This window comes from Dromaius novaehollandiae, chromosome 1, assembly GCF_036370855.1.
Source record: "Dromaius novaehollandiae isolate bDroNov1 chromosome 1, bDroNov1.hap1, whole genome shotgun sequence".
Classification (NCBI taxonomy): Eukaryota; Metazoa; Chordata; class Aves; order Casuariiformes; family Dromaiidae; genus Dromaius; species Dromaius novaehollandiae.
Window position 1 is genome coordinate 200,275,149 of NC_088098.1, and position 129,039 is coordinate 200,404,187.

Genomic DNA, 129,039 nt, shown 5'->3' on the forward strand with positions numbered 1-129,039 from the left:
ATATTAAGTGAATTAAAAACTGTCCTGCCTTTAGGAAAGGCTGCAAAACCTCCCTCAGTACATGAACACCACTCACCATGCCCTCATCTACCCCAGTGCCCAGTTCTTCCAATGCCCTGTCAGAAAAATCCTTGCCTAAAATAATGGCAAGTAAAAGAAGATAGTTGAAAGAGAGAACCCACAAATCTGACCCCAGGCAGGGAGAGTGTCCTGAGGATACGTCAAGGACTAAGTGAGGTCTGTCCACCTTCTGTTCTTAATTTTACGTGAAAGATGCTCAGATGTGACAGTCATGAACGGCAGCGTGATGCAAGTAGCTAGTGGCTTATTCAAGCAGCTCAGCAGGAAACTGATCTAAGATGGGGTTAAGCAATAGGGGCTCCTTTTGATGTCCAGTCCCTGATGAATGTGTAGGGTTCGTCCCACCTAACTTTAGTCATCCAAAATGTACATCTCATGTGCCCTGCTCTGCTGTGGTCAATGCGTAGATCTAAGTGTTGCTGCAACACTCAGAGCGGGGGTGAGTCATCCCACCTCTCCAAGGCAGGGAGGAATTGCTCTCTGCAGGTGCCTCTCTCCCTCCTGGACTAGTAAGAAAGACTAGATCATCAACTTGAAAATTTACCTTGGATTAAAGATGCAACTAGTTTTTTGACAGGTCACATTAGATGAATCAAACCTCACCTTTTCTCCGTTTAGCTCAGATAAGGATAGTGCAAGCACTAAGGAGTTAATATTTATAGTAAGCTGAAAAGGAAAGGTTCCAAGATGAAAAATATTACAAAAGTTTTAAATACCATTACACAAAGGAACTGGTCCATAAATATAACAGCAGACTTTCTCATTTGTGGTTGGTTCAGGCTAGAAAGATTTTGACGGATAATCTTTTTTTTGAAAAAAAAGGAAAGACCAACACACAACAAAGTTCATTTCTTTGATGAGATGTGAGATTACATTCCTTTTAACTTCAAATTTTATGATATGCTGTCACAGCAAAGTGGTGATGAATCTTCTGAATACAAACTATTACCAGCTGTTGATAAAACTGTGATCACCCAAGACTTGTCCTAGCTGAATGCTGTACATCTGTGGAACCAGATTTGAGACAAAAGAACTCCTACTTTTTTCCAGGTCAAGACGCCTGTTTTACTGATGGGCTTTGCTGGAGTACAAGGAAAATTAACCTAACTTAACCTAACCTACCAGTTTTCTGAAGCTTAGTTGGGATTCACCTAAATTTTTAAAGTCAAATGTAACACTTAATATTTCACATTATTCTTTGAATACTTTTTCCCTGCATTTTTCTTTGAAGTTGCATGAGTTCAAGCAAACTTCTGTTCTGCACTGCTTGCTCCTGGCACCCACTGTTACCCATCGTGCTTTCCAGGGTCACGCGGAGGGAGTTTGTGGACCCTTTAATACCCGTTCTGTGCAACTAAGGGAGAAGGAGGAGGCGCTGGATGGGAGGCTGTCCCTTTGCGGAGCACTTTCCTGCTGCAGGGCTGCACGGAGGTGAACGATGGTGACATGGGGCAGAGCAGTGAGGCCACCTAGGCTTTCCAGCGGCCTGTGAGGAGCGAAACAGCATATTGCTGACACCCTACAAAACCTTGCCCCTCTGTTTGCTCTCAGGCAGGGCAGTACCTAGAAACCTGATGATTACTCTGTGTGGAAGAAGCTTTGCAGGCGCTCATGGCACCCATATCCATGGGGCACAGGACAAGAAGCCCAGAGGAGGGCAGATGGGGCTGGGCACACAGCATTTTTTGACTGCAAGTGCATTGGTTGGAGTAGGTTGACTGGGGATGTGCAGGCATGTCCATCACTGTGAGTCTTTACCAACAGGTTAGAGGACTGTGTTGGGAGCGGTGGTTCCTGCCATAGGGCTATAGAAAGCACTAGCAGGGAGCAGGGACCACAGATGCCTAGAAAATACATCACTCTAAAATGCCTCATGTGGTCAAGGAAACAGCTTTTTTAGAGTCAGTAAAGCATCCTTCTCCTCCATCGAGGCCATTGTAGCTGTGGATAATAAATACACTGTAACCAAGTAAATGACCGTGTTCAATTTTTTTAAAAATTGCTGGACTGAAAGGACAATGTGAGATATAAGAGGCTGTAGTGTAACCAGTTCAGCTTTCCAGCTAAGTTGCACCAAAACACATTTATGGTGTTAGTAGAAAAGAAAAAAAATGTATTTATTGCTCTTTGAGTCTCTGCCAGCAGTGACACTGTGTTTCTTTTCCCACCCTTTTGGAATTATATTCTCCCCACTTATTGCTCTGAAGTTCTACTATCACAGCTATTTTTTCCAAGCTGTGTAGGATTCACAGATTTCTACACACAGGTTAAATGCATTTCAAATACCTGAGGATTTCTTCTCAAGGAATAACTGCTGGAGACTTTTATTTTAAAGTAATGGTAAGCTGCAATTCTTAAAAAAAGTTAGGAGTTCAAGAAAAACTTACACATAGAACTGCCATAAGCCAATTCATCCCATGACAGGGAAACAAAAGCAGCCTATATGTTGAAAATTCTACACTCATGTTTCTGAGCAGCAATCAAGTTTGCAAAACACTTTTTGCTAGGGGGCAGTTCGTTAGCAGAAGTAAAGCTGTGTGCGTTGTGAGATCATTGTGCCTGGATCACCCTTTAATAAACTTGACCACTGTGTACAGATCTTTCACTTCTCTGTTTTGATAAATGCTTTCTGACAAAGGAATTTCTGAAGGCAGCATGTCAGAAATGCATCCCACCGGATCCGTTTTAAGGAACAGCGGCAAAGCAGTGAGTCTAAAGTACACCTAAGTGATTGTTGCCTTCTGAAGTTTATTCAAACCTCTCTGGTCTGGAAAAGAGGTTAGACACGTCATGAGAACAAGCTGTTCAGTCCTGACTGAGTTTTTGGCCAGGACAGTAATGATATAAAAATTCTGTCATATTGTATAATAATCGTATCTAGTCAACCTGTCGAGGCATGTGTGCTGTGCTTGTCACCCTGGTATTAGAGTGCTTCAACGGAGAAAGTAATTGTGTTGTTGTCACCAGGATGACCTCAGAGTGCAGGGCAGGATACGCAGGGAGATATAATACCTTTCATTAGACCAACAGACAGAGCTGACAAAAAGAAAGGTGGCGAGACCGTCCTTTCCTCAGAGCTGAAAAGGGGCTGGCATCTTCCTGTCTCATCTCTTCTCTTCTCTTTGTAACATCCTCTGCTCTCCCCAGATGCTTTTTTTTTTTTTTAATTTTCCAACTGGTTCATATAGTCAAACCAAACTCAGAACAGTTGTTCTGAACATGCATTGGGCCCTTTTTCTTTGTCAGTCCTAAAGAAAGGTCTGTTTTCCTTAAGGCGTGTTTTTTCCAACGATTGCCATTGGTTTAAAGAAGGTATTACCTCTCCCTTCTTTTGCCCTAGTGGGGAAAGCCATTTCAGGACAGAGATCAAACCAAAGAGGAGTGTGAAATGAGAACAGCAATACAGAGCAATACTCTATTCAATAGCTTGACGCAGCAGGCTGTGATTTTGTCCCCTAGCTGTACTTGCCATGCTCTTGATCTTGCAGACAGCAGCAGGCAGCTCCCTACTTGTTGGGAGAGGCTAGCCTCACCAGTGGATATATATACACACACACACACACGCATATATATAAAAATATATATATACATACACACGTATGTAGGTGCATCTGAGTTGCTCCATGCAGGCCAAGGAGGGGACAGCTGGGTTTATGTTCCCATGCTCAGTGCTGTGCAAAAGTGGCTCCAGAGTTCGTGTGGGTCTGAAAGCAGCTGAGCTTTGTTTCTCCAGACTGTCCTGGAGGAAAGCTGGTGCTGTGCGCCCAGAGGCTCCCAGGCAGGGAGGGCCCCATGTGGGCTCAGCACCATGCAGAGGAGCAGGCAGGGCTGGCGGCCCCGGCACTGTCCAGTGGGGCTGGTCGTGCTGGCAAGCGCAGGGCACAGACACCCTGCCCAGCCCTGCATGAGCTGACCGTGGTCCAGAGGCAGCAGTGTTATCTGAGTGTCTCCATGAGTCACATCACCAACCACCCAGATTCATGGGAGCTCATGCTGTGAGTTATAGATAGATTTATTTTAGAAACCAGATTGTGCAAGTAATTTCTTTAGGAATTCCTTTTCTTTTTTTGTTGTCAGCTTTCAGTGTTTTTTTTTTTTTCTCTTTCAGCTGTTCCTTAGACTTTATTTGCAGTTTTTACTACTGATTCAAACGTGGATGTTACGAATAGATTTTAGGAAAAGGGCATGAGCTCTCATTTTGATGCAGTTGTATTCATGTAAAAGTAGTAACAGAGCATGGTAATGTAGTTCTGGACACAGCTACACTGATACGCAAAGTGGAGGCCACCTAATCCTTCAGCTACAGCTAATCTCTACCAGCACAGCTATATGAGAGGGACCCTTATCCCTGACTGATAGAGCTGAGAGAATAAAAGGTTCCAAATCCTATGTATCTACCACCTACACAGGCAGAATGGCACTTTTACAAGGATAGCTTATTTTATCTGGGGAGAACAGGTAGCAAAGAAGGAAAAGTGTACAGATCTACCTGCTGTAGATCCAGTATGTATACAGGCAGTAGTTTACTAGCAGAGGGCTTTTAATGCTGGCCTGGCCAGTAGGTGATCTTCTGAATGAACTAATTTTCTCATAGCACTTACAAGTTATATTTCTTCCAGAAATACTGCCCTGAGCATCATGGTCTCCAGGTCGCACAGTGGAGAACCAAAGAATCACAGAATGGTTGAGTTTGGAAGCGACCCCTGGAGATCATCTAGTCCAACTCCCCTGCTCAAGCAGTGTCACCTAGAAAACATTGCCCACAACCCTGTCCAGACAAGTTTTGAATATCTCCAAGGATGGAGACTCCACGACCTCTCTGGGCAAACTGTTCCGGTGCTCAGTCACCCTCACAGGAAAAAAGTTTTTCCTCATGTTCCAGCAGAGCTTCCTGTGTTTCAGTTCGTGCCCACTGCCTCTCGTCCTATCGCTGGGCACCACCGAGAAGAGTCTGGCCTCATCCCCTTTACATCCTCCCTTCAGATACTTGTACCCATTGATAAGATTCCCCCTGAGTCTTCTCCAGGCTCAACAGGCCCAGCTCTCTCAGCATTTCCTCATATAAGAGACGCTCCAGTCCCTTAATCACCTTTGTAGTCCTTTGCTTGACTCGCTACTGGAGCTCCATGTCTCTCTTGAACTGGGAAGCCCAGCACTGGACACAGCACTCCAGACGTGGCCTCACCGGGGCTGAGTAGAGGAGGAGAATCACCTCCCTTGGCCTGCTGGCAATGCTCTTCCTAATGCAGCCCAGGATACCACTGGCCTTCTTGGCCACAAAGGCACATTACTGGCTCACGGTCACCTTGCTGTCCACCAGGACTCCCAGGTCCTTCTCCGCAGAGCTGCTTTCCAGCAGGTCAGCCCCCAGCCTGTCCTGGTGCACGGGGTTATTCCTCCCTAGGTGCAGGACCCTGCACTTGCCTTTGTTGAACTTCATGAGGTTCCTCTCTGCCCATCTCTCCAGCCTGTCAAAGGGCCTCTGAATGGCAGCACAGCCCTCTGGGGCATCAGCCCCTCCTACCAGTTTTGTATCATCAGCAAACATGCTGAGGGTGCACTCTGTCCCTTCATCCAGCTCATTGATGAGTAAGGTGAACAATACTGGACCCAGGATCGATCCCTGGGGGACACCGCTAGCTACAGGCCTCCAACTAGACCTTGCGCCACTGATCACAACCCTCTGAGACAACATCCACTGCTCTCCCCTCATCTACTCAGCCTGGGAGAAATGCCTGTGGGACTGTGCTAGCACCCATCACCATGGGAGCAGCATCCAACCTGAGGACCACTTTTTCCAGTGTTTGGGGAGTTCCTGTGTTTCACAGACACTCTGGAAAAAGTGGTCCTAAAGGTGGATGCTGTTTCCATCGTGATGGGTGCTTGGGAAGTTCCCATGTATCACAGACACTTCTGCAAGAATGCATGAGTAACTCAAAGGATACTGTTCCCTGTGCAATTGCATGTGAAATTTCATCCACTTTTAAAAAGGACGTGTGTATCTGATAGAAATACCATTTTTTATTGCAGTGGGTATTATATGCCTAGCTGGTTCCTGTTATTATTCCCTTTGAGGTTTAAGTTCTGTTCATCAGTTTTTTGGGGCAGAATACCATTAGTTTGTCTATTTCTTTATCCAGTTTATATATTTCCTTTAGCATCTGCTTTCCAAATGTACACCTCTTGCTCTCCACTGGGAACCGGGTCAAAATTAGGTATGAGTTTTGATAGATATGTTACATCCAGAACTCTAATTTCAGAAAGGTTTGAACCCAGGCTTGAAGGCTTGGCCATCTCTAATCAAAACAGTATTTTGAAGAGAAATGGCCAAATTCTGAGTGTGCTTGTGTATCTGGGAGAGGAGGGATGGTACTTGTGAAGCTCTGGGAGCTATGCAAGATGGGTTCAATTCCCTCTTCCATACAGTTTTGGTAACCTTAGCAGAGTGCTTTGCCTCAGTTTCCCCATCTTTACATCAAACACTGCTAAGTAGTTCTTAACATCAAACACTCATTGCACAGATATTGAGAGACATCATTCATTACTGCTGGCAAAGTACTTTGAGTACAAGGTGCTTCGGGCATACACAGCAGTATTTTGATGGCTGCTTATATTTTAGGCACAGAATGTGAATGGCATTCCTATTGGTACAACCACCCGAGTATGTTAAGTCCCCCTGCTTCCATCTCCATGTTGTTGCAGCTAGGAATGCCAAGTTTTGGTGCAATTCTTTATGGACTGCCAAAGAAACAAATTATTATGCACTACAAAATGAAACTGGCATTTTAAATTTAAAACACATGACATCAGCATTACATATGGAACCAGATACCATCAAATCACATGCCACCTCATAAATATGCAGGCTGGTGGGGCAAAAGAAATGAGCAATGGATTGCTGGCCAAGAGTGTTCCCCAGGGTCTACTGCTTTGTAAAAGACTTTTGAGCAATATGAATGTACAGTCCACTTTGAATAACCCACGAGGAGCTGCCTCCACATTGCTTGCAGATTTCCTCCGGAGACTGTACGAGTGTGCCTTTGTGCATCAGAGCGCTAGTGAGGAGGTGTGCATCCTAACACCGCCGCCGCGCGAGGAGACACGGGCAAAGAAAGAGCGGCAGCTCCCGGCTTGGGGCAGCAGCAACCGCAGCCAGGGCCGTGGAGCTGCCTGTGTCAGCTCCTGAATGTCCCAGCCTCAGGTCGACGTAAACATACACTTCTTTGCACTTCTTCTCTTGCCTCGGTGTCTCTGAGAATTTCAAAGTCTACAAAATTTCTCCTTGCACAAGCTTTGTGATGTCTGAAAGGATTATCATCTCCCTTTTCGCAGCAGCCGAACTGAAGACACAAAGTGGGTGACAGAGTAGAATGAACAGTCCTTCTGAAATCTTGGCGGAGGGTGTTGCTGTGCAGCCTAGCACTGCTGAGCAGCTTCAGCTGGTCCCACAAAGCAGTGCCTGCAATATGTGCTGGAGGACAACCGGTTTTCACACTCACCTTGCCCGGAACGCAGAAAGCTCACGCATGAGCTCGAAGTCGTGGTTTGGTTTCCTGGAATCGGCCACTGGCGAAAAAAGTTCCCATAGAGCAACTTTTGGATATTTGAAAACTAATATAAAGGAACTTAACATTAGATCAAAATAAAATCAAAATAAAGCTCACAGATTTTTCTTTCTTTTTGGTGGTATCGGAAAAATTTTAATTTTCAGAGTTAGATCTCATCCAGACTCAAGAATAGCTTGGTATATTACAAATGCGATTCTCTCATTATCTCTCTGCGCAACCTCTGTAAGAAACTCTATTTAAATCAAATTTACATAATTCTAAGAATAGACTATTCTGCTCTTAATATCCATCCATCCTCAATTTATTAGGGGTTCACCAAATATTCAGCCTTTCTTTTGGAAGGTAAAAGACATATGAATTCAGACAAGTCTTATAGCATAACTTGATGCTAAGCTTTTGAAAGATTTGGACAGCATACTTCTTATAAGGCACTAAAAACTGCTTCTAAGGACAGTGGGGGGGGGGTCTCTTCCAGCATTTTTATTAAATATCTGTATGTTGAAAGCAATATCCTGTAATAATAAAGGTTTTCTGATTTTTACACTACACCCTTTACTTGTGAGGGATAGTTCCCCAAAGCAAAAAGGGGAGAACACCTTCCTTGTCGCAGAAGACAGTTACCAGATAACGTGCCCAGTGGAGTAACACTCCCACTAATTCCAGTGTCCATTGGGAAGGAGAGAGACAGTTGGAGTGTCCTTCAGCTGAAGGACCTCATTACAGAGTGGTGGCAGAGCTGTGTCACAATAATGTCACTCTTGCACCAATTTTGGTTACTAAGAGGAAACCAGGAAACCTTTAAGGCAGCTTTGCAATGAATGAAGCTGCATAATCTCTCCAGCCTAACATCCTCAGACTGGGTACATGATGTGTTTCTGACAGCTTGAACTTTGGATGGTGAGGTGTGCAAAATGGAGCAGTGTGAATCAGGTTAAAATTTAATGACACAAAACCTGTTTGATTTCACCTTGAATGTTCTTGCTGGAATTTTATATGCATTTCTGCCATTTATCTGAATGGCTAAAGAATAAAATGTTACCTGATTCTGCAGCAGCAGGCAAGAGACCCCTTAGTAAAGCAGGGCTCTGCTTGAGTAGGATCTTTATGTGGGATGGTGATACTTATCTACAGAGTTAAATAAATAGCATTTTGCATATCGATTAGTTTCTGAAATTGTGAGATTTTTATCCGGACCCCTGTTTGATTTTAGCATACCATCCTGGGGAGCCAGGACCCTGCAGGTTCTCATGGTCATGGGCTGGGACATACACAGCTGCATACTGTAGGGGCTGTAGGGAAAGTCAAGGTGGAGATGATCTTCTAGGCATTGCCCACAAAGTAAAATCTCTACAGGTGAATCACCAGAAAGGGGTGTAACGCACAGCAGAAGATGCCTCAGTTGAAAACATAACAGCTTGAGCTCTGTGGGCTGATGTGGCTGTGATATGTCCTCCAGCCATGCACACCTGGTGAGGACACCCAGCAGTTTCTGCAGCACCCAAAAGACACATCACTTGCCTGTAGTTGTGCACACCAATGAGCCTGTGGAAGGGTCTCCTTTCTCACAAAAGGGATGAAGGGTGGCAGCGGTGGCACCAGGGTGACCTGGGCTAAGCTGATGCTGGGCTGCTGCTTCATGGGAGCTCACTGTGAGTCACATGGTTGTCAACTTCTGCACAGCCTCAGCCTGGAGAAGGCTAGTTTTCATTTCACTTTTTATAAATAGCAAATTTCCAACTGTAACAGTTATGCAGAATATCTGGAAAATATGACCTGCAAAGGGTCAAAAACCAGAAGGCAGGGAACAAGAACCCATTATTCACAACTTTTATGATATTTAAAGCCAACCTATGGAGGGGGTGGTGCAGGGAAGGTGGCTGATTTGTGATGTTTGAACAGCTGGCAGAGCTGGGAGCGGGGCAGTTCACACCCCTCGGGGCAGCCAGTTGCACCTGGCCCATATTTTGGAAGATTTCTGCCCCACCACAATAGCCCTCTCTCTCTCTCTCTCTCCCTACATGTATATATATGTATATAAAATATTTTTAAACACACACTCTCACTCACTCACACATACACACACTCACAAGTACAGAAAGTCAAAGATGATGGCAAATGAGCTTGTAGCTGAGAACGAAGCCAGCATGCTCTACACCTGTGCAAGAGGCCCATTTGCAATCTTTTCCTATTCTTTTACCCCAGGCGTGAGGGTGGGTGAGCAGTAGGGATGGGGGGAGAATAGGCTCTTTGTAAGTGTCTTGCTGCCTCTTTGAAGTAGGATGGAAGATGTGAGGAAACCAGACATCAGATGAATGTTTTGGAGTTGTTCCTTGGGCAACGCTGTTTGCAGCCCATCCCTCATGTAGGATGCTTTCTGGAAGTGCACACTCACTCATAGTTAATAAAAATAAGGTGATTTAGGTGTACAGGAGCAAACATGAGAAAAACAAGCAATGAACTCATTTTTAGGAGTCATAGCAAGGCAAAAAATTCAACTCTTTTCTTTTACATTTTATCTTTTAATTTATATAGTTTGCTTGCAAGTCCTGGAAGAGTCTCTGTCTTCTACTTCACACTTCCCAATCTCATTTTTCTATTGAAAATATTTTTCCTTCCGTTTCAACTCTACAACAAACTTCTGAAGAGGCAGAGTGATTATAAAGACAAAGCGGGAAGCTGCCAATAGGCAGGGTGCTGTGTGAATGCACAAATTAAAAAAAAGAAAAGAGTATCAGAGATGCTTTCTTTCCGCTTTATTTTCAGTTATACTGAGCTGTGGTTTTATTTGCAGCAAGGGACAGTAAATAGTTTCCATACAGAGAAGCAGCAATTTTTAAATTGACAATGCCCTTGTAAGTACTCAATTGCATTTCTAGCGTATGCATTCAGTACAAATCAAGGGAATGGAGAAGACTCATTTATAACTATGGCATTCTGTTGTTCCCACAGACGCCCGGCTTTTATCCTTTCCCCAGAGCGAAGGACAGAGAATTAGTGTCATCTCGTATTTTCCCCTCTCTGCTGGTGAAACAAATAGAAATTGAAAATGAAAGTTTATTTAAAGAAAATTTGAGATGGAATGGAATACAGCAAAACTGCCATCAGCTTTAACAACCACAGGGAAGATTACAAAGGTTAATAAGGACATATTTCAGACTGCCTACTTAACTGAGCTCAACTTGCGGTCAGTTAGCCAGTGGAAATGTTGCTTAACTCAAGTTGGAAGAACATGGCCTATTATGATAACAGATGATTCAAAGAAGCAACAAGATGAAAGAGAAATGTAAGAAACAACAAGACTTATGCTGTGCCATAATAGTTCTGTTTACCCTACTTTTTTATTACTTCCCTCTCACGAGCACTTGCCAGCATTTTTATTTAGGCCTTGTCTATAAACAAACTTGTTCTTGCTTAACTGTGCTTGAAACCAATGCATTCTCCTTTCCTCTCCTGTGGTCACTCTGAGGTGCTCATTTCAAGCAGGCTACAGGCATATAATTAATGGTGGCCTACCAAGTTATCACCCATTCGCTATAGATGTCAAAGCTGATGAATCACAGCCAGCCAGACCTGATTGCACCAGTGCTTAAATTGTTATAATCAAACAAGGACCTCTGAGCAAATCTCACCCCATATCTGCCTAGAGGGAAAGCTGCTGGCTGGTGAGAGGAGCCATGCCTTAGAAGTGCTGTTCCTACAAGGCAGCTTGGGGCATCTGTGCAGGGACACAGCTCCCCTGCCCGGATCGTGGTGGTGACGTGCTGAGAGACGTGCCTATGGGTGATCCCCACGGGCATCCAAGTGCTGATGGGGCCATCAGACAGCTAATCCTGCCTTTGGCTGTCCCAAGAGTGGGGCGAGGGACAAGGACCATCACAGTAAATATTCCTGCTTCCGACATGGGTAGCAAAGCTTACACGGCACTCGGGAAACATCTATTTGCGTTACTGATGACGCTAAGCAAGTGTACAACTGAAGGTGCCGGTGCCTGCACATTGTCACTGGGGAAGCTAATAATTCATTCCCTCTGAATATAAACAACATTATAATGTGAAGGGACACCATCCGTCTCCCCCTCCGCACACACACACACACACAGGGAGTCTTGGCTCAAAGAGCCTGTTTATCACCGGTGACTTCCCAAATGGGGAATCTCCCTGTGAAAATCCAGGCATGGGGTGAGGCTGTGGCTTCATGCTAGAGCTGAGCCAGTGTAACCGGATGATGAGAGGGACAGCCATGGTCCCACCTTCTGCTGGCTTAGTTCCCTGACCTGGCTCACCATAGGGCCACAAAAGCTCCAGACAAAGCTTGAGAAAAGCAGGGAGAGGACATGGGCAGAAATGGAGAGGGGGGGATTCCTTTTCAGGACAGCCACCTGTTCGATTGGCTTTGCTGCAGTTGGAGAGGGGGAACAAGAAGAATGGAGGAGGAAGGATTGTTAGGCTAATAATAGCTTGCATTTTTAATATTCAAGCATATACATAGCTTGATAACACTGCATAGTGGGTGCTAGTGGAAATAAAGTGTATTTCTATATGCGGTAAAATTTACTGCAATACTTGTGATATTTCCATTTGGCAGTGTTGACATCACACATACATAGTATGGAAAATGTACTTTTTTTCCCAGATGATTCCATTGCACTTTGGTTCATGGACTGCCAACCAATAAATATTGGTGGGGAAGGATTGGAAGTTTCTCTCAGAATATCCTTAGCTTTTAAGCTGCTACTAAGTTCTTAATGAGAAAACCCTGGGCCTCCAGAAGCATGTCTGACCTTGAAGTGTCATTGCTCCAAGGGAACCCATCTACCTCTATAGAAAACCTAAAGTGTTCTTCAAAATTCTTTTTTTACACAAGCTTTTCTCGTGGTGAGTGATACAAAACACCAGGTGAGTCTCTGGGGAAGCATGGGTCCAATACGATGAAGTCCTCAGAATAAAGGAGTAGTGAGGCCAGACTGTCTTCTGGGCGCTGTTGTGGGGGAAAATAGCACCCTGCCTCTATCACAACTGGGTCTGTAAGTCAGTCGACACCATCTGATGATGTACAGTTCTCAGGTGACTGAGAGGAGCAACCAAGGGTGAGAAAGCACATCTTGGATCATCAGGTCACCTCCTCCGCTGCTCCTCAGCCATCACCTCACACAGTCACTTTCATTAACTCTTCAGGGTCCGCTGGAGACTGTGCCCTGGCCTCAGGTGAGAACTGCTCCAGAGCCTCACTTCACAACAGGGCTTGATGCCACGATGTGGCCAGTGCTGGCGGCTGTTGCGGGAGGGCAATCCTGTCGCTGAGCCCTGCCAGGCAGCAAGGAGTGTGGGGGCCCAGTGCTTCTCCGGCTGCCTCTGCCCAGAGTACAGGGGGAGCCCACCTCTGCTTTCATTTTCTTCATCAAATACAACAATTCAAATTTGTCCAAGCAAGGGATCCTAATTAGACCTTGATCTTGAGGGTGGGCCGTGTCTGTTAGCAAGCTAAAGGAAGCTTGTCTCTGCTGTTCCTCATGACGAGTATACCAATAAACACAATTCTGATAAATTAAAGAATGCTTATTAGCTGTTTTTATCTGCTTTCTTTTAAGAGAAAGGGTTTTAAAAATATGAGATATTGGTTTAATGGAACTCTGCTGTTGAATTCAGTGGGGAAAATGGAGTAGCTAGGATTTGGCAGCTTCAGCAGGTGTTTTACAAGTGTAAAGGCTTCCCAGAAATGATGATGCCAATCACCTGACTTACCAGTGAAAACCCCAGATGTGTTTGATCACAGGAAACCCATGTGCTTTTCATCAAGCAGCGAGGATGTTTTGCCACCTCCATGTCCTAGTGCGTCAGACACAATTACATCTTTCGTGGTAGAATTGGATGTTTCCAGTTATACATTAGGATGGGTACTTTCACAAGACAGCCCTCAAAACAAACTTAGCAATGTGTGATTCACCCCAAAACTCAGTAAAATGATAAGGAACTTCCGGCACTAAAGAGCTCTCTGAGCAGCAGCTCTATGGCCTAGGAAGTGCAATATTTCCAAAACCACCAGAGATCCTAAAACTCTTGAGTTCTTGTGTTCCTCAGAGATCTTAAACTATTTACAAATATGATGGTCCTTGGTCTTTCTCTTGATTTAAGTTCAGTACTGACCTTCATTCAAAAATAGGAGGCCGTATGTACTAAGGGTGAATGTTCTAATTCAGAGTGCACTATTCAGGGATGAAGCATGATTTTGAAATCCTGTCATTTGATGAATGCTGCAGTAAATTATGAACCTCTATCCCTTCTTAAAGACCAATTAATCACCAAGAAAAAATCAATCAAAAGTAATTTAAACTTTTATGCTAGTTTTCAAATCCCAAATGAGTAGTGCTATTCAAAAATCAGTGTGTTGCTTGGCTCCAGACCTGGATGAAGACACTTGGGGAGTGGAATGAGTTTTTGTAGATGGCCACTTTGGGTATTTTGAAACTTTCAGATTAGGTAATTTTGGTAGCCAAGAAGCAGTCACGCTTCAAATTGTAATAATCTGTCTGAATGTGAAAGCACAGAGAGCATTCTAGACATGACATACTTATTCACAAAAATTGTCACTTTTTTCTGGTCAGAAAGGCTTTATCAATGAGAAACAGCACTCCTGTTACTGAGCCACACTTCTAAGCTCCAGAAATGAGTGGGCTGCATCGTTACGTATCCCTCTTTCAGCAGTGGACCATTGTACCTTGTCAGCCCAATCATCCAGAGATTGATGGTCAGCTGAATGAGTGACAGTCTATGACAGATGGGTTTCCCTCTCTACCCTTTCCAAATTCATGTCTAATAATTGTTTCTACAAGTTAAATTCCATCAAATTTCCTTCCATCCCTACTCTCATCCTGACCTTCCAGAGGGTTCTTCAGTTTCTGTGGCTCCTGTTTTGCTTCAGTAGCTATACGACACCCACGTCAAGGTTCAAGACACAACCTTCGAGGTTGCAAAAGAGACTTAAAAAAGATACTCTGTCACTGCCAGAATATTCCTAATTGTCTATAAAACACATGGCTTGGGACTGATATCCTACGGGGAAAAATGAGACTATCAGTTCCTAGGACTATTTTAACAAATCAATCCATAATCTTTGGATTAGAATTACTTTTTCCTGGAGTATCTACTCTGCACTTCATATATTTACTGACATGCGAAGAACTCATTTCCTTGGTGAACCAGACCAGGATCAATGGGCATAAAGAATTACTTGTCAAACAGACTTTGGACCTAAAATATTTTGAGTGAGACTGGTATACTTGGTCAACTGTCAGGGATGCAACTGAACAAAAATATCCCGAGGACTAGCCAAAGTCAGTTATCTGCTTGGTAAATATGCAGCCCTAGTGTCCCCCTATTTGCATTCGGTGACTGCTTTTGGCAGGCGGCACCCCTCCAAGACCAGGGGTGTCCAGTGTGTTGGGCAAGCCATGGAGCAGGGGGCTGCAGAGGACACACTGGAGTAAGAAGCTGTTGTGCAGAGGAGGGGGCCAACAGTGAGGCCGGGAATGGCACCGTGTGATGGGGCTGCAGTGTTGGACCGCGGGGGCTGAGCTGCCGGGCCACGCATAGTGGTGCGATGAGGCAGGGAGGTGAGATCAGTATTTATTCAGCATTAACTCTTGTTTAATTGCTGCTCTCTGATGAGCGCAGCTTCTTTTAAAAGGTGTTTAGAGGGCTGCCTTACCGGCCATGGGCCAATATGATACTGCAGGGGCTTCTTAGGGCTATGCAACTACGCTCACACCAATGTAAATGTGGTTTTGTTATTTTATTATACTGTTTTTGGCAGCTGAGTATTTGGGACTGCTGTGGAAGATGAATGTTATGATCTGTTTTCATCCGAAGTGACTTGCAAGCTTTTTCTTTAGCCTGTCAGCTGGCACACTGCAAATCAGTTGAATAATCACAGCTGAATGATCTCCTCTGCTCTGGCCTGTGCTTGTCTTACCTATCTATGGATAGCGGTTAACTACACAGGATCATTTTTCTCGTGTCATATGACACTTGGTCACCAATTTTCCTTTTGCTTCTGCACAGGGCTGGTTAGCCCCATTGGTCTGCATTTCCTTCTGAATTACTGAAGTATATGCACATAGCCTGGATATCAGAAAAGACAGATCACTAAAACTCATGAAGGAGATGTGACTCAGGCCAATTGATTTGATCTGGCCTGCTTATCACAGTAGTTGCTACTTTGGGGCTGACTTTAGGTGTGACTGATGTTGTACCAGTACTTGCAAAAGAACTGCCTTGAAAATATTTTGACAAGATATCTCAAATTGTTGGCAGCATTTCTGTTAAAGCTTGATCCTCTGAGTGCCAGCTAACCTTTGCAAACGCAGTTCAGAGTAAGGGGGGAAGGGCAGAGAGGAAAAAGATTAATTTTGCCAAAGCTAAAATACATGTCACCAGCTGACACAACATTATAGCTCTGCCTGACCTGCTCCACGCTGTGGTTCTCCTTGTGGGGACACCTTTTGCTATAGAAACAGTGTCTTTCACAAGGTGGGCGTTTTGACAGTTAATGCATCCTTGATTAACATGGTCCACCTACATAATAAACATGAGCTTCAAATCAAAAGGATGGGGGAACTAATCCAGGCCAGTAACTGAAACTACATGCAGATTATCATGGTTATGGTTGTTTTTCTTCAGTGGAAACTGTTCATCATAGGACGCTGGAAATCAGTTTGTTGTGTGAGATCTGAATGTAGCACTTCTCAAAACAAAATGGTTTCCAGGTGAATGTAACTGAAATTTCAAAATGTGATGATGAAGATGATCTGCAGGCAGCTGTAGCAGGTGTCCAGAGGCTTTAGCTACTGCTCTGATGTCCCTAGAGCAGCGCTAATTGGTACTACATCAAGATCTGGCACCCTGACTTTCAGTAATCTTCATCATCCTATTTTGCAATCTCAGTTGGTGTTTCACGGCTCCTTAAAAGTCATGAAACAATTGTAAGCTGTGAGCGGCTGATTGCAGGCAGCTTGTCCAAGGCACCTTGCCCACTCAGCGCATGGCACGTGGCAAGGCCAAGGCTGACCTGCCATTTGCTTGCACTCTTTCAAGGGCGGGTTCTTCTTCTTCTTTTTTTTTTTTTTTATGGTGTTAGAATTTAATAAAGGAGAGTGGGAGAAAAAATTATCTAGTCTGATATTTGGTAATCCACTGGCCAGCCAGAAAATGATGAGGAGTTGAAAGCAGTGTAATAAACAGATCTCACCACACAGTGTGTCCGCAGGGTTAGCATGGCTGGAAAACAGTTTTTATTTTCCATAACCATTTCTCTCAACTGGCCCCTGCCTTCCAACATCTCAGTTGTTTAGGAATCATAACATGTGGGTTGCTTGGGTAACCAAAATTTGTCCGACCACCTATATCCAGCTGTCTGAGAGACACCATGTTCCAGGACATGGACAAATCCTGGAAAGAAATCTTGGGCAGATCTGGCCTGGTTTCATTGTCACAGGCTCTGGCAAGGTGCACTCAGTGAACTGAGAGCCATGCATGCAGATCGCTTGTGCTGCGAGGTGAGGAGGGAATTCACCTTGTGGTTTCCAGCCAGGGCGAATCTATGGGACAGCATCAGGAGTTAACATTTGCACTCTTGTGAAACACAAAAGAGTGTGCAGGCTGTTTCCAATAGTCATGTGTCCACAGCATGAACCTGTTGGTCTTCTGGGTAGCACCGTCATGTTGTTGGTTGTTTGGTCCAGGCTGATGGCTGGGGAGCACCTCCCCTGCAGAGAAGAATAAGCAGGACCTGCCAGGCTTTTGAAAAACCTTTCTGGAGAAGAGTTGATAGGTGTATCCAGCTCAATCCGTTGTAATGTCCTCAGGGTGCTGGCTTTGGTCACAGTTTCTTTTTATTCATGCAACGTTTTGAATCCATAAATGTGATTGTCGGTCAGAGCTCTGCATGCTGTGTTAAAGATATGTGCTCAAGCTTGAAATGAATTATTACAGCACACAGGGCACAAGTGCAGATGGTGGGGAGCTGTGTCTGGAAGCACCTTGTGTGCTAATGCTGGGTTGATGTTAGCAGGCTAATGCCCCAGGAAAAGCTCAAGGCTTCTTCCTTTTTCTTTTTAACTCTATTTGCCTGAAATGTATCTTTGAAACAAATATAAAGAGGAGACGTCCCATGTTTTGTCACTGATGGATCGGACTGAGAAGTGTTGATGGATACTGTCTGTGCCAGTTGGGAATCCAGGATGTGGCTCTCCCAGCCCTGTCAGGTCAGGGAGGCTCTCAGGCATCCCTCAATGATCAAATGCACTCCTGGGCACCTATAGAAACTCAGACAGTTTCTCATAAATGACCTGTTTCTCCTTGTTCCTGCAATCCTTTCAAACTAATGAAACACTTGATGTCCTAAAAAATCTTTGTGTAAGTAATGGTCAGGCCCCAAAACAGCTCTTCCTGATTTGAAGCCAGCTGCTCCTCGAATTGTTCTCACACTGTTGTATCCATCTGCTCCTTCTTCTTCTGGAACACACTAACATTGGCCCTCAGAGTGGATTTCTGGTGCTTTAATTTTGATTTTGACACCTCCTTGTTTGTTTCTGAGAGATGGCATTGATACTCTTCAAAAAATTTCTCTCTTCACCATTGAAAAGTACATAGGCATCTGCTATAGGTATTTGAAGATATGTCCTTGGAGAAACTGAAAACTAAGCTGGATAAATCAACAGGCTGTGTATCACACAAGTAATCCTGCTCTGGAAGAGGACGGGAGATAGCCCAGCATATTTTCTCCCAAGAGGTCACTGTCCTTCCTTCTAGAAGCGGCAGAGTTTGGTTACCACTCAGATGAACCTGCATGAAAGGTTCCTCGTCATGCTGCTGCCCTGCTCCTCTGCCCAACATATTTTCAATGTGCATAGGTTTGCCTGTCCTCTTTGAGAGCTTTCCTGGATGTCTGCCTGGATCTCTAATTCTTCACCCTTCCTTCAAGCAGACCCCGTCCTCCCTGCAGTCATTCAAGTCGTTTCCTTTCAACAGCTCTGTCAGGTAAGGAAGTGCTAGCCTCATCCGAGAGATGGGGAACATGGATTCCGTATGGGTTGCCTAAGAGTTTCTGAAACATGGAGTAGGGAACTGAATCCCAGTAAATCCTTAGGTAATACCTAAAACACTGGATCCTGCTGCTTCTCTGAGCTCCTGGACAGTGCTCACTGTCCAGGCCATTGGCCTCACTGAAGTAACTAGGAGCTTTGTTTAAGATTTCAGTGGAACCACAGCCTTATTCAGTGAGAACACTAATAATTAGAACCTCTGTATAGATCTGATCCTAGAGTCACTGCATAATTTTCTTAATTTATGCTGGATTGCTAAAGCACAGCTAAATTTGCAAAAAGTAACTCCCTTCTTTGTTACCGGAAAGCTACATAGTCCCTGCATAGGAAGACAGCAGTGCAGGGTGGCACTGGCTAGCCTTGCAGTATATCCCCAGATAGATCACACATCATCTCAGAACACTGTCTTATTGTTCTGCCTCAAAACCATTGCTGTTTCATTACTGGTAAGTTCAATGCTTGCAAAAATTTGGCACAGTGGATGGCCTTTTTTTCCTGACAGATGCAAAACTAGTTGTACGTGGCCTTTCCCCACAAAGCGTGGGCAGTCTTACAAAGGCAAAAGTAAGCAGATGAATTATGTACTGGGAATATTATTTTTTAAAATCTCTGTCATCTTTCCTACCATAGAATGCTAAACTCTAAGGTACGATGAAAAGCAAGACTCAGCTTGGGAGCTGATGGAAGAGGGAATGAGCTAGCTTCCCTGATGCTTGACTTGCCCCAGTGGTTTTCAGGACTGCTTTGCCAGTATGTATGTTCATGTACATTTTGAGCTGTAAATTCTGATTTGCTGACTGTATGCTGGAACATTTCAGCCTGTCCCCTGAAGACACTGCACCAAAAATCTTTTCCTTTCTCTGATTTTCATAACTAATGTCATCCTAGTCCCTCTTAATTAATCTGATTGCTTGTGTCATGCTGCTGCTTTCGCAGTTATTCCTATAACCATTATTAGAAGTGTGATGAATCATTTCTCTTTTCCTGGATATGTACTTGAATCTTCTGTAGACTTGTCTTAAGTCCATCATCTCCCTTCTAGGCCAAAAATTTGTCTCTGCTGTGCTGCTTGGCTGGAAAGTTTTACTGAGTTCAGGACTGATCTGCTCTAAGCATGAGTTCAAAGAGTTTTTACAACAAGATGTTCTTTTAAAAACCATTTCCGCCACTTTCTCCAAAAAGACATGCAGTGATAACACAGAAAATGTAAGCTCCTTGCTCTGGGTGTCCGTATTGCAGTAGCATTTCAGCAACACAGCCTGAGGGCCCATTGCAGTAGGTACTGTATAAGCACAGGGCAGATGGTCCTAATCCAAAGTGCTTACAACCTAATTGCCATGTCTATGTTTTCATTAGCATGTGGGCACTTTTCCCAGTCTGCAATGCATAGCTGTATGTAAGTCTGGCTGATGGAACTAACTACACCAGTGCTTATCTGCTCTGGTTTCTCATTGCAACTGCTAGCAATATTGGCCCCAGCTTGCCAACTTCGAGACCTGTGTTCACAGCTCCTTCGTTGCCACTTGGCCTACTTGAAGGACCCTCTCCTGCAGAGGGACCTGCAAAGCCATCACACAAATCTTCTCTATCACTGACTTGTGCCATGTTGCTTGTCAATGTGTCCACCTGGGATCAGCGAGGCAGGTGGCAAGCCGTGAGAGTGGCCTCTGCTGTGCTTATTTGACCCTGTTAATAGGAACAGGCACTTGAATACCTACATCAGTGCATGCTGACTAGCTAGGAAAATATTTTCTCCTGTTACTGTCATCTGTATGTCCCTTCACAGAATGGTTGAGGCTGGAAGCGACCCCTGGAGATCATCTAGTCCAACTCCCCTGCTCAAGCAGTGTCACCTAGAAAACATTGCCCACAACCCTGTCCAGACAAGTTTTGAATATCTCCAAGGATGGAGACTCCACGACCTCTCTGGGCAAACTGTTCCGGTGCTCAGTCACCCTCACAGGAAAAAAGTTTTTCCTCATGTTCCAGCAGAGCTTCCTGTGTTTCAGTTCGTGCCCACTGCCTCTCGTCCTATCGCTGGGCACCACCGAGAAGAGTCTGGCCTCATCCCCTTTACATCCTCCCTTCAGATACTTGTACCCATTGATAAGATTCCCCCTGAGTCTTCTCCAGGCTCAACAGGCCCAGCTCTCTCAGCATTTCCTCATATAAGAGACGCTCCAGTCCCTTAATCACCTTTGTAGTCCTTTGCTTGACTCGCTACTGGAGCTCCATGTCTCTCTTGAACTGGGAAGCCCAGCACTGGACACAGCACTCCAGACGTGGCCTCACCGGGGCTGAGTAGAGGAGGAGAATCACCTCCCTTGGCCTGCTGGCAATGCTCTTCCTAATGCACCCCAGGATACCACTGGCCTTCTTGGCCACAAAGGCACATTACTGGCTCACGGTCACCTTGCTGTCCACCAGGACTCCCAGGTCCTTCTCTGCAGAGCTGCTTTCCAGCAGGTCAGCCCCCAGCCTGTCCTGGTGCACGGGGTTATTCCTCCCTAGGTGCAGGACCCTGCACTTGCCTTTGTTGAACTTCATGAGGTTCCTCTCTGTCCATCTCTCCAGCCCCTCAAGATCCCTCTGAATGGCAGCACAGCCCTCTGGGGTATCAGCCCCTCCTACCAGTTTTGTATCATCAGCAAACTTGCCGAGGGTGCACTCTGTCCCTTCATCCAGCTCATTGATGAGTAAGGTGAACAATACTGGACCCAGGATCGATCCCTGGGGGACACCGCTAGCTACAGGCCTCCAACTAGACCTTGTGCCACTGATCACAACCCTCTGAGCTCTGCCGTTCAGCTAGATCTCAGTCCACTTCACTGTCCACTCATCTAGCCTGCACTTCCTGAGCTTGCCTCTGAGGACATTATGGGAGACAGTGTCAAAAGCCTTCCTGAAGTCAAGGGAGACAACATCCACTGCTCTCCCCTCATCTACCAAGCCAGTCATCCCATTGTAGAAGGCTCATTAAGCATGATCTCCCCTTTGTGAATCCATGCTGACTACTCCTAATCACCTTCTTCTCCTTCACATGCTGGAAGATGGAGTCCAGGATGAGCTGCTCCATCACCTTTCCAGGGATTGAGGTGAGGCTGACTGGCCTGTAGTTCAGTCTGGCAGTCTTCCCCAGAAACACATATGTTACTGTAAGAAATGGTAGCAGCAGATGATAAATGAACCTGTGTCTACCTGAAAGGCATGTTCTGTACCCATTTGAGAATGAGAATAGCTGCCCAAGGCTCACTTTCTGTCCTTTTGTGTTTTCTTCCTGCTATGAGTGATGTCCTGATTATCTCTTGTTTTTCATACTTCTAATTTACCTTCTCTGAAAATATCTGCAAGTAGTTAAATGGTGCTAATATATATCCACCAAGGGATGCTGTAAAGTTTTTAAATGGTGATTTGGGTGTTTGGCAGGCAAAGGCAAATTGTTCTGTCTTTCCATGATCTCACACATCACATAAGGGTGAACAAGGGATTTTCTAAACTGCAAAATCCCAGTGCTGCTGTCATTCAGCAATGCTGGAAACATACATTGAACAGCTCCTATTTTTATAGGAAGTATTTCACTACAGTAAAATGGGTCTGAAAAACAAAATACCATCCAGTTTCTTGGCCCCAGAGGTGGCTCCCCAGAGTGGGTCAGGGCTGAGCGGTTCTGGAGGATGCTATGGTTGGGGAAGTTTGCACTGTTGTGCTGCGTAGATAAAATTCACCCTGGAATATAGGATTTAGTCAGGACATTTGGTGCCTAAGCCTTGTATTTTCCCTTTCTACTGAGCTGAATTCCACCCTGCAGGGACAGAAATGATCATTCTTCAGAGCTTTGATTCTGGTACTTTAAGAAAAAAATCACATTACAAATATACAGAAATAAATAACTTCTCTGTGTTGTGTACACCGGGAATATACTGCCACATAGATTATCATGTCCCTGCTTGTAACCTGTGTTACTGAATATCACACGCACTCAGTCACACCCAGGGCCAACAAATGCGAAATATGGCATGTACATGTAGATCTTTCAGATGCTTTCTGGTTTTAGATGTATGCATGCTGAGTGATTTCTCTTTCTTTTTAACTTATACTGAAACACACTATAGAGGAGTCTGAGCAGGAGGCTGTCTTTCAGTGGCTGCGGCTGGAATAGCTTTATGTTGGTGCTGAGTATATGTTTATGTTGATAATAATGACACACAAGATTGAACTACACACAGTGAATTACATCCACATTAGTGCTATGTACATAAAGCCAAAAGGCTTACTCATTTTGCATAAGGTTAAACATGCACGTATCTGTGTAGAAGAAGGACCTCAACTCATACACTGCAGAGATCTTTATAGTTTCAAAACGCTCTCCAGACTTCAGTGTGAATTGCTGAACTAGTGGACTCTGTCCCTACTCAGATCCAGCCAGAAACTTCTCAGATGTGGTTTAGCTGCACATAGGGCCAGGGAGCAACCTGCTCCAGGAGCCTCGATGCGGGTTTCGCGCCCAGCATTGCATGAGCCGGGCTGATTTTACACAGGAGAAGGCAGTATTCTGGAGAGCGAAACTCCCCTGCTGTCAGGGTCAAAGGAAAGCTTTCTACTGCTTCCAAAAAGCTCAGTCGTGGGAGCGCATCCAGTAGCCAGTTTGCTACAGCTTTACTATCTGCTCGGAGTTATACCTGCTTCACAAATTTCTGAAAGGGATCTGTGCAAAGTAATGGGCTGGGTGGAAGAAGCTTGCAGAGAAACCTTCACTTCCTGCAGTGGGGAAATGGTGAGAAGGGGGGATTTCAGATGTTAATTCTTGAGGCTTGCCTAACAGTGACTTTTTAGAAAGAGGAGAAAAAAAGATCTTGTTTTTTTGGAAATGTAACCTGGTACATAATGTTCTCAGTTATCAGTCTCTGATATTCTGTGTTGCTTCATCCACTCTAAATATCAGCACTTTCTGCAGTCTGGCTTGATGTATTCTTTTCAGAGTATCTCATTTTGCTGTGTACAAATGCATCTGTGGCCATACCCCAAATTATTAAAGAATACCATGGATATTTAGTATTCAATCCAGAGCAATAGAGTTTTTCTTTAGTGACTAAACATTAATTTCCCCATAAGTATCTTGGCACTAGAAAACCATTTTATTCAAGTCAAATATTTCACGTCGGTCACAATTCATCAAAACATGCAAGTGTTTTCTTAACTTCAGGTGCATGGATATTCCTATAGATGCTTAGCAAAACACACCAGCACGTGCCGAAACCCTCCTGAAGGCAATTCAAATTCAGGGCTAAGTGTGCCTCTGCCACTTGAATTGTCAATAAAGGAAACATAGTTCTGTTTTTAGCTTTGAGAGTCAGTCGCTGTGCAGGTGATTTTAGCAGGCAGGGAACTGAAGGCACTGAAAGATTTGATGCTGAGTGCCGTGGGCAGCAGCGCTAGTATACGGTCCCACAGTATACGGTCTGTAGTATCACCGGCACGTACTGCCAAACCCCATGCTGCAGCGTTTCCAAGGAGATGTTACATCATGTCGCTATCTCGTAGGAGTTTGAAACCGGCTCCATCTGACATGTTATTTAATATTTCCATTAATAGAGCTCTGTGAAACTACCAATTTATGGACAAACTCCTCTCCAGTCTTTATAGCAGAGACCAATAAGTATCCTTGCACGCTGAAGAGAGTTTTGGTGTTCACATGTTAAAGGATGTCAAAAAAAAAAAAAAAGGCGGACAGTGCAGAAGGGAACTTCAAAAGTGCTGCAAGGTTAGAGACAACTTGCAAAGAGAGACTTCTGCAGACTCCTTGGATTCCTGGGGGACAGGAACAAGAGCAGAGATGGTCAGAAAAGTCTTCAGTGAAACAGAAGAACTCACCAAGAACTTGTGTCTGTCAAAATGGAAATGTATTGTGAAGTGAGCACTGGGCACATTATTTGTTTTGGAGGTAAAAAGGGGAAACCATTGACCTTTTCTGTATGAAACTCTTGTTTTTTTCTTTCTAAACAGTGACATCCTTTTCAATAGTGATTAAGCACAGAATATACAAAAGAGATTTCCGGGGCAGATTAGAGAAGGAAACTCCTCTGCTTAGCCCAGAGGCTAGTGGAGAAACAGTACTAGCCCTCACTCCCTGAAATGTTCATCCGTTCCCTCGCCTGTTCTCACCTGTCGCAAAGCATGAATTTGTCAGCAATAGCTTCACTAGTTAGGCAGTAGTGGAGTTTTGACCCCAAACCCTATAAATTACCAATAAGCACTAAGAACCCTCTTATCAGTTGTTACATTACCTCCCTCTGGAGCAGTGTGGCACAGAAGAGGTAATCAGCTAAACTTGCAGCCAGAGAGATTTAATTTTCAAACTTTCTAATTATAAGGATAATTAAAGATTTTTAAGACAAGGTCAGAGAAACATCTGCCAGGGATGGCCTGGATGTGTTGCATCCCATCTCAACGCAGGGTTTTGGACAGCATTTTCTCCCAAGGTGCTTTCCAGCCCTGCACTTTTATGCCTTCTGATTCAGTAGGAGCAATGCTGCCTGCTCTGCGCTGAAGGCAGCAAGCTGCCTCACCAGCTCTGCTGTAGCAGGCTTTTTCGGAAGACGAAGGCAGGAAACTCTCCAGGTGTTAGGACTTCAAAACTGAAAGCAAATAAAATCTTGCATTGTAAATGCCAGAGCTGAACCTCCTCTTATCTGTGCCAGATTCACTCATGTGTCACCCCATTGACTTAAATCTTGCTCTCGCTTTTTGCTGGTGGAAATGAGGACTGGGTCATAGACTATTACTCCAGAGTGCAGCCCTCGCACGCTCGTCTCTTTCAGCCTCAGGAGAGGCTTTCATGTGAACTGCAGTCACTCTCTAACAAGCGATGTAGGTCATACCTGATAATTTTTTTTACAGGATTAGTGGACAAAGAAGAAAGAGTAGGCATGATTTATACAGCTGTCAGGGCTGCATTTAATACTGCATTTCACAACAGATTGATTCACAAGGTCAGAAAAGCATGGCATAGAATAGGCAGAAAAATACTGAAAGGGATTAAAAATGGTCTACGAGCAGAGAACAGGCAATGTCATTAAGGGGAAAAATTTTAAGCACACTATCCTTATTATTGGGCCTTATTTGCTGCCTGTCACCTTGAGGAAGGTCCTGGGAAAATAGCAAAGGGGGGGGGGGGGGAGAATGTTACAACCTTAGAGGGTACCAAAGGATGCAAACCCAGATCTGAGACTCCTTCATGTAGCTCCTTTTTGTCCTAAGTGGCAAGGCACCTGGATCAGCTGCTGATGCACCCAGGAAGCAGGTCACATTTATGGACAGAGGATTCGGTCTGTCTGTGTGAAGCTGGCACTCCTGCTTGCACACAAGGGGCAATAGAAGATTTGAGGTTTTCCCCTTAGTTCTCACATCTTCTTTGCCGGTTTGTCCGTTGTATGAAAAAGACGTTTAAGACCCTGTTTCCCATTCACCCCCAAAACAATTTTTCCTTCTGATGATGCCAAGGCATGGCGATGCTCAAGGGCTTCTCTGCCTTCTCTTTGCCACCCGTCTGGCCAAGCCAGGTAGCGCTGAAGCCATAATCCACACCAGTCTGGGAAGACTTCACAGAATGGATAACACAGAGAAGGTCAACTCCTATGCATCTTTCTAAACATTTCAGCAGAAATGGGTCGAAAGTGACACTTTGAGCATACCCTGGCTGTAGCCCTCTGTGAGGAGTTCTGACTCCTTCCTGGCTTGAGAAAAATTACAGTCAAAAAATGTGCAAATGCAGATTCCCCAACAATGACATCTTGCCTCGTTTTTATCTTTCCTGTTACCACTTTCAGTTAAACTTCTCCACATGACAATTAGTAGGCCTAATGTGGACAAAATAACACTAGCTTTGGAAACTTGTTTCTTTTTCTCTTCTCCCTACTTCTTCCTGGTTTTTAGTTTTAACACATTTTCTTTTCTCAGCTATATGCTAAGTAACATCAAAGTGCTATGAGGGAGAGTAATTTAAAAAATAGCTTAAAACAGCCAAGAGCTATAAAAATAACAAATCCTGTGGGTTGCATCCAAAAGACTTTCTCTCATGCTGACTGATTAGAAGGCTCACTTAATTGTCTGTATGCAAATTTTGTGCCACCAATCCCTGACATTCAGAAATCTTGAAATTTCTAAACTTAAATGTTCACATCATTTTATTTGCCTTTTGGCTGATTTTGTTACTCCCAGACTATAAGGAACTGTAGGAGTCTTGTTTTCAAAATTAAGAAAATACACAGATTTCAGTTTCAGAATCTCCCTTTTCCAATATTAATGCATTTCCACAAGCATTTGGACTCACTGTTTGGTTGGACTCACTGTTTGGTGGCTGTTGGGCTTTTACTTGAACAACAGTGTGAAATGGACTGGGCTTGGTAGGAAAAATAGGCCATGCAACATAACTTTTTCAGGACTGCATCCTGGAGGGTTTAAGGTCTTGATTTCAAAGTCTTCTGAAATCAGTGGAAAGGGTCTCGTTGTTCTTCCCTTTTTGAGTTATGCCCATCACTGCTTGTCATATACACCATGAAGGCTCACCACTTCTTTACATTAGACTTTAATGTCCCTCGAGCATTACCATCTCCACCCCTGTCCCCATCTTCTCTGAAAAAGAATGCACGACAGGGCTGCACGACAGGCCTTTTGGCTGCTACTCGAAGGTGCTAATCCGACGTACCCCAGGGGAAGCTGGGCTCCCTGGGATGTTCACCCAAAACACATGATGACAGCAGCTTCAGATCGTGCGAGCTGGCCAAGGGTATCCACCCCCATCAGCGCCATCCCCAACAGAAGCATACGCTCTGGTTTGGGACCAGAGGATCTCGCCACCAGCATGGGATGGGGTTGGTGTCCCTCTTACCCAAGGGCAGGTTGAGCTGTGAGTGGGAAGTACACAGTCTGCAGGCATATACTAGTTTTTGGTTCTCGCAGCATGTTCTTCAGTAAAGGTCAGCTAATGTTTCTCTCTATCTCTCTGCTGGCTTCTGTTTTACACTCTGTTGTTTTCAGGCCTTTTGCCAGAACCTGGCAGTGCAGAGGCGTGCGATCGCATCTGAAAGCCATTGAGTCCCTTCCTCTAGCACTTGCTGTGCCTTGTGGCAGAATCCAGTACTCTCCAGGAAAAGAAAATGCTGCTTTTATTTCCATCTCTGCAGGCTGATGTGCTGTATGTTTACAGGGTTTTAAAAAATATTTAACATTGCAGTGAGATGGCTTCAGTAAATTGCTGCTGGCCATTGCACAGCTGTGTGCATTCTTTCCCTAGGTGAGCCTTCCAGGCTCCACAGCGTCTACAGTTTCATGGGTGGGAAAAGAAAGTTTCTTTTCCTGCAGAGATCCACTGTTGACAGCAGACAGGCGTTAGAGCGCGTTACGATGCAGCCAAGAGGGGAGAGCTGGTAGCAGGGCTCATGGGCTCTTGGGGAGGGAGCAGAAGTGGAGGCACGGCATGGCCATTGCTTTTGATGGCAAGGATTTGATGAGTCCTGATGCTAATGGGCAGGGGAGACCTACTTTTCGAGGACAAAGCCTTCCCGAGGTGTTGCTAAATGCAACCTGTATGTTGATTATTAAACAGTACTGGGAGCTAATCAGTTTAGCTCTCAGATTTTTCCTGTAGCTGAAGACACATACTTTAGCCCACAGGTTTACAGAAGGAAGCAGTCTCAGTAGCAGTTGCACTGTCCCTGGCCAAACGCTCTTTAAAGTTTATCATCCTCATTTCAGAGGATTTAGTAAAATCGGGGATCCATTTGACCAAATAAGCCAATGTCTTAAAGCTTACAAGTTATGTAAAAGTGATATAGCTGTGTTATCAGTTCTAATACCGAATATGAATGTGGCTATAACTGAGCTTTGCGTATACTGTTATTGTTTAAAAACTACAGTCAGGCCAGGCTTTCCTTGATTAAGAGCAGCCAGATGGACACTATAAATCAGTTTGAAAACTCTGTGCCAAACTCCATGCTCTGACAGATTCATACAGCTCCATTTAATGTCACAAATGGGATTTGTGCAAATGGAACCCAGATCAGAATTTGGCCTTTTATGTTTGTTTAGATTAAGAAATTTGGACAGTAAAAGTCCGATTATATTCTGGCTAGCAGACTGGGTATTACCGCACTCTGACTAGTGGGAAGCCCAGACAGATGGCTTCATGAATCACAGCGAGGTAGGTCTGATTATATTGATATTTTCCATTTGATAAAGCCGAGGGACATTGTGCCATATGGTAGAATATGGTTGAGGGACCCTCGGGAGCTGAGTGGGATGTGAGCTTTTTCATATGCAAGTGTCACAGTGAAACACTCACTCCTGTGATGAGATGGAAGGACAAGACAGGTGAGGCTTTGGAGCAGCAGCATCTTGTGAAGGTGGGACAGTAAAACAACAGAGAGCTCACATGCCATAGGTGTCTGAGTTGCAAGTGTAAATGGTGAGGTGTCTAGTGGCCAAAGAGTGGTGAAGATGCCAGCTGTGCACAGCTCAGAGCTCCACAGCCTGTGGCGACGCAGGCTTTGGTGGAGATCATTTTTCAGGGTGGCATCCCAGTGAAAGGGTCTGCTGGGGAAAACGGAGATCCCCCGCTTCTGAACTTCAGGTGCTTTGATTTGAGCACAGCTTTGATTTGTGGGTGCAAACCAAACTGCAGAGCTTATGAGCATTGCAATGACTGGAGCCTTTGGTGGTCAGAAAAGCAGTGGTTGGACAGGGCTGGCCAGCACTGCCCAGAGCCAGGAGGGCCGGCAGTTCTCATTGTGCCACGGGGGCATAAGCATGTTGGGATGCAGGGTAACAGGGAACGAGAAAGTAAATGATTTGGATGAAGATGAAAAAAGAGGGAGGGCAGATAAATTTTGCATGGAGGAGAAGGAAAATCAGCAGCTTTTATGCAGCAGAGAGTCTGCAGAAAGTCTGAAGGAAGCAAAAGAACAGTGCTACCAATGGAGAATAGATATGTCTACCCTCTGTTTCCAAGTGGTTGCTGTTGTTTTCCTGGACCTCATAGCCACCTTTTGCATGCTACCCTGGAATAGAAACAGGCAATAGTTTGCAGCTCTGTGTTCTTCTGTGAGCTGCAGAAAAAAAGGAATTTGCATAAAAAGAGTGGATTTCCACAAGCTGTTTTTTAAAGTGAACTTGTGAATCAAGATCATTTAGAGCCACTTCGCCTTCATAGTTTGTCGACTGAGGTTGTTGGTTGGAGGCTTTCCATTCCGTGTACAGCAAATCCATTTGCAGAATATTGCATTTTTTAAAAAAAGATGCTACCTGAAAGCAAGGAAATTTGCTCTTCTAAGGCAATCAAAGGAGACAGTGGTTTTATTCTTTGGGACCTAACTGACAACAACGGATACAAAAGAGAGGTGTTTGGAACAGCCTCCAGCACAGGTTGCTGCCTGGTGCTGGGTTTTTGGTGGTAGGCTAGAAGAGCTCTCCTACAAACTGGGCCTAGGACCTGCTGTGGGCCTGCGCCGGGGGTGACGTCAGGGCCGTGAAGCTCGACGCCGCTTCCAAAAACACGATGCTCACTGCGAGGCTCACCAGGGATAGCTATGCCCTCGGCACACCTGCTTGGGCCAGTCAGCTCATCCATGAATCCAGAGCGCAGCACTTAAAAATACCCCCAGCAGTCTAGAAAGCATTTAGCAGCAGCTCTTTGGTTCAACAGCCGAGCGAGGGGCTGGTCTCCAGCACGTGCTGAACGCTGGAGAGGGAGCAAGCGCCTGAGGAGGGAGCCTGGAGCAGACTGCGGGGAGAAACACGTGGGCCTGGATCGCAGCTTGGCCAACGTTAGCCCAAGAGGATGTTTTATTTAAGAGGCTTGCAGGGAAGTTGCACATGTTTAAATTGGGGAAGTATTGCAGAAGTCGTTTGTGTCTGGTAGCGGATAAAAGAGGGAAATGAGGAATGAGTTTTCTTTTGTTTGGGTTCTGTGGTTTGCTTGCTGAAGCCTATGGCTGGCTGTATATTTAGCAGCTCTGAAAAATACAGCTAGACACATCAGCAAGCAAGCGGAAAAGTACTGGAGAGAAAGCCCACGAGGGCTGCCCGGCCATTACCGCGTGGCCCTGCCAAGCATGGGAGCTCTGGGCAGCCCCTTGGCTGAGGAGCACCCCTGCCCCACAGCCCACCATGTAGCTGATGGCTGCAGCAGCCCCTCTCTGTTCAGGGCCATCTGCGAGCAGATTCCCAGGAATCATCTGTGTTTTGTTCCTGGGAACAGAAGTGCTTCCAGAGCATCTGCAGTGTGGATTCCTGGTGCTCATCCTCAAAAGCCTCAACAGGCACCAGCCCTGCAGGCAAAAATGGAAAGGGAACATTGGAAAGCCAAGTTAAACCCTTTTGACAGACAACATATCAATAGCTTGAACTGTAAGTAATTAGCAATACAGATTAATCTAGCTAGAAATAACAAATATTTTCAGACCAAGTGCCTAACTTTACACATACTCATGCATAACCTGGCGTTCAGGTAGCAGCTCCCATTGACTGATCTCCAGCAGCATAATTCCAGAGTGAAACCATAATTTCCACCTTTTTCATGACAGTAGGCTTTTCTGTAAAGGCTGCTTTGACTACAGGTGCCGGTGGGACATCGGCAATTTTTATTTTTTCACAATGGAGTTACACTGTACTATTTCACTCTAAGAAGGGAGGCTTGTAACTTCTTGCAATGAAGTCATTATCCAATAAAATAACCAATTTTCTTTTGCATATAGAAGAAATAGTTAATATCTCTGCTTTGTCATTAGAACATAAAACGGACAGATTACACAAAAGAGGAACTCCGGTCTTTCACATGGAGAAATAGCTGTGTGCAGTAAGTAATGACCTTTTGAGTTAGCACACAGCTTTGTTAAGAAATATGGGATACATTTGCACGGACATAAAAGTGCCAGAACTTGACTGACCTCTTGCTATTGGTATTTAATAAGAGAGACCCAAGGGCATGGAAGTGGTATGGAGCAATCTCATTATGTTTGTGAGGTGTGGTTGCATGGCATGTTACAGTGCCTGTAGGAATGATTAACCATGGTTGTCAAAAAACCAGAATTTAGGGTGAGAAAAGGAAATTGATATCAAATTTAATGTCTGAGGCATTTCACGGAATGACTTTGGCAATTTGTTATCCAGGTCAACATAAGATTTCTTACTTAGAGAGGAAATGTTCATCTCTGTTAGACGTGCCAACAAGAGGAATCGATGCTGGTGGAAACAAGAAAAAAGGCCCGTTTGCCTCATCTGGCTTCCTGGCAAATGTCTTTATTTTCAGTAGTTCATGGCTTCTGTCTTCTTTGCATAAATCTGCACTGCTTGGTTAAGAAATATCTCCAGATAAACCCAGAATTCAGAGGCAAAGACATCAAATCGCTTGCCAGCAATGACACAGCAAGTGGCCATGCAAGGAATAGGCATCAGAAGCCCTGATGCTGAGTTCCCACTGCAGCCACCTGCCTGGATGAAGCATTCCTGCTCCCAGCCTGATCTCTGCTCTGGCGAACACCAGGGAAGGTGCACAGCTGAATGAGATGTTCTTCTCCCAGATCTCTTCTGAGCTCAGTGATGACATAGGTAAAAAGAGGAAGCAAAAGAATTTTGACTTCTGCTTCATGGGAAGGATGGGGAAGGACTGGGGGAGTCGGACAGAATCAGAACTCGGGGAGGGAGGGGAAAATGGATAATATCCAAAAATCTGGACAACACTGGTCGTAAAGGGGGAAAGAGACCCTCTCTGGGAGTAAGTGACAGACAGTAGGTCAGTGGTTGGGGATAGCTTCTCAGTGGACTTCAACACATGCCCAGCTGCTGGGGCCTCCATGAAAAACAGTTACCTGAAGGGATCATGAAAGATGGAGCTCCCTGGTCAACAGGACAGAAATTATTTCTCGAAACTGATGTGGATTTGCTGCTTCATTTGACTGGCTATGACTGTAATATAATAACATAATGTGTGCAATGATTGAATGGCAATTATCGAGTTTCAAAACAGAAGTCACTTTCATTACTGTCATGGATCCTCTTCGTCCACTAATTATGTAATAAATAATAACTTCCCGTTGCAGTGTATCAAAGCACAGCAAAGGAGCTGAGCCACTCTGTGAGTGCAGCTTGCGAAATGCAGCCTCTGAGATTTACTTTTTAAGATATTCACCCTTATCCAAGGATTGTAGAGGCCATTTCCCAGTTGGACCGCTCTCCCGCTTGCGCTGATTTGTGTACTGGCCTAATCTCAAAACTGTGGGAAGTTATGTGGCTCTACTCAGATCAGGCCATTTGGATTTCACAGTTTCAGTCATCTCTTTCCATTAGGGCTGCAGGAGGGTTGGATGTGCAGTCTCTTCACAACTGGAAGTCAGGACAATGTGTTTGGCTCCCGTTACAACTTTCTGTGGTGCAGCAGAGCAGGAAGAAAAGACGAGCGCTTGGCAAGGGCCCGGGGTGGCAGCCCGTCGCGTGGTGCCATAGCGCTCTTGCAGGCAGCCAGAGCAGTCAGCTGAAAACTGACTGAGGAAATCGGAGCAGATGGTGGGCAGAAAATTAATGAAACTGTCTAGACAGGTGTATGTGTGCACGAATGTGTGTGCACACGAGAGGTTCAGGGAGCTTGAAGAGCCAGAAATACATACAAGCAAACCTGCTGGGATAAACAGAAAAGATTATAGTGCCTTAGATTTATCCTAAAGGAGTCTTTCCCTTGATGTCACAGGGAAAAGAAACATGTTGTTATTGTTTTATGGTGATCAAGAGAAAAATCTGTTGATCTGCCACTATAACGATCCAGAAAGCCAGAGTGAGTGTAACGTGATACTGAGTTTTGCTGGGTAGAGAGAGGAGAGATCAGAAATGTGTAAGTACAACATGCTAAATAACAATCTCACCTAAAAGGACAAGGGAAGGGAGTCCACTGTTCCTCACTGTGGGAAGCTCCCTGTGGACAACTGCATGCAGAGGTGACATTTGGGATCACTCTTCCAGCGGATAACAACACCCAAAAGCAATAGGAAAACATATGTTTCTGTAGTTTTGCACACAAATGCTGGCTGTTTTCTTTTCCACATTTGCATATTTATCCCATGACCTTTTATTCACAATTTCAACACACAGATACTCCCTCCAAAATATCAGGCCCCACTTCCTTATATGACAAGTAATAATAATCACAAATAATAATTGCCTAGTCAAAAGCAGAAAGCTTGTGAAAGGTGTTCGATTTTACTTTTTTGTTTCAGACACAGTCTTGTCTTATAAAAGTAATTTTTACTCCCCTCAGTAGTTTCTAGAGCCCCCATCTTATAGAAATATGGGATGGGGTGTTACCTTTTGAGATCATTTCCTCCAACAGCCGTCACTGAGCCAGGACCAAGTTCACCTCCAGCATTCCTAGCAGACGTTTGTCCAGTCTGTTCCCACAAATCTCCCTGGATGGTGGCTCCATGGCACTGCTCAGAGGATTGCAAAACAAGAACCAAGATTCCCATCCATTGCAACGTTTGTGCAATACTTTACCAGAACACTTGATGTTTTCGTTCTTTCTGAAAAAGACCCAAGACGAGCCACCAGAAGGCGCACAGATTTTTGGAGCTTCTACCTGTGTAGCTGAAGTTTACCTATTAGACCCTGTTTTAGGAAGCTTAACTAAACTGATCTTTGGAAACCAAAACATTGTGGATTGCTTAGCTAGGTATGAAAAATTACATTTCAAACATTGCCCTGCTTGGGTTTTTGTTGTTGTTGTTGTTGTTGCTGCTTTTTTTTATGATGGGCTTAATCCTGAATTGAGCCTGGATGCAAGGTCAGATTTCCCTCAGACTGAGTCTGATTCACCTCAATTACTTTCCGTTCTCCTGGGCATCACCCTGTCATTCTCAGCTGGATACTGCTGTTTCCCACTCTACTACTTCCAACCATACCACTGTGAGCTGAACTCATTTCTTTCAGTGTTATGATTTCAGAACAGAAAATAAGCTTTAGATAATTTAGTGACTCAACAGCTTTCCACAGGATAACTTAATTTAGAGACATAATCAGAATTCCAGATCTCTGAGGTATGGAAAAGTTGTAACCCCCTCACAGATAACTTGCTGACTTTACAGCTCTGCTAAGTTCAAAGTCTGCCTGTGGAGTCGCACATGGAATAGTGGCTAGCGTGAAATTCAGTTTTGGTGCAAGTGTAGGAAAAACAACTGAAAATATTTCCGGGCAAAATCAACAAAATTGCTGACTGGCACAAAGCTGTCATCCTTGCCTGCAGGAAGCCTGACATAAAATATTGGCTTAGCACGGACTTGCCTACAGCGAAAATCCCACAATGAGGAAAACAAACGAACCATTTTAGCCACTATGGCTGGTGCAATTATTGTGCAGGTACTGTACAGCCCAGCTCCATCCCCTTCTTGTCAAGTGGATGCCACAAACTATAAATCAAGTAACATTATCTCTGACATCTTGGCTATAACAGTACCAGACCAAAAAATTTATATCTTGATCAGCATAAAGTAGTTGCAACTTGTGTCTTTTGAGAAAAAAGTCACAGCTGGAATTTGATGTCAGTTTTAATATTTCTTTCTCCTTAAATCAAAACCTGTTCATTATGGTGATTTAATCCAACCTATCTCCTGTCCTTACCGCCAGCTGCTCAGAGATACCTACTCAGCTTTCAGCTAGTAAAATAAATCTTTCTAGGAAGTCTCACCTTGATGCTATCAAGGCAAAAATAGGGACTCCATTTGAAGAAATTCAGCTTCAGTCGTATCAGAAATACAAGCCATCCCCTTCCAAACCACCAATTCATTTTTCTCTTACATGCTGAATGCAAGTCTTTCATCTCTGCAAACACATCTGTAAGATTTCCAAGGACAAAATGTATACGCACACACCCCTATGTTCATAGATATATGAAAATATAATTTATTTACTTGTCCCTGATGGTTCTCTATTGGGCATATCTGAGTTTATTTTCAAACCTGCCCTCTCTGCAGTTAGTTATAAACAATGCAGTTACAGGAGTAGCTGGGTACACTCAAAGTGAGCTAAAAGCCTACAGAAATGGAATTTCTGAGTGGGGATAATATATTTAAACCTCAAAAGCTTCCATGCACATGCAGTCTGCAATTTAGGAAACGTACGTATACCTGAAAAAGGATCAGATATAGAACAAATGTGTCTTCCCACTTTCACTCCACATTAATGCAATATCAAGGTTGAAAATGTAATTGAAAAATTCGGATTAATCTTCTCCTTTGGAATTTTCCAATTTCTCCATGTCCAAATGTTCTGTAGAGGGAGGTCAACCTGGCTGAGCCGTGGAGGGCTGAGGCTGGGCTGCTGAGCCAGGTGGGCTGGCGGGGGGTCGAGCGCTGGGTGATGGGGACCCACCGCCACCCGGGCAGGGGTCTCGCAGCCAGCAGGCTCCCAGGACAGGCAGCGCGGGAGCACTTACGAGAGGGGTCAGCCAGCAGGTAATACGGACAATATTGCTCCCCTGGGGAATCCGAAAACTGTAAAGAAATAAAGATTTCCTGATAATCACCCTTTTTCTCATTGCTACAGATTTGGGAAAAGAACTTTTAAAATGGAAGGAAAAAGAAAAGCTGAAGGCAATTAGTGCAGCAAATCTCTCCCAAATCTTTCCCCTGCCCCAAGCACTACTTTTTCACACATTTTTCATTGGCTGGGGCTTGACTTACTGTTTAAAAGATACAGCCCTATGCGAAATTGTGGTAAACCATGGCACAGCGGTAAACCACAGCTCTGAGTATAGAAAGTTCTTGAAGCCATTATTGCGTTGGCATTGCTAGTGCATTTTACAAGTATTAGATCTGAGATGCAAGTTATGAAAGAAATGTTTTTGTTTTGCTAAAGTAATAAACATCTGGGGGGAAAGGATGACCTTCTCACTGAGAATTAATGATAAAATAAACAAAGAGCCTAAACCACATGGAAAAATAAAATAGCTCCCCTGCATATGTGCTCAGCATTATAGTAAATGTATATATGCATAAAAAATGATTAGGCAGGTATGAAACAAATGTTTCTTCCCCCCTCCCCTCTATATTAATGTAACATTAAGATCGAAAATATAATCATGAAACATCAAGAGGGCAATGGAATTATGTGCAATAAGCCACATGTGTTTCTAAATAAAAGATCTTGCCAGACAGTCTTGATTACATTTTATGATGGAGTTTTACCATTACAGAATGAAGGGAATGACGTAAAGGAAATATTCTGTGATTTTAGTAAAGCAAATGATAGGGTATCTCACACAAAAGAATAATAATCAAAATTGGCCTGGAAATGAACATTGTCACATGGATTGAAAACTGGCTGAAGAACTGCAAACAGCGCTAGCAAGGATAGCAAAACATCTGGTAAAGGCACCTCAGAAGGGACCAGAGATACCAGCCTTTGATTCATTCTTTCTCAAAAACTGGGTCTAACGGCCAAGCCTTGGGGTAGCCAACCTATAGATCGGGGCAATATAATGCCTAGAACAATTTATCTGGCCTACAGTCTACTTTTTGCTGCCAGCTATCCCCAAAGTCGCCTCAGGCATAGGCAGGAAGTGAGCACTATCGAGAATAAATGACTAATGCTCGCAGATATTCAGAAAGATGAACAAAAAATAAACTGGGATGAAACATGGGAAAATACGTTTTTTAGGCCTCAGAAAATACTGCTTGCTGTAATATAGTGTGGAAGGCAAAGAAGACGTGATTATACTACAAGAAAACTCTAACCTTGAAATCAAGCAAAATCAAAGTTCTCAGAGGTTTTCAGCTATCACCATCCCATTTGTCCCTTGTGCGGGGGGCTAAGATATGACACACAATATATCAGACACGATTATTCTACTGAGCTACATTTCATTTTTCTTTTTACATTTTCTACAGTATTGTGAGGATACCAACTTTTACTCCAGTAAGTCTCCAGTACCACTCAGAAACAAAAATTAATACTATATTGGTCAATATGAAAACATCCACCAGAGCTGATGTAATCCTACAGGCTGGGATCTGACCTTATAAATGCTTTATGGAGGGTGCTGAGCGGCATTTCAGCCAAGAAAGCTCCTGGTTCAGATCCACTGTCAGCAATTCTCACTTGACAACAGCAACAAGTAGTAGATAAAATGATACCCACTCTACATCAGTCAGTGTCTATACCAGAAAGTTAGTCAGATTTATAATGGAAGTCTTTCCAGGATGTCATTTAGTTATTAATTTAGCAGCAGGATACTATTATTCCCTAACAAAAAATTATTTATTTTACTGTCATACTTAATAGTATTTAAAGCACTGAGTAAAATAAGTAGCTTTTAGTAATCAGCCCACTCTGATTGCTAGCCTTTTGATGCAACTCCCTAGAATGGTAAATCATAGTTCTCCCTACTGTTTATTCCCATTATTCATTAGTTAATGTGGATATGCCAATTATATACCAATCCTTATATGCTAATTAAGCAATCGCAAAGCAATTGAAAAAGCCACCAAAGCCACAGGCTGGCAAGTCAAGCTCACCTTAGTTCTCCCTGTCTCTAACACAGTTCAAAGAAATATCCGGGTTTGGTTAGGCACCAAATGAATGCGTATCTGAAAATACCTGCCACCCTCCCTGCGTGCAGTCCAGTGTATACGGAGCAGGGCGCAGGATGGCCCTGCAGCTGCGAGCGCCTCCGGAGCAAGCCCTGGGCACCCTTCTCTGCACTAGCGCTGATTCCTTGGGGCCACCCCACGCAGCAGGGGATGGACCCAGCGAAGGAGGGCCCAGGGCACGGCAGGGTGTCGGGGTGGCTGGGGTGGCGAGAGAGAGCAGCCAGCAGCTCTCTATTTCCTGGTGCTTTGAAAAGCAAGGGGAGGCAGGTGGAGGCTGCACTATTCTGGCATATTTTTGTGATTTAGCAGGTTAATGAATTTGAAAGTGATCTTGACCTGCTGGACTGTGTGACTAGCCGGGGTTAAAAGATAGGCTCTAAAGTTATAACTTAAGGAGCCAACATAAATTCTTTGGATCAAGACTTGTTACATGCTACAGCACAAGCAAGACTTACTTGGCACAGGGGCTGTTTATGTGCACTGAAAACTGCCACATAATTTAGAGATGCACCAAATTTTCCTGTAAAAGCCTGAAAGACTACAGCACAACTTTGCCTTTACACTCAGACCTCCTTCCATTTACCTCGTATTGGAAAAGGGCCTTAAATGAAAGGGAGCTTTCATTTAAAGTAAGGAGCCCTTTACATTGCTGGAGCGGTCTAAAAGGGCCTTACAGCAAATGGGAAGCAGGCTCTGTATTGGACAACAGCAATACTGCAGTGTTTTGGGACCAATTCTGCAGAGTAGTCAGGACTTTGGAATTTGCAATGTAAACTATTCACAAGATGGGATGGAGGATTTTTATTATTCTGCCAATTGAAACTTTTGAACTAAAAAGAATGGGAAAGCTCTTAAACTGATGTAATTCAGAGAGGTTCCACTGATATCGCTGGAGGTATATGAACATATATCAACCTCGCTTCTGGCTCAATTTCCTTTTCAAACACGGTGTTACTCTAGAGTCTTCATTAACATTAGATTATAATCCCCTGTAAAAGAAATATGATTTATGAGTATCGTGCATGTTAATACAGAAGAAGAGCTTTCCTGGAATATTTCTAATGCATTCGCACTCAGGTGGAGGAGAAGGAGGGGTAAGCTAGGCAGTGACTGATGACTTAGTATGTGAAATAACATTCATTTGGCAGCTTTTTACTTTTCCTCATTGATCCAGTGAGGTGACTGTGAAATTACAGCATCCAAATAACATTGCAAAGCATTAAATAAAGCATAGGGCCAGAAAATATTTTCAAATAAGTGGATAATGTGACATCAGTGTCAGTTCAACCATTTTTTGATGATAGCTGAAGTGTTCTGAGGACATAAAAATATGTGTCACTATGTCATACTGCAAAGCATAAAAAATCCTGCAAACTCTAGATTATACATTTATATGCATTTTAATCTGAGTTCATTGAACTGGATTTTTTGCTGCCTTGGTTACCAAAACTGGCCTACTAAGCACATGACTTGGCCAAAACCCATAATTCACTCATTTTCTTGACAGGCCTCTCAGGATCAACATTTTCCACTGACCTGTAAGTCTTCTAGCCAACGGCAAACTGCTTCTGTGCAGAATTAAGCACTGAACCTTGAATGGCAGCAGAATCTGGATGGTAGTCCTGATTACTATTTCATCGTTCTATTTAATAAATGCATGACCATCTTCGTGACACTAATTTTAGCCTGTATTTTAAATTTTTCTGGCCTTCTATACATCGCCACAGACAGCTCTGCTTTGACATCTGCAAATACATAAGATGTGAAGCTAGTAGACTTGCATTTCATCCTGAGAAGATGGTACCAGGGCATCTAATAGTGATTAACTATGCAATTCCATTTATTTTTCCTGAGGCCTGCCATTAGCATAACTCTTTAGTACTCTCTCCAGTCTTTTAATTAAATGGATAGATCCTGATCCTGTTGCATTAATGACTATCTGTGCTGCCTCCTGTTACATCAAAATAATTTTAAGGTGGTTTTTTTTAGGTTATGTCACAAAAGCTTGTCTCTACAGGCACAAAAGAGCACGGAGAGGCAGCGGCAGACAGGGAACCCAAATAATACCTGCCCCGGGTGGTCAGTACACTTGTGTGGCTGTGCCCTGCGCCTGCTGAGCGCAGTCCCATCTTCTTGGTAGATGCCTTTCTAACTGTTATCTGTTTTCCTGGGTGAAGACTCTACTTGTCGCGCGTGTGTGTGTGTGTGTGTGTGTGTGTGTGTGTGTGCGTGCGTGCTCTCAGGTGCCAGCAACTGGGGAGACTGGGGATCCAGGCGCAGCTACGGGGTGCCTTGGCTAAGCCCAGCTACCGGAGGGACGACGCTGTAGATGGGTATGTACATGTCCCACACATGGACCTTCCCCCGACCAGCCAGAGAGGGGAACAGGGCAAGGCTCATGTGAGTGCCACCTGTGTCTGCCTGTGTTGCTTTGTGTGACCGGCCACGTACATATATATGTATGTGTGTTGTATATATGTTTGTGTGGGGACCTATTGGGGATACATGCTCAGCCTTGCCCCTGTTGGGCCTGGGACATGGAGCTGCAGCAGCCTTGCTCATGGGGTGGCCAGGTCTGGCCTCCTACCTAACACTCACATTCAGTTGTGTTGCAGTGTGTTGCAGTGTGTACTAATGGTATATTGCTAACTTTAATTTAAAGTGACCAGCTATCAGGCTCCAAGCCTGAGGGTCCTCCAGAGAGAAAGCTCTCACTGACAGCTAGATCCTCTAAGTGCAATACTTAAAAGCATCTGAAAGAAAAAAGTCGTGTTCCTTTAAGAAAAAAAGCATGGCTTTCAGTGAAGTCATTTCAACATGCCTCTCATTAATTAGGTTTTTTTCCACACTCTACCCTTGTAACAGTTATAATTAATGCATACACAATATTTATGTAGCTATTTTTAAATTCAAGGAAGATCCAGTTGTTCACTTGCCAAGCTTATGCTGTTCCCTGCTCCCAAGGCAAGTCAGGCAAAGCAGCCGAGAGGTTTCCCATCTGGTCTGTACAGGTCAACTATGAACAGTGCACAGCTAATAACATCAGTAAACCAACAAAAATGATGGTGATGGTTGTTATATATTCAGCCCAATATACAATATACCACAAAGGGCTGCACCTGTACCATTCGTGCCGCCTTCTTTTCCCTTCTTGTTGCACGTGCTGTTCCTTGCAGCAGCATCCCTGTGGCTGTCAGCTCCGCGCCTACTCTTCCTCCCACGTCACCCTTCCCACCCCCTTCTCTTGGCTTCTGATCCTCTCTCTCACTGCTCCTGTGCTCAAAATCCTGAATATTCACAGAGATGTGCTTTTTCACTCTTCCAGAGTGCTGGAGAAATTTTTTTTTCAAAATAGGTTAGCAAGTTTTTTGGGTGTCTTTTTCTTCCACATTGTGATCTGCAGAAGTTTAATTTCAAATGAAGTTTACAGGTAATCTGATACGTTTCTGTTTTGAAGAGGATGCGAACTGTTACAGCAGTGAAACTTTTTTCTCAGGTTTGAATCCTGAAATAATTATCCCATGGTTTAGGTTTCCACCTAGATGTATGCACTTCAGTAGCAATCACCTTTCTGTTAATTTAAAAGTAACAACCATTTAGGAAGAGACAACATTTTGCTTGATAACAAAGGCCAATATCCTGCTGATTCAGTCGAAATGCTGGGTCACAGCTTTCATACTGAGAAACGAGTATGAATATCTGCTGGAATCTTATCTAAACTTACACCATCCAAATATTTGAATAACTTTAAGTATATTTTCTGGCTCCAACATTTATAATGACACTTAGCAAACATGAAGCTAATACATTTTTCCTTGCTGAATGGCTTTCTGCCATCACGGAGAACAATGGATATTTTTTCTAAATATTAATGATGGGCTGCCAACCTTCTCATACCCCTCCAGACAATTACACCTTTCTTCAGTTAATAAAATTGCTGAGAAACATTTGTTTTGGAAGTGGGGCGTGAAAGGAAGAGAAACATGTGCATGATCACATGTTCCTTACAAACAAAATGTATCCAGCTTTGGACATCATAATTCAGAAAGGGTATGTACCAAATGGAAAGAATTCAGAGGAGCACAGGATTGATCGGAGGTCCAGAAATTATGAACTACAAGGAAAAACTGAAGGATTTGGTATTGTTTAGTCTAGAAAAGAGGATTGTGGGGAGATAGTGACCAAACATGTAAAAGGTAGCTCTAAATAGGACAGAATAAACTCTTTTCATATCCCCTGGGTTTAGGACAAGTTGTAATAGGCTTAACTGAAGAGAAAGCAATTTCAGTCAGACATCAGGAAAAACAGTTTCTAATTGTAAGGAGAATGCAGTGCAGAAACAAGCTGACAAGGGAGGCTGCAAATCCTCATCGGTGGAAATTTCTATGGACAAAGTTATCTAGGTGTCCTTTAGGAAAGACATTGGTAAAGCTGACTGGTAAATGAGGTTATCTGATCTCCTGAGGTCCTGTCTAAATCTGTTTCTTATGATTATGATGTTGGTGTCTGAAAAGCTTGCATACATCCTGAACCCATTGCTTTTCCTCTTCAAATGGCGTGATATTGCAGGTAGTAAAGAGGCGGAGGGGACCCTGTGGGAACTGCAGAGCAATGAGGGAGTTCAGCAGCTAGCAAGGGACTCCGCAGAGCTGCTCCAGCCTGATGATGGATTTCCAGCAATTCAACCATCTTTCACTGCAGCACAAGTCAATGCAGTCAAGCTCCATTTGGAGTCTGGCACTCCTCATTGCCCACATCAGCTAGCAGATCCACAAGCTGGAACACAAGAATTTCGGTCTCCATCAAATGGACCATTCAATCTGTAAACCACTAGTGATATGGTTAGAGCTTGAGACAATCAGGAGAGCCCAATCCTCACTTGATGTAGTATAGTAAAGTTTGGGCTCCCACCTTGGTTTACAGAAGCTGAGGTTACGGTCATCAGGTTATACTGAGTAATTCAACACTGTATACAAGAAAAATACAGCTATTTCTGCTTGAAGTCCCAGTCAGCAGGAGGATGTCTAGCTCATTTTTTATTCATCTGAGTCAGTTTTAAAAGCATCCCACTCTTGCAGTGAAAGATTTTGCAATGTGTTGTGAAAGGACAACTAAAAATCTTGCCCACAATTTTTTTATGTCTGTCATTCACAGCTTGACAGTCCCACAAGTTGTTAGAAAAAGAGAAGTCTCTACGGTAAATGGAAAATAGTAAATCTAGGGAGGGATCAGAAGTGCAATACAATCCATCAGTGTGTTAAAAACACAAACTGACAAAAAATATGGCCCTCTGGGTTCTTAAACACACTCACGGTAAAAGCTGTCTAGGTTGTGAATTAGAGAGAGTGAAACCGATGCCTGAAATGAATCCAGAGCAAGGATGATAATGCGATAACTTTTATGGATGATTGCATGTTACACTCGAAAGGGTCCCCTGTTCAAGGGAGATTCCTTCATGTTACCTTAAGAGCCAATGTCAACAGTCTCCTTTCTGTTTCCAATAAATTTAAGTCCCATCAGCAATAAAACAAAGATGCTATATTCTTAAGGTAACCCCAATAACTTCCCATTCTAGTTACTATAAACATTCCTGTTATGAATGTGCAATTCTCACAGGGCATATATATGCCAACCTTACTCATGTTATGTAATTTATTGCTCCATGCCTCGGCCCACTGAAATGAGAATCAGGCTGTCTATATGGCCAACACTTTGTAGAGCTCCAGGGAATCTGCCAGCAAAACCTGGCTATACCAAAAAAAAAAGAAAGAAAAAAAAAGAAAAAAGAAAAAAGTACATGTTATTTATGAGCTGTTTGCAGACAATAGCTTTCTCAACAGTAATTTTGGGACAAGCACTGATAACGCACCCTCATCACATTTTAGGTGATAGGATATCTTTTCTCAAGTACACTTCGATGAATAGAAACCAACCCCATTGCTGAGCATCATTGTTAGTGCTGTGGACTGGGGGTTTTCCAGGAGTCAATTAATGTGATGGGTGTACAGTGAGATTTAAGAAAGTTCAAGCTCATACTCAAGAAGTGTGTCCCCTGCACATATTTGAATACTTAGTGTGTGTTTCCTAAAAGTTGATCTCCCTTCTTCTAGTGGCACCTGCACTTTGTATTCATGATTACATTGCAGATACTGCTCTAAGTATTTGCACCACTACCCATCTAGCTGAGAGCACAAGTTAAACAGCTGCAGGTGCAAGTGCACAGATTTGCTTCAGAAATGTTGTCCAAAAGGAAGAGATTAGGCCTTATCTTAAATTAAATGCTGTCCTTTCATGTCTAATACTTACCTCCCATGCGAGATCTCTCATGGATGAATATCCAGTTACTGACTTTTAACTTTGCCTCACAATTTGCAATTGAAAGCTTGGACTCTGGGCAATGACAGTAAGAAATCTTCAGTGCTGAGAAACAAAAAATAAATAATCTTAAAAGTGTATTAATATGAACAAAGGAAATAATGCATAAAAATCAAAAGTAAGATATGAGGAAAACAGGGAAAATGTGAATGCTAGAAAAATATGAATGTCACTCACTTATGGGTGGTGTTGATATCAGGCCATACAAATGTTGAGGTGTTCATGCTGGCCCTATTTGGTCACAAGAATTGTAATGGTTTAACTACACTGATTACAAAATCAAGCTTAGTCAAACCAGAGCAATGTTTGCTAGCAGGAAACATGTAGCCCTTCAAAGGCAAAACTCTCTTTGATGTGCTGGACTGAATTTCACACAGCATATGTAATAAGGCTGAAATGGATATTAAAAATTGGTGGGATCGTCACAGGAGCGGTTCCTATGCAAGGCCAGGTTATGACAATCTTTCCGCATATCGGGAAGACAGCTCTAGCTGGGCCATAGCACTGAAATCTAAACCTGAAACACTAGCCTAAACATAATGCAGAGCTGAGGGCTCTCCATAGGACGTTGCTGGGATGGAAATGAATGCACGTAGTGAGGATATCATGTGAAGCACTTGACACTCAGACTCTCCCAGCACTTGCACTGTGCAGTACCCCATTTGTGCAGTACAGTGGTTAACTGGGGTCCCCACTAAGAGATGCATGCTTGTTACAACTGCTGGAAAGACTCCACATTCTGCAAACTCCTCATTCAAACTGGTCCATCCTACATTTTTGGAGGGAGGAAGAGCTGGTACATCTTTGTTTATTTGACAAGCTTTAACAGAACTATGCAAGTGAGCTGTTTTTCAGAATTTACAGAGTCTCTGAGGCAGAGCATCTGGCACAAAAGACCCTGCAAACTTTTGAGCATGGAGATGGACAGAACAGGGTATTTCCTGTTAACGTGAACCTGTATGCAAAAAGTGTTAATAACTGCTGTGGCCTGAATCCCAGACGGTTTGTGAGTTCCACATTCTGTTAGCAAACTACTATGAAAACAAAAAAACAGGGCTTGGCATCTGGGCTTTCTTCTGTCTCCCCCTCGGGGATCATGGAGTGTCGAAGATGTTCTTAGCTTACCACAGCCTTTCTGGCATGGAGCAACCGCAAATACTGTAAAGCTGAGCAATGAGGGATTCACACCACAGGGGAACCTTCTGCTGGAAAATATCTCCTGCTAAATCTCCTATACTGAATTCCAGAAAAAAAGAGAGAATGGCTTTTAGTCAGCATTCCCAAGGGATGCTCTAATTTACACTAAGAACCAGCCAGACAACTCCAAGCTGAGGATAATGTGAAGCTGTTAAAGTCATCCACCCAGTTCTCCTTTTCCAGCTTTTCTTTTCAGTTGAGCTTTTCTCCATCTGAATTGTTTCAATCTGTCCACAATACAGTCCTCCGCAAGCCCTGTTTTTAGCTACTTATAATGCATGAGCAGCATTAGATTCTAGATATTAGGTTATTAGAACAGAAAGCTGGTGCATCAGATGTCACTGTAAATATAATTGTCTCTGGAGCTTCCAGTTTTGATCTACTGTATGGCTTTAATTGCATGAGGCATTTATGAGTTTCATAAAATCAGTATGCAGGCAGACATCTTTTAGGGGCAGGTTTGGTAGAATCATATTTATTCAGTGCATCTTGGCAAGTTAAGTAACACTCGCTCATTTCTAGCCTAACGTACTTCCTTGGATATCATGATTTTCTTGGAAGCAAAAGTCTGCTAGTGCTAACATGTTTGGAAAGCTCGTAAAAACTGGAAGTAGCTACAGCCTGTGTATCTAGCATTTATTAACAGTACACTGTGGGTTTTCCTAATGTGGCAGATTTACAGGGTCATATTTCCATCTTGGATGGGTTTGCTCTTGAGTAATTCTCCTGTGTCTTGTGCACAAACATGATTTTTCCTACAACACCTATATATTTCTATGTCTCAACCCTCCCTGTGTCCCCACAGTATTTTGTCTTCAGACAACACTGTGGCCAAGGCAATAGAAATAAAATCTTCTAACATACATGTTCTTTTCTGAGCCTTCTATGTCTTTTCTAGAATAGGGCTAAAGTAGCATTTTAGCTGGTACTTGTGACAGACGGTGCAGCTTAAGGAAGGTTTGGTGTAATTATATACCTCATCTTTGCATTGTTCAGATTGATACAGGTCCGAAAGACCCAGGCTAATGTAAAAACCTATACAGTGTTAGTATTGTGCAAGGAACAGTGAAAAGACTCCCAGCAGTCTTTCCAGTGACCTGGCCTACGTCGGAGAGGGTCCACCGAACGCCAGCACCGTCCTGCAGTGCTCTGGCTCAGGCACAGACAGACCCCTCTTCGCTATTCTCCCCAGTCCAGGGAAAGCTCAGTAGCTGCACTGCAGTTCCTGCACCATTGCGCATTAATGCTCTGAGGCAGGTGAGCCACAGTGGGTAGGGGGCTTCAGCGCGGGGCAGGACTCAAGCTGATAACCAGAAGCACTGAGAGAACAGGACGGAGGCTGGGGCTGGCCGTGAGCTCTTGCCCTGCAGGCTGAGAGATGAACGGGACTGAGCTGCCTTTGGCAGTAGTAGCCCCATTCCCATGGCTGGCTTTGCACCAGACCCTTTGGGAGTTTCTGCACCCCCAGCTGGTTTTGTCCACAGCCTGGACAAGCAGGTTAGAGAGACTTGGTGGTTTTCCGTTTGGGAATCCCTGCACAGATAATTGGGACGGTCATGCAGAAACTGCACTTCGGGGATGCTGTGCAGGTTGCAATCGCATCACATGAATTGTTTCTGCGCTGCACACCATTGAGCCATCAGTGTTTTCAAGGGTCTTCAAAAATCCAAATTCAAATCAAAAAACAAGTTAAGTTGTTAACTGCCAGAAATAAACCATCAGTTAAGCTCTGAACAGTCCTTTGGGAAGACCTATTTTTCCTCTTTCCCATTTCTGGCAGTTCTTGATGGATTTGTTTATTTATTTTTACCCTTTGAGATTAATCACTGTAAGGTGTGTGACCTTCTAGCTGCCAGTTCTGCACCAAAGGTCTTTTTATAGGTACTGTGCTCCAGGCTGCCTGTACGTTGCTATTGTATCCTGCATGTTCACTCTGTGGCTGCTCTGTCATTTGGCTGCAATGCTTTTTGTGCTGCAGTGAGGGGAAGCATGGCTTGTAAACTCGTGTTTCCTCTGAGTCACTTCTGAGAGCTGTATGTCTCCAGGACAAAACATCCCGTTTGCTTTTCTGGCAGAGCAGGTTAACAAAAGGTATGTGAATGTTAGTATAAGGGAAGTACTACAACTAAATAAAATTTTTTGTCTGTATGCTTGCATATGCATTTGCGAGACACAGAGAAGAAAGCTTCTTTTCTGATCTTCCTTACCTAGTAAATGAATTTTAATCTATTTATCTTAGTGAGTAGGCGAAAAAGTCAGGATTCAATAAATACTGTAGGAAATGTGCCTATGTTATTAGATAAAAGAACACATCTAAGCATGTGTGAGCATTTAGGAAAGCTTATGTAACATTTCCTTAGCAAAATAAATATATACTTAAAGTCTAATTTCCAAAACATCACCAAGAATATCATCACTTGCAAATGTTTCTGGGGAGGAGGTTGCCAAATTGCTAAATATATTCCAGGCTTTGAATAGACATTTTGTACAGTTTCCTTTCTACTCTGATAAATCTTTTCTTAGCCATATCACAGGAGCTTTGAGAGACCTGCATCAGGATCGTATTCCATTGTGTTGGGTACTGTGTAGTAACAGTCCTTGCTTCAAGAGTTTACAGCCTTGGGTCCAGAGCCAGAGAAAACCTCCAACTGCGCTTTTTTCCAACTTGCCTAAAAATAAGCATGTACGCAGCTAATTTTATACCTCCATCCCCAAATCTGCCTGTTTCCTACACCGTGAACCTCTGGCATGAAGGTACTGCCAACACAGATCCTCTGCAGTGTGCAGGACCCCACAGTGAGGCTCATTCACGCAGAGCAGTCCTGGGGCCATGGGACAGAAGCCTGCTCTGCTCACAGCCAGTCCAGAGGATGCTCAGCTGCATAGACCCAGCTCTCCCAGGCTGGGACCACGGTGGAGCAAGAGGCAACAGGGAGACGAACCGAATGGATGTGAGCAGAGGGACAGGCAAACATGCAAGAGAGTTGAACAAGGTCTGCATGATAAGTAGGAATCACAGCTTGCCACCCGACTGGACACACAGCTGGCTCCAGGGCCCCTAGGTGCAAAGATCAACTGACATTATGATTTTTGATTTTTGAAGACTCGTGCTTTAAAAATTCAGAAAGTTTTTACATGCTGGTTTGCTTTTGTGATGTATGGCCATCTGCTTCTAAATTAGTGCAGGTACCAAGAATGCGTCATTTCAGGTCTTCTATGCTTCAAATGAAAGATGGTACAAATTCAATGAACAGGAAATGGTGTAACTCATAAAATGTTAATATACATAATACATATAAACCTCTGCCCTAACTATCCATTTCTCTTTCTCAAGAAAAAGAAGAAAAGGGGCAGCCTGGTGGGCTTTCCGAAATCTGACAAACAGGCATGGCGTTATACGAGAGCCATTTCCCAGTAGCCTAATGGTCACAGATGTGAAGATCAGTCTTTTTTAAGTTAGGGATGTGGAGGTGGCAGGGAGTGGGAAGGAAAAGTTAACAGCTGGATACTGGAAAAGACAGTACTTCTGCATGAGGAGGCAGAAGTACTCATATTGCATCCCAGGCTTTAATATTTCATCTTTCCTTTACTTCCATGATTCTGCTGACGTGCAGAAACGAGGGTGCAAGGAGAGGGCAGGTGCCCATACCTATCTAAACAAAGAGATCACTGAAGCGCTGTCACATGCAAATGTTGGGCCTAAATGGCCACATAACATGGAACCAAGTATCAAGAGCAGCCTCCATCAAGTTATGGAAGCAGCACATATTTTTCTGCATCTGGGAGGTAAACCAGACTGGGAACTGATCCAGATGAAAACTAACCTTTTTGAAGCTAGATCAGTTCCCCATCCAGTTCATCACAGGGATACAGAAACTTGCCCTGGCAGAAGGAGTAAAAATGAAAAGCTGCATGTAAGACAGCAGGATGTCTTTTTTTTTATCTTTTCTTTTTGTGGTCAACAAGAGAGAAAATGCATGTAGAGCTGGAAAGGCTGGAGATAAAAATATCTCTCATCAAGTGTAGAAAGACAGGGTAAGAAAGAACCTCCTAGGTGATCAGGAGTGCTTCCTTGCTGCTGAAGACGCTATATTTGATAAGGATATGTGATAATGTTTAAACACCATAGCTGTATCAAACCACCATCTTTCAAGTAGCTATCTATGCCTTTTGCTTCTGGTTGGCTGGGCTATTCCACAACCTTGCTGTTATTGCAGTTAGCACACTTTCTTTCTATTTCCAGCCGAGATTTATTTATAGCCTATTTACACCCATTTGTTTTTGAGGCAACATGATCCATTAGCTTAACTGGTGGTTCTTCCTCCTTATTGTTCCCTGCTTTCCTAGAGCACAACGTACCCCTCAGCCTCCCCTGTGCTGCTCTGGGCAAACTCTGAGCCACCCCACTGCAGCAGCCTCCTCCTTGCGTGCTGGGGCCCTCCTCACACCTGCAACCAGTCTGGTGCTCAAATGGGTGGCGGGATGCCCCAGGGCATCTCCGGGACTGTGTCTCTGCACCCATCTGCCTTCCGGGGGTGGGAGGCCAATTCGGAGATCATGCAACGCCCACCCTAAACCTGGGACCACGAAACACCCACGCAAATCCTGGGACTGTGCAGATGTGGGGGGCCACTCCAGGGCCCTCTCAGGGCCATGCAGGCCCTCGTCTCTGCCAGGGGCCATGCTGGGGCTCCCCTCAAAGCCATACAGGCCCCTGCCTCTGGCGGTCCCACAGAACCCCCTCAGGTCCGGGCATGCCCCACCTCTGCAGGGCCATGCTGGGGCCCCCTCCACGGCCATACAGGCCCCCACCTCGGGGGGGTCCCGACGGGGCCCCCTGGGGGCCGGGCAGGCCTCCCCCACCCCACACGCTGCCCACGAGCTTGGCGCCCGCCACTGACCCCTCCCCGCCCGGCAAGTGCCGCGCGCGCAGGCGCAGGGCGGGCGCGCGCCCCCTTCCAAGCACGAACGCCCCCGCCGCTTCGCCCCCGACAGGCGACGCATGCGCATCAGCTCCCTGCCCCTCCTGCCTCCACAGCCCCCAGCGCCGCAGAGCGGGGCGCGAACCTGCGGGAGGGGGCGTGGCCGGAGCCGGGGGCGTGGCCGGCGGCGGGGGCGTGGCGCGGCGCGGCGCGCCCTGTCCATGGTGCGGGCGGCGGCGGCGGCGGCGCGGGCGTCCCCGCGGCGGCAGGGCTGCGGCGCGGGGCTGCATGGACGTGATGTCCCCGCAACAGGAGCACCTGGGGCCGGGCCGCTCGTCCTCCCTGAGCGGCGAGAGCAGGGTCTTCGCCGCCGCCGACAGCAAGAAGGTGAGGCCGCCCCCGCGGGAAGGCGCCCCGCGGCCGAGGCAGCGCCGCCGCCGCCCCCCGCCGCCCCGGGCACCCGGCGGCGCCCCTCACCGCGGCCGTGCGGCGCCGCGCGGTGCCGGGGCGGCGGGGGGCTGCCGCGGGAGGGGCAACCGCGGGAGGGCGCGCTGCGCGGCGTCCCGGGAGCGGCGGGCGCGGGGCTGGCGGTGGCAGCGGCGCCCTGCGCGGATGCCCCGGGAGCTGGGAGGGCTTCGCTGGACGGGGCTCCCCGGCGCCGAGGGGCTTTGCTGCCCGGGCGTCCCGGGAGCCGGGGCTCCGCTGCGCGGGTGTGCGGGGGGGTTGAGGCGGCGTTGCTGCGCGGACGCCCCGGGGAGCTGAGGGGCTTTGCTGGGTGGGGGTCGGGGGATCTGCTGGATGGGTGTGCGGGGAGCCGCCCTGGTTTGCTGAACCGGTATCCAGCGGTGCCAAGAGGGGCTGGCTGCAGGGATGGCCGCGGGGAGCCAGGGAAGGGCTTGCGGCGCAGGGGCTGGGGGGTTTGCTGGATGCTCTCACACACACTTTGGACAGGAGAGATGTAAGAGCAGCTTCCCGGTGAAGTGCCGCGCGCTCGCTGAGGCTTTCGCAAGTGCTGGGGAAAAGCGTGTCACCCCGTCTTCAGAGCCGGCTGCGAAATCTATTTGGTGTTGGGAATAGCTTTGCAGCATCTGACATGATCAAGCTCAAAATGCTCACTTCTCCGTACAGCCAAGTGCGTGTTTCTGCTATATACTTTACTGCAACGCGTGAGCTGTAATAACCACATTTTTCCCACCGTGTAAAATAGGAACTCGTTTCCCTCCTTAGTTTAGCAAATGCTGTAGTGTTTTTCTCCCCAAAGTGGAGCTGGGAACCTTCCTGCCTTCCCAGCTTTGCCTCTCAGTGCCGTTTAAATCTGTGCCTCCGTCTGGTCTTTAGGGGAGCACAGTGCTATTGAGTGCCAAATGCACTGGCAGGATTAGAATGACTGGCCAGGTTACAGTGTCCTTTATTAAATCTGTCCGACCCTGATGACATGATTTAGGATCCACGGTAGCAGAGGATGAGCTTGTGTCCAGTCCTGCTCCTGAGCGGGGATGGGGCTTTGCCGACCGGGGGACTGTGGGGCAAGACAGGAGCCCGATCCCCCTCTGCCTGCTGAAGCAGCAGTTTGGGCTGGGAAGCTGGGCTGTGCATTTCCATGGGAAGTGTCCGCATGTGCCGTGCCCTGCCAAGGTGCGTGGCTGCAACCTGACCACAGCCTGGAGACCTCTTCTCACAGCAGCAACTCTCAGTGCTCAGATAACTGAAGTGATCGCCTGGAGTGTGTCTGGCCAAGACTTCTACCATGCTATTACTGTGCTTACTACCTGATAGGTTTCTAAAGAGGGAGTGTGATACACCCACTCAACGTGGTGGTGTATCTTCTGCTAGCTAGCTAGCCAATGTGGTGGAGTAGATACCATCTCTAAGTACTGTGATCTAATTTGTGGCAGCTAAATGTATGGCTTTGGTTTTTCTTCTATCGTTTCATGGATTTTGGCTGAAAACAGACTTCCTTGTACCTTGCAATGTGGCAAAGCCCTGATGTCAGATGCCCACCTGAAATGAGAAGGGATACTCAAATGCTATGAAGCTGAAAATTCCTTGTTATGAGCTACTTTATGGTTCAGCAATCTGAGGACACATATTAATGGTAGCACTTGTGTTTCCTACTCCTGTTCCAAAGAGCCCACAATCCGAGAAACGCAGACCTTGTTTTTGCCAGTGCTGACAAGGGAGTGAGGATATTACTTTTTACGGACCTCGGCAGCCCTTTTGGAATTCCTCAGCGTGGAGGCACACGTGCCGGGGGTACATGTGGATATCTTCCTGGGGAGGAGCAGCGTGAAGCCCGGCTGCTCCATGCAGGAGAAGGGAGCTGTGCACCCCACGCAAAGCCAACACAGGCAGCCACCAACATCCAGCCACCCGTCAGAGCCTAACGTCCTGCTGCTTGTCCACGTTCCTGCTGTGCCCTTGAGCCTGTTGGTGCACCGTCTTTCCTGTCGCATCTGAGGAAGAAGATTCTTGCTTTAATGCTTGTTCAGCAGTGGGCGGGTCCTAACTTTGCCTGCAGTTGGAGCTCAATGACAGTTTTGTTTTGTTTTGTTTTTACTCCTTAGGTCCTACAGACTCCACATATACCTCTGTGTGTTTTTTCTTTACACAGTGCAAAAGCATCATATTTTTTGACAACAGAGGAAGTCTTTCTTATTACAGTGGTAGATTACACTAACCTACCTCACAGACAATGGCAGGTTCTCTCTACTACTTGTTTATAAGGCATTCAAGACTCCCTGCTAAAAGGTGACATGAAAGTGTAATGTTTTAGTTATGTTTTTGGAAAGTTCCAGATTCCCCGCTTTACTGAACTTCCAGAGTCACTGGGCTTGGCTGGCCTACACAGAAGTTTTATACTGTCTGTTTAGTTTAGTAACCAATACCAGTAAATTGATGCAACCTGAAATGGGTTGAAGTAACATGAGTAAGAGCAATTATACTGATAGAGGTTATTTCTACAAATTTATCAAAACAAACTATTCAGCATAGACATCTTTTATGCCAGTAACACTGTGTCAGCAATAGCAGCTGCGGTCATCTAACTGTATTTGTGAGTTTCTGGTGTTTCACTTCTCTCTTTTTAGAGGAGTTAGATCCCAATAAATGCTGAATATTTTACACAAAACAATATTTGGTAACATAAGCTGTCACTCTTAGTTTTTTTGCTGCCTCCTTGAAAATTTCAAGTGACTACTTACAACTTCTGTGAGACTCAGCAATGTTTTATATTTACTCATAAAATGTGTTCAAAAATTAACCATTTGTCCATAAGAAGATATTATTCCTCTGTGTAAGATATGTACCATTTTGCACACCGAGCAAAACAGTATCTGTGGTTGGAGACTTAGAACGTGGAAGCCCGTGAGTGCAGAAAGGCGCTTCTCCGAGCTCCGGCTCACAAAGGCGGCGATTGTTCCCTGCTGGCGAAGGGAGAGCTCCCGCGTTCCAGAACAGCTTACCGAGTGCACAGGGTTCGGGCAAATTAACAGTGCTGGAGAAGTAAAGGTAGTTGTACATAATCCTCACCTGTCTGACTCTGCAAAGATGGGAAATGGGCGTGTATTTGCCATTATACTTGATGACACCTTGATCTCATGCACTTACTTTTTATTTTTAACATGGAGCTCCTTAAGGCAGAGACTGCTCCTTTCTGTGAGTCTCTGTCCTGTTGCTGTGATCCTGGCTGAGGACCTGGGGGCTTCTGTCAAAATCATTCCTGCTATCATCTGGAACTTCAGCTGTCCAGAAACACTTCCAGCATCATTTAGCGAAGTGAGGGACAATTCCTGTTGTCCTGCAGGCATTCGCCATAGCAATTTTATCTCTGATGAGGACTGATAGAGCCCCTATTTTAACGGTGGCATCCGTGTAGCTGGTCCTTGGGGTGGAATCACCTTCCCAGGCTGTGCGGACTTGTCATAACGTATTGTTGTAATGTGCCTCGTGATGCTTCTTTAGTTAAAATCCAGAATTAGCAATCCCTCCTCTGTCTGTCCATGAGAGAATCTGAAAGTTATGCATAAAATAATGTGTTCTAGTTCATAAGCCTCCTGATCTTGTTTTTTTTTGGTCCTTCACAGTGGCAGTAGGAAAGGCAGGAACTTGGCATATCATGCGGGATCTGGTATTCAAGAACTGCGTGTATCAAATCATTGTCTTGATGCTTAAGACTTAATGCTGCTTGAAGTATCCATGTGTGGTGGATTCCAGTGGATACAACACCCTCTGTTGCCTGCAGACTGCTGCCAGGACAGCCTTGCCGCTCAGAAGGCCAGGCAGGACTGTGTCCATGTGCTGCCGTTTCTGCTTTATGTGAGGTTGAAGGGACCCTTTGACTCCACTGAAGCCACCACAGCCAGCATAGCTGGTCTGAGCATTGTGGATGAGGTGCAGTTGGCACGAGGACCCACAGGCTTAATATTCTGCACTTCCCTCCTCCACATATTCAGTAACCTTCCATTTCTCCAACTTCTGATGTAAATGGGTGAGATCTTTCTCATGCATTTACATCAGAGCTTCCAAAGAATTTGTAACCTTTGGGAGAGAGTTGGTAGAATATCTTTGACTTATAGTTTCTTTCATCAGTTTTTCTTTCTGCTCTGAGTTAGCCTTTAGTCTCTGTCCTTGCTGTGCTCTCTAGCAGCCGTTGTTCCATGATTGCCTATTTTTTCTTCCACTGCGTTGATAGGTCTTTCCTCTTGTGCCCCTGTAATTGTTTTCTCCTTGGTTATCCATCCAAAAATGGCTTTCTTTTTAGGAAAGTCCTTGTAAGTTAAAGTATTCTGCCAGAATAAACATAAGTATGTAGTTTTGTCACCTGCTCTGGCGTTATGGTAAATAGGCTCATTGTGGGACCTCGGCATCTCTCAGGCACACAGGCACATGCTCTGCTGTTTGAGCCAGTGGTTTAAAGGCAGCCATCTTCTCACTCTGTTCGTAAGGGCTCCATAATGTTATAGGTCAATATAGGGCCACTTCTTGCTCTGTCAAAGAATAAGAGATTCATATTATTTCTAGTAGCTTTAGACAATTATACACTGTAAGTCTAACAAACACTGGATTATAGCATGTAGGAAAAAAATGATTTATTGCCTTTTGTTGTAAGTAGCCTAATGATAACACAGGAAAGAGTGATGCACAATTGTCTTGGAAAATTAGCTGTTAGGTGATGTGAATTGTTATGATTTTTCTTTCATTGCTGGTAAAGCAGTTAGTTGAACTTTGCTGTGCAGATTTCTGTAAAGGTTTGTGTTCTGTGCTTTGGTTCATGGCTAGCTAAACCAGAAATGTGTGTCAAAGATATGTTTTGTTACTCAGACAACAAGGATGGAGTTTGCATGTGCGAAATCCCTCATGGTTATTAACTTAGATACTTTTATAGAGTAGGCTTTGTTAAAATCAGACTTCCTTTTATTAAAAAAATAAGGCAGTGAGGGAGAGAGCTTAGCTGCTTCAGTGAAATCCTCGGCTCAAAGGTATTGGTATGTCTGAGTGGTGTCCCTGTCACCCTGTTAAACAACCCAGGCATGTGTCTCAGCCTTGACCCACTTCTGGGGCAAGCCTGTAAATCAGGGGCCTGAAATCCTTTAGTCTTTGGGAGGCTTTTAGCAAGGGTGCCAGCACATTGCTGAGATGGCATTTCTGCTGCATTCACCTGTCAGTTAGGAACTGAATCCTTTTTTTCAGCTATTTCACATATGAATCTCTAAATTCACTAAGAATTCACTATTCACTGAGAAGAAACCATTCACTAAGAAGAAAATTGTTCCGTATGTTATTAGGCTTATAAGTTTGTCTCTTCCCTGTCCTTTCTTCAGATAGCAAGGATAGGATTCAGCTGATTATTTCAACTTTGCTAGTTAGGTTTCTTTTACATTCAGTGGAGGAAATCAGCACTTCAGTGGGAAGACTCATTTCATCTTAATGTAGACAACTGGAATGGGATAGATGAACTGTGCACTCAGTGTGTTCATGTCTCTCTGTTGGCTATAAAGAGGGTATAGAGCAAATAGCTCAGGTGTTCAAGTCTGAAGCTGGATGAGGGAAATGCTCCTGCGCGTGCCTGGTCATAGCATTGGCCAAGCCCAGTAACCCGGCAGTCTGGGCACGGTGGTCCTGGGGAAGCGAAGCAGGGTCCCTCCGTTAGCCTGACTGCTTCTGCTTCCTACACCTTTGCAGTAGCTGCAGTAGGGTGTCTGCTTATTGCACAGATTTTTGCTTCTCTGAATGCTTGTAAAACATTATAAGCACTGTACTATTTACATCTGGTATTTTAGTTATTTCTCATCACAGAAGAAATAGTAAGTACCTGGAATTTTTTTGTGTTCTTTATTTATGTTCTGCCATTCTCTTTCCAAGCTTAGTATAGTTAAGTGATATGCACAAATCACAAGAGTGCTTTATCTTCAGTTCAATTTTTTTGAAGACATTACTTAGATGCTGTTATATGTTATCTTTTTCACAGAATGGGGATTAAGATCATAACTCAGCAATACATTTGTTTGTATACATCCCATTTAATGGCAGTATCCACTTCAACTATTAGCCAAAATTAGTTGAATGCTGGCATTCAGAAATAGATTTTTCCTATAGCCAATGGCCTGTGAGACACCTGTGGAAGTTTTACTGTAATCCAGCTCTCCATTAGAGTTCTGATTCATGAGTAGCAGTGGCATAATTTCAGTGACGGTTTGCAAGGTTACTGTTCTCAGCATGATAGGCTGACCTGTTCATAAACCACCTACCATCACAGTTTACAAAGCAGCATTTGAAAGTGTAGGTCTGATCACTGTCTATCTAGTGTAAATTCATTCTCTTGAAATCCATAGCACTATGTCTGTTTATAACAGATGAGAAATTAGCCAAATACTACAGTGTGCCATCAGTTCAACAACTACAAGAGCAAAACTTTATGCTGCAGATTTGTTTCTGCTAAAAAAGAAATCAAGACAACCACCACCAGAACTGCAGAAAGTAGGAAGTCAAACCTGAATTGTGCTGCAGGGAGGGGGAAACCAAGACTTTGAAAGTGAGAAAGATGAAGATAGCTCCAGTTTCTCCTGCCTCATACAAGATTATCATCTTTGCATTGTCACACTGTAAACATTCAGTATGGATGCTGATTTTATGATACATTTCATGCGGCTGTGACTCAGCCAGCAAGTATGAGGTTTTCTCTGTGTTGACCTTTCTTATAATTACACAAAAAAATTGGAGGTTATGATGTAGAACATATGTTGAGATCTGCTTCTGTGTGTCCCATGCTTAGATAGTTGACCATTGCATCTCCTCTTGCTCCCAAACATCTGCTTTAACTATAGCTGTCCAGGATGTATCTGCTCTTCTCCATACTGCCAGGGCTTACATCCTTGCACATGTAAAAGTAATGAAACTAAGGATAACAGACATGCGGGCCCACCTTAGCTAAAGAGAAATTTGTCCTGTTCTATCTGAAAGTATATTAATTCAAGTCATTATGATTACCTGTTATTTTCTCTTCTCCAACTCCGTACATGGCAAAATAAAAGCAAAATGCCCTTCATTCTATCTGTCTCTAGTCAATATCTCCATAAGAGATTTTTATTTCCATAGAGCTGATCTGACTCACTTGGCTTTTGCTATGAAAATTCTCCTTTCTAAGCCTTATCAATGATCTTTATATGTTTTAAGGCTCTTTTTTGTAAGCTTTGTTTAATAGTTTAGATAGTCTGTATCAACAGGTTGCCCAGAAAGTGGAGTCTCCATCCTTGGAGATGTATAGACCTTGACTGGAGATGATCCTGAGCAGCAGCCCTGCTCTGAGCAGGGGGTTGGACCAGAGACCTCTAGAGGTCCCCTCCAACCTGAATTATTCTGTGATTCTGTGCCAGTCATTTGACTTCTCATTAAACTTGCTGTAGTCCTCCTCTTTATCTTAGTCCTCAAATATTTAAGTCAAGACCAGAATCTAACTGCCGCAGGCACTTTTCAGCACTGCTAACCCAAGCATGAAAAGAGTTGTCATAATTGAGAGATATTTAAAAATGCTGCATTTTTGTTAGTTCTTCAGTGTCTTTCTTTTCAGACCTGAGCAGTCAGGGGATATAAGATCTCTTTGAAAATATAACCAAATCTCCATTGTATTCACAAGAGTTGAGATGATCTGGTTTTAACCACCCCTGAAAGCCACCTACCGAATACTGACATTCGCAGTAAATTCTCAATTGGGAGTTGATGCTTTATAAAAATTTGTATAAAAACTGCCAGTTGGTGAAATCTGCAGCCTGCCTTCTGTAGGATATTAGACTACATCATTACACAGGTTGCTCTTGGCATTTGTATTTGTAGATATGCTGCTTTTTAAAATGATAACAACTTCTCAGATTTGCCAATACTAAAACAAACCGATTCCATTCACTAGAAAAATTCAGCAAAGTCAATATTTTCTTTCCTTTCATGCTGAAAACTACCAAAAAATGGCACCTATTTTAGCTGTCAGTCTACTAAGTTATTATCCAGTTAATTTCAGATTGGATAGAAGACATCTAAATAGTCCCAGGCCTGATTTATCAGTCTTCATAAGGTTATTTTTGATGGAAGACAGAGGAAGGGGGGGATGGTTTTTAAAGGCAAATTGAAATTACACAGCTAAATTTATGTGTCATTGTACCATAGAGGTAACTGAGGATGTGACAAAATAAACAAGCACGCTCTACATAAATAAAGAAGGAAGCAAAACAAAACAAAAACAAAAACCACAGTAACAAGTGCACTGGTACACACTTGTCAAAATCAAATAAAACACATAGTACTGTTATAGTTTCTTTTCTCAGAGTGGTACATACTGTGCACCTGCCCAAACAAGATTTATGCCACGTCCAGAATATAGAACCAGTTGTTCCCTAACATATGTGTTCCCAGCATTCGGTGGTTATTTTTAGTAGAAAGGAGGAAAATCTTGCTTTGTGATTAGCAGCAAACAGTCACTTCATGACAGTCAAGGGGTTCATTTGTCTGTGTGTTCTCAGTGGTTGTTAGGCCAGTGCAGATGACAGCCCTAGTGCTGGATGCTGTCAGGGCCAGGTCTCACAAACAGTTTAACCCCAGTCCTTTTGGGTATATTCTCAAAAATATCTGAGTTAAATAATATAATAAGCATTGTCCTGGTGGAGAGTTTGTGAGGGACGAGGTCACGCACCTTGCCAGCAGGCTGCACAACAGGTTCCTGATAGCAGCTCCAAAGCTAGGGACCGGACTCCTTGGTCCTGTTTCTGGCTGCAGGCACTGGTGAATGCACTCGTTTTCAAGGAAATGTGTGTTTCTGTGCCCCAGGGGTGCTTTTGAAAACTTCTGTCTCTGGGGAAAACACTGTTCTTGGCTCAGTATTTTTATTGTAGTATTTAACTTCACTCCAGGGGAGTCCATGCTTCCTTGATAGCTACTGGCATTTTCCTCTCTTCCCTATGCTTTTTTGCTTTTTTTTTTCCCTGCCATATTCCCCGTCTTTGAGTGTTTCCTTTTTTCTCTTCCTCTTTTTCCTGTGCCCTCTGAGAACTTCCCTATCTCTGGCTTTCCTATTTTGTCCCAAACATGATCTGGAAGGAAAAATATGTCACTATTGACTGCTGAGAGACAAGAGGTAATGCTCGAGTTAGCTTAATAGGGAAGGAAACTGTCATTATCTTTTAAGAGTTCTAAAGATTTGGAAAAAATGGCCAGTTAGGCACATGAAGTTAGGTGTGTTGAATCCAGACCTTAATTTATTGCATGCATCAGGCCTGACACAGAAATGTATCAAGTATTTGAAATTTGAACCACCAGCTGAATGTTTGACATATTTAAAATACAATATATAATGAGAGGTCAAAAAGTGGTTGAGAGAAAGCTTTAGATGTTTCGTTATTTCATGTATGGAGTACCTCAGGCATCACTGTATGGGCACATTAGCAACTTGTTTTCTGTATCACTGGCTTTCTGGCCCTGCTCCTGTTTTTCTCTGTATGTGGTATTTTACAACCATTTCCCCCCCTCCAGGGTTGTTGGTGGTGATAACTCACTCTCTTTCCTGTGGTCTGAAATTGGATTCTGGGTGCAACAAGTGTGTATGCAATCAGTTTTTGTTCATAATCTCACCTATGATTTCATTTTGTTTCTCTTTCCAATCAGAAAATGAAGAGTTTGGCCCAAAGACGCCAGTCTGCACCATCTTTGATCTTTGTCAAAGCACTTAACAGGTCTAGATCTGTCTCAAGGTGAGTCAGTGAGTTTTGCTGGTGGTACTGTTCTGCAGTTTCTCAGCCCAAAACTGGAGATGTTTTTGAGCTGTTGTTCATATCAGGTTATCAACCTGTTGTTCGTATCAGGCAGTTATGCTGAGAAGGAGGGGCTGTTCGCTTCTTGGTACCTGCACAGCTATAATGCCTGCTGAGAGATGTGATACATCCAGCAGAGACTGTGCTTGATCTCCTACAAGGGGATTCCTGTGCTCTTCCTCAGTACTGCCACTCTAAACTGTTGAGCCAAGTGGGCCAGCAGAGCTGCTCCCCAATTTGTGACCAGACATGCACCATTTGGGCTGCTTAACTCTAGTTATTTTATGACTAGCCGTGATTGCCTGCTGGGGAGATGGCATGGGCAGAAAAAAAAGGATGAATGTTTCCCATTTTTCACCTTGTACACTCATGCAGTGCCAGGCCTAACTCTGCTGTGGTTATTGTGGGATTGCACAATTTAATTTGAACTAAGTTTCTGTCATGGAGTGCCGCATAGCTCAGCATGGTGCAGTCTCTCGAGGGCTCTGGAACCAGATGCTGGTTTAGGACAATGCTGTGGGCCAGGACCTAGTGGCCACAACCCTCTCCCTTCCAGCAGGGTCATCTTGTGGGGCTGAGTGTGGGAGTGTGCAAGTGTGAAGCATTCAGCCTTTTTTGTCTTCATCTTCTGCCAGGATCCGCTATTCCTCCTCTCTTCCTGCCCCAAAGTAAAGCCACCATAGAAATGGTTGGATATTTCAATGGAGCTATTCCATTGTCCAGCTCCAGCCCATGACCTGCGATTTGAACCACTTTGCGTAGATAGCTTTCATCTTCTTATGCTACAGTTCATTAGACTTTAAACTTACAAAATATAAGTGTTTATCAAAAAGTGAACCATCTGGTAGGCTGTTAGTGCTTCCAACTGTGTAGAGACCTTTACTAAGAAACATTATTGAGGGAAACTAAAGTATGGCTTGGTAAGGAATATTTTTTTCCTACGCTGTGGTGTGTTAAGTAGTCAGTATGTGAGCTTTGGAAAGTTTTCTGTGTTTGATCTAAGTAATACCTGGTTTCATATTTGTCATCATGCAGAATTCCAGTTTTTCGGGAACCTGTGAAAGCATTCTCAGAAAACATCAGAGTTGCAAAATAGGAAAGAAAAATCAGTTGAAACTACTTGCAGGTCTTTTTACTGGCTGTGACATAAAAGAGGAAACTTAGAAATGAATTCCTAAAGGTGTTTACACCTTTTTGTGTAGTCTAGTGGCCTGAGCATAGGACTGAGAGCCAGGAACATGTGTTCTAGTCCTGGCTCTAAAGTTTCCTCTGTGGCCTCTCTCTGAGTTTGTTTCCAGGTCTCTAAAATAAGATGAATAGGTATTTTGTAACCCCTTCATCAAAATGCTGAAATTTTTTAGAATGTCTATACTACCATATCTATTTTTAATTTACTATTATTTCTTCATTGTATTTGTAACTATGTTAATAGCTGTGATAGCACCTTCTGGGCATAGATCCCACTTTCAGAACTGACGTTCTAAAGTTAGAGAGAGATGGATTATTCCTATAGAGAGTAGCAATAACTGCAGGGTACACAGCACAAGAGATGGGATCCCTCAACCCTGGGTTCCTACAGTTTATACACATATGTGTCCATAATGTCTCCCTGTCAAGCTGTCTTAACACTTGCTCCTCCATACAAAGAAAATGAACTATATTCACAGCTCATATTTCAAGACTTCTGTCATTTGCCTGCTAGGCTTCAGAAAAGAACATTTTTCCTCACTTCTGCATTTTCTTGTTTTATTGCCTGCTCCATAAGTATCAGAGATTGGCCATAGCTGGCAACAGGACAGCTTTACTCTCCACAGAGTGGGGTAATGCTCAGATGTAACTTTTCACCTAAGAGTTTTACACTCTTTCTTATGTGTAAATATGTCTTACTTGTATAGTTCAGGTCAGAATTCTTTCTAGGTCTGGTGTGTGGAAGGATTATTTTGTAAAGATTTTTTTGATGGAGAGGACTGAGGAAGGGAAAATATTGCCTTATTCTGCAGAAAGGGCTTACTTTACCTGGCAGGGACCAACCCTGGCAATTTCAGGATTGCTCGACGCTGCATCAGTCATGTCTGTCCTCTGCTTGTGGCATGCAACAAGTTAGCCCCTCCTGTTGCTTTGAACTGAAGTCTGTGGCCTTAGCGTAGGGGTATCTGGTGCAGTTTGAGGACTCAGGGGCCAGAGCAGGTGATTTTGTAGCTTCAAAGTCTATCAATAAAAGGGTAACTTTGGATGATGTGGTGTTTATTATTGTTCACAGGAGCAGTAATTCTCACCCATGCCGAACTTCCTTGTTTGGCTGTGCAAAATGCATTCCTCTTCATCACTAAACTGATGGATGAGTTTGAACTTTCCACTTGATTTGTTGTATAAATGCTTAACTCTTGTGAAGTGCTTTCTCTTAAGGCAAGCTAAAGAGCTTCTCATGGTTTCTAATCTTCTCCAAATGTTGTATCTCAGCTGTCTCAGCCCTTAGTTCCCTTTCTTGTAGACCCAGCCAGGCTGCGAAACCCATTATTCTCCTCTGGCAGTGAACCTTAATACTGAGACTCCAGAACGCTGACTTGTTAATGGTTGATTAATGACTTGTAGATAATAAAGCTCCTATGCAAAGTTAGCAAACATCTGTGAGGGATTTATATGAATCCTCTCACCTCAGCAGCTGGCTCACCTCAATATTTGTTGAAATTAATGAACAAGTGCAAAGTTTAAAAGGGCAGGAAATACTTAGAAGCACAAGTCAGTTTGTATTTTTGTAGCACTTTATATGTCAGGTGCCCTTGGATTATATACAGGGCACCTTCATAAAATGTGGAGGCAGCCATTTCAGGCAGACCTACTTTGGAGCAATTTAATGGTATTTGTTCAAAGAAACCATTGTGACATCTGGAGATGGCTATTTCAGCACTCAGAGGATTGGGTTTTTTTAATGGTAGTGTTGCTGTAGCTGTGATGGGATAAGGATGCAAGTGAAACAAGATTTGCAAGGAGATGTAGTATCTTTTATTAGAGAAATTGATCTAGCTGGAAAAAGCAGACACCCTTGTGATCTTGTGTTCTTCTTCAGTCCTGAAAGAGAAGCAAATCTGGAGGAGGTCTTGTGTGCTTTGAAGCATATTTTTTTTCACAACTGTATCATTCGATTTAAAGAAAATTAAACCCTTCTTATGAATCTTGCCATGCCATGTAGGTCATATGACAGCAATTACAAATATTTGGCCTACAGAAGAATTCTAAGATGACTGTGTATAGTACGGTGGTGGTGTACAGATGTCTAACCATGTTGTTCCTGTTATGCCTGTCTCACTTGAGTGTAACTGTGGACAGCAGAGGAATTGCTTCTGATTTACATAGGATATTATAGTGGAATTTGGGCTTTTACTTCCAACAGATGAAAATGTGCAGACTACTTTTTGCCTCCTATTTTTGCTTCTCTTCCTTTCCTTGCTACAGTTTATCTTTCCTCACAAAGTAGTGATGGATAAGCATGTAAGGACTGTTTCACATCATCAGATGTCCTTTTTGGAAGCAAAGTTATTCGAGAGATACATTGAAAAAGTAAGCTTTTCATATTTTTTTGGGCTGATATTTGATACAGAAAAAAGTTTGAAAATTAACTCTGTTAATATGTATGAAATCAGCAAAGGGTTTAGGTTAGTTACATTTGGCTGTGGAGCTGTTGTGCAGTTATAATTTTCCTCCTATTTTTTCTTGGTGCCCTTTAATGAAAACTGCACAACTTCTTTAATGATATACTTCAATGCAACAAAAATTATGGGCTTGAAACAGAAATTGCTGAGGTAATGATTTAAACATCGGGTCTTGTCATCGCAAAATAATTGGTATATAGTATTAAAGGCTTTTTTCAAGCCAGATTGCTCTGCTGTCTCTCAAAACGATTTTCCTATATGAGAAAGCACAAGCTACCAAGTTGTTGGTTCATGTAGGTGGACTTCTTTCCTGATCTAGGATAGATCACAGAGCCAGCCAAATTCTGCAGTGCTGTCACTGGCAGTTTCACTTTTCCTAATGCACACCTCACCAGATCTTTGAAAGTGATGTTTTTAGAAGTTTGTGAGGTTTTTACATGCTGAAACTTATTGATATACGTTCATTTTCCTGAGTCTTCATGATCATTTATAAATGTGCTTCTCTGCATACTAAAGTTGTTAAAATGTCAGTAATGAAATCATTCTTTATTAGTGTTGTGTGTTAATGACATTGTATTTGGTGTAAGCTAAAAGAAAGGGTCTTTTTCAAAAAAAAATCAAGCATCATTTTTAGAAGGTTTTATGAAGAAATCTTTAATGAACCTTAGAAGGAAATACCTAAGAGAACAACTGCAAACCTTGTATTATTTGGATTTTACAGTTGAAGATGTTAAGGTAAAAAGAGAGGATTTCAGAAATATCTAAGCTGTTTCTTCTTCTGTAAATAGAACAAAAGTTCCCCTCTTCATGGAGCGGCTGCTCTTTCTTTTCCTAATTCACAGTAAATGATTCTGGCATGTTATCTGTGAAGGGTCCAATGCCAAATGCTAAATATCCCAGATGATAACAAAGATCATATGTGTAATCTAGTAATATATTCCACTTGGCTCTAGTCAACTACAAAGTGTTCCCAAAATCTCGGGCATTATGTTTGCAAGGTTTTAGTCAGAAGGTATGTCAGAAGGATGATCCAAGCTATGTGACTGCGTGAAGAAAAATATAGAGATTTTTAATAAATGTAAATTGCCAGAAGGCCTTAACTGTCTCTTTTTCACAGATGAGTATTTGGTGTTTTACACAAATCCGATTGTAGAGAGGAAGGGAATAAAAGTTCGTTGTGAATAACTAACTCATTAAGTACATATTTCAGGTGTAATCATTTTGCTCGCTCTTCACTAGTTTCCATGGCAGCAAATAATTTTGCCTAGCAGGATAATTTTTGCGAGGCGTGCTTGTTTGGGGATACTTACCACTTTGCATGGCTATCACAGAGGGCTTCATCCTGCTGCCTTTGCCATCAAACGTGGAGTGCCTTTGACCCCGTCGCATCCCAAAGTAATTTCTTTTAGCAGCTGCCGCATAAGGAGGCCCAGACAAACACGCTGGCCCCCGTGCCTGCGGGTGCTCTGGTTTGGGCCGTCCCCGTTGTTTTGAGCCGCAGCGGCTGAACGAGGCCCTGCCTCGGGCCTGCCCTGCTGCCATGGCGGCGGTGCGGCGGGTTGGTGCCATCGCCGTGGCCGTGTCTACACCCGCGGCCAAGGCGGTGCAGGGGTAGTGACTCCGGCGAGTGGCTGAGTGCCGCCCCGAAGGAAAAGACCGTAAGATCTGAAGTGCAAGGATCACCTTTTAGCCTAGATTTTACACTTAGCAGTCACTGTCCCCACGCAGCCCCCGGTCGCCATGATGAAATCTGTTGGGGGAGAGCAGGGCCCTTGGCCGGGACCGCTGGTGGCATGCACCCGGCTGGGGGCAGCCGTGCCCCCCGCACGCCCCTCCTCGCCCCGGGCACTGCCGTGCGATCGTGCGAGGCAGACAGTGAATCCCTCCTGCCTGGTGGCTAAATGTGGCGGGGCTTGTGAGATGATGCCCGCCATTTGGTGTGTGCACATGAGCACGTGCCTGCGTTACATTCAGCGTGGGTTTTTATCTCCAAAGCGGTTATATACAGCTACTAGCAGTGGCATGGAGAGAGAATGGCTCACAACCGGGACAGGATACAGTATGGCGAAACACTGTCCTGAACACTTTTCATTTAAAATGAAGGCATTTGGGGAGGGGGCGGTCATTTGGAGACTGCAAAATGGAGGTGAAGGGTGAGGCTATCCTGGTGACAAGATGCTTTAAAAATGACACTGCGGGAGACGGGGAGTTCTAAGGCCTTGAAGGCAGATGTGTCTCTCGAGCAAACAGAGGCCACACTTCAGGGGTTGCCGTGCGGTGCTGCTGCCGCCACCGGCCGCCCCGGTGCCTGGTGTGTAAAGGGGAGGTCGCTGCGGAGCGGGGCTGAGGGGCACTCGCCCCTGCGCCGCCTCCTGCGCCTCTGCGGACCAGAAGGGGCCACTTAGAGCCGGCTGCCGCCGCGAAACACCTATGGGATAAACGTCACATACTGTAAGTAATAGTGATAGTGTAAGGAACTGTCCTGGCCTGAATGAGGTATCAAATATGCTATCATATCCCGAGCTGCCGGGGTGGGGAATAGAGAAATACTTAATCTGGCCTCCCTGGACAACTGGTGCTGAGGCAAAATTGTGGCAGGGTAAAAAACTGAAAAAACATCTCTAAATCTTCCCCCCCAGAACCCTTGGCCACCCAAATGGTGTGGTCACGAGTGGCTAAGGCTCTTAATCTCCTTCATTTAACCTTAGGAGGATGCATGCGGTGGGAGAGAGCTCACGGAGGCAGTCTTTCTGGAGCTGCGGGGCTCGTGGTTTCTCATGGAAAGTGTGATGGCTGTCAATATTGTGAAAGCATTTCCCCAGGTAAAAAGCAAGCTAGCAGCACTCGAAGGGTAGCCCTGTATTCTGCATTCTTAGTTTTAGAGTCACTTGTCAAAGAGACTTCAAATATACTCAAGAATATAGAAGAGCCATTTCATGAAAGATGGAAAAGGTGTGAAAAACATGAAACAGGATCTCACAATGGGAAGATCTAACTACTGGTAGTGCTTTCAATTTTATCTTCACCAGTGATATTTGGTAGCTTTTTCCATTAATGCTTCAGCTCCAGGAGCCACATGGTTCTAAAAGTCAGAGTTTCCTTAGAAATGAAGTTCCTAGTCGTCAAGATGGAGGGAAAACCCTGTTCCCAAAGACTCGGCCAGCAAAGCAAAGGAGACGTCCTTCACTTCTGGATTGAATTTTTAAATTATGCATATCCAACCTCAACATTTCTGATCAGTTTTTTTCCTGAAATTTTCAATTTCATGAAAAGTTTTGATGATTTAACATTTTATCCTTAATCTGAATGGGCAGAAATCTCTGTATCAGAATTTCCCTGGATTTCTCCTCTCAGTATGCCATGTTTATATAAGGCAAGGAAATACGAATTTGCATAAAAATAGTGGAAAATCTTAAAAAGACAAAAATGTTTTGTATCAAAGTGTTCTTCCTTTTAATGTAACTGCATATAATTAAAATATAATAATATTGTATAAGTTGTGATTTTTATAGTATTTCTAATTCATGCTTGATTTTAGTTAATTATGACACTGGAGTTTTGTTTCCTTAAACCATGTGCTTGAATGCAAAAGTTATTTTTATGTAGTAATAGCTGGGGATAAAATTTTATTAACTGTTAACAAGGAATGAAGCAAACTTATTGAGGCCTCAAATGGCCTTTTAACTCAGAGATTGGCATTCCTGCCCTCCTGCTGGGTTTTTTTGTTTTGTTTTGTGTGTGAGCATGTGCCTGTATGTGTGCATATGTTTGTTTTTGATAAAACACATCAGTTCTTCATTTATTACATACAAACTGGCTTATAGCGATGTTTGTACATCTGGAGATTGAAATGAGCTGAGGCTCTCTGACTTAGAGATATGCTGCCCTTTTTATTAAAAGAAAAGGACTAGTGGTAAAAAGAAGGAAGGCTTGGAAGCAGGGTTTTGGAGGGACTGGAGTTTAAATGAGGGATTAATTTTACAATAAATGACTAATTGTTTAACGCTAGCCCTTTAAGCCGATTTCCCTTTGGATCGAGTTGTGATAGTTTTAAGACAAAAGCAGCGTGGGGCGCTTCTCATCGAGATGAGTTCAGAGCTCGGGTTGTCCAGATGTCTCGCTGTCCCCGTGTACTTTTGGATTAAGCCCTTTGGGGGCCTTCTGGATTAGGCCTTGAGGTTTGGCAACATGCAGCCTTTGTCCAGCCATCGTGTATCCCTTCCTGATTTTAGACAATAAAACCCCTGCCAGATGACAGTCTGGCCAAGCAGTTTGGGCAGTGGCATACCTGAGGAATTCGCAGACCCGACTCGGTCAGAGTTCCTAGCGGTCATTTATCTTGTGTAAACAAGCAGACAGCCTCTAATGATGTGCAGGCTGATGTGCAGCCTTTGGTGCTCTCATCCTTGACAAGGGCCTGGATTAAACATGCATTGCCCTCTCCTGACTGATACGGCATTGCTTCCTCATAGCACACAAAACTGCTTGGGAGGAGCTTTAGTCACACCGCAGGTATAACAGCCTGTCTTTAGATTTCTTTTGTGCTCATGTCTTAAGTGTTTGAGTACCAGGGGCTAGATCCAATAAAGGTTAATAAACCCCAAGAGCAAGACGTGGGAAGAATTTAGGTACCTGAATCTAAAACCTGTGACTCAAAAAGCATCATCTCAGTGGCTGCCAGACCTCCCAAGTGCCTCTGTTCTTTGGGCACTTTCCTACTGACAAGAAGGCTCCCCAAATACCTGGAGTTGTGCTTCTGCACACTGCAGTACAGCATTTCTGTTGATGGCGCTGAAAACAGGTCTGTATCAGAAAACCAAACCCCTGAGAAGCTCGATCCAGTAGTCCTCAGACCCTATTTAACCTGTCCTACCAAGAGCAAGAGCCTCACAAAAGCAGATGCAAATGTTGTTCTCTTTTAAACCACTGTCTCACTCCACTTTTCTGGAGTGTTTTTTTAATAATTATTTAGGGCAGTGGTTTCCAAATACGCAATAGCAGAGCTGAAGCAGGCGGGAACCTAGCTCATTGGGTATTTTGGAAGGGAGAGACCTGGTCAGTGTTGCAACCAAGGTCTGTGCTATCTAGCAAGCTTCATGTAAGCTATGCTAGGTCATTTCTAGCTTGCTCCTGAAGGGCCCCACAGACCACTACTGCTCTTTGAGATACTGCTGGCCTAGAAGTTAGTGTGTTTTTGATGGAAATGGGTCGCCCGGATTCAGTTCTCTGCCTCCTCAGACAACTAATCTTCCATATCCCAGAAAAGTGTTGCAACTAATAAAGCAGAGGATATCTGGAGTGGAGACTTTCATCTTTCTCCCACTGTTGAAGCTTGTCCACTGTGCAGAAAGGCATGCAGTATTCCTGGGGCCAAAAAGTTTATGTTCACAGGAGGGAGCCTGGCTCTATAGCTGAATGGTAATAACATTTACCTGGCAGGGGAAAAACCTGCCAGGATTATTCAGGATTATTTTTGTGTATCACCTGCTGATGCACTGATGTTCAGCATCTCCTGTCACCTAGCTCAAAGTGGTTGTATGCACTAAGATGAGCATGTTGGTTTGGATCCCCATATCCTCTGCAGGTAGCCTGCATGTTGAACACAGATTGCATTTGGTGGGTCTGGGTTTCTAAGCACATCCTAAGGGTATCCTGGGTCTTCATGGATTATTCATAATTCAGGATTATTCATAAAATGCAGAAATGCTTTTTTTGCCTCTTGTGGTGAAGATCCTCATCTGAATGAATAATCAGAGCTGAGGTGTTTTTGCCCACTTTATTTCCCTCACTTGTAGTAAAATTGTGTGCAAGACAGGGATTTTGGAGTGCATCCCATTTGTCAGCGCTCCTCCGGAAACACGGTCTGTCGCTGAGCCCCTCTGATTAAGAGCAGCCTCACACGCATTCCCCTCAGTTTTGCTGTCCAAGAGCAGAACAGGTTTCCTGGTGGGTGGTGTGTCAAGTGTGATGTGCATTTTTACGAGGAAGTCACTAATTAGATACAGACAAGCTCTTCCAGTAAATCAAAGGGTCCGATAAAGATGGAAGAAAAATGTCATCAAGTACAAGGCTTTTGTACTTTCCCCCTCTCCAAGCTCCCATTCTTTGCAGCCAGCTTGCCTGTATCCACTTCTCACTTGTGTGAAGTAATTAGCTCAGGTGCAGGGATGTGGGGAACCCTGTAACAGCTCTCTTCCCCATCTCAGGTGGAATAGCAACCTCTGCCTAGCCTGTCTGAGGAGCTCTGTGCAGAGATTTGTTCAATATGAAGGCAGTTTTAAGGGAATAAACAGGTGCATGTGGCTGAAACTAATTTGTCTGCTGGCTGTTCATAAGGAATCTGGGTCATTACCCATGCAATAGCTGGCAAGGCGGGCATATCAAGTAATCTCTTCACTGTAATAGGATAATTCCTTTGCTGTAGTACTAGTATCAAAATATGGTTTAGAGCCCTTGAGGCAAACGGAAGACAGATTTGTTCCTGTTACAGCTGGGGACAGGTGCAGTGAAGTGACAATCCCATCTTCCTTGGGACACTGCAGATTCAGAGCCTGTATCAGTCATTCCCCATATGGAAATCGCCATTAATGGCTTAAGCCAATGCAAGGGCTGGCCAGATCCTCCACCAAAGTCTTCAACAGACTCTTCAGTTTACACCACAGTCCCTCAGCTGTGGGCTTGCAGCCAAGGCTGAGCAGCTGTAGGCTTCAATGAGAGCTGCACCTTGTGTGAGGATAAAGCATGGTGAAGGGGCTTATCTTTTAGCAGCAGTACTTGCTGCTATTTATAGGTCAGTTTATATGTGATTACTTTGTTTATAATCAGTAAATTTTCTCCTGAGAAGAGGGAATCATACAAAAGGTCCCCCAAATTATCAGCTGATAGAATTTACATTTGTTTTCCTTGGCAGATTTTTTAAGTCTTCCACTGTTTTGAATGCATTTGTTTTTCTTGAAAGTCATTGCTGCCTAAGTGCAGACTACACCCGTGTGGCATGAGTTGAGGAGAATAGCCTTGCTGAATCATTTCTTGAAGAATGGGAAAATCAGAGGCGAAAGGGGAATGAGTGTTGAGCAAGGAGACTTTGAGAGACCATGAGCAGTCCACCTGGTATTACCCGATAATTGTGTGAGGTGACTGGCAAGCAATAAACCTTTGAGCAGTCACCTGCTGTGTTTTCCTGTTAAAAGGATTCGGGCACACAAGTGCCTTATTTCTGCCTTTCTACAGCCTTGTGTAACATGTAGGTGCAGACAATAGGGTAGGCGGATATTTATGCACGAGCTCCCTAACAGCCATAAATGATAGGCCAGCAGGGATTTCTAAAGATTCCCACACCAAGCTTTTCACCTCATGTGCACCTGAGTTTGAAAAGACCTGTTGCTGCAGAGATCTGCAGCATGTGCTGGCTATTTCTGTTAACCCAGGACTTCTGGCAATTACCTGACCTGCACTGATTGCACCCTGGTAATGTAGTTTGCAAGAAGATATTTGAAACTCACTTTTGCAGGAAGGGCTAATTTTGTCCCTGAGGTAACTCAAAATCAGGTGAGTTGAGCTAAGCCTTTCAATGTCCCAAATATGATTGCTGCATCACAAAAAATTGAGGTAATAAGACAGAAACCTCATCCCTCCAGTCCACTAAAATAATGCTGGATGCTTCTAGGGGGGCATGGGTGAAGCTGGGATCCCAGAGTGCTCCCCCTTGTGCCTTGGGAATGAGGGAGAAAGAGCCAATGTGGAACTGGCAAAGGTGGCCTCTGCCTCTGGACTCCTTGTAGGCCACGAGAACCTCCTAAAAGCCCATAAAACTGTGATGCAGAACAGCACTAAGAAGTGATGGTGAAGTGGGGTGTTAATTTCTGGCCTTTTCTTTGGCCTCTTCTCATCCTTCCCCTCCTCCTCCCCAAAGGTCACTTTTTTGTGACAAGGAAAGAGAAGGAAGAAAGAAATCTTTGTCTTGATAAATAACGCCTGGAATGGTGCACCTGTAATGGCAGTGCAACTCAAAGTGGTGCTGCCATGTGACTCAGTAAAAGTGAACGGGAACTGCAGTGGGGAACAGAGGATCAATTCTTCCAAAGGCCAGGAAAGGTTTTATTGACTTATACAAGAATATGACTTCTGAATATGTCCTCTCCTAAACTTTTCCCCCCATTATTCCCCCCAACAAGTCCCCCCTTGGACTTGTTGATCACTAATAAAGCTGTATAGCAGGACTGGAGAACACCCACGCAGAAAGTGCATTTCAGTACAGTTTAAATAACTTGTGCTAAAGTCTTTTCTTGTGGAAATAGGCAAAATACATCTGAAATGTGTGACACTAATTTATACCAATAGAGAATTTTGCCCTTGTGCTAAATTTTCAGAGTAAACACCTTGCAGATGTTTGTTAAAACAAAACAAAAAACCTTGGAAGGAAACCAAACCACAAGCATGTTTCCTGTCTCCAGCCACCACACTGTTGTACATATTTGCTCTGCAGAGAATGTTGTCCTTTTGGCTATGTAGAAATGTAGAAATTACTTAAGTGCATTTTGTTTTCAGTCAGGCTGCCAAGCTTCCATTCTGAAATGTGTGGAGATTTTTTTTTAATGTAAATAACGCATGTTACCCTAAAGGCTATGTGGTATTTTATTGAAAGTTTTAATTATTTATTGATTTTTGGAAGACTACAAAAAATAGATGCCTATATGCCTTAACACCTTAAACATTGGTGTAAACCGTGTTGATTCATCATAATCATTTTAATTACTTTTAATAAGATTTTGACATCATGCAAAGATGATTTCAAATACAAAACTACTTTTAGAATCATACAATTATTTAAGTCAAAATATTTTCTCAATATATTTTGAATTAAAATGTATATGCTAGTACTGGTAATAAAAAAAATGCATATAATGGGACCTGACCCACTCCAGTGAGTTTTAGAAGCAGAGAGCGATTTTAGTGATTACCTAAATAGAATTGATAGCCCCGATTGCTCCCCTAAAATGTAGATTTATCTATCTGAGTAAAACTTGGTCCCACATACTATTAATACTCATCTGCCTTCCTCTGTCCAGGCTTGTGATTGCCCTGCCTGTCCTGCAAGGTAGGGGGATGATATGCACTTTGATCCAAACTCTCTGTGATCCTGTTGGGACTTACTATGTCAGCTTGAGTGCAGTGCTTTCTGTTGCACCTTGCTCAGGTCCGGCTGCTGGCACAGATACAGTGCTGCTGTGCTAGAGGCTGGGACCAGGGACCAGGCTGTGCTTGTGGCAGAGGGCTTTCTGTGAGAGCCACGGTCATAGTCCATAAAGGAAAACCCAGGGGATGAGAGGCGACTGGCTGTTATTTGCGCAGGTATGTTACTTGAAAAAACAAACTGCAATCAGTGAAACACACTTACCAAGTAGTAGTAGGCATTTTAACAATCAGAAAAAAAACTAATGCTGTTTAAAATACAGAGCAGACCTCTTTTGTTTCATTGTACAAAAGCTACTGTCCATGATAGTGATGACTTAGGAAATGTTAATGGAGTGCTGCCCAAAACAGACTTGCTATTTTTGGAGTGCTGCCCTGTTTTCATTAAGTGCTGCTTCAGCTATGTAAGATTTATCATAGGTAACTGAGAGCAAACATGCCCAACATCTTCAGAAAGAACCTCCCTTAGCAATAGCCGGGATCAAATTGACTCGCCATACGATTAAAAGAGTTTTATGCTCATCTATCCAAGCCCCTTCTATAAATAGTCCATTTCAGATTACAACAGCATAGTAACATTTTGTCAGCCCTTATCTTACCTAGCATCTTCCTGGAAAACACTACCTAAAAATTAATCCTTTTTGTGTTTACTTTCACCCTCCAGGCATAATTATTATTTATTATAATAAAGTGCTGCATAAACTCAGATGAAATGCATATTCCAAACCATGAAAAGCTAAAGTGGGAAAAAGCACCAAAGATGACGAGCGTGTGGATGACTAACTGAGTGCCGCTGGTCTTGGCTGAGAGGCAGCGACAGCAGTGAGCAGTTAGCACCCTTAAAAATGCAGATGATTTTTTCTTTTTTTCTAATCCGACTGTCTAAACAGGGCTCTGAGCCTGCAGATCGTTCCGTGTGGGTGAGCCTCCCTTATGGCGAGAGGCGCTGCGAGTGCTCAGCCCTGAAGCCCGGGGATCTTGGTGTGGCCTTGCCAAGTGGCTAGTGGGGACAGGGCCAGCCGGGCAGGGCAGCTAACGGGAACAGGCCTAGCTGTCAGCATCTGCATTTTCGGCATCTTACTCCAACCGTAAATGGTGTGTGAATCTGTGCCAAGCCAGAAGCCGCGTCACATGGATTTCTCTAGCTAGATCTCATTAATGTGCAAAACTGTGTAATATTTCCCAGTTTTTGACCCTTACAGTCTAATTTGTTTCTTCAGCTGGTTTGAGCAAATGAGGAAGTACCTGAGCTGGGCTTTGATTAACCCACAACAATTCTTCAAAGACAAAGGTTCTTGCTGATAAGTTTCAGAAACACATCTGCTGTGCGTAAAGCAATTGTACCTTCCCCAAGGCTTTCTAATATGGGAAGTGAGGTTTTTCAAGCCAGGTGCTTTAATGAGCTATCAGCATGACAGAAACTAAAGTCATCAGGAGTACGAGCAGGACATCTCCTTTGTCTTGTGTTACAAGAAATGCGCTTCTTTCATTTAATTTCTCACTCTTCTTTTTTCACACCCATAAAGTAATGATCTGTTATCATGATATTGTTATGTTGGTCAGAATATGAGTGCAAGACATGTCTAAACTATCATTTATGATAAACTTAGGTAAGTGTTGAGGTGCCGAAATGTTAACATTGCAATTGAGTGCAGTATAAACAGCCATGCAACATGGAGACGGGGAGGGGAGACAGGGCTGCAGTCCGAACTGGAGTGCTTTTCTTTTGGTTGGCTAAAGAGTTTAATATCAACTTAATAAGTTTGATAACCTGAATGCAAAAGACCCTCTAGCCACATGATGTGGGTTATATGTCTATGCATTAAAGGGTTTCCAGCAGTAGACCATCTTGGCTTCTAAGCCCCAGTGAACAGTGTCTGTCTCATTAGCAAAAATATGATGCAAGTTTTTATTAAGCTGACACTGAAGTTACTTCTGACATGAACTTTTATGAGCTGAAGGGTCTGAAAAAAGAGGCATAGAACGCAAGTGCAAATAGTGTTACCTGATTTCCAGTCAGGGTAAAAGATTTCCAAGGCTCAGCCAACAAAATGACAAGAACTTGACTTTTCTAGATCAGGGTTGCTCTTGGGGGTATCCCTGCTGGTCACAAATTGGATGTCATCCCTGACAGATATGCCCATTTTGGCAAAAAATCATAATGTAGCCTGGGCTGTAGACATTTCTTACTGTGCAGATAGCTGCTGTTTTCACTAGCCTTGAAAGCATGTCAATAGCTTCTGCTTCTCTCAGTGGGTTGCTCTAACCCAATGCAGTGACTCACTGATAATAAAGTAAATGCTTCACTGAGAGACACTGAAGTTCAAAGTTTATTTGTTTTATTTTTCCTGAAGATAAATGGCTGGTTCCTCAGAGCCATCCTAAACTGGCCTTTGAGATATACAAAATAAGCCTGTGGCCTCTGAACATTGCTAGGACAGTTGCCGTGTGCTCTGCTTGGTGGCCCCTGTAGCCACAACAAGGCTTGTGTGTGCCGTAAGCTGCATGCTCCACATGTGTAGGCGCAAAACTGGAAGAAACTGCTGGGTCCTTACATGGGCTTCAGCACTGGCACAACTGTGTAATATTTTTGCTTAAGGTACCTATGTGTGAAATGAGTTTAGGCTAAGTTTTTCACTGTGATAAAAGTTTGGAAAAGTATAATATATATGTTACTGTTTGACAGAGAGCACATGCAGCCTTTCGTGTGGCTGGGCTGACTCAGACTTCAGCCTTTCGGATAGTTGCCATTTTACTGCTCTACTAATTAAATGGTGTTTTTCTCACCTACCTCTTTGTGAAGGGCTTCAGCAATTAAAGAGCAAAGTATTTTATTTCAATAAATCCCGGTCATGCAGAGATGTTGGTGCCTGCATCATTAGAGGAAATTGCCTTCTGTGGATGCAGAAGATATCATCAGCAGAGGGAAGTGCCCGCAGAAAACAATAACCAAAACAGCTTAATGAGTTTTAGGATGGCGCGTGAGAGGGATGTTATTTAACTGAGATACCTGCAATAGCTCATGTCAACCTGGGTACCTTGGAACAGATTGTTCCTCTGAGGCATCTTATAGTTTAGTCTAAATCATAGATAGGCTTAAATCGTCATCCCCTGAAACCAATGCAAAGCTTCCCATTGGCATCAATGACATTTGGATCATGGACTTAGTAACAAATTAACATGGGCTGTTAGACTCTCTTTTGAAGAGTATACTAATATCTTTCATTGTTTTCACTACAAATAAATATTAAAGCTAACATCTCCATTGCAATGAGGATTACAATAAACATCTTGGAGATCACACCATTAAGATATCTGTTTTACTCAAAAACCCCAAGGAGGCTCTGCAGGGGGAAGAACATGTATTATTTGTGCTATTGTGGTTTCTAGTAAATACAGCATTGATGAAGTGAGTACTGATGTGTTTGCTTTTATGCTGAATGCATTGGGGATGTATTTTTCAATGTTGACAATGTTCAATGGCTGACTGCTGATAGCTTTCAACTTCACATGTTACACCTACAAAATTGAAGAGTTCTTTTAAATCACTCTGTACAGATGTCTATTTTGATAATTTGAAAAATAATAGAGGTAAAATCTGGGCTGTGGAAATGCCAGAAGAAAAACTCAAATTTTCTTTTTACTGATTTCAATCAGTACAGTGATTTCAATCTATACCTGAAAAACTCAAAAATAGTTCTGTATATGTCTCCACATTACAGAATTAAATTCTTGGTTAAAACCATGCATGGAAACTTCAGACTCAAAAATAGTATTTTCAGGAAGAAATATGCACTTGAGAATAGAGAGTTACAGTGGCAGTGCCATCTCAATCTTAGTATTAGCGTAGCTTCTCCACAAAATGGAACATGACTGATTGTTCACTTTGCAGGATATCCATCTTTCAGAATTCAGTTCACAGTTCCTTTTTCTCAAGAAACAAGAATGATGGCTTTTTTCTGCCAAACTGGAAAGGTGACTGTTATTTTGTGGCTTTTATTTATATCTTAATCGTAGAATGACTTTTAGGGGAACACAAAAAAGGTAGAGAAGGTCCTATATCAGTGACTGAGATTTTATTTTATTTTTTATGATATCAAAAATCACTTGGCTTAAGTACTGATTTTTGCATAACTCTATTAAAAGGAATTTTCAAAGAGTATTTGAGTGCTTAGCGCTTTTCAAAAAAAGTCCCATTTAATAGACTGAAAAATCGGTGAGCCATTAAAAACTGAAATTCAAAATTACCCCTCTCATATAAATTCCCAGGCCTGAGCGTATAGCTGATCTGCATTTTCTTCAGTGTAACAATACTTCAGTTTCATTTATGTCTTGTAACAATGGAACATTAATTATGAGGATCAAAATGTACTTTCCAAAAGACATTTTTGTCACTGTTGCTGAATTTTCTCCCATGTTCCTTAGTCATGGGGCTTTAGCAGGTTCTGGTTGAATTAATGGCTTTAATTTTTTTAACCTTTATTTCAAAGGAAGAAAAGATTGTCACATCTTTTTTTGATAGAAGTTATCAGGTAAACTCTATTAAAGCATGTGAAAGTGCTTATTAGAGCTCAGATGACAGAGATGTGTAGAGGGCGGTGGATCAGAAGGCAGACTTCTTTCAAATAACTGATTTATGTTGTTACATCTTCCTGTTCTAAAGCCAAGTTCATTTTGCTTGACCTCTACTGGCATTAATAAACCTGCTGGACTTTCCTTTGCTTGCCTGAATGACACAGATTTTGCTTAGTTTAATTTGTGAAGTTCCCAGACTGACAAATCAGGATGTAGAAAATGTACCAACAAGAATGATCAAATTGAGCTGGAGACATATGAGCCTGAACCTACAGGGACATCGCTAGGGGCAGGCCCTGCAGTATGATTTTATAAATGTTTCCACTGATTTGGTGATAGCAATAAAATATGAAAGATTTTGTTCTAACCATTGTTGATACTGGGTTTGAATAGAAGTGGATATTTCCTCCACTTAACCTTGGGGTAAAGGCCATGCATGGGTTTCACTTAGGTAGATTGGTCATCATTCCTGAGATGTTTCTGTGTCGAGTGCTGGTAGGCAGTTTATGGCATTGAATCCCCAGTACCAATCAACCATTGACGAACTGGTGAATTGGTGAATTCTCAGTTGTGCAAAAATGGAGGGGTAGCAGAGGTGCTTGCTGTTTCCCCCCACTCATGTTGCTGGCCACATAGCATATTCACCCTATTGTATTGGTCCAAAACTCTTCTTTCTGCTTTAGCCCCCTCACTCCTGAGCATCCCTGCTGCTTAGGAAAGAGCAAATAAATTTAAGTTTGAATTATTCATTCTGAAAGTCCTTCCTCCTCCTTTCTCTCTTGCCCGAAGAAGTGGGTAATTAAAGACAAGGGGGAAACTTCCAATTAAGTTGAGGAATTCTTTCAAGAATTCAGGCTCCCAGCCAGAACAGGGAAACCAAGGCCAAAAAGGGGATCTCTTCAACAGGTGCAGATCCTCATCAGCTCCTTATGGATCAGCGAAAGTGTGTCCTGCTAATACAGGCCAATCTCAAAGCTTATCCTTTCTCTGCCACCTGTCAGGATTTCCTAAATCGACTGAGTAATCCAGCCACAGGTATCAAGGGGCTATGTATGGAGAGGAGGGCAGAGAATCAGCAGGCTCTAAGTTAGATGCAGGAAGGTTTGTAACCTTCATTGAAGATTTTGTCTGCCCTGTTGTTGTCTATGACATCTCATGTTTTGTGACTCTCGTTTTATAGATATGTTTCCTCTCCCAGCAAAGTCATTAGAAGTTTGTCATCCATTCCAGTGGGAGCGGGAGTAAACTGTAATCTTGCAACTGTTCATTCAGTCTTTCTTTGCCCTGTTTGCTTTATTGGTAGAGAAATCATAAGTCACACAGCATGAGATGATTATCTTGTCCAGAGATGCTTGTGTGGGAGTCAGTGGGGGCAAAAGGAGGGAGTTCTCTGAGAATCAAGCCCTTTGTGCCTTGCCTTCTCTGAAATGGCAACAGGACTGGGGACAATTAGACCTTGTCAAATACCCATCACCTTCTGAGAAGTCTGGTAAGACTGTGCAAAAAATGGATTTTCCAGCTCAATTGCTGACCTAAAAAATGAGTAGAAAAGGAAGATGCAGCCAAATTTTATCTTCATTTTTCTTTTTTACTCACAAAAAAGTAACTAAGTAAATACATTTCAAAAAAAATTGAGCTGAATGCAACACCCGTTCAACCTAAAGGAAATGTTTCGTTTGGAGACATCCTTAGGGAAGGCAAATAATTGGAAAGTTGCCTCTACAGAATCACTAGGAAAAGTGCTGGTGGGTCCTGGTTTGAATTCAGAAGCTCATTAGTCAAGGTACACTCAGGCTATAGGAGACCAGGTTCAGTTCTCTCATCTGTCTGGGAGAATTTGAACCCACATCTCTGGCTTTCCAAAAGGAGGGCCTACCCTACAACTGGCTTCTGGAAAGTCCTAGGGGAGGAGTGTGCTCCTCTCAGACCCTCCCACTCATTCAGTTCTGCTCAGTATAGATAGACATTTGCTAGAGCAAGGATCAGAAAGAAGGGTTATCCTGTCTGGGTGAGTGAGTTGACTGTCATGCTAGAGAAAATCTGTCATTTCTGTTTCAGTAATGATTTAATTATTTTATATTGTGCAGAACAGTTAGATAAGGAGGGACTGAGTGAATCCTGTCTCTAGTATCAGTAACCCTAACTCCTGCTGACTGCAATCTACTCAGTACCTCCTTAGAAAAGATCAGCATCTTCCAAGAGAGCCTGAGTGTATCTATAAATGTAAGTCTGTATTTAGAAAGTGTTGACGGGCTAACTCCAATGATCTTGAAGGCTTAAAATACTGCCTTGACAGGACCTTTAAAATGGTATCTTGTAATAAGGCTGTGATGAGGATGATAAGTTCAAGGAGAAAATAATTAAGACATGGCTAATGACATAATGTTAGAGACAAGCTGTCAAATTTTTGTAGTTTAGTCCGTATGCCAGGACTGGCCACGTTTCTTCACCCGATGAGTCACAGGCCAAAACCTTAATATATGCAAGAGCCACAAGGCACACATTACATACCTTGGGAAGCTGAGGAGAAGAGAAATTGTAGAAACACAGCAGCTTCATGTTTCCAGAGCAGGATGGGATGATCTGGGTTGCGCTGCATATATAATACAGTCACCAGCTTTGGCCCCAGCAGCTTCTGTTCACTTGCTGCCTCCCATAACCCCATCTGGATGATCCAGCAGCCCCTGCACGCCACAGCCACGTACCAGCACAGCCCTGCTCCAGGCACACAACGCAGCCATGCCACGGGAGCTGACCAGTGCTTGCGAGATGTGCGCCTTGCGAGAGAGGCGGAGTGGCCTTTTCTCATGCTGCTTCCAGTCTCTAGCAAGGTTCAGTTGCGCTTATGTTTGTCTTTGGATCTGAATAAATTTTATAAATTGCTCTTAACCCCAAGTACAAATCCCCTTCTGACAAAGAGGGGCATGCAGATATCTCTTCATCATGTATATGTCCTCTGTCTTTATGAAGAGCATACAAAAGGTGCAGTATTTTCTCTAAGAGTCAATGCAAATGGAGACAAATGCAAACAGACAAACTGGAGAGGGCTGTATTAAATTATTGTCATTTGCTAAAAGCTATCTGTGTGCTTGGGCTCTAACAGATTCAGTGAAGAAAGTCCCTAAAAGATCTTGAGTTGGAATCAAACTGTTGAATTATATTCAGTGTCCCTCTAACCTTTTATTAAAATGTGGACAAATAAATTGCCTTTAGCATTGGGTGTGGGAAGTCGCTGCCTGGTTCTTGCTCACTGACAATTGCCTGATTTGCTTTCTTTTATTTCCTTTTGCAGGGAAGGCTGTTTCTCCCCCATCAGCCCAGAGGCATGTCCCCTTGTGCAGTCCTTTATGTGCCACAACAGAATGTTTATCCTCGATGGCCACGTGCAGCTGAAGACAGGCCTGCAAACCCAGGAACGGCACCTTTTCCTTTTCACAGACCTTCTGGTTGTTGCCAAGTCCAAGTGAGTACGGCATCCCAGGCAATACCTCCCTAGAGCAGCCGTTCTCAGCAGAGCATAATGTGGACTTCTTTAATGCTTTTTCAGAAATAACATTTTTCCTAAATCATAGGTAAGCTTTTTATTTGGCCAATGGATTTAGGTGCCTGACTTCCATAGGTGCTTTTGAAACCCCTGTAGCCTGTATAGGAAGTCCAGGCCACAACATATTAGAGCAGTACCAAGTAGTCTGAGTTTTATAGTATTTCCTGCCTTGGGAAAGAAAGTGTCATAGAAAAGACTCATCAGTGTTGAACTGTCCCCTTTCTGCTGCCTTGAGCTGGCCATTCTGGTTTAGCCAGATCATTGTCAGCCCATGGAGTATACGTACCATGAGTGGCTGTGTCACACAGAGGTTATGGGCTCTGCTGCTTGCCTGGAAGTTTTGATACACTCCAATGGAGAGGAGCTGTATATATAGAAATAGAGACGGCAAGCAGTACCACAGTGACTGTTTCTGTAGGCTGTACAAGAGGAGCATGGGGAAGGGGAAGGGAAGCAGTGCTGAGCAGTCTGGGTAGCGTTCGTGTGTAATCAGGCTTGCTGCTGAGCTCTGATTATTCACTCTACCATTCACAATTAAATCAGATTTACAAGCTGTGTCTAGCATGCCAACTTCATGCAGCATTTGTGGTTTAAGGCAATTTTAGAGGGTGCTTTCACTTGCTGTTATGGGTTAAGGGGAAATAATAATAAAAAATCCTGATGTAGCTTCATTCTCTGTTAGGCACAGTGTTTGTGGTTTCGCAGGGTGGGTAATCTGAATGTGAATCCTGGGCTTTTGCAATGTGTCTTTTTGCTTAAGCAGCTGTCTCAGAGGCTGCCGGGAAAAGCCAGTATAAATCCATGTTTTCTGTAGAAATCTGAGCTGTGTCCATTTGAATCACACCCAGTAAACATAACCCCCCCAGCTGAACTCCTTCACTTTATGTGGTGTGACAACACAGAGGATATTTTACCCCAAACATGTTCACCACTGGTGAGGTGGTGAACAGAAGGATCTTTACGTTTGGTGAAATCCTGCTATTTTATCAGCAGTAGTAGTATTGTTGCTTTATTTATTTATGTTTGTGTCTGGCTTTAGGGTGGGACTTGCCTTACCTAATTTAAGCTTTCAGACATTAGATATTTACATCTGATTAGTTTTCTAGGCTCGTTTTATAGCCACTGAGAGAAAAACTAGGAGCTTGCTGTAGGCAACTCACCTTGTCCTAAAAAGGTTTCAAGGGTGGGTGAGGACAGCCACGCTCTGGAGAGGTCTCTTGCTCTGTCCACTGATTATAAAGGGGGCATAGCCTGCCTAGCTTTATGCATAAACTCCTGAATTTTAGAAGAGTAAAGTCAGGTGAGATGAATCCCTTCCTTTAGGAGCCCTGGTCAGCACACTGAGCAAAGGCAATGTTACAGCCCCAGGCTGAGCTGCACATTTTTGCAGGTTTGATTGGGACCCAGGGGGACTATTTGCATAGGAAAGCATCGCTCTGTGTAACCACTCCAAAATCTCGTTCCTAGGGAGTAATAATGTCTCTTACAGCACTTGATTTAATGTGGAGGAGAGTCTGCAATTTCTGAAGAAGGCAGAACAGAACAAATTGTGCTTCTGCATGTGAAAAAGGGGGGAGAAACAAGTCTTGGCTACAAATGGTAAAAAGAGCATTTTGAATGATATTACTTTGTGTATTTTAAAGAACTGATTGGGTTGTTCTCTCTACAGCTGCCCTGTCAGCAGTTAAAGCATCAGAGCTGTCACTAATGGGTACTATTTAAAAATCAGCATTTTTGAAAGATATCACGTAATAAAATACCTTTGCTGATTCCTAGAGGGAAAATCTGAGTGGTGTGCATTGCTGTTCAGCAGGAACTATTGATTATTACTGACTTTTGAATAGCTGATGCAGAGTCAAGACAGCAGGTCACCAGAATAATATCTAGACTGAGTTAATGATGCATTTGGATCTGACTTACTTCAGAATTACTCCCTGTGAAGGTGCTAAAAATTTGTAATACTCTTTTGTGTTAAGTAATTGTTCGATTTGGGGCATATATGTGCCTAAGAGACTTCTTTTTCACTTGAAAAAACACTACTCTATAGAATCCCTTAACCTTGTAACACGTGTCGGCTCAGCTGTAGGTAGCCAGTCGCTGTACAAAGGGAGCTCATTTATAGTTAGATTTCGTATGATCAGCAAATGGGTAGGAGTTTTTTCTAGAGAGCAACAAGTACTTTGCATCCTCTGAGCCTGCTGGATAAACTCCTGCAGGGCTCTGAGCTCCTGCTGAAATGAATTGGCATTGCTCCCATTGAAATTTGTGGATGGTAAGCCCTCTCCACAACTGAGCTGTGTACTCTGGACAAGGTGCCTATAGGTTCGTTTTCTGATGCTTTCTAATCATTTTTTGAAAAGTAGACTGTTACCTTTTCAGTTCATCCATTGGCCCATCTTATGAAAAATAAGAATAATATGCTTCTTTCTTTACTGCCTCTTTCTCTATTTCCTTCACGTGAGGATTAAGTCATAAATGAGTTGATTGAAAGAGTTTTTCTCACTAAACCAATGTTAAATATGTAAAAGTTCATACTGTTTTCTATTTAATGATTAGATTTCTTACAGACAGCATGTGTTTTAATGTGGCAGTAGTTGCAAGTAAATATTTCATGGATCTCTCCATGGATCAGAATTTCTCCCATATGTTTCTGTGTAGGGTGCACAGAGACATGGCTTCCTCATTCTCTTTCCTACTATATATTATTCATACATGTACATTTTAAGTTTTTTTTCCCCAGTGTGGCTGGACTTAGAAATTAATGGTTGAGTAAATGCATGGAATTACGGTAGCAATCTCCCAATGGATCCATTAATGCTTTTGTCAGAGGGTCCTATTAAGGAGATTAGCAAATCTAGTGAGAAGTTAATCTTCCATCTGTTACAGCTGCAAGGTATCCAATTGCCACTTACAGAAAGAAAAAGGAACTGAATTTACTCTGTGGGGTAGGTGAGTTTGGGATGTATCAATACCTACACCACTGATGTTCATGACTTCACTGTTGATTTCAGTGAGATCTGCAAGTTGCCTTATATTCACAGTGTAACAGTTGGGGTGGGGACTTACTACCTAAAAAACAAAATAAAATCATCCCCATTAGATTGTTAGTCATTTCATTTTTTTAAATGTTCAGTTGTGCTGCTTCCTTAGCCAGTGATGATGTATTCGTTTCTAGAAATTGTGCTTTGGTACTGTGGACAGAAGACCTGCATTTCACAAATGCTCAGAATCCATGGATTGCATAAAGGACATGGCAGATACAGATAAAATTATACTTTAGGCTCTTTAGATGTTAATGGAAGCTACTGTTTCAGCGCCTCTGGAAACCAGGCCACTTGAATACTGATGATAGCTGAGAGCTGTGACTAGGCATGGCAAATAGGGTAAGAATACACATCAAGTGTGATTGGGAGAACGTCTTTGTGCTTCTGCCAACACCCTGCCAACACCCGCTACTGGCACTGTAGGAGTCTGGCTTTATGAACTGTAATGTTAAAGTGAAACAGCATGTAGAGTGGACTAGATAGTGGAAGAAAGAAGCTGAGGAAGAAATGAGGCTGGACAGACTGATTCCCAGCATAACTGTACTCTTATCACTGGAGTCAGACCAGGCATGCATTTATTAACGTTTACATTTAGCTAATTACAATTCATGTCTATAATTTTTTGGTAAATCTACATTTTTACAGTTTGTTTTATGATCAGTCTGTTATAGTTATTTCTGTATTTTTGACAGATCTTACCTGATACATCACAAACATCCACATGATTTGTTGATGAACATATTGAAATGTTCTCCTGTATTAAGTTTCTCTTTGATAGGTAACAAAACATAATAGATCAAAGAGAGATGAAATATACAGCTGACCAAGAAACACCATGGTATAATTTTAAAAATACATGAATTTGACTTTTATTTTACAATATTTAATAGTCATCTCATATAAGTGCACCTTTTTGCCAGCATCAGTTGTGATATGCACACACAGTCCTTTTTTGCCCACCGCTGTAAATGTTGCTGGGTTATCAATGGTGCTCTATGCAGCCACAGCTGTTATCACAGTGTCAGCTGAAAATCTCAGATCTGTCAGGGTACTGTAAATTCATCCAAGTTCTCTTTCAAGCCACAGGGTTCAAGTATTTTCATGTTTCAGACTGAGATAGTTCAGACTGTCCTGAATCAAATACCTTGTAAATGAGATTAATCTCAAAGAAGGTAGTCCAGGTGCACCAAAGCTCTAAGAAACTGCTTACCTCATATATTTATTTATAGGGCACTAATCACCATAGTGCTGGTGCTGTCCCCATCCACATTTGCAATACTGTGGTGAGCTGACATGCTCTTGTTTGCAGTCCTTGGATTAGAAGGGCAGAACATTTTCAGAGAAGAGCCATTTTTCTGTCAGCCTTTCCATCCTGGCCCAGCAGAGTCGGAGTTCAACACTTGAAGGCCATCTGGTAATTCAGTCTGCAAGGCCTCTAGTGCAAACCTGCCTTGAAGTGACTGGCAGTTGCCTTGCTACAGAGCTGAACTGACTTTGTGAGATTTTAATTGTTTCTCAAATAGCACAGATGATCCTATGAAGAAAGGAGTCTTATCATGAGAAATTAAATGGAAGCAAAGATTTGAAATAAAAAGTAAAAATCTGTAAATAGACCTTTACTGTATTTTAATGTTCAGTAGGATAAAGTAGAGGAAAGGCCAAATTTAAAAAAATTGGGGAAAATTATGTAGTGTATCCTCCTTGTAGATGAGTAAGTATTTTGAGAGTACAGGAAGTCCTGGCTTATCCTCCAAGTGATGTGGGCCAAAAGTTGCCATGCAGTCAGTTTGTGGACCCCGTAGGTGACCTGTGCTGTAGTGAACACATGTGGCAGTTTAGTATTCTTTCTTCAGGATGGCTTCACTCGGTCTGGCCTGATTGTCATCACTCAGAATCACCCCCGTTGTTGACCTTGGGGCTAAGCAATCAAACTGTACTACAGGCTCCTCAATGACATTAAAGTCACTCCAAGGAGATTCCAGCACAAGTGACAATCTTTGCCTCATTTGGAGGGGACTCCAGAGATGGGCAGAGGTTTTGCAAGAAGGAGGATATCCAGGGATGCCACAAAGAGTCTGTTTATCCTACAAATAATGTATCTGTTGATCCCATTTGGATCAGAAATGCAACTCAAATAAAACATTAATCTTTAACAAAGAGGGAGTGCTTCTTCCATCACCTCCAATGCCACTTTCACATGAGTCCTAAGGAAGCAGAAATTGTGAGTTGTTTAACCTGCCTTGCTAAGTTTTCATGTGTGTGACATACCTGTGAATTTCTGCCCGCAGGTCGCATACTCATTTCAAACTAAAGTGCCAAGCACGTCTCTGTGAGATGTGGACAGCATTTTGTATGGAAGAAGTCTGTGAAGGCAGCACAGACCCAGAAAAGTCCTTTGTTTTGGGCTGGCCCACCACAAACTGTGTGGTGAATTTCAGGTAAGGATTGAGATATGTTTTATTTACCAAGTTACTTAAGTTTGCCAAGGCAGACAGGCAATGAGGCTATCACAAATGCATTTCAGCAGCAGTGAATGCAAGCCTGGGGAGTAAGAACTTGCTGGTTCTTAAAGCAGCTCTTCCTAAGCAAGTCACTTACCCTCCATGCTTCATCTTCTTCTCTCTAGAAATGTGGTAATGATATTCAGCCATCACTTAAAAATTTAAGGAAGTAGGTGATTTGGCAAAGCACTGTCTGTGCTGCAGATTTGCCTAGTGGGAATTCTCTTCCTTCTTTTTTGTAGTGTAATTGGACAAACACCTTGGTTAATTAGTAAGATGAACTAGAAAGTGTAAACAGACAAGATAATGAGAGGATCAGAGAGACCCTTGTAGGACACTTTTAAGCAGAAGGGCTTGTATTGGAAGTAGCAGAAAATGTGCAGTGAAATACTGACCTTGTTCTACTTCTCTTTTTAATTAAATTGTGCCAGAGAAAATGTCAAAATTCCTCCTACAGCAGAATCTCTGAATTTTAATGGAGAGAAAGATTTTTGGTCTGGTTCTTTGCAACATTGGCTGTAGGACACATAAGGGCTATAGAGGTAATTTCTGTTATTAGGCTAATTTTAGTCTCAGCAAGATGGCTTTGTCATCACTTTGGGTAAGGGAGGGCACCATCCCCCTCAAATCCCAGGTGGTCAGCCACAGTAATTTGGCTGGGTCTTGGAAAATGCATTTGCCTCTTTACCAAGAAAGAGCAAAAGCTGAGGCATACAGCTTAATTTGTATGTCACACTGTCCATATGCAACAAGAATGCTGTGCACAAACTGGTGTTTATTGAGCTGGTTTGCTGTTTATGTTAGTCCTGAAACAAAGCTGAAATTTTCTATCGATTTTCAGTTGAACTTCTGCCAATAAACATGAGCTTTGATCTGGAGACATAGCTGATCCTTTATAGCTATCAAAAAATATTTGGATATGAAAGCAATAGCTTCAATCCAAAGGGAATCAGGGATTTTATAGAAGTGAAATGATTTTATCTCTGGAGGTAAATAGAAAAACTAAAATGCCCTGTGTGAGTCCACAGGTAGCGTACCAGACAACTGAAGCAGACAAAGTAGAATCAGAGTTCTAATGTTTATAAAGTGTGTACCCCTGAAGCAGCATCATTCAGTAGGTTTGCAATTCCCTAAATGCTTGCCCTGCAAATGTGAAGAACTTGATTTGTAAAAACAGTAGTAGGAATAGGAGTTACTTCATCTGGGGCAGGATTTAGCTCAAGAAAGTTGAAGCAGAATTAGATTAGATTTGTCACATAGTTCTATTATTAGCCTTGTTTAACTGGATGGTTTTGTATCCTTGAAAGTGTATAAATGAGATAAGTCTTAAAAAAATCAAAATGTAAATATTTATAAGTAAAATGGGGCCTTTTTTATTGTGGTGCACAGGACCTTCCCTAAACCAAGTAAGAAATAAGAAGAAAGAGAAACTGAACAGTGGAAATTGAAGGAGCTCTGTATACCTGAAGAAATAGCTTTAAACTTTTGAATTAAGCTCTTCTTTTAAAGCATCCTGCGCTTTTGTTTGGATGTTAGTTTAAGAACTCAATCCGTAAACGGATATTTCACACAAATCTGCAAAACCCTTTCAGTTTTTTTATGTATTTGTGGAAATTTCAACCAAAAAGCAGTCCATTCCACCATGATGTGCACAAGGGCTATTTTGGAACTAGAATGCTGACTGATTTGTCCCTGTTTTTCTATAATCCTTGCAGGTCTGCCGAACAAAAGGAAACATGGCTTTCTTTTTTGCAAAGGTACTTTATTATAGAGACTTTGAAGACATAGAAAGGAGACCAAGTGACCTAGACCAGTGATTCCCTGCTCATTCCTATCTGCTGCTTATGACTGGCTGTATCCTAATATGAATGGAGAACAGTGGAGCTAATTTTGGTCTTACAAAAGCAAATGTTATCTAAAACATACCCCAAGCCAGAAGGTGTGGTGGGAGTGTCTGAGTAAATAGATCTGTCTCAGTTCAGCCAGAATTGGATGGAGAACTACTAGTGGTGGCTTTGGTTTCCAGACACCTAGTTCTGTTAATTATGATTTGTGTCTTTATCTGATTCTTCAGAGTTCATGGGGTTTTTTTTTAAATCATTCTTGCTGGGAATGATTTCTAGTTCATTGTTCTTCAGTTCTTTGAACTGTTCTGCATCTCATTCCAGTAGGAGGCTATAGTGCAGCTTAAGGCACCACAACAATAGGTAGTTTTTCTCCATTTTTTGTTTAAATGTGTCCTTTCTTTGCTGCAACCCATTCCTCATAATTAGGCTTCCTTATATGACCCCTCCCATGCAACAGCTCTACTCTAGAATTTATATCCTTCGTAAGTAGTTGTCCTGATCTCAAGTAATCACTGAATTATCCTATAAATTTGGTACATATGCACTGCTCCAGGATGTAAACTCTCTGTTTTAGTGAATCTTCCCAGGGCTGGTGGGGAAATGAGGTACAGCTCCCCAGGCCCAACTTTGGCTCATAAATACCCGGGCCTCCAGGGAGCCTTCCTGCGGTCTGGGCCATGAGAGAAGGGGCAATGGCAGGAGGGCCGAGGGGCTGAGGGAGCTGGAGCCAGGCCTGCAGGTCTTCCCAGACACAGATCCTAGGGAGGCTTGGTCCCCTTACCAAAGATGTTGGGCTGTTTAAGATTAAAATTGCAGTGAAGTCAACGTGTAGATTTTAAATCCAATTTCTCTGCTGCTTACACTGATTTCTGCAATGTATGAACTTTAATATAACAGGGCATTACTGGGGCCCTTGATCATCATCCCTTTCAGATACTACTGGGTGCTTGGTTTTCCCAAAGATCTTACTATGGACAGTACATCTGCAAACAATCTGCTCCTTATCCAGTTACTGCTTGATCACTATTTAAATGTCAGTCTTACCATTTATGTTTATAATATTAAAATTTTACTTGTTTTGTATTTGTTTTGTCAGTCGAATAAGAGAAGAGAAGGAAAAAGACTATCCTAAAAGTATTCCTCTGAAGATAATTGCGAAGGATGTTGGAACTTGTGCATATGTAAGTGGTTTTGAGCTGAACTCTGGGTCTAAATCTAAATCACCTATGAGTGCTTGTCACCTATAAGTTGCAGTGTGTTTTGTTCTTTATAGTGATTGTAAATCGGTAAACCTGTGCATATGAACACCCTGAAATTGCCTTAAACATGTTTTTTTTTCAGCTGACTGATATTGATAAATTCATAGGCAGGTAAAACAATAAGGAACGATTGTCCACAGGGGTATTTGCACCTTTTTTACTAAGTCATTTTAAACCAATTTAAATGAAACTCTTGTAGGTAGACAGTTCCTTAGAGATGCACTAACATTTACTGATAAACCATGCATTCTCTCTCCATTTCTTATATGTTTATCCCTTCTTTCCAGGTGTTTTTTTAAAACCTATATTTCATGCTAAGAAGCCTAAACAGCACTTCCAAAGACGTGAAGTGTTTTCACGGAAGTTAGACCTTATTGGAGGTTTTGTCCAATGATTAATCTCCACTAAGAATTCTGTACTTGCATAGACCTAATCATAAATGATTCCTCCTTTTTTTCAGAAAATCATTATTTAAGTAAATGATAGTAGTTAAAATTACTGAGTTGCTAAGAGAAATGTTAGTAAATAATGATAACAGTGTCCTTCAAATGAAGGACTGCAGATCAATGTGCACTCAGGTGTTTCTGAGTAAATGTCTATAAATCATACATGCACTCAGGTATTCCAGTATTGTACCTGGGTCTTTTTGTTCTCTTTTCTCCTTAGATAAAATAAGCCCCTGTGCCAAATTTGCTTTCCTGATACTGATAGTCCTAGGAATTACATGCTGTAGTCTAGCTGTTATCAACAGTAAGGCAATGGATGAGCATATGGAAACTTTGTGATCCAAACAGTTCTTATGGCACTGTGGTCCCTGCGCTACAGCAGCTGGAGATGCCCAGGAATTATTTCATTTCTGGAAGATGGGGGAAGGGACAACATGAGGCTTAAACATTTTATTATATTCTAGCCAAGAGCAAAACTGATGCAAATGTGCTGACCTACTCCTGAGAGCCAGATGTCATTGCTTTTGGCAAATGTTAAATTTTTCATGGTATGAACATGTCCTGAAGCAAAACCTACAGTATTCTCACTTCTTTCCTTTGATTGCCATGGCATCTTGTTACCATCAGGAACTTATGCAAAAGTACAGCTCAAATCTTTTCTAAGTGCAAAATGTCATGGCGTTGTTTCACATGAACACCCAATAGCCAGTATAAAATTGCTGTGCTATGTATGGTAGCAGGGTTTGTTGAACCAGTCCTGGGACTGACAGTGAACATTTACATCCTGGCTCTGCCATCCCCTCTTCTTTGGGCCTTCTAGGTCATTCATTGCAAGCAGGCACATGTTTGTCCAACCGGTGCTCTAGGCTGGCCACAAACCAGCTCCAGTCCGAAAGCTGTGTAGTCTTGTTAGCAGAGCCAGACTACCCGGCTCCTCAGGAGGGCACTCTGGACCTTTCCACTTGTTTTGTCTCTGCAAGGTGATGGCAGTAGTGTTGCCACATCCCAGCCATGCTAAGGATGGGTTCATGAGTACTGATGGTATGTTTGAAATGCACTGACCTGCATGACAACAACATGGTGTGACAACGTAGAGAGTGTTTCTCTGCATGGGAATAATATTGGTGCCAGGCATCAAGTGTCAAAATGTCATTCCAGAAAGACTGTTTTGTGGAAAGTGGCACTTCCTCCAACATGCTACGTACCATACAGGCGGTCAGGCTCAGCCACCTCATCCTTGCTGTTGAGTTGCTGTGGCTGTTTAGGACCCAGTGTTCCTGGTGTCCTCCATACTGCTAATGAGCAGATTCTGGAGGATCCTGGAGCAGCAGCATTTTGACTGAATGAAAGACCGCCAAGAGGGAATGTTCCTGGTATTAAGCCAAATCTGCCTTTGAGGCGTCTATGTAAAAAGTGGCAAAGGATACAGAGATGAACAACCTATGTGTGATATTTTCTTACCAGAGAGATCTTCAATAGAAAAGAAGGAAAAAATTAACAATTAATACGAGAACTTCTTGTTCAACTGAACAAACTCATTGAAATGTTTCATTTTTTTCAAAGAAGACTTATATGTGTTTAAATCGATCAAACCATTAGCTTTTCCTCATGCAGTATCTAAAGTGCAATTAGTGGCTGTGTCTTTTGTATGTATTTTAATGCAGAGTTCTTGTCCCTAGTAGTCATGGTACTCTGCCCTTCTGGTGGAGCTGCTGGGGAAGGGGAGGAGCAGCTATAGAAAGCATATGATGACACACAGGAATCAAACTTCCATCTCAGACAGCTGGCTCTTTCTCTATGTAGTATAACTCATTTATCAAACACATTTGTAACAGTATACTCTCAATTTTTTAAGCATTTAATTCTGCGAGGATATTGCACTTCAGATACTCTTTGCAAATCTGTATTTTTATGCTGCTTTTCCCTTCTCCTTTTTTGTGTTCACAGTCAAAGACCCTAACTGTAACCAGTGTTGATACAGCAAATGATGTAATTCTCATGGCCCTACAGCAGCTGGGAATTACTGTAAGTACTTGCACCAGTTTTAATGAGTCTTTTCTAGCCACTTTTAATGAAAAAATCTTCTCTTGCAATTTTTCAAAGTTTTAGGGCAGGGACATTATTTGAAAACCTTTATCATAGCAATGTTATTGAAATGAAACAGAGGTGACTATTTAATGTATAGACCTCTGGAGATCATCAAATGCCTTGGAAGTGTTGAATAAGCCTCTCATCCCTGTAAAGGTTCAGTCATGTTTGAAATTGCTGTTAAATCTATTTTGCTGGTGCCTGAGAGAAGATATCCTGACACAAGAAGTGAGAGTTTGTCACAGCTCCTTTTGCATGCTTCGGTGTGAACAGGGAACCTATTGGACTGATTTTTTCCTTTTTTGTTTCAAAATTTGCAAATACGTGTGATCGTTTGTGTTCCCAGATTGTATATACAAGCACGGCTCTTGAGTGTCTGAATCAGACAACTCTGTAAATATCCATGGATCTTTAGCATCACATGAAATATGAATGTCACTGAGTGATTGCACAGAAATTGAATGCACCCAATTTAAGCAATGGCACAAAACTGTTTTGGTAAAAGGACTTTAGGTGAGCTAAGATAATGCAGGATAGTGCACTAAGTAGATGCAGTGATTCCTAGTAGATCAAGTAGTGCCTTGAACTGTCACCCTTTGCCCTAAAACAGAAAAGGAAGTGCCTCAGGTGCTAAAATGAATCAGTGCCAGAGACGAGAATTCAGACTCCCTCATTCCTTTTCTGTCATTTCACAATGTGGCTCTAAACAACACTGATGGTCACAGAAGCTCATGGATGACAACTTTTTAACTGGCCTGTCAGCATGCTGTTTGGGTAACAAGTATTTTTTTAAATGTCTTGGTCTTGTTGCATATGTTGATGTTGATGCATGGAATCTGACAAGTTTTTCCTTACCACAGCCCTGAGTGTGAAGAGTCAGATATGACCAAGTGCCACTCTTGTACTTCCCTGGGGCTTCAAGAGACCCCCAGCAAAAGTTAGAGCAACCACAGAATTTGCATTTCCTTGCATTCATTGTTCCTAATTTGTACTGGCTGTTTGTACATCCAGGGGGCTGTTCTGCTAGCTCAGTATTTCCTCAGCACAGCATTTTCTGCCTATCCATTTTGAAATGTTTTAGACATGCCATACTACACCAGGGCTGGGGCTCTGGCCCTCAGCTGAGGATCCTGCAGTCTGTCCAATAAAGGTAGCTCTGGCGTTAATAGAGGGACTGCAAGGTAAAGAGGTAAGATGTGAGTTAAAATCCAGCCCGTTGTCTCCTCCAATTTGTACTGCAAATTGAAGAGACTGTGCTATGTTACAACTGCAAGTCTTTATTATGATGTGTATCATTTTTACCCTTTTTATGGATGTCATTTGCACATCCTCATTTTGCATACAGAAAAATCAGGAAAATGGTAGTACTGAAAAAGAATGTTTTGTTTGGGATGAGCAGGAGGAGGAGCTGGTTAGGTTTCAGCTTTGCATTCTTTTTTATGTATCAAAGCCATCCCTTTCCTCCCCTTTATATTTTTATTTTGAGTGGAATAAGAATTAAAAGCATTCTGAAAGGTGTAATATCTTGCCTGATGAATTATTTGACCAAGTACTATATTCCATTTTTTCACTGCATCTTCATGGCATAAAGCCTTTTTCATTAGAAGCATATCATAAGATTCACAATAAAATCAGACAAGCTAAATAAATTAAGCTGTAGCCTGTATATCAATCAAACTCCCCCAGCCCCCTCCTAGGATTGTTCTAACCATGAGGAAGCTTCTCCTTACGCGCCACCTCGAGGTTTTTTTATGTTCAGGGAGAAGCACTTGAAAGGAACTCTATGACTTTTCAATGGCAATTATAAAAACTACATTTCACATGTTGTGTGATTAATGGGGCTATTACTTTGCCTGAGTTCACTCCATTTTAATGCATCAGAGTTTTTTCCTCTGTGGCTTTCTCTGGTGAAATGACAACTAATTCCAGCAAAATGGCATCGATCATCTGTTCCAAATTATCCGGTGGGACAGGAAGAAGGGCTTTGAGTTTCCCAGCTCCATGAGTACAGTTGCTGATTTTTCTGGGATGGTGACATTTCTGCTGACAAATGGCCTCATAAAGCCCATAAAGGACAACATTTGCAATTGGGGGATGGTCAGTCTGCCTCTTGAAACTGCGCGTCCCAGCTCTTCCCCTTTCCCTGTCTCCCCTTCACAGCAACTAACCCTTTCATATATATTTGAAAAGAAAAGTAAATACCTTTTCTTGTGCTCCTCAGCTGTATTTATTTGCTCCTGGCTGCCTGCCCTGAGGTTCCAGAGATGTCTCCATAGCCTATTTATTTTCCTTCTGCCTCCTGCTAGCTAACTTAACAGCAGTGCTAATATGGCCCAGAAAGCTCTGTCAGTCAGAGAGCAATCTGTGAAGGCTTTGTTGGGTGTATCAGCATTATACCAGATCCATGCAGCAAATAGAAGGAGTCTCAAGAGCTTTGGGGACACTAGATAAAAGTCCAGACAATGCAGATAGTAGGCAAATCTCTTTAAAAGGAGGTAGGATTTAATTTTAGAGCTGAATAAATACTATCAATAGGTATTTATCACCTTTTGTAGTCAGAAAAATTTCAGACTTTAATTTTCCCTATTTTAGCAGAGTCACTGAAAAGGGATTTAAAGTGTAATAGATCACTTTTTATACAGTGTATTTATCGACTTCCTATTACCCTTTGTCTTGAGAGTGACTTGTGTTGAATGTCATTCTTTTTATTTCCGTTACCTCGCTGCTGTATTTGAGATAATGCACTATTTCCCTCCTTTGGTTAAACTGCAGCACTCACATACATTTATAATAAAGGCAATATTTAGAATTTACCTTCAAATCAATGTTTTTTCCAAAGATGTGCATGTTCTCCAATCCCTTGGAAATTGTATCCTCTGATGTAAATTTTATCCCCTCCGTTGTAAATTTTAAAGGGGGCTCTGCAGCCTTACCGCACCCTCGGGAGCTGCCAAGCCCTTCCACGCAGGAGGGCTGCAGAGCTGCCGTTCGCCGCCCTGCGAGGCGATTTTGGGGCAGCTTTCAGTGTCGTGACCCACCAGGGCTGTCCTAGCGTGGGCTTGGCAGCAGTGCCAGGATGCTCTCGGCCAGCAGGGTCGGCTCTTCCCACTGGCCAGGGATGGAGGGGAGATGGAGGAGACAGGTCTGGACTGTGACTGCAGCTGTGGTTTGAGCCCGGGGAGTGGCTGCGCTGCGCCACAGCAATCCCTGGGGCTGTGCTTACCCTGATAGGCAGGACCGGGCTGCGGGGTCACCTTTGCTTGCACTAGTGCTCACTGTCTGCCGCAGGCTCTGCAGGGCGCATCCACTTGTGCTGCTTACTCCTAATCCCTCCAAGGGCTCAGACTTGCCTCTCCTCCGCGCTGGGTGTACGCAGAGCCTGCAGGGAGGTAGGACGCAGGACAGCAGGGAGCCAGGAGCAGGACACAGCACTGGAGGCACCCTCCTTGCTAGAGGTGGCTGATTTCCAGCCTCAGGGCGGAGGCGGGCAGCTGGGATGACCAGCTCAGCTGCGTTGCAGGGTGCTCTCAGCATGGCTAGTGCTTTTCTCTGGCCATGAAGGCAGCCCTAATGCCCTGCAGGCTGTGGCTTTGGCCCCTCTGCTTCCAGCAGCAGGGAAGAACTGGTGCAAATCACCCTCTTTTCCTACTGAAAGAGATGGACCCTGTAGCAAGCTGCAGGGAGGGTCCTAGGAATGAAGGGCTCCAGCCATTCCCACTGCTCAGGCTGGGCGCTGGTCGCTCCTACCACATCTCATGTGCAGAGGGAGCTCAGAAGCTCTGATGGTGGCAAACTCGGGCACTGCAGAAGTAAAGGGGATTCCTTTGCTCCCAGTGGCAAGGTGCAGATTATCATATCATTGCAAGAAACCTAATGCAACCCCCTTCTTAATGACTCACCAACTTATTCTTAATTTTGGTTTTAAAGGGCTCTGAAAAAGACTACAAGCTATGGGTGATTTCAGGAAGAGAAGATGCTCCTTACCCTCTTATTGGTAAGTTCTTGAAATGGTTTTACTTTTCAGCATTCACCCATTAATTTTTAATGCTGAAGGAAGCAAGAAATACAGAGAAATGCAGTTTCCTGTTTTGTTTTGGTTTGTTTTTTTCTGGTTTTCTCTTACTTCCCTGTCACGCAAGTTTGTCTATTTAGGGAGCTAGTCAGACACTGATCGTTTTTTTTGAAGAGCAATTGTGTCTGTTGTGTTATATCCACTAAGAGTTGAAAAAGTTCATTTATTTCTGCACCAGTTTTGTTATTTTCAGTTACATGAGTCTCAGTCTTTCTACAGGACCAGCACCTCCACTCACTCACCTCCCCTCTTGGGGCTAGTCCAACCATGCCATATTTCTTCCTACATTTCCATAGCATTATTTACTCCATTCTTCTCCTCAGCAAAACTCAACATGATTTTGAGAAATATTTTTCAGCAACTGGACATGACTGATTCAAGAAGTCCTTTCCAGTCCTCTAATTGTCTTACTGGCTGACAGTTCCCCTCTGAACAAGAGCACAATATTGCTTATCCACATTATAAAATGCTTTTCAAAATATCCCCCTCACCAGGAATCAACCCAAAGCTCAGAAGCGATTGGATTGAGTGATTTGATTTTGGCCCATAGTTCATTGAGAACAAATCCCTTTCCATTATTAAGAGCCTTTCCCTGTAGAAGCCCTGCATTACTTGTGCTGTATAACAGTCCGCAGATGATTAGAACAAGAAAAATTTGTGGATTTTCTGTTTTCCTCCTGCAAATCTAACTTCAGTAAATCCTAACATTCCTTCTCAGAGCAGCCTTAGCTACAAATGCTTTGCTGGAGTCAGACAACATTAATATTTATAAAACGTCTAACTTGTGCACCTTATAGACAGTGCAAGCTGTTTGGTCTTTGAAACGTACCAGACTTTGTCTTTTAGACTACTATGTGTAGCTTATTCAGATAAAATCACAGCTGTGGTTTTAAATATAGCACCAGAGAATTACAAAATGGGAAAGACCTTTGTAATTGACTGATGCTCTCTCACTGCAAATTCAAGTTGCAATCTCTGGAGAAGAAAAGTCTGATATTAAAATGATGCTGCACTGGATATTCACACAAGGTTTATTGGATAAGGCCCTAGCTTTTATCCTAGGTGCACATCAGAATCAGAATATGACTGTTTCAGCTTCACACTGTTTCTAATGCCTAATGATGATTCTTCCACAATCAATGTTCATTTTAAGGCAAGTCTACAGGTAGGTTAACTAATACATCTTAACATTGCCCCAGATTTGATCTATTTCAATGGCCATGTCTGTAGACAGGTCCAAAAATATCTTTCTGGTGACATTTTTGAAAGCTTCTCCAGAAATTAATTGCCTCTGTGTAGTCCCTGAAGATGCTGGTTAATGCAGAGCATAGTTCATTTGCATTAGCCTTGTGATGAACTTTTCCTTCCTGTTTCAGCCTCAGACAGGAACATTTATTGCGTCTTTTTTGACTACATTGTCGACTATTCCATTTACCATGGAAAGGGAGGGAAGATCATGTTCATACTGGATTTTTTGCATCTCAGCAATAATTGACAAAAATCTCATTTCTTGAGAGAACAATACAGGCAACCAGTATCTAAACTTTGAGCATTGCAAGTAAAACAGTAGAACAAATAATCACTGAATTCAGAAATAGTTACTTGAATCTTTCTGATGGACTTTTATGTGATACAGCTGTAATGGGTCTGTTTTTTTCCTTTACGTCTGTTTAACTACTCTGAACTCAGTAACTCCATATTTGCCAGTGTGTGATTTGTGCCAGTGTAAATATGCATAAAAGCATCAATTCTGAGGCTACTGAGAAAGTGCTGTGGGCCAATGTGCGAAATCTGCTTTTCCTCCAAGGCAGATGGAGTTTTGCAAGTCTCCAGTCAATCCAACACAGATTATGATGATTTCTCTTTGAACAGGACATGAATATCCCTTTGGAATTAAAATGAGCCACATTCGAGACGCTATGCCCCACGGATCAAAGCACTGTGCCTGCCCCAGGCAGCTGCAGGGGTCCTTCCTGACGGAGCAGCTGCCCCAGGAGCTGCAGTGCCAGTTCGTGCTGAAGCCAAGTCGCCTGGCCATGTGCCAGCAGCTGAGCGGTACGTCGCTCTCCCCACACAAGCCCCAGTCACCCAGCGCGTGTCTAAGGCTGTGTCTGCTATAGAAAGCAAACATGCACCGGGAGTGGAGGGAAGTGAAGAGAAGCGTGCGGATGTACTTTTCTGTGATTCAGCTGCATGGGGGATTTTACAGGGTAGCTCTTCCCGATTTGTGTGTGCTGTTATATGCATGCAATTTTTGTAAGTTAAATTTTTACAAGCTGCCTGTCAAATGGTTGTTCTAAAACCAGCAAAGAAAGGCTAGATCTCTTCCCTGCAAATTTTTAAGTCTATTAGCTGAGCTCCCTTCTCTAGCCCTCGTTTTGTTCTGTTGCAAGGCAGGGTGGTTTTACAGGTCAGGACTCAAGGCTTGACCCTGCCACAGAGTTCCCTGTAACATTTGTCAACGTACTTTATCACAACAAGGTACTGACGTCTACACACCTACTTCACTGGGACCCCCCCACACATGGCAAAGCCTCCACATGTGTTTGACGGCCTTGATGAACTGAGCAAATACGACCTCTTTGTTTCAGTTCTCTTTTGACTAAGATGAGGATAATACTTTCTCTTGCCTTTGGCCTTAATCCTGCAAAAATATGAGCACCTGCTGTCTGTTTTGCACTCTGATATCAATGAGACAATGACAATTCACTGCTCATGGGTAAAGCAAAAAAGCAGATCTCTACAGGATTGGGGTCTTAGACTATAAACTCTGTAGGGCAAGGATGCCTCCCATGGTGTGTTTTTATTGAACTTTACACACTAACACACTACGCTCAGTTAGGAACTCTGCCATACTTCACCATTAATGACTGTATAATAATAAAAATAACATACGCACACTCTGTTATCCTACGCCTCCCCAATAGCAAAGATCTCCTACAATGTATGAATAGTATCCATTTGTAGTGGTTTTAGAAATTAAATATAGCAAGGCTGTATCAGTGTCTATTACAAATTATTCTGGAAACTGATTACATTTTATATAAACTAATTTCCTTTCCAAACTCCTTCATCCCCCCTTCCCCAGTAATGTGCATCATACATTACTTCATGGCATATTTTAAGAATGAGGCAATCTAGCAAAGGGGTGTAATTAGGTTTACAGGCCCTGCTTGGCAGCTGACATTGACTGGCAAGAGAAAATAGAAATGCAAATCAGGCCTGTAAAGCTCTAATACAGATGTGTTGTGCTGTGCAAATTGCAGGAGGGAAAGCATGGCTGCTTTGGGGCAGCATGCTGGTGATCCACAAGGACTAGGCTAAGCAGGAAGAAAAGAGGCTATTAATTCATTCGCCTTTTCTACTTTCATCCTTGGTCGACAAAACCTTTTAAAATGATGTATAGGTCTGGCTGCTTGTAAACCAGGTTTCCTTGCATACATCGCTGTTCATTGTGCTCCTTCTAGCTCCTTCTCACCTATTTTGGTTTCGGAAGATGAAGATGGGTGTCTGTGTACAAGCCGAGGCTGTGATTTGATTTTAGGCTCATCTTCACATCAGCAAGCCAAAATCTGTGTTGTTGTTAGGTAGCCATTAGGCACAACACCACATACAAGGCAAATGCATAGGGGGGGAGTTGGTAACCCCACATTTTGGTGCCAGATGTGCTTAGTAACCCACTCTCCCTCTTAGAGAAATCTATCCCATACTGAGAGAAAAGAAGGATTATCTGCTCATCGTGAAGTGATTGATGTTCTAGTGGCTCATGTCATTTTACTATGAATTATGTGAACACTGAGATTTTTCTGTTTATTTTTCCTTAAAATGAGATAAAATCATAAACTTGGAAACAGAGTTTGAGCATTCTCCACTGAATTCTCTCGGCTGATGTTCGTAGCTATCTCTTATTGTAACCCAAATCAAGACATGGCATTTACAGTTGGCAAGCTTAGAAGCATAAAATTTTTAACCGAATGTTGCCCTGGCAAGGATCAAACATTTGTATGGCCAAACAGGTCCTGTGCCGAACAGCCAGCCCATCCTCCTCCTTCTCCCATGGCTTTGCCGCAACTTCTTCTAAAGCACAGCAGCCCCCATGACACTGGTATCGCCGTGCTGGAGACCCTGTCTTTTCGGGAGGCAGCAAAACATAGCTGTCCAGGCTGCACCACGGTTAGGCAGCGCTGTAGGTGCTGACAGGCAGACACGACTGACAACTGGCTGTCGTGTGAAGTAAGTTGCTGTGTGGACACCAAGTACACTGTTATAGTTGCATCATCTGTGCTGGCAGGATGGTTAAAAAAAGTACAGAAGGATTTACTGTGTGGGAGAACTGAAGTGTTTCTGTTGACTCTTTTGCAGCCTTTTGGCTACCTCACAATTAAACATAGCCATTCAGCAATGCTCGTTAGCACATGTCCGAAAAGCATTGTAAATACTCCCTTGCTTAAAGTTTAAGTTGAAAGAACTGACTGCTGTCAGTGGCTAGTCTATCATCGAAACTGTTACTTAATCATTGATTAAAAGAGAAAGAAAATTTTTAACGGGTTGGTCTCAGTACAGAAAGGAGATCTTTGAAAGCTGTTTGACACTTAAGGATTTGGGCAGAAAGGATGCTCTGTTGTTAAAGAGATCAGAGTTTTAGAAGAGTCTGAACGCTTTGTGAGAAGAGGAACTATCCACTTGCATGGAGCTATGCACTTGCACGGCACTACCTATGAATAGGAACTACCTGTATATAAAATACAAGCAGAACTGATCCCGAGGCAGATGAGAATCACTCTTGGGCCACTGTCGTGAGCTCTGAGCATGATCTGCAACCAAAGCACTATTGCTTTTTTCCGATTCTGGCCTGGAATAATCCACAAGAGCAAGGCCCTGAAAGCAACACTGCTATTCCAGTAGGGAAGCGCTATCTCTTGCATAGCAACAACCTGCCTCAGTCATGGCTGGATAGAGGCTGGATAATGTTGAAACTTTGCACAGGTTCAAGGAAAGGAAGCGTACATCTTCTCCCTTGCATCTGCTCTGTACCCCAAAACTCCTTAATCCCTTTTGCTTTGTGTAACACAGAAGTGGCTTTCCTATCTTTAGGGCCTTTTCGTGTGAAAAGAAAGAGTTCTCCTGTTGTTCAGCAGGTGTTAATTTGGTAAGTGATATGGCTGGTTTCTGTCCTGGTATGTTAAAAAATACTCATAAAGATTTCCCTCCTGTCCCAGAAGAGAGCTGCATTTGATCAAAATTACCCCTTGCTTACGTTATCAGTTTGGGCTCTTAAGACTGGAGCAAACAGTGAGAGACTAATAAATCTTTCTAATTTTAAGAGTCATTTTTTTGCCATTTGTACTATTCTTTATTCTCCAGAATAGCATCTCGACTTAACTTTTACTTTCACTGAGATCCATAGGGTTGCCAAAACAGAACACAGATATATATTTGCCATTGTGTGAATAGCACTCCAAGTGAAGTAAACCTTGGTCACATGCTAATAGCTTGTTCATCTGTAAGAAAAATTGTGGTTTTGAAAGTTAAAGGTTAGCTATGTTCTTCCAAAACATGACATATCAAGTAAAGCTTTAGACATTGCCAAGCTTATATTTCATGAAGCTTTGGACTGCTTAAAATGTATATCTTTCTTATTATTTTTTATGAAAAGAATTTTTCATTAGCCTTTAGCATTCATATGCTCACATTTTGAGTTAAACTGTAACTTTTCATCCTGTAAACCTGTAATGAAAAGACTTCCACCCACTCCCAAAGGGAGCATGATCTCCTAGAATGGCATGATGTATAACAAAAATCACTATTTGGGCTAAAAAATGTGTGTAGTAAAGTACAGGAGATAAAAATCTGGTCTTACACTGCAATCCTTATTTCTGTCATTACCCTCTGGCCTTCAAGATGGTAGAAAGCAGAATATTTGACCAGGTGAAAGAACCAGCTAGGAGAAAGGTGCACAGGGTATGTGAGCAAGTGAATCAAAGGTGATTGTTTTTGAAGACATCTAGAAAAGGAAAAATATATTTGGATAAATTTTTCCCATTCAGTATTTTCTTCACAAGCAGTATCACCGACCCCAGTACCTCATGCTGTTAAGTAAGCGTTTACACTGGCTGATGTTGAGAGATGTGATGGAAAGAAACCCCTTTCCGCATCCTAATATCAGTATTTCTTTCTCTATGCTTTGCAAATAAGACTTTTGATTAGTGGTGTTCTACAGCACTTTCACTATTATGATATCTCATGAAATCTGTTAAACCGAAGGAAGACAACCCCAGCCCATCAGTGTGTTGGCAGCATGCTGAAATGCCATCTGGAAGGCACTGAGTAAAGGGCAGGCACTGTCTCTGAGCTATGGTCAGCAAATGCTTGGAGCAAGTGCACTGATGATAGGCTTGTTCTGCGGAGAAGAGAGCAAAGGCAGCAACTTTTCCTGGTCTGAAATGTCTTACCCCATTAGTGGATTCTCTTGTGCAACTTGTGGAAAGAGCTGGTGCTCTCCACATTGACAAGGGAGCTAGATGCCTCCAGACAGCAAGCCAAGGTGAGGGCAGCAGGGTTTATTTATTAATTTTTCCAAAGATCTGTGGTTTTGTGCCTGTGGATGGGAAATGAGTCATTTGGTACAGTCCGGCCCCATGCAAAGTCAGCAGGCTGAGGTTCTCTGTACTGTACTTAGAGGTAAGTGCTCATGCTGTGGTCTAGTAGTGCAGTGCAGATCCTTGTGATCCTCTGAAGAGCATGGGTAAGGTGGCACATTCTCTGCACACACACACACACACACACACACACGCACACACACACACAGGTATGCACATGGTGGATTTGACTGAACTGAATGCCAAGGAGTTGGTTGAGTTCATGACAGTTTTCCTTTGAAACCATAGCAACCACCACAAAACAAACAGTGGAATTAGATTTGAAATGTATTTCTTCTAATAAACACCTCTCTCTTTTCCCAGACTTAAGCCAAAAGTCATTTAAAAGGAAAAGATCTATCATAAATTGGGCTTTTTGGCGTGGCCCAGGCACTCACTTGGACAACGCACCCCTCTCCTCAACATCTGCCACTCCTGGGAAGCTTTTTGGCCTCTTGCTAACAGCCATCTGTGAGGATGACAACCTGCCCAAACCTCTCCTGGTGAGTCCCAAACTCTGGGCAGGCTCTTACAGTGGTGGAATTTCTTTGTGTAGTAAATGAGAACATGGGATGCAGTGTAAATGGGACGCTGAAATTACCCAAGCAGAGAAACCAGAAGGAAACCTCATCTGTGGTTCTCAGCAAGAACTTTGATTTTTAACATGTGCTGTGGTCAGGCCTGGTTAATACGACATAGCTTGCAAATTGTATGGGATCAGTCTGCTGCTTGGGGGGGTTTCTTCTTTATTGCCCATGCTGTAAGACTGGTTCTCTAATCCTCACTTATGCAGTATAAATAAACTCCATGTTCACACATATTTTTTAAACCACTCCCAAGATCACTGCAAAATCCCAGACTCTAAGAACATGGCATCTACTGTCCCATACAGACAGCCCACACTGCATACAAATGCCACCTGCCCTTAAGCAGACAATGTCAGAGCCCCCCTTGGAGGCATCCAGGGCGAGGAAGCACTCTGGGTCCTCATTTTTGATCTGACATCACCATTGCAAAAGGGGTTGGGTTGGCCGGAGGCTGCAGGAGGGCCTCAGCATTTTTTCATCCTGTCTCAAGGCAGCTCTCATTCTGGGGGTCTCTCAAAGCTCCTTTTCCCCCCAACCCAGGAAGATGAGAAAGGTTGCCCTAGAGCCCATTCCTAGGGATAATTAAGGTAGATGTGTGGTATTTTTGGTCAGGAGCCTGTCCTGAGGACTGTCTTACTGTTGATGCAGCAACTGAAGTGTTTACTCAGTGGGAGGGAATAGTGCCTGGTGTGAGCCCTGCAGAACTGAGCCCCTCATCCTGAGAGCCAGACTTTCAGCTGCAATAACTTGCCAGAGCTCCACTGAAATCAGTGGGGTTACATCAATTTATAGTAAAAAATGGCTTGTCTCCTAAGCTTGAGCTTGATACGCTGTTTCATCCTTGCCTGAATATTGATCATACCAGACTTTTCAGTCTTTTAATAGTGTGGCTTTGCTTTTTTTTTTTGGGGGGGGGGGTGAGGAAGTGTGTATTTTTATTATGTACGTTATTTAAATAAGCCCTGCAGAGGTGGATTCTGTAAGAACCTGGTCTCTCTCTCTCTCTCCATTTGAGAGATGAACCAATGCTGCACTTCGGAAATATCTTCAGAACTTAAATATCAGGCAACTTTTTTTGAAAAAAAGTAAAGATATTAAGTACAGAATTACAACTTGGTAGACTTTGTGGTTTTAGTCTTAAACAGTGTGCTTATGCCACAAAATATAACTTACTTCTAATTTCATGCAGCATCTCTGGAGAATGGAATACTGCACTTGAGGTACTGTGTGGGATTTACCTTTAAGAGAAGGAAGATAATCAGGGCTGAATGCTGCAGGCATGTTTGATATTTCTGCTTAAAAACTTCAAACTTGCTTTCACAATTAAAGAGCTCTCTTTTAGCCATTACCACACTGAAATATCTTACACCATTAACTTCATTCATGTAATTTCTTTGGATTTACTACTTTAAGAGGGGCTTCCCACTTTTTGTTCAAATTATATTTTTAAAGTGTTTAATCATGTGCTGAGATCTTGTGCTGTGGGATTCAGCCCATTTTGGCAGCAGAGTTTCTAAATCTCTGTGAAGAAAATGGAAATGTTGACACAAATGCTGTTGTCATGAATGGTGCTCTTCTGAAGTATCTGCACATACATGGGTGGCTGGCTTTCTACTTCTGCAAAAGCAAGAAAGAAACATTCAAGAAGTAAATTTAAAAAAATAGTTTCCATTAGACATATTTGCATTGCTGTGTGTCAGGAAGACCTACCTTACAGCCCAGACTCTGAAAGTAGCCAAAAGCCATTGCTTAGCCATTACTGTTAGAAGAACTTGGTTTAATGATGACAGACTCTCCCTCAGCATCCCTTTTCTTGCCAGCTCTTTAGATAATTTGGTCCAGAGACCACAGTGTGTGTGCACATAATTATAGATACTCTGTCTGCACACGTTTCCCCCTAGGAAGAGAAAAACATGACAAATACCACGTTGCTTGGAGTGACTGCTCCTGTGGAGAGCCTCTGAGGTGATCAGCACATATAAGAACCTATCCAAAGGAAACTGCAGAGAATTAAGCAGCTGGAAAATATCACGTACATATTATGTCAGGAGAGGTCTCTGATTTCAGCATTTCCTTTTCTGCTGATTCTCCTCTCTTATTTATCAGAAGAAATTAGGCCCTCCTGTTATTTTTAAAATAGGGAGATAGGGAGATAGGGATACAGAGAAATCTGCTTGTTTACCCCTCTCTTTTAAATATCTCACATTAAAAGCTGTCTACCTGTTTACTCCTGTGCAGCCTCATTGACTTCAGAGGAGCTGAAAACTGAGTTTTGTCTGCTTCTGGGTGACCTCCCAAGCAGTAGCACCTTGCCCCAGAGGTGGTCCCACTAGCATCTCTGAACTGCTTGTGGAGTGCAGTATCACTCACAAGAAGCAAAGGTGGTAAAATCTGACTCCGATCTGACGTAAAAGTGCAGGTAGATATTAACAAAAGAAGCACTTACTGGCTTGGATAAAATCTCAAGGTTTTCAGACTGCAAACTGATCAGCTGGAACAGAAGCCTTGGTCTAGGGTCTGTGATAATATTGAGCACACTGATGAGTAGCAAGGATTTTATATCGTCCTGTGAAGCGGCAGCTGGCTAAAGCCCCTGTCAGATGCAGGGCACTGCACTGGGTAGACTGCTAGCCTCTTCCTGTACCATCATGTTTATACATTTAAATAACTTGGCTAATACTTGAACAGTACCTGGAAGAGATCACGCACTAGGTTAGTGCTTGTTAGTATTTCCGAAGGGATGTTTTCCAAAATCAGTGCCCCAGATCACAGCTTTACCGTTAGATTTGGCATGGCCTGGAGAGTGAGCCTTGACTTGTGTTTGATTTGTGAACTTTAGGACGCTAAGGTTTCCACCTGTGACAGAAATGGTGAAACCACATTTCAGTGGTTCTAGGCAATTAAATCTGTTTCTGAGAAAGCCTCTCTGCCTGTTCAATTTTGTTTAGGACATGCTTTCCCTCCTTTACCAAGAGGGCCCTTCCACTGAGGGTATTTTCAGACGCTCAGGAAGTGCAAAAACCTGCAAAGAGCTCAAGGAGAAGCTTGATTCAGGAGCTGAAGTGGACTTAGGCTGTGAATCCATATTTGTGACAGCATCTTTGTTTAAGGTATGTGAAGAACTTTCCTTTCCCCCTTTTGGGTGAGAGCAGCACAGATTTCAGGCACAAACAAGTGGGGCATTTACCCAGGGACAGGTCCAGAGAGGACCTGGTAGGACGAATTAAGAAGAATGGGCTGACATATTAAAATTATGAGGATCCCTGAAAGAGATGACCACTGAGTTAGGATGGGGATGAGGACTAGCCAGCTTACTCTCTTCAATAGGAATTAGGGATTTTGTTTTCCCGTCAGCTTTCCTGAGGTCTCTTTATCTCTACTTAAAGTCAATAAAATACTAGAAAGGAAGATTAGCAGGCCTGTTCCCTTATTCATCAATGATACCTTACACTACAGACCCTTGTGATTATATGAAGTTGTCCAAAATATTTGGATTAACTTTCCCATGGATTATCTTTTCTTGCAGATTCATATGTTAATGACAGTGTTGCTTGTGCAAAAAATATCACAAGCCTTCAGCAAGGCATCAGCCCAGGAGGAGGATCAGTATATTTCTCTGCAGATTTTATTACAGTGCATCTTGATTACATGTAAATTTTGCTTAAAAGAAATGTTAATCTGCTTTTTTAAGCAAGCCCTGCTTGGGTGGAATTTTTTTTATCACAGAAGGTCATTCCTCTTGCCGCCATGTGAGGGATTTTCATTGGTGAGACTTCCACATAGACATTCCTGCTGGTGGGTTTAGGGCAGGCCAGTTGCACCCTGTGAACTGCTCATGTGCAATATCCCTCCCACAGTAACAGTTGCATTGAGGGGTAATTGCTTAGCATTTACCACACTGAAGAGCACGTAGGCAGTTACCATGTAATAGCAAATGCATTATTCATGCATGCCATGGCCTCCCTTACCCTCGCCTCTGGGATTTGAGCTTCTTCCCATTTGCAACACTCTGCCTGCTAATGGTTGAAGCATTAGGAGACAGGAGCAAGGAGACTATCCCTGACTAGTATAAATACTCCATTAAAGGATTTGTGGTCAGTGTAAGAAGGCAGGGATGCCCTCTCTTGGAGGGCTTGTGATCTGGTGCTGTTGAAGTTTGTCAGCTGAGGAGAAGAAACAGGGACTACAGATGAAGTCAATAATGAGTAAAGACAGACGTTATACACCATGAGAATAACTGGCTCCACTGCATATTTTTCGGTTCGATGATACCACATAAAGTATCCAAATACCTCCATTTTGACAGGAAAGGGTGAGGACACGGCAGGAAAATATTCACTTTAAACATAATCCAAAAGACTTCCTTATCTCACATGATTTGCTGCTTGTTTTGGTTGCTTTGTGGATCAAAATGCTTGTCAGCTAGTGCTGTCCCATCAATACATCCTCTTGTATCTGCATAGCTTTTTCCTATTTCCTCCCACGCTCCAGAACAGCTGTTTACATATTTTGTTCTTTTTTTCTCTGGATAAGGATTTTCTTCGCAACATCCCAGGCAGCATTTTGTCATCCCAGCTCTGTGATAAGTGGATCTCTGTGATGGATCAAGGGAATAATGAAGAGAAAATAAAAAACATCCAAAGGTAGAGTTACTTGTGTTCTCTGTATTCTCCTCCTATATATATGTATCCCAGAATGCAGAATCCCAAACATTCAACTTACAAGCTGTAATTAAAAAAACACAGCATTGAAATAGATGTGTAAAACATCCTTGTATATGCAAGTGCACTTAAACTTATGTATATATTTAAGAGATTTCTTGTATGGGGCAATTTTCTGATTCTCTTTTGTCATGATTTCTGCCTTTTGTGGATGCCAGTAAATAGAGTTGATCGTTTCCTTTCATGAGAAAATATTTATAATATTTATAATTATGCTGTCCAAGATCTGGATTTCTGCCTGATACCAAAAATAAAGTAAAATCATCCATGGGAAACTTGGGGTCCAGGGAGAAGGGGTAGCTGCAATCACTTCCTCACATTTTCCCCCTCATTCATCTCAAATTTTAGTGACCATTTTGAAGCCAAGATGGAATCGTAAATGAAACATAGGAACATAGTGACAAGGGAAGCCTCCACCCTTGCAGGTGATGTAAAAGAGAGAGTGGGCACAGTTTATATCATGAGAAACAGAGTTTTGTACACAAACAGGATGATGAACTAGCTGACCTCATGCATACTTACATACATACATACTTACACCAGCTAGATGGTATGTAGTGAAAATTGAACTGTTTGGTAAAGTGAATACTGAATTACTAGGCAACTTAGGAGAAATATAGTTTAATCTCATACATTGTACTTGGTTCATTAGTTTGACAAAGTGTAGTTTTAATGATTTCCTAATATATTTTTGTCATCCCAGGAAACTGTTCAGAGATGTGTCATGGTGAGGGAAAGCAGTTGAGTAAGAACACCTCTCTGACATGCTCTCTGCTTTAATTAGTAGAGCATGTTACCCTATTTCTGTATTTTCATTGTTTCTGACTTGTGTATATGCTATCTTCAAGTTTTTTATTTCGTCCAGTCACTAATTTGGGGACTTATGTTTGTGTATGTTTTCAGGTTAATAGAGCAGCTCCCCAGAGCTAATGTTGTTCTCTTACGTTACATCTTTGGAGTACTGCATGGTATAGAAATGCGATCTGAAGAGAACCAGATGAATGCATTTAATCTAGCTATCTGCATTGCACCTAGCCTGCTCTGGCCTCCTGTTTCCTCCGCTCCTGATACAGAAAGTGAATTCACAAAAAAGGTAGGAGAAACTGTGATGTAGTTTAAAACAAAAAGAAAAATAACTTCCTTCTGCTCAACCAGACTGTTGTTTGCAAATGTAAGGATAGTCAGTATCTCTGCAGATCAGTACTTCTCCTCTTAACAGGGCCCCAGAAATACTCATTGATCCATTATCATAATCTTTCTGGGAGAAGGGAGGAGAGATCATAAAGAAATGCCCAATGTACTAGAGAAATACTTCTGTCAAAAAAGATATCTCCAATTATGGCAGCCTTGGAACAGGACAGAGCAAAAAAGGAAAAGATATATACAAGGAGGGCATCAGTATTTGCACCCTAGTGAAGGATCCCAAGGGACATATATGAGAGAGAGGACTGCAAAAAGCAGCAGGGAAGGAGATGAGGAGGGATGAATACCATCTACCAGCTACTCTTCTGCTGAAGAAGATGGAATTTGGTGTGATTTGGAAACATTTGGTAAAGATAATTCTAGAGACAGGGTGTAACAAGAAAGATGGTCAAATGCTAATTAGAAAAATACAGCCATTCCATCTGAATTCCCAGCACTGAGAAGGTAAGGGGCAAGGTAAAATCCTATTCATGGCAAAACTGTGTGGCACTGCCTTTAGAGGGGGAAAATGAATTCATCCACGGTAGCCTTACCATCCTTGCATGGCTGGTGCTGGGCGTTTCAGCTGGGCCTGGCCATTCTGTAGGACTTGGGATGTCTGCAGAGGAGTTCCTCGCTGCTGGGAGGTGAGGACAGCCCACCTCACCACCCCGTGGCCTACTTTCCCAAAGTGACTGACCAGAAAAACCAGCCAGCTGGCTGCCCACTTGCTTCTCTCACCAGCGAGGAAGCTGGTGGTGGTGGTAAGCCAGGCTGCTGCAGGGCAGCATGGTCAGAAAGGAGGGCGCAGCACAGCCAGTGAACCGGGGACCTGGGGAAGGTCTTGCCTGGTAGTAAGAGCAGAGCAAGGAGTTTTCACTGTGCTCAGAACAGAAAGTGCTGGCAGGGCACTAATAAACTCACCGCTGGCTTCAGTGGAGGATGTGCTGCCACTCTGTGAGTTATCACAGGAGCAATAGTTGCTGCAGAAGGAGCAGCACCCTCAGGTCCCTCAGGTGCTGCAGGAGAAGCCATCTCGCTCTTCTGGCTCCCAGCAATGACTGTGCAGAGGACATTCCTGAGCGCCCCGGCTGGGCGTGCTTGCAGGAGCACGCAAGAGCCCCAGGCTGGGCCGCCGCGCTGCGGAGCAAAAGGGTGTGCCGTAGGGCAGCCTTTCCACGGAGGCTGTTTGTAAAAGGAGCATAATGGGTGGGCAGTTTCTTCCTGTTACACGTCTATACAGCATATTTCCCCCGGATGTGATAGTGGAAGATCTGACAGGACATCTCTCTCCCATTGCTTTGTTGCAGATTTCTAGTCTGGTGCAGTTCCTCACTGAGAATTGCTGCAGGATTTTTGGAGAGGAAATTACCTCCCTCTTTGGAGAAATACTTATGACATGCAAGAACAGAGAGAATGGCTCAGGTAATACAGATTGATGTTTCAATCCCATTGAACAGCTAAACCCAGCCACACAGAAGATCAGGTGTATTTCATGGAAGGATGCTGTTTCCCCTTCATGTGATGTACCCAATTAAGTATATACCTCTTGCTGTTTTCTTTCCCTTCCCCAAAATACTGGTGACAGTCAGTAATTCAGCTTGTCATGGCCTAGACCATCTCACACAATGCTCTCCCAAAGAATCCTTTGCTCCTTTTCCAGTCATCCAAGCCACTATGTTAAAAAGGAAAAAAAAAAAAAAAAAAAAAAAAAAAGGAAAAAGAAAGAAAAAAGAATCCAGAGAGGTTTTCCTCTCAAATATAGAATTTTTGCCCCCAGTTATGTTTTTTCAGAATATCAGAAAGTCAGAGATCAGCAATGAATTTAATAAAGATTTCACACTGTCATATTAGTTTTGAAAACATCTGTTCTTTATTACCAAAAGAGAGAGGTCTCTAGATTTTTTATGAGATTTGCAGATTTTGTGCCTAGCACAAAAAAAATCATGGAATTTGGGGGCTGATAGTGTCTCACTGACTAGTTGATAATATGCAAAGTGTTTCAGAATATCACTAATCCCCTTTCCCTCTCCAGTCCTGTGTCAGTGTCTGTTTTTATTGGAGGTTGAGATCTCCCCTTCAAATATTTCTAAAACAGCATTTCTGTAAAATAAATATTGTCTTGGCTGGCTTACCTTGAGAGTGGTAATGGCACTTGGTAATGCCAGATTGACTCAGTGTGACCATCCCAAACTCCTCATGCTCTCTCCGGTGAAATTTGGCCTTCCCTCCCCACACCAGTGGAAGCACATGGGATCTGCTGACTTGCTGTATTGGGACAGAACTTAGCCCCACAATAGGTTACGGCAGCTGATCAAGTTTTCAAGCATGCCCTGAGCCATGGTAACTGCCTATGCATTAATTCAGTCTGCTGCAAATGTGAGATAATTTAAGTTAGTTTACCCCCGAGCAAAAGAGATTTATTATAATTCAAATTGTCGCATATACAGAACAGGGCAGAGGTGCACACTGCTCATTTGAAAGCATGAGCTGACTGTTTAAACCCATGTTTACGAACTGGGAGATGAGACCTGTCTTCATAGTGTTGCTGTTAAAACTATTTTAATTTCTGGAACACCATAAAAGCGTATGAAGTGTGTCCTGTTTTCTTCATTTTCCTAAAAGAAGGGAAAAAAGATTAAATGAACATTTCAAGATTCAATAGCAAAAAGAAACATTCACTAAGTTACTAATTTAATATTCTGTTTAAATTGTTTACAGTTGTATTACTAATGCTGCTGCAGAAAGTCCTGACTTAAAACAGAACAACCCCCCCAAATCTCAGCCTTATTTGTCCCATCATCCTATGTTTCTTAACTGAACTGCAATTTAACTCATTTCAGTTTTTCCATTTCAAAATTCGAAGGTAATTTTTTTCTGAAATTACAGTCATTTCTGCTTGAAGGATCTTTAAAGCACAAATGCTCCCTGAACAGAAAGGATACTTTCCAAACAAAATGTGACTGCCTGTCGGCAGGGTGCTTCGGTCGCTAACATGCTAATACTTGTTTTCTCTTTGCAGATGTTGCTTCCCTCCATCTGAATGACTCTTCCTACGACAGTCTGGAAAATGAGCCGAATGATGAAGCCGACTCCTCATCTAGTGACTGGATTAAGAACCGAGATCAGGATAACAGGAGCAGGGAGTCTGTCTTTACTCTGAGCGATGGTGATTCGGAACAAACGGAGGTGGATGAAATCCAAGACAAAACCAAATCGAAACAGTTGACAATTTCTGTTGATGTACACCATAAGTTTTCGTCGCAAGAAAACTCAGAGAACAAATCTCTCTGCTCCAGCGCTTTGGGCTTCTCTTCAGCAACTACCTCAGGTGCTCTTAAAACCCCAAGGAGACACAGGCGCTCCTCAGAGCCCACAATTGGCCTTCTGGCCCCTGGTTTCGTCCGCCTCAGTGAAGGTCGTGAGAAGGCAGCACGCAAAGCCAGCTGCGACGTTGTCCTGTCTCACGAAGACGAAGACTATCTCCGCCAGCTTCGTTCTTTACAGATGGAAGGGCAAAAGCTTATCAATCAAAGTTTGATTATAGGAATTAATGTTGGTAAAAGTGACAACACAAGCCAAAACATTGAAAAGAAAGACCTGTCCCGTTGCCTCCTGTCTCCAACCCCAGAGGGATTAAGTATTTGCTCAGGATTTAGCTCTTCTAGTCTGTCTTCTCCTGGGACATCTCCATCTGTGTCATCGATGAGCTCCCTGGACAGTGCTTTCTCACAGTTTTCAGACCAATCTGTTTTTACCCCAACTGAAACCTCCTCCCCTTTGGATAGCACTTTCCAGTTGCTAAAGAAACATGAAGACACTGCTGCCAAAGCAGTTGATGACTATTTGCTTAAGCCCACTGGGGCACCAGCACCTCTAAAACGTACTGATGCTTTGGTTGAGGGGGGCTTGGTGGAGACCAACAGCAGGCCAACACTTCTGAAACCTACAGAAGCAGTGGATGGCTATTTGATTAAGTCTGACATTGAGCCATTACCTCTGAGAGTCACAGGAAGGGACAGACTTCATGATCCAAGATCAAGGAGGAGGTCTAGAAGAGCATTGCAGCAATCCAAAGTTTGAAGAGACTGACCAAAGTTTTTTGCAAAGGAATCTTACGCTTAAAATAAACACCATAAAAAAATGCCTTTGGTGTTAATGTGTGTTCATTTTAAGTTTAATATCCAGGTTGTTAAAATTTAGTTGAGCAGTCCCAAAATTCATGGGTTTTCTTTTTTTTAGGGAATTGTTAAAATAATTTTCCCACGTAAAGTTTTGCAAGAATATTGTAAGAATAACAAAAATTGTTAAAAAGCAAGAAAACAGAAACCTCCCTAGAATCTGAAAAGGTCCCAGGAAATATTTAAGAGAAGTACCCTGTTCACTGACCCTGTCAGGGCAGCGGGGTGCTTGCTGGGACTCTCCCCTTGACTACTTGTGTGTTCAGCCTTGCGGATGTGAGTCCCAGTCCTTTGTGGTTTTGATGTAGCGTGCAAAGTCAGCATAGATCCCATAACTGTGGTATTATACTACTGGTCTGAAACTGATAGTTATTACTTTCATTGTCCTCCAGGGAATAAGTGTATTGTTTTCTATATGTTTATACAGTAAGTTCGATAGGTGTAGTTATTTCTTCCACACTGCAAAAGAAAGAAAAAAAATAAGCTCATAAATATGTAAATGCTGAAGCTTGTAACTAACACCTCCCAACTCTGTGTGTTTCATTTATTGTGCTTTGTTGGCTGTTCTGTTCATATTTAAGTTGTGAATAGTTTCTTAACTTTGCTGTAAATGGCATTATGTATTATTGCAAGTAAAACATATGTAATTTTATTATGCAGCATCTAAAATATCATATAATATATTAAAAGTAATGCATTATCTAAATGCTTTGAGTTTGTATAATATATCCTGAAAATTTTTGCTATTATATATGTTCTGAAAAGAAATGTGTATTTTTGTACTTGCAAAAACTGCTGCTAATTTTACGAGTTCTGTTTTGTTGTTACAGCACTGGTATTGATGTGTATGCATTCAATGCTATATATTAAATATTATTTGTTATGTCATAAATTCAACTTATATTGTGTAATTTTTTTTAGGTGTCAGTTCTACAAGCTGTTGCAGAAGCAAAAGTCCCAGCGACTGCAAAACTTGCATGAGAAAGGACTGCAGCATTTTTCCTCTTCTTTGGGTGGCATCATTCATATCGTATGTCATCATGTTGTTGACTTTTGTAACATTTTAGGCATATTTAACAAGAATTCCTACCCCTTTGCTCTTCATTTAGAGGAAGGAGGGTGTTTTCAGCTAATAGGATGGAGTCAACAGTATGGAGGTGCAGAGACAGCTTTTCAAGTAACAGAAATTATGCTTGGAGGGGAGCAAGATGAATTCTTTAGTATTAGCAGGGTTATAGAGAAGGCAATAAAGAACGCCAGTATTAAATTAACATGTGAGCCCACGTGCGTGCACACCATGCTTCTGAAATTGCATTGATTCATTAATTAGCTTTTCATTTTCAAAAGCTCTCCACCACTCCAATTAATACCGGCCAATACTGGAGTTTCACACTCTGTTCTATTTAACTACACCCTGACAATGGTACCTACGCTCCTAAATTGCTAAGCACTTCTGAAAAATGTAAACACTGTCTACTGCTCTAAGCAGTTTCCAAGTATTATCAGTGTAAAAGACTTTCAACTTTGTTTCAGAGAGAATGAATAGTCTCCAACAGATTCAAAGCTGTGTTTTATAACGTTAGAGATATCCTTCCTTGAAAATACAAGAACAGAGCCTTACTGTTTTGGGGTCTGATCCTGAAAATCGTTGTATCTGTGAGCAAAGCTGCTTCTGTAGAGACCCATGTAACGCGATAAAACATCATGCATTTGGAACAAAACTAGCATGTATAATTGTTTGCAAGCTCAAATACTTCACTGCAATTTGTTCCTATATTTTTCAAATTCAGCTATCTTTAATGAAAATACTGATACACAAAATCTGATCTGTAATAGTCACCTTCCAAAGGTAAATTCCTTTGTATGTATTTTGAGTTCTTTTACCTAATAGCCCTACATATTCACCTTTTTTAAAACAAAAAATGATGCTATTTTGAAATGAAACAGCTACTCTGCATTTCTTTTCAAAGTGGTAAAAAGCATACTGCTATGCTGTGCTGCCAAGATTGCATCAAGTAGCAAATGCTGATTCACTGCAACAATAATAAAGCTTTAGAAAAATCTCTAGTCTCTACAATATAAATGTTCTGTCCTACAAATGATATCTTCCAGCAAGTCATTGATCTCTGCTAGTCTGAAGTAGAAGTATATCCAAGAGTGCTTCAATGTGAAACAAATTATGTATCTGCTTTTGAGCTGTAGCTAATGCTAGAGTGATTTCAGATTTAAGCATATGGTGACCAAGCTGGATGTAGATTCAGTACAATTTAAAATGCACTTCTGTCTTGTAAGACATATACCCCGCTATTGCACGTGGCACGCTCTGTGACAGCCACGAAGGAGAGTGCTAATGGGGACCATCACTGCCTACAGCTCTGTACTAAAGGAATTAAATGCTCCTAAAACCCCAAATAAATTATACCAAACATTTTCAGAGTATCAAATGCAACTCTGAAGACTCCAATACGGCAGCAGCTTTGAGTTCGCTATCACTAAGAAGCGAACGGTTAATGTACTGGAGATCCCTGCCTCTCTCTTTCCCATGGGCATCCTCAGAGTCTGGGGAAGGAGTCTCTGGTCTGGGGCATATTAAAAAGAAAGTTTTGTAGCTCATGATTTTTTTTATGAACCTGCTGATGGCCTGTGAGAAGGCTTGGGGCTAAGGGTGGTCCCTCGGGCCGGTGGCTGAGAACTGCTGTCCTGCCCGGGTGCGCGCGGGGCTCCCCGAGCACTGGGGTCCTGGCCCGGGCACATGGGACACCGCGTCTTCCCCTGCTGCTGGCCTCCCGCAGCTGCCGTGGAGGGTGGCTGCTTTGGACTAGATGCCTGAGCTTGAGGTGGCAGGTGGTAGGTGAGATGTTTCCAAAATATTTTCTTCTTTCCTGGAGCAGGAAAGAGAAAAAAGCCTGTAAAATAAATGACTGACTTAGGGAAAAAACAGCGACAATGACTCCTCATTCACTGCTGTCAAACACACAAAATGAAGTAAAATGACAAATTACCTCTCACGCTTGCTCTTTCTGTCCCACAGGAGTTCATGATCTTATCAAAGTTGAGCATCCTGCCTCTGGTTCACAAGTACTAACCAGCTTTCCTTTCAGGTGGTTTCAGAAATTAACTTAATTTAACTTTAGAGCAATTTGTTCTCAACCTGCTTTGAAAGTTGCCGGGGGCAGGGGAGAGGAGGGGAGGGCTTTGTCAGTTCTGTCTGTTGGTCTCATAAATGTTATTACTTCTTCCCTGCAAGTTTTATCTCTCCGGTACAGCCCAGTTTGGGACAAGAGAAGATATTTGCCATCCATTCTTCATTTTAACTAGTTTATAGAGTTCCAGCAAAACAGATTAGCAGTCCTGGAGCTGAAAAGCGACCTTTAAACTGAAGGTGTCCTTTTGCTCATGCCTCTAAACTGCCAGATTCTTGTTAACACTCGCAGGTCCAATTCCTTCCCTGTTTTGGGGATGTAATCTGGCTCCAGCATCTCATGGTCTACATTTTATTTCCAGCTTTGCTACCAATCTGCTTTGTGGCACTGGGCAAACTTACCTGCTTCTGTTTCCTTTTGTGGTCCCACTGCTGGTCTTGTCTCCATATATCGTCAGTGCCGGGGACAGGGTCTGTCTGCTCATGGCGTTTGTACAGCACCCAGCCCAGCATGGAGATGTCATCTGAGTGAGACCTCAACAACAGCGCTGCTGCACAAAGGGCAGAATGAAACCTGCAGACAGTTCTGTTTTTGTTGCAACTCTAATGACATCTTCATAAGATGATAAACTTGCTAATGACATTGCTCAGGAGCACAAACTTCTTATTACCTTTCTACCACATTCGCAGCCCGGTCCCATGCCTGTGCCTGGAGCAAGCAGGGGAACAGAAGCTGCTGCTTCAGTTGATTTCCCCCGATCCCAGACATAACTATTCCCAGCTGCTTAACCAGACATGAAGGAGATCTGCTCTTACAGCGGGGTTTATCTCTGTTCTGCTTGGCTAACGAACTTCACTCATGGGGAGGAGGTGCAGAGACCTTCTGTCCTTGGAGTGGTTCCTGAGCTGATTACTGAAGTCCTCTGCTTCCAAATGAATATGGGAAATAGACTTGTAGTTTTTTTACTGTTCCAAACCAACCCAGAGCTTATGTAACTTGTGTTTAGCTGGACCATCACCTGTCAAAGGTGATTAAAGATAGGATCGTGCTGATGACACATGGCTGAGGCTAGAGGATGTGTGAAGGCAACAGCCATGTCGGTCGGCTGTGGGTCCCCGCACATGATCACCACTCACCCCAGCATTGGGGCTCCGTGAGAATGCAGATAAGCAGCTGAAGGAGCCCCCTGAACCCACATGTAACCACCCAGACCCAGGGCAAGGCATGGGAGCGTCCCGAAGCCAGGGCTGAACACAAAGCACCCTCTTCTGGAGTCAAACCCTCCTGCAGGGAGCTGGAGGTTGGACCCAGTTGCTATGAGTTAGACAAAAGTCCCTGGTTGCAAGTCCTCCCGTGTGCCTTTAAACACAGAAGAAGCTGCACACTGTTGCTGAAGACAGCCCGTGTGCCCTGGGCCTGGACCGTCGCCCAGGCAGAGCCTCCTCTCAGCATTGCCGTGGCTGTGAGCTGCCTGCTGCATCCTGCAGCTTGCAGGTGAGTCTTCACTGCCGCTCCCGTGGGGTCTGTGAAGTGCTGAACTGTGCAACCAGCTATGCCTGTCTGGGTGCCCCTCTAGTGGTCCCGCTGCGCTTGGAGAAGTCATCATTAGACACTGCTTTTATGCAGTATCTTGGTGTCCTTGAAGGTGCTCAGCAGACTCTGAGCTCAGGGAGGGGGAAGCTGACATTGTGGCATGTTTTGCTGGCTGGCCCCACAGCGGGAACAGCCAAGTGGTGCCATCTCTTTGTCCCCAGCTCAGCAGATGCACTGGCAAAAGCACTGCTTGTGCACAGGTTCATCTGAGGCAGACTTCCACCTCCAAAGCCAGCACTGACCGGTTGAACCCTTGCAGAGGGGCAGTGCCAGGCCTGGTCACCACTCCCCAGATCTGGGATCTGCTCAAGCAGGGCTGACCAGCAGTCCGTGCCCTGAGTGTCCCCTCTGCGCAGGCACTATTTTCCTGGGGGGATGCCAACAGCTGGGACAGTCAGCTTTCAGCCAGGCACAGGACTAGTTGCTGCACGGTGGGGCACAACCCCGGGTTGCTGGGAGGTGGGGGTGAGAGTTGTGGACCAAATGCCTTAGTTGTCCTTCCTCGGCTAATTTCCATACATGCCAGCAGCAGAGATAGATTCGGCAGTGGACCGACACTTCCATGGCTCCCTTTCCCCCACCTTCTCCTGTCCACCCCTCTCCTGATGCAGTCAGTAACCCCACGCCAGAGTAACGGCACCAAGCCTTGCAGGCACCCAACACATGCAGGAAGCATCGGCCTGTCTGTGCCTGGCACAGCCAGTGCTTTTTGGGGACTACACACACACACACACACACACACACACACACACACCCTGTGAGGCTGCCATGACCCCGAGACTCTGACTTGCTTCACACGCCTGTGGGCCAACCTCTGCATCTGCAATACAGGCAAGACATCTGCAGTGTGTTGGACTTATCAGCCACCTCTCACTGGCATCCATAAAAACAAAAGATCACAGGATAATTCAGGTGGGGAGGGACCTTACGGGGTCTCTAGTCCAACCTCTTGCTCACAGCAGGGTCAGCTCTGAGGTCAGACCAGGTTGCTCAGGGATGCACCCAGCCGGGTCTGGGAACCTCTGAGGACAGAAACTGCACAACCCTTTGGGCAACCCATGCCATTGCGAGGCTGACCTTATGGGCAAAAGTTTTCTCATTATACCCAGTCTGAACCTCTCTTATTCCAGTTTATGCCCATTATCTCTCATCCTCCCACCAAGCACCACCATGAAGAGACCCCATAGGCTCTGGGGGCTGCTGTCAGGTGCCCCTGAATCCATCTTTGCGCCAGGCTGGACAAACCCAGCTCTCCCTAGCTTCTCCTCATAGGGCAAGTGCTCGAGCCCCAAACATCTCGGTGGCCCTCCCCTGAACTCATTTGTTCCTTGATGTCTTTCTTCCATTGGTGAGCCCAAAACTGGACATAGCATCTAGGATGTGATCTGATGAGTGCTGAGTAGAGGAGGATAAACCCTTCCCTCCATCTCTGGCTCTGGTCATGTTCATATAGCCCAGAGTGCTGTTGGCTTTCTTTGCTGCCAGGGCACACTGCTGGCTCATGTCCAGCTCACCGAGACCCTCAGGGCCTTTTCATCAGCAAGCATGAACTTCTGTGAGCTGCTGTGAAATTCTCTTTCTCCTTAGGCTTTGAATCTTTCACCTAAGACAATTACAGTTAGAGGATAATTTTCTGGTTGTTTCCTATGCTGAAATTGCCATGTGGAAACAGAAGTACAGTGTAATATTTCTTTTCTGATTAACTTTACCTCTATGTCACATTTACTGGGTTTGCTGATCCAGTATATCCAAACTGTCCTGCAGGGCCAGCTCCGAGTGCAAGGAAGGAAGGTGCTTGCCTGCCTTCTGTTTGACACCCATCCCAGCTGCTCCCTGCTACTGACCAAGACATGAACCCAGAGGAGGTAAGATGAGGTTTCCAAGGGGCACGAAGCACTTCATTGGAGAAATGGAGCAAATACAATATTAAAAGTATCATCAGGGGAAAATGTGTCTGGGTGGAATATATCAGACTTGTGGCAGCAACTCATTCCCTCCCTATAGGAAAGGAAAGAGGAACATGTCTGTGCATGTCTGCTCCCAGTTATCATCTAGGAACTATAGAGAAGAAGTGACTTAAACCAGACAAAGGAAATTTTTATATCTCCAACACGGATTCACTTTCCAGAATACCTCCAGCCTAGGCGCACAAATAAGGAAGTGCCAGGAGGACAGCTTGATGGGGGAAGCTCTCACATTAATATGGGAAATCAGCACTCTTGGGAGCCTCCCTGAAGTGCCTGTACCCTAGCGCATGGAGGATGGGGAACAAACAGGAGGACTTAGTAGTCTGCATGCAGTTGCAGGGCTATGATCTCCTTGGGGTGACAGAGAGGTGGTGGAAGAGTTCACACAGCTGGAGCACTGTGATGGATGGATGGATACAGGCTTTTTAGGAAGGACAGTCTGGGACAGAGAGGAGAGGGGGAGTTGCCCTGTGTGGGAGAGAGCAGCAGGATCATATGGAGCTTTGCCTTGGGATGGATGATGAGCCACCCGAGAGCTAATGTGCCAGGATTAGTGGGCAGATCAACACGGGCAACGCTGTGGTGGGTGTCTGCTGCAGACCACCTGAGCTGGAAGGAGTAGATGAGGCCTTCAAATGGAAGAAACCTCATGTTCTCAGGCCCTGGTCCTTATGGGGGACTCAAACCACCCCAATATCTGCTGGAGGGACAACACAGCTGAGCACAAGCAATCCAGGAGGTTTCTGGAGTGCGCTCATGATAACTTCCTGAAACAGGTGATTGAGGAGACAATGAGGGGAGATGCTTTGGTGGAACTTGTATGAATAAAGAAGATCTGGCTGAGGACGTGAAGGTTGGGGGCTACTTTGGGTGCAGAGACCATGAGATTGTGGAATTCAGGATCCTGCAAGGAAGGAGCAGGGCAAAAAGCAGGATCACAACCCTGGAATTCAGGAGAGCAGACTCTAGCCTAATCAGGGATCTGCTTGGAAGAATCCCATGGGATAGAGTCCTGGAGAGAAGAGGGTTTCAGGAGAGCTGGTTGACTTTCAAGGATCACCTCCCCCAAGCTTAAGACTGGTCCATTCCAATGCACAGGAAGTCAAGCAAAGGTGGCAGGAAGCCTGCACAGATGAACAAGGAGCTCCTGACTAAACTCAAACATAAAAAGGAAGCGTACAAGAGGTGGAAGCAGGAACAGGCGACCCAGGAGGAATACAGAGAGGCACTGTCCAAGCGTACAGGTTCGGGGTTAGAAAAAACAAATCTCTCTTGGAGATGAATCGGGGAGGGAGATGAAGGGCACCAGTAAGGGCTTCTACAGGTACATCAGCTACAAAAGGAAGACTAGTGAAAATATGGGCCTGCTGCTGAATGGGGCAGGGGACCTGGTGACAAAGGACACAGAAAAGGCCAAGGTACTGAGTGCCTTCTTTGCCTTGGTCTTTACAGGTAAGGTTTGCCTTCAGGAATCCCAGGCCCCTGAGACCCATGGGAAACTCTGGAACAAGGAAGACTTCTCCTTGGTGAAGGGGGGTCAGGTCAGGGAACACATAAACAACTAGATATCCACAAATCCGTGTGCCCTGAGGGGATGCACCTACAAATGCTGAGGGAGCTGACTGTCATTGCAAGGCCACTTCTGATGAACTTTGAAAGATCCTGGTGATCAGAGCAGTTTCCTGAGAAATGGAAGAAAGCAAATGTCATGGTTAGCTTCAAGAAGGGCAAGAAGGAAGATCCAGGGAACTACAGCCCAGTCAGCCTCACCTCAATCCTTGGGAAGGTGAAGGGGCAAACCCTTCTGGAAACCATTTACAAATACATGAAGGACAAAAAGGTGACTAGGAGAAGTCAGCATGGATTTACAAAGGGCAAACTGTGCTTAACCAACCTGATAGCCTTCTATGATGAGATGACTGGTTTGATGCACGAGGTGAGAGCAATGGATGTTGTTACCTTGAATTTAGTAAGGACTTCAATACTGTCCCCTGTAACATGCTCATAGACAAACTGTTGAAGTACAGGCTAGGTAAGTGGACAGTGAGGTGGGCTGAAAACTGACTGAACTGCCAGGCTCAAAGGATTGTGATGGGTGGCATGAAGTCCAGGTGGAGGCCAGTCACTAGTGATGTCCCTCAGGTGCTGACACTGTGGCCAATACCATTTATCATCTTCATCAGTGACATCAACAGTGGGGCAGAGAGCACCCTCAGGAAATTTGCAGATGATACAAAAGTGGGAGGAGCGGCTGATACACCAAATGGTTGTGCTGCCATTCAGAGGGAGTTTGACAGGCTAGATAGATGAGCAGAGGGGAACCTCGTGAAGTTCAACAAAGAGAAATGCTACATCCTGCACCTGAGGAGGAATAACCCTACGTACTACCACATGCTGAGGACCCAACGGATGAAAATCAGCTTTGCCCTGGTGGACAACAAGTTGAATATGGGGCAGCAATGTGCCCTTGTGGCAAAGAAGGCCAACAGCATCCTAGGCTACATTAAGCAGAGTGTTGCCAGCAGGTCAAAGGAGGCCATCCTACCCCCAGGTGATCAGCCCTGGTGAGACCACATCTGGAGTGGTGCATCACATTTTGGGCTTCCCGATACAAGAAAGACATGGACATAGTGGATTAAGTCCAGTGAAGGCCCACAAAGATAATTAAGTGACTGGGGCATCTCTCATATGATGAGAGGCTGAGAGAGCTGGAGTTGTTCAGCCCGGAGAACAGAAGGCTCAGGGGTATCTTATCAATATGTATAAATATCTGATGCGGGAGTGAAGAAGATGGAGCCAGACTCTTCTCAGTGGTGCCCAGTGACAGGACAAAAGGCAATGGGCACAAACTGCAATACGGGAAACTCCATTTAAAGATAAGAAAAACCTTTTATTTTTCCCTGTGAAGATGGTTAAACACTGGAACAGGTTGCCCAGAGAGACTGTGGAGTTTCCAGCCCTGGAGACATGGAACCAAATTGTGGAGAAAATAACTTGTATTATTATTTTTTAAACCTTCCAAGAAAGGACATTGCCCTGTTTAAGCCACCATGAGGGCCATGATAGAGACAATGGGTCCGATGGCCATCACATGATGTGCTTGGCATGAGGCAACAGTACCCAATCCCTCCTGTGGTGCCACGGGTATCGAGGCACCTGCGCAGTGGGATGACCTGTTTGCTGTGTGCTTGACTCATGAGATATGGAAGGGTAGAAACACTTGACTGATGGTCTCCATTAGCAGTTTCAGTTGTGAACACCGTTTCTGTGATCTTCAGGGTGGAGTGTAAGTGTCCATAGCTGCTTGACACAGACAGGGTGGTGGTGTTTGAAAAAGAAAATCCTCTTCCATAGCCATTGAGCGAACATTTACAGTTCAGGGATGTTTTCCCGTGTCCTGTCCCAGTCCATCCATTAGCCCTGGGCCTTGGCTATGCCAAGTCAGTCTGGAAAAAGCAATCAGACCTACTTGCACCTGGTTTCCTCATATGAAAGTTAACCAAATGCAAGAAAGCATGGAGCTGAGAGGGAGAAAGTCAGAGTCATTTCATGACCCAAAATCTGGCTGATGAGGCTGATGAGTAGCTGGAGGAGGTGTTTGTGTAGGATTCTGCTCAGTTTTGGTGGTGTTTTTCTAATACCAAGGGTATAAATATGTTGCGGTTCTTTCCTTTTTCCTCTCTATTTCTACTTTCCTGTGACTCCCCGCTCTCCGCAGTAGGTTATATTACCTGTAGAGTTTCGGGTTTTTATTTAATGAATGGTTCTAGGGGGTTTCTACCTGCCCCTGGCTTTTCTGCCATTTTTCAGTTCTTGTTTCACTGAAAGCTGCAGATGGGCTCTCCTGTTTGCTTCCTTTGGTGCATTAGGCAATGAATTCGGTTCTTTGCCTACTTCTTCCCTTCCTTCCTCATATGCAATGCTCTTTCTTTATTCATTGTCTTCAGATGCTGTTACTGACACAGGCTTGCAAGTCTGTAGCTCATGTCTAGAGGAAGGATAGCAATAACCCCAGAACTCAACCCTGAATCAGCAGAAAGGTGGGATCAGACCCCTGTTCTTCATGGCTGGGGAAATTCAGCAAAAGATAGCTGTCTCAGATACCTGAATAAAATATTTTGGAACAGACAGTGCTGCTGATTTTTGAAATAATCCAGAAAATTTCTAAGAAACCAGCAAAAGTTCTAGTCTTCCACCTAATCTTCAGACTCCCTTTTATATCAGGAATGGAGATGATGATATGCATTTCCCCACAGTATTTAACACCTCCCCCTGGAACCAAGATAGGTGGATGCTCACAGAAGGTGAGTGACCTTCTGAGTATTCATCTATCACCTGAGAAGGTGACCCCACTGGATGGCCTCATACACACACAGCATTTGAGGAACCATCTAGAGGAGAAGTCAAGGCCCTGGTAGTGCTCAGGGCATCTCACATGCCAAGGGCTGAGTGTGGGCAGAGCAGCCCTGTTAAGCCTCGTCTTTGGCATTTGTGCAAGGCCGCTTCCCCTTGGAGCAGGCCTTCGCTCCTGCCAAGTGTAAAAGGTGGTGAAGCATGATGTCTGCCAGCTTAGTGGAGCCCTAAATAAATATTAAGGGAACTCAGCCAGCTTTCTTTCATTCACAGAAGCACTTGCATGATTTCACTTATTCTCAAGATTAGTTAATAATGTCTCTGCATTGAGGCCACTGTTAAGATAAGCTAATTAGTGTCCCAAGGGAAACACTACTTGGTTTAAGGTGTTGAGTATTTCTGTTAGGACACGGTTGCCACACAGGGCCTAAAGGTTTTGGGCATCACTTGTGTTTTATAAGTATGCACAATGCATTCTGTAATGGTTTTTCCTAATATTAGGTTTGCTCTAGGCCTTATTTTGGCTAGATTTTTTTTTTTTTTTTTTTTTTTTTAGAGCTTGGCTGTAAATGTCAACAGTTCCTAGAGGACAAGTAGTCTGGTTAGCTACTGCCAGTTGTGCTAAGTTAAATATTTCAGAATTTAGCTATTCAATGACCCTGTGTAAGAGAGGTGTTTCCAATACAGAAATTATTTCTCTGCACTTCATCATCTTGTCACATACTATTTCAGTCAAACTGCTATAAAGTCAAATCTCTTTCAAATGCAGCTGTAATTCTGACTTTACCATGTAAGGAGAGGCTGTCATGCTGCTCCTCTTCCATATGGAGAGCTCCCATGTGTTTCCCTGCTGAAGGGGCTGAGCTGGGCAGGAGGAGCAGAGGACCAGCTACGAGCTGAGGGCAGAAGAGAGACGGTGCCATGCTGTCTGTGTGCACAGCCAAGGCTGAGCTATCCCAACTGATGGTTTAAATAATGAATCCACACAGCAAGTATTTACAAAGAAAGAGCTGCCTGTGGCATGTGCCCTGCTAGGTTTGGTGTTTAAAGTTCAACCGCTGGGAGCACAAAGACCTGGCGAGCACCGGAGGGGCGATGCCAGTGGGGCAGCCCCATAACTCATCCATGCCAGTGGATCCCCTGGCACGGCAGCTCACCAGGACCGCTGGAGGGGAGCGATCAGCCCATGGCCCTGAGTGAAACCCACCAGAGGAGCCAGTGGCCCCAGAGTGCAGAGCGGGGCGAGGGCTCGCACGGGTGTGGGACTCACTGTGGGCTGCAGGAGGAAGAGCACACAGGGACTGCACTGAACTCACTTCGGGGTGCTTTAAGGGGATTGTGAGAACATGCAAGACTGATCACGGGATGTCTAGGGCAAGGAGCAAGGGTGGGGAAAGGGAGGGATCGAGGTGGAGTGGGAAGGAACAAGTGTGAGAAAATAAAGGGAAAAGGGGATAAAAGGGGCCAGCCTTGGGTAATCGGCTGGCTGGTCAGCATGCTGTCTGACCGAGCCCTACACTTGGTCACCACAGCCTATCTGATATTCTTATTAAATTCTGTTTCTAGCTATCACCTTCTGCGTGGGTGCACTCCGGTCTGAGCCTGCGGGTGAGAGCACTAGCAAACTTCACGCCAGACTCATCAGTGAGCAGGGTAAGAGAGCTGAGCACCAGCGACTGGAGCAAGACCAGGAACCTCAGGTGCTCAAGGGTCCAGGAGCCAGCACCTGGGGAAACCGGGGTCTGAGGCCAGCTACTGGGTAGACTGGGTGGCTGAGGCTGGAGGGACCCATTTTGTGTGTGAGTATGTATTTCACTAGTGGACATCAATCCTGATCAGCTGGAGAGGAACCGGATTTGGTCACCCGTGTGGTTCAAGTGTGCTTGTGTCCATGACCCCAAAGAGGGGTGCTCCATCCCCGGATGGATCCAGCTGGAGCAGCTGAAGGGCTCTGTTGCCGTTTGCTATGGGGAGCAGCTCATGTGGACCCCCTGCCTCACAACAGGCAATATCAGCTTTGTTAACTCAAGCTATCCACTTCAAATAGCGTACACAAAGCCACCAGTTTTGTCTGAATCACACTTGCAAGCACTTGGATGAGCCGTTCCCCTGGCAGGGCTGAGGGCAGCCAGCCTGGCTGTGAGGGTGGCAGGAAGGATGTGGTCTGGGCCCAGGTCTCGTAGGGGCACAGCCACTTGCGAAACCTGCGTCTGACACCACTGTCCCGTTTTCACAAGGACCGCTGGCTGCAGGAACCTGGCGTGACCAGACAGCCAAGGCAGTACATGCCCCTAAGCCATCTTTCCAGCAGAATTCAGTCTCTGAGGATCGAAAACATGAGGACAGGCTGGCACCTAAAGATGCACATAGTTGCTTAGACTCACCTGAATATTTCCATGGCGTTGCTATGCCTCTCTTTAAATAGCTAAATACTTGCAGAAAAGTGGCCAGAAGCAAAAGCTGGTGCATTAAAAATATTTCTCCTATAAATTTTTCACCTGTAATTTATTTTCTAAGAGGTATTCAGGCTCTGAAAAAGTTTTCATTGCCCACAAGAAACCTTTCTGTGTATAAACATCTGAATGACATCATACTTTTCCATGTAGAGACAGAGTTAGGAATTTGGAAGGTGCTTGGGCTTGAGCTTACCTTGAATGTGCAAACAGTCCCAGAGATGTCTACCAAGATTGTATATGGGCTTAAATTCCTTACTGGCTTGGAGCTCATGTACCTATTTTCTAAATAAATTAGAAACCATACCAGATGTTCCTGCATTGCTGGAAAAATTGCTCCCTATCAAGTTTCCATCTTCAATTTTGATTTCTATTACGGAGATCTATCTATTATTTTACAAAATAGAGATTTTGAATATATTTTTTCATTGTAGTAAGAACTAAGTAAAAGTATTCAGTACTTCTGCATCCTGTCTAGATTTTTAAAAAATGAAGAATTTGTGCAATAAATTGTTTGGCAAAGCCAAAGTCTGAATTTTTTGCATTTTTTTACCTCGAGATATGAGTTTACAATATGCTTGTCTGAGGTGTATAAATTCAACAGCATACTAATTAGTTTATTACACAGAAACTGCAGGCTCCAACTTTGCCAAGAATTTTTATAATGTAAATTCTTCACTTTTCTCACCTTCAGAAAGTCCATAAAAGCCACAGCTCTGCAAATGTGTCTCTGTGAACAAAACCCTAACCCTGCCTTGCGGTCAGGAGAACCACACAGTGTGGGCTCAGAAGAGGTCCAGTTGCAAAATGAATTGTTAGGCCAAGCCTACCATTCCGAGATATTT

General features: G+C 43.6%; 1 protein-coding gene across 2 annotated transcripts; it reads left to right on the forward strand.

The window, feature by feature from the left end:
- Positions 1 to 51,101: 51,101 nt before the first annotated feature.
- ARHGAP20 (Rho GTPase activating protein 20) lies at positions 51,102 to 115,577 on the forward strand. Of its 2 annotated transcripts, XM_064505042.1 has the most exons (15): positions 51,102 to 51,253; positions 61,013 to 61,098; positions 81,868 to 82,038; positions 87,452 to 87,601; positions 89,380 to 89,421; positions 90,608 to 90,692; positions 93,164 to 93,241; positions 97,232 to 97,298; positions 99,249 to 99,431; positions 104,339 to 104,517; positions 107,550 to 107,711; positions 109,135 to 109,244; positions 110,226 to 110,415; positions 111,815 to 111,929; positions 113,527 to 115,577. In XM_064505042.1, exons 1-15 carry the CDS (start codon positions 51,155 to 51,157, stop codon positions 114,585 to 114,587), a joined length of 2,778 nt encoding a protein of 925 aa, XP_064361112.1. In that variant the 5' UTR covers positions 51,102 to 51,154; the 3' UTR covers positions 114,588 to 115,577. The 2 variants fall into 2 exon arrangements, with proteins under 2 accessions (XP_064361112.1, XP_064361113.1); XM_064505043.1 differs by lacking the exon at positions 61,013 to 61,098 and having other exon boundaries at positions 51,210 to 51,253.
- Positions 115,578 to 129,039: the final 13,462 nt, after the last annotated feature.

Bases quoted from the DNA above. Each gene is read 5' to 3' on its own strand.
- ARHGAP20 (XM_064505042.1), top strand. From the start codon at position 51,155: ATGGACGTGATGTCCCCGCAACAGGAGCACCTGGGGCCGGGCCGCTCG. The intron at 89,422-90,607 runs GTACTTTATTAT...TTGTTTTGTCAG, and splicing joins TGGCTTTCTTTTTTGCAAAG to TCGAATAAGAGAAGAGAAGG. The intron at 109,245-110,225 runs GTAGAGTTACTT...GTATGTTTTCAG, and splicing joins AAAATAAAAAACATCCAAAG to GTTAATAGAGCAGCTCCCCA.